Source organism: Phodopus roborovskii, unplaced genomic scaffold (genome assembly GCF_943737965.1).
Source record: "Phodopus roborovskii unplaced genomic scaffold, PHOROB, whole genome shotgun sequence".
Taxonomy (NCBI): Eukaryota; Metazoa; Chordata; class Mammalia; order Rodentia; family Cricetidae; genus Phodopus; species Phodopus roborovskii.
In genome coordinates this window covers 45,684,455-45,819,973 of record NW_026126418.1, presented here as the reverse complement: position 1 = coordinate 45,819,973, position 135,519 = coordinate 45,684,455, and the positions used below count along the sequence as shown (strand labels likewise).

The 135,519-nt window shown below is 38.9% G+C and overlaps 1 protein-coding gene across 2 annotated transcripts; it reads right to left on the bottom strand.

Moving 5' to 3' along the window:
- Positions 1-46,415: 46,415 nt before the first annotated feature.
- Positions 46,416-130,517, bottom strand: Acvr1c (activin A receptor type 1C). Of its 2 annotated transcripts, XM_051184661.1 has the most exons (9): positions 130,432-130,517; positions 95,468-95,698; positions 74,716-74,955; positions 68,105-68,335; positions 64,161-64,328; positions 62,734-62,890; positions 60,494-60,618; positions 52,936-53,066; positions 46,416-46,818 (listed from the first exon to the last, which is right to left on the bottom strand). In XM_051184661.1, exons 1-9 carry the CDS (start codon positions 130,502-130,504, stop codon positions 46,693-46,695), a joined length of 1,482 nt encoding a protein of 493 aa, XP_051040618.1. In that variant the 5' UTR covers positions 130,505-130,517; the 3' UTR covers positions 46,416-46,692. The 2 variants fall into 2 exon arrangements, with proteins under 2 accessions (XP_051040618.1, XP_051040619.1); XM_051184662.1 differs by lacking the exon at positions 74,716-74,955.
- Between the last annotated feature and the right edge of the window lie 5,002 nt (positions 130,518-135,519).

Below are 135,519 nucleotides of genomic sequence, written 5' to 3'. Positions count from 1 at the left end.
GAGTCTGAGTCAGTCTGTCACCAACTGGGAAACAGAAATCAGGTGGCAAGCTGGGAGATGTGAGGAGGTTTGCTTTAGAGCATGTTCGTTTGGGATTCTGATCTTTAAGAAACTTGGAAAAAAAAGTAGCCAATCCCAAATTTGTTAAAGAAGATACTTAGAGAATTATTCTAAAAGATTCTGACTAGATGTTGTCTCAGTAACACTTGAGGTGCTCTAGTCACATGTCCTGTATGAATTCCACCTAGGGTGGGTCACTAGGGTCACTATCCCTCTGCCCTTGGAAACCCTTAACAGCTTCCCACTAGGTGGCCAAAGCTTGGCAAGAACAGGAGATTTAAATCAATGGAGCTCATGTCCTATCCAAGGGGGCTGTGCATGGACAGCAGACATGTGTGAGCGTCCTGCCCCCTTGTTGGTGATGTAAACCACTAAGTGGAAGTTGTGCCAGGCCTTGAGTCTTACAAGATAGTTACTATTTCTTCTAGTCTAGGAGTACACAAAATACAAGACAACAAAGAGGCCAAACCTTGAGCTAGAAGTTAGTGCGTGCTGCAAAAGCTTCCTGGGCAGGGTGGTGACTGAAAAGGGCTAGGTAGTTGGAGAGGATTTTCATCACCCCAAGCCATTCCCTTCTATCGCTCTAGTCAACTGAAGCACTTTGTATTATTTATGTATACTTTTTGGTAGTGAAAAGTCCATTTAATTGAAAAAGGCATGCAAAAAATAAGCACTCTAGCCATTAAAAATCACAATGTCAACAAGAAAAATAAATAAATATAAGTTGAAAACCTTGACCTGAAATGTGTCTGTGAGAAAAAAATCAGAGAGACCAGCTCTCCAAAGATTATAGACAGGAGTAAAGCTCTATTGAATTCTGTTAAGAATTTTTCCATTATTATTGAGTTCTTATTATGATCACCTTTTAATTTCACTCTTTCTTTACATAAGCTAAACTGTTGGGGGGCAGGCTACTCTGTGGCCTTCTGACAACTGTCAGAAGCCATCCTTTGTGGCCAGCTGCTTTGAACAGGGAGGTAGTAACTGAGCAACCTCCCTGACCACTGGCTGGATGATTAGCATGTCCTTCAGAGTGCTTTGAACACTTCTTGGACACCATGAGGAAGCCACCCCATCTATAATCACGGTTGCTGCCCAAACCACCAATCTCTGTGACAGAAGGTCTTAATCTACCCCAAAGGCCTCAGCTAACACCAAGCCTCATCAACCCATATTTCTAGTTGCTGATGCTCCAGAAAGATCTGGCCCTGGTAGCTCCAGACCATGCTATACTCCTTGATTCGGTCAGAAAGAGGAAGGGCATTTGTTCTTCATAGCTCAGTAGAGACTTGTGACTGTCAGAAGAGGTTATGCCTATGGGAGTTCATGATTAGTCCTGAAGTAAGGTTTGTGTTGGTGAGAATGGTTGTTCTACTATGATGGTGAAATTGTAATCTATATACCAGCCTGCCTCTTCTGGCTATGTAAATAGCCTACTGCCCTTTCTCATAGGTCTTGGAGGCTACAAGTCTATGTACTATCTCCAATACTTTTGTACCTTGAGGATATAATAAAGACTTCTGTCTAATGATCATTTGCCTGCTTGTGGGACTTATAGAGGGATCAGGCTGAGCTGGTTACAAAGACAAGACTTCCAGCATTCAGCTCTGATAGTGGCATCAAGGATAACATCAAGAATGCCTTCACTCCTGCTGCAGACCACTGTGAACATGGTTGTAAATGAGAGAAGAACCTGAAAAGAAGCTGAGCCCCTGAGAGAAGAGGCTGTGACAAGCCAGAGATCACAGTCAAGGCTGCAAGGACTGCAAGCTTCAGTCACTGGAAAAGTTCAGAAGAGCCGTGAGGGCTTCAAAAGCCAGGGGTCCTGACATATGAAGCTCTGAAGCTATATACTGTGCTGCTAGCCAGAACAGTATGTCACTGGAAAGACTAAAAGTCAACCTTAAAGAACTGTCAATGGCCAGACCTGGGAAAGTGGGAACCGCAAAATGGTGACAATATTGGATTATAGCTCAAGGAAGACAAATATATGAGTCTGTACTGAAATTAAGCAATGTTTGAATAAGCAAGAAGTATGCATCTGGATCAATAAGCCTCTGGCTCTGAAAGCTCAGACCAACAAGCCTTTAGTTCTCAAATCTTAGAACCATGGGCCTCTGGATTTGGAAATCCAAGTTTCTAGATCTTAGGAGTACCAAAGTTTAGAACACTACCACCTTGCCTATCTTTGGTAGCTACCTGAATAAAGCAAAAGATTCCTCAGCTAGTCATATTTATCATCTGTGCTATGGAGGAGAACAAGCCTCAAGAGGAGTGAGTCCAAGTCTAGAATACAGACATGCAAGGGAAGGAAGTGGACTTAGGGTCCTAGTTAGCCTAATGGTCACTAAAACATTGACCTTTTATGCAGCTTAGAGGGGAGAGGCACGTTGAATAAACAGATGGAGCCTATGGACAGAGCAGCCCAGCAGTATAGCTGTCCAGAGCAAAGATGAGGAATAATACTGCCCCCACAGGCTGGCTCAGCATTAAGTTCATATTTCTCAAGCGTGTTTATTGAATACTACAGTGCACAAGGCAATGTATTTTCACAATGTAAACCAGGTAGAGGAGACACTTGCCTGTGTTCATGGAGTTTACATTCTAGGAAAACACAGACATACATTAGGTCTTGACAATCACCATGTCAAATAGAGTACTAGAGGAGGCACCTTAAGTTCTGTAATCAATAAAGCCCCCAGATTACTCACCAGTGTGTGTTCAAATAACAGCTCCACCTGTTGCCCCAAAACCAGAGTAAAGCCTTGCCGTTTTGGCCCCTTACCTGTTCTTCACACTGCATTCGATTATCTGGTCTCCACAGTCTGTTGAAATACTGGACAGTGCCTCAGGCATACTTGGACTTTAACAACCTTGACAATTTTGGAGAGTTTACTCAGTTATGTTGAACACTCTTTGAGTCTGTCCAGTGCTCTTCCATGGTTAGATGTGAGTTGCACACTTATGTAAAGAACACCACAGAAACAAGTCCACAGTTTCTTGGTACATCACACCAGAAGAATAGGATGTCAGTTTGTACATTTTTGGTGATGCTAAATAGGATCATGCCAGTGTCTGTCACCTTTCTCCACATGCTACTTGGCCCGAGTTTGGATCTTAATATATTGAATGTATCCCTTATACCCAGCATGGAGGCTTATTAATAGTGTTTATTCTCTTATTCGTTTTTCTTCCAAAGAACAAACCACTTCAGTAAAAAGATACTCATCACAAAATTAGTATACTGTCTTCCATTGGTTTTTATATTTTTTCTTTTCTTCTGGGCCCATTTTTTCACAGTTTAGTATTCATTTTTAGGGCAGCTAACCCACTGGCTATTGTTTGCATTCTATTTGAGTTTCTCCTACATACCAATTAATATTATTTTGTAAGAAGTGAAATACCTTCCAATAATAAATATATGAAAGATATAAGGCATCTGAGAATTGTCCCTATTCACCCCTTCCAACCATTTTCAGTCCTCCATTCTTTCCTCCTTATTCCTTCCATCCCTGTAAGTAACCAGTCACATCAATTCATAGTTTGATCACTATAGTTCTTTTTTTTTTATAGATAAGCAAATACAGGTATATTTCTTTATATCTCATTTCTTACCTAACAGTATATATGTACCATTCTATAGACAACCTTGTATATTTTCCTCACTTAAAGATATAATCTGGAGAGAGAGAGAAGATAGATACAATAGATAAATGATAGATAGTAGATAGATAGATAATTGGTAGAGAGATAATTGATAAAGAGAGATACAGAAATGATAGATGATAGATATATGGTATGTAATTAGATAACAAATAGATGATAGATATAGAAATGGTAAATAGATGATGTATGATATATAATTAATTGGATGGATGGATTATAATTAATAAATGATAGATATATGATAGACAGACAGATACAGACAGACAGACAGACAGATAGGCCTAGGAACCTGGAAGGAGCAAAAATCAGAAGAGAGAAGCTCTCACTCAAGTAGTTGCTTACCTGTTCTTTAGCTGTTTGTTCCTATTTGTTTTTCTTGCCACTACCACAACCTATAGACATCAGGCTGCTTCCTCTACAGCTTTGACCTTGACTTACACCAGCAGTTCTACAGGGGCTACTGCTCCATAATCATTGAATCCTCTTTTTATGAGACTAAGCAGAACCTAATTTTCTTGTCTCTCCAGTCTGTAGACTGGCCAGAATCTGCATGTGTAAGCCAACCTAACAAAGTCCTTAATACACATGCATGTATACAAATCACATACTATCTATGAATGGGTGTGTACATACACGTGAACACACAAACCTAGTTTGGGAAGTCTTGGACCTGGCTTCCTTATGCTGGTGGCATTTGAACTGAGCTTTAACTGAAGACTGTCAGTTCAACAGTAGGAAGCAAGATGTTGGAGGACAGGATGTCCCAGGGAAAGCACACTACAATGACCCTGCAGAGTGACTGAGAAGACGGGGTTTGAGGTGCTTTGTTGTGAGAGTAGGAATTGCTGTTGGATGGGACTGAAATGATAGACCTGAGGCCAGACCATCTGGACCCTTCTCAGGCTATAGGATTTTGTACATGGTGGCTTGGAGGACTGACTAGTGGACCTAAGAGACGTGATGAAATTTACTGAGGAAAGTTAGCAGCAGCAATGAAGATTCTAAAGTGATAAGAATAGATATTGAGAGACCAATTAGAAAACTAATGTTCTAAAGATGTGAGAAATAAAAAAAAAAAAAAAAACGTTGGCAGTTGAAGTGGAACCATTGTTGAGAAAAGGAATAGATTGACAGGGCTGGTGACTCTCTGACTCCAGGGGCAAAGAGAAAGAGAAATAAAAGCATCAAGGATGACTCACACTAACGCAGGCTATAATATCCATTTCTCTTTGCAGATACTCTAAGGCTCTCTCGAGAACTCTAGCCCTGTAGTGAGGTAGTCCTTCTGTAGCACTGACCACGCCCATTGGGGGGTGGAGCGATGGGCGGAGGTGACCTGAGGAAGGAGGTCGGAGGGGGCCAGGAAGGCGCTCTCTTTCTGGCGTGACTCGGACAGGAGAGGATCGGGTTGAATTTCCTGGTGTTCATCTGTCTAGGTTGTAAGTTATTTCTCCCTGAATAAACATCTATTCGGCCTATTTGTTTATCCTGACCCTTATTTACCACAATATCTGGTGTCAGAAGTGGGATTTACCTGGGTTGGTTTTAGTTATTTGGGATTGGGTGATGCTTACACTCGGGTTTATCTTTTAGACAGGAATAGGGAATGGTGGGTAAAGGTATGGTTTAGATGGGATATAAGTAGATTAGCCTATTTCCTTGAGAATTTGAGTTTGAATGAGATAGTATTTTACAGCTTACATTGTTATGCATTCCTATGTGGTAAGCTATGTAAAATTAAGTTTATATTTTGTTATATTGTGTTAAATGTTTCCACTTATAATATTTATGCACATTATTTTTTACCATATTCTATGTATGTATACTTTTCTTGTGTTCAAGACATTTTGTATATTGATACAATTTGGGATATTTATCTTGCTGCCCTTTATAGTTCTACCTCTTGTCTTGACACTTATACTCTACCTCTATTTTAGGGATTTACATGTAGGTATATGTAAATAGTTATATTGTTTAAGTATTTGTTCCTGCTTTACTCAGGAAAGTTTTAATCAGTCTTTTTAGCTAAGTTCCCGAGTATTATAGATTATCTTCACTCACATTTCCTGTACCTATGAGATTAGTCAGATATAGATGCTTAATCTTCAATCCTTCATAGACATGCAGAACATGGCATTTAAATGTTTTAATATTAGTACTCCTTTGACATGAGACACTGTTGCTCCTGACAGCACCGTGCATTTTCCCGAAAATATGTTGGACACTGTTGTTGCTCCTGCTGGAGTTCAATCTCGCCTCAGCTAATGGCCTGTTGGGCATAGAATTGCCCCCACCTTGACCACTGATTTGGACATGCAGTCCTATGTGCTTGCAGGAGACAAATATAGAAGACTGCTTGACCTTGCCAAGTCAGGGTAAGACAGCCATTCTATTTCCCTGCTGTTGTTGTGGTCTGTCAAGTTCTCTTGGCCTTAGCCAAATCTGGGTGTACCAACGTCGCTGTGAGACCTAGGGTGACTGTTCAGGTGGCTTGCTGTTTCTGTCCTTGCTGCACCGTTTTGGAAGTTGTCCATCCGCATTTCCTGTCTACTCTAGTATTGTTATTTTCCTTCTCAGGTCTTGATGAGGTTGAAGATTAAACTATCACAACTATTATTCTCTCTTCCTAGTTAGATATATTAGGTACTAGACTTACGTTTTCCAGCTTAGGACAACTCTATTGTAAACTCCATTATGCCCTCACCCTAGGACTAGATATGTAGGTCATTTTGTTCTCGATTTTCCTTTTCTTAGAGCACACTTGTTATTCACTGTTTTGTATATAGTTTTGTATTAAGCCTAAATCTTTTCTTTAGACTAAAAGGGGAATTGTAGTGAGGTAGTCCTTCTGTAGCACTGACCACGCCCATTGGGGGGTGGAGCGATGGGCGGAGGTGACCTGAGGAAGGAGGTCGGAGGGGGCCAGGAAGGCGCTCTCTTTCTGGCGTGACTCGGACAGGAGAGGATCGGGTTGAATTTCCTGGTGTTCATCTGTCTAGGTTGTAAGTTATTTCTCCCTGAATAAACATCTATTCGGCCTATTTGTTTATCCTGACCCTTATTTACCGCAATATAGCCCCCATTGTTTTGTAATTTCAGAATCCAGCTCTGTCCCTCATTTTCTCCATGAAGCCACAATTCTTATTTTAATATATAATTTATTATTTTTATTTTACATATTGATCCCAGTTCCCTGTCCCTCCCTCTTTCTTTACCTCTCTTCCACCCTCTCATGCCCCCCAACCACACTCCCCTTCCACTCCCCCACTCCATATAAAGGGTGATGGCCTACAGGAGGGTCATCTAAATCTGTTAAGTCATTTGGAGTAGGGACTAGGACTTCTCTCCTGTCTCTAGGTTAAGGGAGTATTCCTCCATGGGAATGCGCCCCTAAAGTCCTTTCGTGCACCAGGAACACATCATGGTTCCACTGTCTGAGATCCCTTAAACTGCTCAGGCCTTCTAGCTGAGTCCCATGTTTAGGGGGTCCAAGTCAGCTGGATTCCCAGCTATCAATCTGGTGGCCCGTTAGCTCCTCCTTGTTCAGGTCAGTTGTCTCTATGTGTTTCTGCAGCCTCATCTTGTCCTCCCTCTCTGCATCTGGATTCCAGTTTGACTCAGTGTTTAGGTATGGGTGCTTGCTTCTGTTTCCAATAAGTACTAGATGAGGGCTCCATTATCAGGGAAGGGTATTTATGGTAGCCTTTCCACTGTTGCTCAAATTGGTAGTTGGGGTCAGTCTTGTAGGTCTCTGGACATTTCTGGAAATTCAGTTTTCTCTTCAAACCTGTAATGGCTCCCTCTTTTATGTTTATTCTCTCTCTCTCTCTCTCTCTCTCTCTCTCTCTCTCTCTCTCTCTCTCTCTCTCTCTGTCTGTCTCTTCTGTCTTCTATTCCTCCCCTGACTCAATCTTCCTAGTCCCACGTGCTTCCCTCTCCTCCCTCCTCACTGCCCACCCATTCCCCATATGCTCTGGAGATCTTGTCCCTTTCCCCTTCTGTGAGGGACTTTATATGAATCTTTTAGAAAACTCCTTGTATCCTAGTTGATGGGAGATGTCATTCTGTATATGTTTCTCATACTGGTTAATAAATAAAGCACTGTTGGCCAATAGGAAAGGAAGATAGGAGGGACTAGGAGACAAGGAGGAAGAGGAAGTAGTAAGGAGGGGTCAAGATGGAGAGCCTGGAGAGAACAGAACCGCCATTCCTCCGCTCTCTGTAAGACCACGTGGAAATACATAGAAATGGGTTAATAATTAAGACAGAGCTAGCCGATAAGAAACTAGACCTGGCCAACAGCATAATATCAAATACAGAGTCTCTGTGTGTTAATTGGGGCTGGCGTGGTGGCAGGACAAGACTGGCGGCGGGAGGAAAAACCCTACTTATCACACCTCTCTGGAGGTGTGAATTATAGGCTGTTGATCTTTTGTTCTATGTCTAAAATCCAAATATGGGCGAGTACATACCATGTTCCTCTTTTTGTGATTGGGTTACCTCATTCAGGATTGTTTCTTCAAGCTCCATCCACTTACCTGGGAATTTCAAGATTCCATTGTTTTTTTCCAAAGTAGTAGTATTCCATTGTGTAAACGTGCCACGTCTTCTTTATCCATTCTTCAGTTGAGGGGAATCTAGGTTGCTTCCAGGTTCCTGCTATTAAAATAATGCTGCTATGAACGTAGTTGACCACATGTCTTTGTTGCATGGATGTGGATCATTGGGCTATGTGCCTAAGAGGGGGATTGCTGGGTCCTGTGGCAGACAGACTCCCATTTTCCTAAAGAACCGCCATGCTGATCTCCAAAGTGGCTGTACAAGTTTGCACTTCCACCAGCAGTAGAGGAGTGTTCCCCTTTCTCCACATCCTCTCCAGTGTAAGTTGTCATTTGTGTTTCTAACTTTAGCCATTCTGGCAGGAGTAAGATGGTATCTCAAAGTTATGTTGATTTGCATTTCCCTGATGGCTAAGGACGTTGAGCACTTTCTTAAGTATCTTTCAGCCTTTTTAATTTCTTCTATTGAGAATTCTCTATTCAGTTCTGTACCCCATTTTTTAATAGGGTTATTTGGTGTTTTTGACTAGTTTCTTGAGTTCTTTGTATATTTTGGAGATCAGCCCCCTGTCAGATGTAGGATTGGTGAAGATCTTTTTCCAGTTTGCGGGCTGCTGTTTGGTCTTTTCAACTGTGTTTTTGCCTTACAGAAGCTTCTCAGTTTGAGGAGCTCCCATTTATTAATTGTTGATTTCAGTGTCAATGCTACTGGAGTTATGTTCAGGAAGCGGTTTCCTGTACCAATTTGTTCAAGGGTACCTCCCATTTTCTCTTATAAGAGGTTAAGTGTGGCTGGATTTATGTTGAAGTCTTTGATCCATTTGTACTTGAGTTGTGTGCATGGCAATAGACATGGTTCTATCTGCAGTCTACCACACATCAACATCATCCAGTTGTGCCAGCACCATTTGTTAAAGATGCTTTCCTCCTCCTATTGTATACTTTTAGCTTTTTTGTCAAAAATCAGATGTTCATAAGTGTGTGGGTTAATATCAGAATTTTCAATTTGGTGCCATTTGTCTACTTGTCTATTTTTGTGCCAATACCAGTCCTGAGTTTCAGGACTATAGCTCTGTAGCAGATATTAAAGTCAGAGAGGGTGATGCCCCTGAAGTTCCTTTATTGTACAGGATTGTTTTTGGCTATCCTGGGTCTTTTGTTTTTCTAGATAAAGTTGATTATTATCCTTTCAATGTCAGTGAAGAATTGCCCTGGGATTTCAATGGGGGATTTCATTGAATCTATAGATTGCTTTTGGCAAGATTGCCATCTTTACAATGTTGATCTTACTTATCCAAGAGCATGAGAGATCTTTCCATTTTTTTTCTGGTATCTTCTTTAATTTCTTTCTTTAAAAACACAAAGTTCTTATTATGTAAGTGTTTCACTTGTTTGGTAAATGTTATCCCAAGATACTTTATGTCGTTGTGGCTATTGTAAAGGGTGATGTTTCTCTGATTTCTTTCTCAGCCCCTTTGTCTTCTGAATGTAGTAAGGCTACTGATTTTTTTGAGTTTATCTTGTATCTGTATCCTACTAGTTTGCTGAAGGTGTTTATCAGCTGTAAGACTTCCCTAGTAGTCTTTTGGGTCGCTTATGTAAACTATCATATCATCTGCAAATAGTGACAGTTTGACTTCTTCCTTTCCAATTTTATCCCCTTGATCTCCTTTTGTTGTCTTATTGCTCCAGCTAGAAGTTCAAGAACAATATTGAAGACATATGTAGACAGAGGCCAGCCTTGTCTTGTTCCTGATTTTAGAAAAATCACCTTAAGCTTTCCATTCAGTTTGATGTTGGCTCTTGGTTTGCTGTATATTGCTCTTATTATGTTTAGGTATGTTCCTGTTATCCCTGATCTCTCCAAGACCTTTATCATGAAAGGGTGTTGAATTTTGTCAAAGGCCTTGTCAGCATCTAGGGAGATGATCATGTGCTTTTTCTTTGTCAGTTTGTTTATATGGTGAATCACGTTGATAGATTTTCATATGTTAAACCATCCCTGAAACTCAGGGATGAAGCCTGCTTGGTCATGGTGAATGATTTCTCTGATGTACTCTTGGATTTGGGTTGCCAGTATTTTATCTAGTATTTTTGCATCAATGTTCATGAGGGATATTGGTCTGTACTTTTCTTTCTTAGTTGTGTCTTTGTGTGACTTAGGTACCAAGGTAATTGTGGCCTCATGAAAAGAGTTTGGTTAATCAAAACTTCTGTTTCTATTGTGTGGTATAATTCGAGTATTGGTATTAGCTCTTCCTTAAATTTCTGGTAGAATTCTGCAATGAAGGCTTTTTTTGGTTGGGAGGCTTTTGATGACTGCTTCTATATCTTTTGGGATTATAGGTCTATTTAAGATGTTTGTCTGTTCTTGATTTAATTTTGATAAGTGATAGTTGTCCAGAAATTTCTCTATTTCCTTTGAATTTTCAAATTTTGTGGAGTACGTGTTTTCAAAGTGTGACCTGAAAATTGTCTGGATTTCCTCAATATCCATTGTTATGTCCCCCTTTTGGTTTCTGATTTTGTTAATTTGAATGTTCTCTCTCTGCTTTTTAGTCAGTTTGGATAAAGGTTTGTCTACCTTGTTGATTTTCTCAAAAAACCAACTCTTCGTTGCATTGATTTTTTTTTTTGTAATGTTTTCCTGGTTTCTACTTTAGTGATTTCATCCCTCAAATTGATTATTTCCTGGCGTCTACTCCTCCGGGGTGAGTTTGCTTCTTTTTGTTCTAAGGCTTTCGGTTGTGCTGTTAATTCTCTTATGTGACTATCCTCCATTTTCTTCATATGGGCACATATTGCAATGAACTTTCCTTGTAACTATTTTCAAGGTGTCCCATAAGTTTGGGTATGTTGTTGAATTTTAGGAAGTCTTTAATTTCTTTATTTCTTCTTTGACCCAGGTATGGTGCAATTGTGCATTGTTCAGTTTCCATGAGTTTGTAGGGTTTCTGTGATTTGTGTTGTTGAATTCCAATTTTCAAGCATGGTGGTCTGATAAGACACAGGGGATTATTCCATTTTTTTTTTGTATCTGTTGAGGTTTGTTATACCGCCTAGTATGTGGTCGATTTTAGGGAACATTCCATGTGGAGCATGTGTTTGGATGGAATGTTCTATAGATATCTGTTAAACCCAATTGAGACATAACTTCTGTTAGTTCTTTTGTTTCTTTGTTAAGTTTCTGACTGGTGGTCCTGTCTAGTGGTGAGAATTGTGTGTTGAAGTCTCCCACTATAAGTATGTGAGATTTTATGTAAGCTTTGAGTTTTAGTAGTATTTCTTTTACAAATGTGGGTGCCTTTGTATTTGGGGCATAGATGTTCAGAATTGAGACTTTGTGCTGATGTATTTCTCCAGTGAATATGAAATGACTGTCTTAATCTCTTTTGATTGATTTTGGTTTGAAATCTAATTGTTAGATATTAGGATAGCCACATCTGCCTGCTTCTTGGGTCCATTTGATTGGAAGATCTTTTCCTAACCCTTTACCCTGATGTGTTTCTTATATGCAGCAGAAGGATGGATTCTGTCTTTGTATCCATTCTGTTAGCCTGGGTCTTTTTATAGGCAAGTTCAGACCATTAATGTTGAGGAAAAGTAAGGACCATTGATTGTTAATGCTTGTTTGTTTTAGATTTGTTGTTGGCAGTCATATTGTGAATATATTTGCCCTGCTTTACCCTTGAGTTCTGGTGAAGTGGGATTATCTATTGCCTATGTCTTTGTGAGCATAGTTAACTTCCTTGGGTTGGAGTTTTCCTTCCAGAACTTCCTGTAGGACTGGATTTGTAGATACGTATTGTGAAAATCTAGCTTTGTCATTAAATATCTTGTTTTCTCCGTCTATAGTGATTGAGATGTTTGCTAGGTATAGTAGCCTGAGCTGGCATCTGTGGACTCTTAGTACTTGTAGAACATCTATCCAGGACCTTCTGTCCTTGAGGGTTTCCATGGAGAAGTCATGTGTAATTTTTATAGGTCTGCCATTGTATGTTACCTGGCCGTTGTCCTTCGCTGCTCTTAATAATCTTTCTTTATTTTATTCTGTATGTTCGGGTTTTTGATTATTATGTGTCAAGGGGTCTTTTTTCTTTGGTCCAGCCTATTTGGTGTTCGACATGCTTCTTGTACTTTCATAGGCATGTCCGTCTTCAGATTTGGAAAGTTTTCTTCAATGATTTTGTTGAATATGTTTTCTGCACCTTTGAGCTGGGCTTCTTCACCTTCCTCTATACTTATTATTCTTAGGTTTGCCCTTTTCACAGTGTCCCACATTTCCTGGATGTTTTGTGTTAAGGATTTGTTGGATTTACAATTTTCTTTGTCGATGAATCTATTTCCTCTAGTTTATCTTCAGTGCCTGAGATTCTCTCTTCCATGTCTTGTGTTCTGTTGGTTATGCTTGTGTCTATAGTTCCCAATTGTTTGCCCAGTTTTTCTATTTCCAGCATTCCTTCAGGTTGTGTTTTCTTTATTGTCTCTATTTCTGTTTTCAAGTCTTGAACTGTTTCCTTCGCCTGTTTAATTATTTTTTTCTTGGCTTTCCATACTTTCTTTAAGAGATTTGTTCATTTATTCCAATTTTTTGTTTGTTTTTTTTTTTCTTCTATTTCTTTAAGGGATTTTCTCACATCATCTTTGAGGGCCTCTATCATTTTTAGGAAGATATTTTTTAAACTGTCCTCTTCTTTTTCATCTGCGTCGGGGTGTTCAGGTCTATTTGGTGTAGAGTCCCTAGATTCTGGTGGTGTCATGCTTGTCTTTCTATTGCTGGTGTTTTCTTGTATTGCTGTCTTCTTTCAGTAGGTGTAGGTGGGCTCTCTCTCTCTCTATGTTAGGTGAGCTTAGGTGGGTCAGAAGTTCAATGTCTGTAGTCTGGGTGGTTCATTCTCTTTAGGAGGTCTCTCCTCAGGCAAGGGCCCAGTGATGGGGGAGTCAAAGATTCAGCTCCTGAAGAGGCCAGGCAAAGGGGATCAAAGATCCAGCAGGCAGGGACTCAGGATGGTCCTGTGGGCATAGGTGGATCTCTGAGAGGGGCCCAGAACTCCAGCAGAGGACTGGCAGTGAGGGTCAGAGATCAGGCAGATGGGGATTCAGGGTGGTCCTGCGTGGATAGGCAGGTCTAGTGTGCTCAGGGCTGCTCCAGGAAGTTCCCTGAAGGTGGCAGGAATGTTGGATCCACCCTCTGTCCCAGTGCTCAGCCAGAGAGGTTGGACAGTGGTAAGGGCATGGCACAGGGTAGGGGGAGGGCAGGCTCTTCGTGGGGATAGGACACAGGGGGCCTGAATTTGGGGCCAATCCAGGGAGTTGCCAAGGAAGAGGGGGCAGGGTTCCAGACTCACCTCTAGCAGAGGCCCGGTTACAGGGGTCAAACATCCAGCAGGCAGTGGCTCAGGATGGTCCTGAGGGGTAGGAGGATCTGTCCAGGGCCCAGAACTCTCCAACTGAGGCCTCTAGCAGAGGCCCAGCGATAAGGGTCAAAGATCCAGCAGGCAGGGATTCAGGCCACAATTCCTATTTTCATCTTGGTGTGTATATGTGTAGGTTTGCATGCATGTCCGTGTGTATGGATGTACACACATGTATAATATGTGAAGGCCAGAGGTCAACTTTAGGTATCATCCTCAAGTAACATTCACTTGCTTTTTGAATCAGAGTCTTTGTCCCTGGGACCTGGAGTTCTGGTGAGTTAGGCTGACTGGCCACAATGCCCAGGTATCTGTATCTCTCTTTCCCCAGTACTGTAATCACAAGCAAAGCTAACACTCCTGGCTTTTTAGGTGGGTTTTGGGGACCAGACTCAGCTTATTATACTTTGATGGCATTCATATTTACAACTAATCTGTCATCATATTTCTCTTTGAACCATTGTTGATTTTGTAGCACAGGGGGTTAAAACCATTGTTTCACTTGCTAGACAAACATTCTGCTAGAGTGCTACATCTTCAGACCATTCCAGAAATTATTTATTATAATATATTATGTATTAGTAATATAAATCTTATGGTTTATCTAATGTATTATATAATAATGTGATATATATATATATATATACATACATACATACATACATACATGCAGGTGTATTCGTGTATTCTTCAGTCATCCTAGTTATTCAGATCCTTGAATTTGTCTTCTTCAACCATCTTGGACTATGTCTTCCTAGCATTTATTCCCCTGGATATGCCTTTGACATTTTGCTGTCATTTATTGAATGCCTTCTGTGAGCTAGCAGCAAAATGTCTTTCCTAGCCAACTCTACAAATCCTTTGGTTCTTTCAGGCCTGATGTTTCACTGATTCTACCAAAATTGCACCATCTTTCATGCTGCCATATCCTCATTTGCAACCAGGCAGCACAAATTATATTGAATAATTATATTCATTTCCTCTCCTATGTCCTCAACTCACTTAGGTCCCTCTTAGTGGTAGACTCTCCTAGCCAAGCCACCATTATTATAATTATAGTTAAATGGCTCTTCAGGGAGTCTTTTCACAAGAAGGAAAGTTCTGCGGTGTATGTCAGTGGCAGAGTGGTTGTCTAGTACAAGGCTGTAAGTCTACTCCTGAACACTGAAAAAAAAATAGTACATCCTAAGAGAATAATGAGTTCTGAATATTTATTTCACTGGTTCTATCCTCACTATTTCATTAAGACTTGTCTTCACAAGTCAGGCAGTGGTGGTGCATACCTTTAATCCCAGCACTTGGGAGGGAGTGGCAGGTGGATATCAGTGAGTTTGAGGTCAGCCTGGTCTACAGAGTGAGTTACAGGACAGTCAGAGGTACACAGAGAAACCCTGTCTCAAAAACAACAACAAAAAGAGTTACTTCAGTGGCTTGGTGTGATGGTGCATACCTTTAATCCCAGCACTTCAGGAAGCAGAGGCATCAGGTCTCTATAAAGTTGGGAACAACCTGGTCTACATGGGAAATTCCAAGACATTTAGGGCTACATGGAAAGATTCTGTCTCAAGAAACAAACAAACAAACAAAGAAGAATTGTCTCTGTGGGGCTGAAGAGATGGCTCAGTAGTTGGGAGCTCTTGCTGTTGCAGAGGACCCAAGTTTATCACTGTCATCTACATGCAGCTAGCAACTCCATAACTGTAGTTTCAGGCCATCCATTGCTTTCCTCTGAAAACATGTATTCATACAAAATAAAAATAAAGAAATCTTTTTAAAATGTCTTTGTCCCTAAATGAAGACAGCTCACAGACCTGTATAGTATACTCACTTTTTTTTCTTCTGAATTTTGGGACTCTTTCCTACTACATGAACAGTTCCTGTCTGAAGATATTGACTAGTAGACTGAGATCCTGGTACACTAAAGTTCTTGCATATATATAAACTTGCAATTTGAGAGTACTCTATGCACAACTTTTTGCTTCACATTTATTATTAATGTATAATTGACATGTGGCATAAATAGAAACCAGCCAATATACTGACCTAGAAATCCCATATTCCAATTAAGATACTGTTCTGATTTTTATTACTATGAATTATTGCTTTTTAACCATGAATTATTTTTACCCAGTTTCAACTTTTACTCCTTTGTGTCTTGTTTCTTCTTTCAGCATCTTGTCTGTGAGATGTATGACATTATTCTCCTTGTGAAATGTCTTCTTTTACTGCAAGTATTTATGGTACAAGCATACCATATTTCATAAGTAATCAATTTCCAAGTCCATGGGCATTTGTGAGAATCCTAATTATTAGTTTATATCTATGAAGATGGTATCAGTCTATGAAAGCATATTTTCATTTTTCTTGAATGATAGAAAATGAATGGGATTAAAATATAAGAAATAGGTAAGGAGGTTTTCAAAGTGGTTGAATTGTTTTACATTCTTTAACTAATGCAGCATATATCCAATTGTTCTGTATTTTTGCCAGCATCTTGGGGTATTAAAGTGTTTCATAATTTTCATTCTTTCTTGAATGTGTATAGGTTTCTAATTTTGGTTTCTACTTGTTTTTCTAACACTGACTACCTTAATTTGTTTTTCTATAGATGTGATAAAATCCTATGAACAAGACAACTTATAAGAGGAAGGGTTCATTTGGTTTACAGTTCCAGAGGGAGAAGAGTCTGTCACAGCAGGGAAATATGGCAGCAAACACCAGGCATGGCGGCCGGCTGCAGCAGCTGAGAGGTCACATCTTGAACCACAAGCTGGGAACAGGGACAGTGAGTTCAAAATGACAAGAGTCTCAAACTCTCAAAGCACCACCCCCCACCCCTGTGACTTATTTCCTCTAGAAAGGCTGTGCCCCTAAGTGTTCCCATACAGTGCCATTAACCAGGTAGCAAGTATTCAAATGCCAGAGACTTTGAGGAACATTCTCATTCAAACCACCACACTGGGCAAAGACAAATGAAGGCAAACTGACTGTGAACTGTGGTAGAACACAGGCCTGTATGTTTAGGCCCTGATTTGGTCTCAGATCTCACAGCCTGGAAGAATTAGGCCATATGCCTCCCTCCAGTTTTCTGTATAGGACAGAGAATCAAGGAGCAGTCTGTGCTGTGAATCAGAAGCCCTTAATTAGCAGTCTCTTGTTCTTCTATGCTTTTTTGTCACATAGGCTACATTGAACCAATTCATGTGACATAAAATTTCCAGCCTCCACTCCAAAAAAGGCTATAAAAAGTCAGATTTTCCGCTGCTCTCAGGTCTGGTCCAGAGACTTCTCAGGGCAGTTTCCTGAAGGTTGCTCTCTGAAGAAGCTACTCTGGCTTCTCTGCTAACAGCATCTTGTCATAGCACCTAGGCAATCTCTGACATACAGCACTTATCCTTGTCCTCAATGAATCTTCTCTCCCGGTTTTAAAGGGGAGCCTCTCCTTCCCTTTAAGACTGAATCATGTTTAGTTCTCCATAGATTATATTATTTCTCTCTACTGTTCTTCCTTGCACCTCAAGGTCCAATCATGGTCTCAATGCCTTTACTTCTAATACACTGTGTCTTCAGAAGGAGTCCCTTGTCAGCTTTCTGTCCATACCTACCTCTGATGCTTGCTGTTCATTTTGTTTATTATAAAACAGGAAATGGATCCAAATTAGAAAATGCATCTCCTGGTAACTTTTTATAGACTTCTAAGCCTCTGGAGCTATGGGGGAAAAGTTTGGTTCACATCTGTACAGTCTGTGATGCTTTACTACAAAAACCCTGGCACAACACAGAAAGTTTTGTTGGCCTGTCCATATTGGTGTGAACTTATATTAGAGAATAACTAAGCTATGTTGGGAAAGCCCTCAATGGCCGGTGGTGGCACTGCTAGATTCTAGAATATAGATAATTGTTTATAATATTTCAAGGAAAATAGTGGTACATTAATAGTTACTTAGCACTGGGACAAAATATATGGTGTAGAAATTTGGAAGGATTAATTTGGCAAAAGTATTCTTGGGAGAGTGATTTGTCACAAATAGATAAATAATTTCAACATCCTGGAAAATAAAGTTTTAGAACTGAACAGTAATACTGAGAATGGAAAGAAGGGACAGATAAGAATTCTGTGCTCCAGCTCAGAATGAGCTGATGAAATCTGTCATTTTCCACAGCTTTCCAGAAATATCTGGTATACAACCAAACCTGGGAAGTTAGGAACTGACATGGTACTGACACCACATACATAATGAAGACCTGACCTCTGAACAGAGATTGGTGATAAAAGAGAAAGATATGGAAGGCAAGGAAAAAATAGGAGGACAGTTACCACAATACTTAACCAAAAGGAAGAGCCTCATAATTATCTGCCTTCTCTGTGCTGGTCCATGACAGATAATAAGGTGGATACATTGCTTCCAAGAGGATGTCATGAATCAGACAACTGTAGATTGCCTGTAAATGGAGCCAGAAAATTTGGATGACGATTGTTCAATATTGTATTGTACAAAACATGTTTATAATTTTATTAAATTGTAATGTATTTTACATTTTATTTCATATATTTTGGGAACAATATTAATGAATAAAAATGTGTGATACAACACAAGCTGTATCCACTCCTGTTCCCTTTCTTCCTCTCCCTGATAATTCTGAGCTGTGAAAATCGCCCATGCATGTTTCTCAACAAGTGAACCAAACGGCGTTCCCACAGACCTTCCAATTTTATGACTTATTCTGTTCAGTTTCCACTTCAAGATCCTTAGTGGACCAGCACAGATAAAAGCTTTGTATTTGAGTGTGAAAGCATATGCTGTAATATCACATTTTCTTATAGAAGTAAAATAATGACTTACAGTGAATACACTTTACTTTTTAGATATAATGCTGTTGGCCTGTTACTAGCATTGCTTATTGGCTGGCTCTGTCTTAAATATTAACCCATTTCTATTAATCTACATATTTCCACATGGTCTTATATTACTGGAGAGAGGGCCCGGTGTTCTTCTCTCTAGGTCCTACATCTTGAATCTCCTCCCACCTTTCCCGAAACTTCCTTCGTGAATACACTGTTTAAAAAATATTTTGGTGTGTACATTCATACATACATGTGGGGGTGGGGGCTGTGTGGTGTGTGGGAAGGTGTGGGGTGTGTGTATATGTGTGTATGGTGTGGGCATCTATATGTGTGGTATGTGTGTGTCAGGGTGTATGTGTATGTGTGTGTGTATGTGTGTGTGTGTGTGTCTGTCAGTGCCATTGAATGATTGTTGAGGTCAGAAGAAAGCTTTTCATGGGCCATGTGCCATGTTGATCCAGAGGGTTGAATTGAGGTCATCAGCCTCACTGGGAATCATCTTTATCCACAGAGCCATCTCACAGTCTTGATGACCATACATTGAAAAAAAAAAAATAAGGTACAAAACATGTTTCTCTTGTTTTCAAGAGAGTCGTCTACCTTGGAAAGATGCAAACTTTGTCCTCAATCTATTTGTCTCAGGTTTCTCAAGCTAGAGCTCAATTTTCTTTCAATTCAGTGTCTTTCCAGTCATCCTATACCCCAATTTAAGAGTAACCTGAAGACTGGAAGAAATTCATCTCAATATACATTATGGTCTAAGCTAAGCTTTGCCTCTAATAGAGCACATGTCTGCTAGCCTACTTCCTCATTAGTAAAGTAGATGGGTTATATATTTTTTCAGTAAAAGCAATCATTTTGCTCATAATTCTGATATCTTGGTTACTTTTCTATCACTCCAAAGAGATACCATAACCAAGGCAACTTAAAAAAGAAAGCAGTTAGTTGGGGGCTTCCAGTGGGTTAGAGTCTATGATCACCATGTTGGGGTTATATAGCAAAAGCAGAAAGAATGGAGAACTAGGAATGTTGTGGGCTTTTAAAATCTGAAAGTGATACCACCAGTAACACACCTCCTCTATCTCCTAATCCTTCCCAAAACAGTTTAACCAATTAGGGACCAAGCTTTCAAATATATGAACCTTTGGAGTGGTTCTCATTCAAATCACCATACTTGGAATCTGATTAGTGACTTTTCTATTACTGTGACAAAACACCATGAGCAAGGCAATTTATGGAGGAAATAGATATTTGGGTTTACAATTCTAGAGGGATAAAATTTACAATGGTGGAGTGGAGGCAAGCAGGAGCCGAGAGCTCATATTTTGAACTGAAGGTACAAAGCAATAAGGGTGAATTTACACTCTCAAACTCTGCCTCTGGTCAAATGCCTTTTCCAACAAAGCCACACCTCATAATTCTTCCAAAAACAGTTCTACTAACTAGGGACCAAGTATGCAAATGCCTGAGACTATAGGGAACATTTATCATTGAAACCACCAAGAGCATCTTAGGGATAGTTCATCACTGCTCTACTAAAAGACTCTGAACATGCTCATATACCACTCCCAAACTTGGCAATTGATTCTGGATCTTGCCTAAATTCCTAGCTGGTGTCCTCTAACAAAAGTCTACATTTGACCTCTTGCACTTCCTCACACTTCAGATCCTGAATTCCAGAGGTAAACATTCCAAGGAAAAAAGAGTTGAGGGTCTCTTTCTTTCTAAGATCTAGCCTCAAGAGGCAAACAAACTCATTTTGGCAGGATTCTACTCTTGTAGTAATTGTGAAAATATATCCTGTTTCATGGAACTGGCAAGGGTTTTTCAGTACTAAAAACTCAAGGCTCTAGCCCAGCATTTGATGAAAACATACTGTGGAATCTACTGTGGGGAACTAAAAATCTGACACAACCCCACTTTCAGGCCACAATTCCCATCTTGCCACAAGCAAAATCCTCTCACTCCGCTACATTTACCACCTTCCAAAGTCTCCAAGTTCAGGCTTAAGGTCCAGCACCTTAGTCTCCAAATCAGCTGAAGTCCTCAGAGTATGGTCCCCTGAGTTTTCAACATGAGCTGAACTCCACACATGCCTGACATGTAATGATGAGCATGAATTGTGCTCATTTGAAAACGAGTCAACACATAAAATATAGCAGTCACTGGCATAATCATTATTTAATAGAGCCAGGTACATTCCCAGTTCCTTGATTATGGCTCAAACCTACTACCAAAAAATTCTGCTAAGCCTTTTACTTTATACTTGGACTCCATCAATCACTGATACATCCTTTAAGATGTAGGTCATCCCTGTAGTTGAAGTTTTCTCATGGTCTGCTTCCCTCTTCCAGAGATACCTTCTTTATTCTTGTTAGTACCAGGTGACATAAGTCTTTTAAATATTGGTGGATTCCATATGAATCAATTTTTATAATCTATTCAATTAGACAAAGCCCACATGCATAAAACTCACTGAGCTAAACCTGGAATAAAACACAAACAAACCAAAACAAAACATAAGCTCCCTTTAAGAATGCTACTAGGATTCTCGGGAACCTCATTATTTCACAGAACGAATCTAGGAGAAACACCACAAAATTGTCACATGGTGGTCTTTTGTCTGTTTAAAATAAGCTTAGAACTCTATGAAGACTTTAACAAAAGGTATTTCTCTTCCGTTCATGTTTTCTTGACAGCACCCTGGATTTGATCTCTGCTCAGAAGCCATGTCTTAATTTAGCATCATTTGCCATCTGGAGAGGCTGGGAATGAGATACAGTTTTCTTTTCCAACCCAGCAAGTCCTGGAGACTTTATATATAACATTTCTTTCTTTAGCTCATCTCTCTTCCTTGAATTTTACTACAGGCACTTAGAAACAGACGGTAGGCAAACCACTTTCAAGCCTCCCTCTGCAGTGCTCCTTAGCTAGGAAAATAGGTACATTTCCTATTTTCACCTCACTGCAGGAGATATTGTTGCTAAACTTTGTGCCAGTGTGTATCAGAGCTCCTTCCCTTCTTCCTGTGGCATCTTCCTCACTCATTTCCATCAACAGCAGCAGGCTTCTCAAGGTCCATTAGCTTTCCTCTAACTCTCTCTGAATTTCTCTGGGCTTATGTTAATTTTCTCTGGGCTTTTATAAAGATAACTGCCCATCTCCATCTGCCTCAACCACATAGATTAATCTGGTGTGGACTGCACTTCACTCCTGGAACCAAAATGTGTTCCAGCTATCTACTGTTGCCCATAAAGCTACCTAAAACTTATACCATAGAAGAATGGCATTGATTTTCCTTCAGACAATATTTCAGGAATATTCTGTAAGAATTGCTTCTATGTTCAACTCAGCCTTAACAGAGGAAACTCAAAAACTAAGACTACATCCACATTTATTGTTTGCTTAATGATGTTTGAGATACCAGTTGATGGCTCTAAGTTTATAGATAATTCATTGGCTGGGGCTTTGAATCCTCTGAGGGCTTGCTTTGTCACATTCACATCTGATGCTTAATTCTGGATGTTGTGGGAGAATGTTATGTGAGACTGTCTTATAGAATGCTTACATTATATTTTTGTGTGTCTTGTGCTTTCTTACAAAGTGACAGTGAGGTTCTAAGAGTAAGTCTGTGGGGCCAGCAAGATATAATACCTCTCATGAGTTACCCTCAAAAACCATTTGGTCACTTTTGCTTTGTGATTTCCAATGAGAAACTTTTACAAATCCCTGAATTCAAATTAAGGCAAGCAGATTTCATGGGTTGGCAAGTGGCACAGTTCTAGAAGATCATGTGATCAAAATTATTGTTGCCTCCATTTGGGGAAAATATGTTCCATCTACAAAGGATAATGAAAATGCCTTACACAGCAAAGTAGATGCACAGTACGCATCTGTTCCCTTCCCAGGAAAAGCTCGCATTTCTTCTCCCCAAATATTTTTAAACATGAAAGCTACAGGTGGTCTTCAAAGACCTTTGGGTTAGATGTGAAAACTAATAGATGGATAAGCATATGTAATTTATTTTGTGATGTTAAGAGGATTCGTTTGACTTTTTAAAGTATCTGTAAACAGGGTGGGGGAGGATAACTATTGCTGGGATCTGTATTTTTGATAACAAAAAAATTCTAAATAAATCTATCTTTGGAAAAAGTACCTAGTTTCTGTGATGTTGAAGACCAACTTTAAAGATGCTCATATCAGAGAATTTTGCAGGAGGATGAGGTGACTGATACCAAAACTGTTAACAGTTAATCAATTGTTATTAGCTAATAAATACTGATTGTGCAAATACCAGGAAACACATAGTCCCTGTATCCATTTTGCCTTTAGGTATCTTGATGGAAATTAAAGTCAATTTGTAATAGTTCAGAGTATCTTATTTGTAATAGTTCAGAGTATACACCAGAAAAGGCACATTGTGATACATTTCAAATCTGCCAGACACTGTCAGACCATCTCTCAAACTGTCTTCCTCAGCTTTCTACAAGAAAACTGAGGTTCATGAGGCTAGCCTCAAAGAACTTTATGCTATCTATGCCAGGTTATGTATGGCTAATGAATGATTCAGAGGTGGGTAAGCAACAGGAAGAAAGAAGAAATATATATGAATGTGTGTGTGTGAGAGAGAGATCTATTTCTGTTCCCATTTAAACTGATCCTCACAACTGTAACTCTTCCTCCACACAAAGGCCTCTAGAGCAAGAAAGTCCAGGAAAGGAACACTATACCACGTTGGGAAGAAAAATAAGTAGGAGTAAGACAGAGGAGCACAAATGTCACATGGAGGGCATGCCAGGCACCTGCCACTCCAGCCCCCAGCCTTCTAGAGAGGAAAGGTGTAGCTGTCAGAAATAAAATGGAAATGTCAAACGTATATATAATTACCTACATTCTTTTAGAATAATAATCAATGGTTTTGTTCTGGAGGACTATAAAACTGGAAATTTCATCAAGAATTAATGCTTAAAGAGCCAGGTAATGCAGGGACAGCACAAAATATTACCTTCCAGCAATGCCTACAATGAAGGTGAACATGACATGGATAGTTTTGATGATGCTTACACTGCTTATATGTATTCAGTTCTCTAAAATGGCCATTCACCATCTCCTAATATCTGTCTGTTCAAGCCTTTCACCATGAGGAAATAATTTGAAGCCCTTGTGATTTTTTTTTTTAATTTTAACCTCACCCCTGTTTCTCTTCTTCCTCAGTAATATAAACACACTTGAATGATTTGAATGTGTTCACATTGCATTTTAGGTACTTATCTGAAGCATTTGATTTAATATAGGCTAAAAATAATCTAGTAGAATGGAAAGGGATGGAATAGCATTTAGGTTAACAAAATAAATACAATGTACTAAAAGTCAACTTCTGCTTCTACTCTGGCAGACTACCTGGCATTTTTGTTAACTTCCTATCACAAACACCTAAAACTCTGGGCAAAAAGATGTGACTTACATATGGCATATGTGTGTAAAACAGGCATGTGAGTGCCTGTTTGAGTCTGTGTGTATATATGTGTGTGTGCATAGATAGACACATGGATCAAGAACTTCTTCGTGAATCAACAACAGGTGACAGTACAGGGTTATAGTCCTTAAGATAAAGGTAACATGAAGCATCGTCAGCTTGCTTTTCTAAAGGCACCTCTTGGAAGACTAAAATGAGAGACAGAGGAAAAAGCGTGCTGCCCTTGGTCATCTTGCTGAATTGAAAGGACAGTTACTGAGAAAATGGAGACACCTGTTATTTAGAGAACACAAGAATACCTCACAAAAAAAAACTTCCAAAGTCTATATGGCAGCCTCCTTCAGTCTTCTCCTAAATGTTACATGATACAAACTTAGATTACTCTTCATATGATGGCAAAGACAGTTACTGTGAAGTAATAGACATGACAACTATTGGAATTCACACTGTACTTACAGGTAGATAAAGCAAGTTTTATGTTTATTAGAATTGTTCATTCTGTTGAAATCTCATGAAGAATATAGTGATACAACTCGGCAAGGCTGGTCTAGAGTTGTGGTTACACCACACCTCCCCCAACAAGGCATGAAAAGTCAGGCTTGAAAGGAAGAAACTATTCTCTGTGCCCCTTAAAATGCTTACAAATCAAAGCTCAACACTTCAGGAAGGACACCAATGGAAGCTGTGCACACAATGGTAATGATGAAGACTTTTCATTGTGAGCAAGAAGAAAAATATTACTGGATACATAAAGAATAAAATTATCCATGGAAAAAGAATGAACCATTCTGAAGAACAGGTGTAGCAAAAGACCAGGACTGGATAACAGCCTATGGATATGCTCAAGCATAAAAATAAGTGGGAAACTAGGAGGTATCATTAAAAACAAGAACCAAATGACACTTCTATGAATGATGTTCACATCTGGGATACAATTTTATTGGTAGGGTGTAGGAATTAAGATCTCAGCTAAGAACTCATTCCCCCTCCTGCTGCCCTCAGGGCAGGCAAATGTAACCCCCAGATAACAGGAGATATGCTTTCTAATGCAAAATGCTAATGCTCTTTTGGCTCCCTCAGCCCTGAAAGTGCCCTAACCAGTCCTTGGAACCTGAGATGACTAACAGCCCCCTTTTGCTTCCCCCTCCTCCATCTGGTGCGCGGGGGGGGGGGGTAATATTGTAAGGAGTTAGGTTTTTCCACCCACCACCGGTCTTGTCCTGCCACTGCGCCAGCCCCAATTAACACCAGAGACTCTGTATTTGATATAATGCTGTTGGCCAGGTACTAGTTTCTTATTGGCTAGCTCTGTCTTAAGTATTAACCCATTACTGTTGATCTAATATTTCTATGTGCTTTCATCATACTGGGGAGCTGGCCGACATTCTGCTCTCTCCAGACTCTCCATCTTGACTCCTCCTTACTACTTCCTCTTTCCTCCTTGTCTCTTAGTCCCACCTATCTTCCTTTCCTATTGGCCAACAGTGCTTTATTCATTAACCAGTATGAGAAACATATATACATAATGGCATCTCCCATCAGTATATAATAAGCAAGCCCCCGGAGTAAAGTAGGATATACAATAAAAAGCCTTCTTAACATCAAGAGAGTTCTGTGTGATTAACCTCTACACCCTCCGCAGTTTCTCAGGCTTCTACAGCATCACAGGCGATGCAGTAGGGCATATTAGACCAGCTAACACACAAAGAAAGGTCAGTCATGTGGTTCAGTGTGTAAAGGCTGTTTGTAGATAAGTCTGATGGCTTGAGTTCAGTCCCCAGGCCCCATGTCGGGGAGAGAACCAACTCCTGAAAGTTGTCCTCCATGTACACAGAGTAAAGCATGGTGGCACATACGCATGCACTCACATGCAAACAAAACATATATAAATGCTTTTGTAAAAGGAAAACTCAAATTAAAGCAATAGTAAAGTTGGCAATATAAATAAAATAACTGAAACGATGTGACACATATAGGGAAGCCCAGAATCGATGAATAGAGATTCAGGAGCCTCTGGGACAATGTCAAGTTGAATGATTCACATGTATTTCAAACACTCAAGCAAGAAGAATGGATAGGATAATACATATGAGTAAACAATAGACTCTTGAAAATTTTCCAAAAGTCATTTAAACTTGTAAACACAAAGCAAAAGTTTACTATTACCAACGTCTGTTAACAAACAAAAAAACCCTAAACTCATTTTAATCTTATTGCTGAAAATCCATTAAAGAAGAAAAACTAGATAAGACCCTTTTGCTGCCATCACACAGCTTGATTTTAAGTTTTAAAGTAGTCAAGCTTAAACTGAGCTAGAGCTCCCCTCCCCCATTGCCTGGCTTTCATTCTGCCAGAAAGTACAATCTCATTGCCCAGGAGAGGTAGGAGTGTGAACAAGAAACACATGACACATCAACAGTCCTATCCAGTTGTGAATTGCACAAACTGTGAAAGCAATCTGGCAGGCAAGATATTTGTGCAACAGAACATGCTTGTTATAGAGGTAAAATGCTTTGGTTGCATTAGAGATGTGCTCCACAGGAAGGAACCCATGCCTGGTCCTGTAAATCTGATCAAACAGGCATGGCTAGAATGTCACAGGCCATAGAAGGGAGTTTAATACTGCTGCTTAGTTAAATTTACATAGTGAAAAACTAAATATGTTTATGTTTACAGACAAGTGTTATTTTCAGCCTTAATCAGAGAAGTCTCTCAAGTGAGTAGCAATTGATACTGGTGGTGATAACAAGTGATGATTGGCTAGACATCTTAAAGCAAGACACTTATATTACCCTACCTGAAGGCTTTGGAAACACTGTAGAAGAGGGAGCAGAAAGAATGAAAGCCACTAGTAGGGAGAAGAGCTTCAAAACACCATCTCCTGGGCAAGACACAATTGCAATTATGAACTGATATCAGCTGCAAACTAGGTCTGTACAAGAACAGGCCCAACAAGATTCAGTAAAACATGGATGGAAGAGATGCATTGCAGGGCTACCTTTTACTGTCAATTCTGGAAGACAAGGAGATATCTTCAGTTTCCTATCAACTGGTGAGTCCACCAGGCTGCAATGTATGACTCCAAACAAATGACTACACAGGTGGCCTTGGTTAAATTCAGTGTATCACAAAATAACTTTTAAAGCATGAAATTAGGAATGGACTAATAAAGAGAAGGGAGATGTTGGATTAGAAGGAGATACAGAAGAAGGAGTGATCAGAATGCACTAAGAGCATGGATGAAATTGTCAGTGAGTAAGGTTAATTAATTTTTAATTAAAAGTTAAAATGGAAAAATGAATCAATTGTGACAAAAAATTACAACTGACCTTAGAAACAATGTGAATTGTGAATTAGTGAAACATTAGATCTTGACAAAAAAGTAAATAATAAATAAAAATGTAGTATAGCAGCATAGAGGTTGCTCAGTGGATAAAGTGCTTGCTATGTACTTGGATATCTGCAAGACACTTAAAAGCTAGACTGCCATAGCAGCCACTTGTAATCTCAGCATTCAGGAGGCAGAGACAAAAGATGTCAAGGGTGGGCTGGGTAGCTAACCTACTACAGCTCTGGATTCATCGAGAGAACCTGTCTTAGTAAATGAAGTAGAAAACCATGTAAGGAGATGTCAAAATCAACTCAATCTTCTATTCATAGGTGTGAATTTGCACACACACACACTCACACACATGTACTGACAAACACACGTGTGTATGCACACATATATGTACACATGCACACATACCACAAATAAACACATTCCAAAGACACCCTAAGGGCAACTCTATGCCCAGTGAAAGAATCCTTAAAAAATGAAGATATTTGCAGACTAAAGATACACAGAGAATTCAATACTCCATAAATAATGGTAAAGCAAAAATACAATTGAGGAATATCAAAACTTAGAACTACACCACAAAATGACTAACATCATGGGGGGAAAAAAAGGAAGAAAACATGTTTTTTCATTTTTAAACTGTAATTATAGAAAACATAGTTGTCTAAACACAAATTATCAACATGTTATAAATACATTTTATTTTTTAAATATGTATTTATTTATTTTTATATGCATTTGTGTTGACATGTATGTGTATCTGTATGAAGGTGTTAGATTCCCTGGAAGTGGAGTTACAGACAGTTGTGAGCTGTCATGTGGTGCTTGTAAATTGAACCCAGATCCTCTGGAAGAGCAACCAGTACTCTTAATCATTGAACCATCTCTCCAGCCCCTATAACTTTTATGGTAAGTACAGAAGGAAGCATATTCTCTCCCATGGTCATCTCCACCCTATCCCTTTGCCTCACCCACCAACATCCAAGACATTCTCTCCTTGAAAACACACTATCCAGGGAATCAATAGGCAATCTTCATTCTCTTTTCTATCTTCCAATTCCAGTTCCTGAGTGTCATGTCATCCCCATCCTGTAGCAGAGAGCATGTGTAGAGACCCATCTTCTCTCTTTTCCTCCATCCCCTGTGGGTTCCATAGATCCTCATGGAAGGCTCAACTTTCCTCCCTCCTAGGGACCCTTTCAGGTCTCCACCCTTCTAGCCAATTCCCATTCCTGCCTGTCAGCTTCCAATAGGTAGAAACAAGTTCTACCCAGGAATCCCAGTAGTCACACTTGGCAGAGACCCAGATGTCTCCCTAATAAGAAGTCCATAGCCACCACATGATCCTAAGACCCAGAGAGGGCAACAGCAAGCAAGGGCAGGAAAACCAATAAAGACAAGGCCTGGTATCAAGAATAAGAATTACAATGGTTCCAAATTCAAATGCCTAGACACAGGATAAAAACACAATAACCACTAGGACAAAATGTCTTCTCTTGCACCCACAAATGCTATTACCATAGGTCCTGAAAAATGCATGTAGTTAAAGAGAATATTAACAAATGCACTAATAAAATCTATGGAAACACAAAGAGTAGAGTGAAATGAAGAAAAATGAAAGTGGAAAAGCAATCAATAACAAACACTCAAGCTGAGGAAAAATTAGAAATGAAAAATTTAGGAACTCAATTAGGATGCACAAAGGTAAGCCCCCCCCCCCCACAACAGAACACAAAAGATGAGAGAGGAAAAATCTCAGCATTGAGGACAAGATAGAAGAAATGGATACTTCAAACAAAGAAAATGTTAGGCCTAAAAAAGAAAAAAAAAATATCCAGGCATAAAACATCCAGGAAATCTGGGACAATATGAAAAAATCAAATCTCAGAATAAAAGGAATACAGAAATGAGAAACACAGGTCAAATGTTCAGAAATTATTTTCAACAGAATCACAGAAGAAAAATTTTCTAACCAAAAGAAGGAGGTACAACACTTCCGCCACTGAGGGCAGGCCACACCATTCAGAACCAGTGAGTGACCTGTCTGCCAGAAGAACTGCTGCCTTCCCTGGATTCTGTTTCCCTGGACCCTTCCTGCAGCCCACACCCAGTACTGTAGCTCATCCCCAGCCCCACTGCTGGGTCCTATCTCCAACTCTTGTTGACTTCTACTACTTAGAAGGAAGCCTTACCAGTCAGAACAGGGTCTAGCCACACCAGCTTGAACAGACTTCAGCTGCTCAAGAGCAGAAGAGACCAGTCAGATTACCAGGTGCAGATCACACCAATCAGATGAAAAGAGAGCCCTACCCCTACCCCTGCTAACCACCAGAAGGCCAACTCCCAACTTGATCCCTATTAGTTGAGAGGTCATGTTAGCATCCAGAAATCCAGACCACAAAGACTAGAAAACCAAAGAGGAAAGAGAATCCAAGGGAAATAACACCCATCCAACAAAGACAAACTCAGAGATTAGGATCTAATCATCCCAAGTCCAGATGCCTAAATACCAGTGTAAAAATATAATCAATATTAGCCAGAGCAATATATTACCACAAGAGCCCAGATGTCCTACAGCAGCAAGACTGGGTATTCCAACACAGCTGAGGCACAAAGAAAATGACCTTAAAAACAACTTCATGAAGATGATAGAGGTCTTTAAAGAGGAAATTAAAAACTCCCTTAAAGAAATCAAGGAAAAGACAACCAAAAAATTAGAGGAAATCAACAAATCATTTAAGGAATGACAAAAATGCCAAGAAAAAAAAAGAAACAGTTGAAAAAAACTATTCATGACATGAAAATCAAAATAGAAGCAATAAAGAAAACATAAACTGAGGAAATTCAGGAAATGGAAAAATCTGGATAAGCAAACAGGAACTACAGATGCAAGTATCATCAATAGAATATAAGAGATGGAAGAGAGAATCTCAGGAGTTAAACATACAATAGAAAAGATAGATTCATCAACGAAAGAAAATTTAAATCTAAAATACTCCTAACACAAAATATCCAGGAAATCTTGGACACAATGGAAAGAACAAACCTAACAATAATAGGGATAGAAAAAAAAAAAAAAAACAGAAGACTTGAAGCTCAAAATTCCCCAAAAATATATTTAACAAAATCATAGAAGAAAATTTCCCTAACCTAAAGAAGGACATGCCTATAACCGTACAGAAAGCTTACAGAACACCAAATAGATTGGATCAGAAAAGAAAATCCTTTAGTCACACAATAATCAAAAACTAAACATACAAGACAAAGAACAAATATTAAAAGCTACAAGGGAAAAAGATCAAGTAATATATAAAGACAGGCCTATACGAATTACATTTGGCTTCTCAATGGAGAATCTAAAAGCCAAAAGGGCCAGGATAGATGACTCTAAGAGACTATGATGCCAGTCCAGGTTAATATACCCAGCAAAATTCCAATTACCATAGATGGAAAAAACAGGATATTTCATGAAGAAGTCAAATTTCAGCAATATCAGTTTACAAATCCAACCCTATAGAAGGTACTAGAAGGAAAACTCCAACCCAAGGAACTTAACTACACACACAAAAAAACACAGGCAATAGAAAATTTCACACCAACAAAATCCAAAGAGAATCTCCTACTCCCCCCCCCCACACACACACATATGCACACACACACTACTGCTATCGACATCAACAATATAATAACAGGAATAAACAACAAGTGGTCATTAATATCCTTCAATATCAATGAACTCAATTAGCCAATAAAATTACACAGACTAACAGAATGGATATAAAGACAGAATCCATCCTTCCGGTGCATACAAGAAACACATCTCAACATCAAAGATACATATTACTTCAGTGTAAAGGGTTGGAAAATGATTTTCCAATAAAATGGACCTAAAAAGAAATCTGGGTTAGCTATCCTAATACTTAACAAAATAGACTTCAAAAAAAGAGATGAAGAAGGTCGTATCATATTTATCACAGGAAAAAAAAATCCATCAAGATGAAGTCTCAATTCTGAACATCTATGCCCCAAATACAATGGCACTCTCATTTGTAAAAGAAACATTATTTTTTATTATGAAACTGTTGGCCACTGCCCATGGCTTCTCATTGGCTAGCTCTGTCTAAATTATTAACCAATTTCTAATAATCTAAGTATTACCATGTGGTCTTCTATTACCAGAGAGCGGGTCCTGACCTCTTACTCCATTGAATCCTATGTCTTGACTATACAGAGTCTCCGCAAAGACAAAAGAAACATTATTAAAATTTAAACACATTCCACACACTAATAGTGGGACCTGAATACCCCATGCTCATGACCGGACAGGCCATCCAGACAGAAACTAAAGAGAAAAATAATGTAACCAACAGACACTATGATTCAAATGGATCTAGCAGATAGCTACAGAACATTTCACCCAAACACACACACACACACACAAAAATGCCTTCTTCTCAGCACCTCATGGAACCTTCTCCAAAACTGATCATACACTCGGTCACAAAGCAAGTCTCAACAAATACAAGAAAATCAAAATAACCCCCTTGTGTCCTATGAGACCACCATTGATTAAGGTTGGATTTCAATAATAGAACAACAGAAAGCTTACAGACTCGTGGAAACTGAATAGCTCTCTACTGAATTACAACTGTATACAATGAAATTGAGTGCACAACATACCCAAACTTATGAGACACAATGAAAGTAGTGCTAAGAGGAAGGTTCATAGCACTAAGTGCCTGAATAAAGAAAGTAGAGAATTCTCATATCACTGACTTAGCAGCACACCTGAAAGCTCTAGAAGAAAAAGAAACAGACACACCCCAGAGAAGCAGATGGCAAAAAATAATCAAATTCAGGGATGAAATCAATAAAATAGAAACAATTAGAATAATACAAACAATCAATGAAACAAAGAGTTTGTTTTTTGAAAAAAAATGAATAAGGTGGACAAAGTCTTATCAAAACAAACTAAAAGATAGAGAATATGCAGATTAAAAAATCAGAAACAAGGAGAAGGACATAACAACAGACACTGAGGAAATCCAAAGGCTCAATAGGTCGTACTTCAAAAACCTGTACCAAAACAAAAAAAAAAAAAAAAAAAAAAAAAAGGACAACAGATACCAGTTTCTAAAGTTAAGTCAAGATTAAACAATTACACAATTTAATAGACTCATAACCTCTAGGGAAATAGAAGCAATCATTAAAAGATTCCCCTCTCCAAAGCAAAAGCCCAGGGCCAGATGGTTTTAGTGCAGAATTCTACCAGATCATCAAAGAAGAGCTAATACCAATACTTTTCAAATTATTCCACAAAATAGAAACAAAAGGAACATTGACAAATTCATTTTATGAGGTCATAATCAACCTGATGCCCAAACCATGCAAACAGAAGAAAGAGTGATAGACCACTTTTCATCATGAACATAGATGTAAAAATTATCAATAAAATACTTGATAACTGAATTCAAGAACATAAAAAAAACACATCCATCATGATCAAGGATGCTTCATCCCAGAGATGCAAGGATGGTTCAATATACTAAAGTCTTTTAGCATAATCCACCACATAAGCAAATACATGATCATCTTACCAGGTAATGAAGAAGCCTTTGACAAAATCCAGCACCCCATCATAATAAAAGTCTTGGAGAAATCAGAAATGCAAGCAACATACCTGAACATAATAAAGAAATATATGGTGAACTAATAACCAACATCAAATTAAATGGAGAGAAACTCAAAGCAATTCCACTAAAATCAGGAGCAAAATAATGTTATTCATTCTCTCCATACATATTCAATATTGTACTTGAAGTTCTAGCTAGAGCAATAAAACAACTAAAGATGATCAAGATGATACAAATTGGAAAGGAAGAAGTCAAATAGCAAACTTCAAATTCTACAAGAAAATTCCCAACAGCTAATAAACACTTTCAGTTAAGTGGCTGGATACAAGATTAAGAAAAAAAAAATCAGCAGCCCTCCTCTTTACAAATAATAAACAGGCTGAGAAAGAAATCAGAGAAACAATACCTTTGACAATAGCCACAAATATAAAATATCTTGGTGTAACTCTAACCAAGCAAGTGAAAGACCTGTATGACAAGAATTTCAAGTCTTTGGAAAAAGAAATTGGAGACAATATCAGAAGATGAGAAGATGTCACATGCTCAGGGATTGGTAGAATTAACTAGCAAAAATGGCCATCTTACTAATAGCAATCTTCAGATTCAGTGCAATACCCATCAAAATCACATCACAGTTCTTTACAGACTCAACTTCATACAGAAAACAAAACAAAACAAAATAGTATAGCTATACTTACTCAATAAAAGGACTTCCAGAGGTATCACCATCCCTCATTTCAAGGTACCCTACAGGGGTACAATAATAAAAAACACATGATATTGGAATGAAAACAAATAGATTGGTCAATGAAATGAAGTAAATCCACATGCTTATGGACACTTGATTTTTGACAAAGAAGCCAATGGAAAAAAGATAGCATCTTCAACAAATGGTTCTGATCTAAATAGATGTTGGCATATGGGACAATTCAAATAGATACATATCTATCAACCTTCACAAAACTCAAGTTCAAGTGGATAAAGTATCTCAACATTAAACCACACACAATGAACCTAATAGAAGTGAAAGAGAGGAATAGCCTTAAACTTATTAGTATAGGAGACTACTTCCTGAATAGAATAGCTATCACTCAGGCACTAAGATTAACTATAACAAATGGGACCTCATGAAACGAAAAAGTTTCTGTAAGGCAAAGAACACTGTCAAAGGGACAAAATGGCAGCCCACGGAATGGGAAAAGATCTTTACCAAACCCACATATGAAAGAGGGCTAATATCCAAAATATGTAAAGAATCTCAATAAACCAAATAATCCAATTTTAAAAATGGAGGATTATCAAGATGAATTTCAAATGGCTGAGATACACTTAAAAAAATGTCAAACATCCTTAGTCATCAGGGAAATGCAAATCAAAATGACTCCAAAATTCCATCTAACACCAGTCAGAATAGCTGACATCAAAAACAAAGGTGACAGCTCATGTCATGCTGAAGAGGATGTGGAGCACTGCAGGTGGGAGTGCTAACTTGCACAGCCACTATGAAAATCAATATGGCAGTTCCTTAGAAAACTGGGAACCCATCTACTTCAAGATCCAGCTATACAACTCTTGGGTATGTACCCAAAGAATGCTCCATCCTACCACAAGTACAATTGCTCAGAGCCTTGCCTAATCATCATAAGAGAGCTTCATCCAGTAACCAATGAGAGCAGATGCAGATACCCACGGCCAGACATTAGGCAGAGCTTAGTAACCCCTCAGAAAAGGAGGAGGAAGGATTGAAGAAGCCAGAGGGGTTGAGGACATTACCAGAGAATACAACCCACAGGAACAACTCTTGGTGTTCTTAGGAGTGGGGTTTAGGGGTGTCTTTGATTCTTCTTCCTGTTCTTAGGACACTTTTCCTCATGCTGGGTTGCCTTATTTAGCCTTTATATAAGGCTTATTGTAACTTGTTATGCTGCCTTCTGTTGATATCCCTAGGAGGCCTGCTCTTTGCTGCAGGAAAACAGATGAGGAGTAGATCTGAGAGAGAGGTGAGGTATGTGAGGTTGGGGAAGGAGTGGAGATGGGGAAACTGTGGTTGGGATGTTGTATATGAGAGAAGAAAAAATTAAATCAATAAAACACACACACACACACACACACACACACACACACCATGAAAGAGCCCAGTACTTTGTAAACTAATTTTAAAATATAACCAAAGAATGGAGTTTGAACAGAGACTCTTCCCCAAAAGACATGAGCCATTAAACTGAAATCTCAGTACTAGGCACAGGATTCCTACTTATGAGTTATTAGTAAAAGAAAATGTGATTCCTTAGTGGGGGTGGGAGTGACACACACCTGTTATGAACATGTTTTCTCACTGGCCTGGTCCCACAGCTGTGCCAGCCCCAATTAACACAGAGACTCTGTATTAGATATAATTCTGTTGGCCAGTTACTAGTTTCTTATTGGCTAGCTTTGCCTTAAATATTAACCCATTTCTATTAATTTATGTATTTCCACGTGGTCTCATCTTACCGGAGAGAGGGCCTGAACCTCTGTTCTATTGGTCTTAAATGTTGACTCTCCTCCTACCTCTTCCCAAAACCTCCTTGTCTCCTAGTCCCACCTGTCTTGCTTTCCTATTGGCCAACAGTGCTTTATTTATTAACCAATAAGAAAAAACATATTTACAGAATAACATCTCCCATCACACACCCGGGTTAAAGACTCCTCAAGGCCAATTGTTGGGACTTCAAAACTGTGGAGAGTTGGAATGTGCCTAACCTAGAATCAAATCATGTTAGGCTTTGTTTAACTCCCTTGATAAGCATTTGTTGATGGCTTATCCAGCATCCTTGTAGCTGTCAGATGAAACCACTTGGGATGTATTAATAGCTTCCACTAAACTAAATTTAAAAAAAAAATTAAGTAGTATCAAAATCCTGTAGCAAAGATTTCTGAATTGGCTATGATCAGTCCATCTGATTTTTTCCATCAATATATTCTAAGTACTTTGATGCTTACTTTGTTCTGTTCTGTAATTATAAAAATGTCAGGAAACCATTCCCACATTTGAAGCATATTATTTGGGGTAGCAGAGTTCCATATTTCTTAGCCATGGTCACTCATATTTGAGTCAGCTCTTCTTTATTGACTTTGCAATGAGTTCTGGGTTTCCCATCAACAGTTCTGGAGCTTAGAAGGGGATTCTGAAGCAAATGCAGAGGTTCAGGAGTTCCCTGCCTTGGGAAAGGCAAAAAGTAAGGGAGATCACCAAGAAGGTATGCTTGAGAGGAAGTGTCAAGCTGAATTCTAGACAGACATTAGGCATTAGAAACACAGAATGGTCCTTAATGAGAATAGACAAAGATTTCACATTAGTGAGCAAGAGTTCTATGATGTGAGATGGTGGGGCAAAGGGTGGAGAAAAGTGGGAGAGAAAATGCACCCTGATCCCACAAAAGGAGAGCTTCAGAAAATAAAGTACTCCATAGGTACATTTCTGAATATCACCTTCCTACCAGGATAAAAACAGAGAGTATAAGTGCCTTAGGGCAGCTAGCTTCTCAGTAGATGTTTACGGTATCATCCATGTATTCTGGCAAAAGAAAACCTGAGCTATGAAAACGTGCATTCCATAAACTAGCTCATGGATTTCATAAAAGCAATGATCTAGGCTGCTGCATAAGGTTGAAATGAGTTTTTGCAAAGCCTTGTTTCTGTTGTCTAGCAAACCTAGGCTGTATTTCCCCGTTCTGGTTCACTATTTTATATCATTATGTCACTCTGTATTTCTCCATTTAAAATAAGGCAAACTCAGCAATATCTTTTTCTTAAACTGCTTCAGTAACCAGCACTAGGTCATATTAAAAGCTTTATCTGAAAGACTATAAAAATAGTCTAATACACCCTAGCAGGTAACTACATTGGAGCCAATTCTCCTTTTGAGGATGTATAGCAAGGTCAAATGAAATGACCAGGGAAGAACAGGCTGTGAGAGGGAGGGGAAAGGCAGCTGACATTCAAAGAGCAACCGTGCATTGTACTGGGAACATTTTGTGTAAATGTTAAATAGGGCCTGCGTTTAACCACCTGCTTCTTGTTTAGAAGGGTTCAAATGAACAATTTCAAGCACAATTGAGTTACACTCAAAAGAAAATCAAGTGTAATTTCCTAAGTTGCTGAAGCAAGGGTTCTTCTATGGAATAGCCAGTAGTAGTTCTAAATCCAATTTGGTTATATTTGAAATTTAATGTACAAAGTTCAGTGGTACCTGGAAATTTCTTCATGCAGAGAGAGAATGACAAAGTTAGGCTTTTTTCAGTGATGTGTGTGTGTGCTTTTAAAAAAATGTCTGGGTCATATTTATTATGTTAAGTGGTTAAGGAAGAACTAGTTCATTTCTTTTTCTCCCCCTTGTATTCCTTCTGAGACATTGCAGACCATCCTGAAATATTTGACCAATATAACAACATCTATAAACATTTACCATAGAGGGAGATAGGATACTAATGAGTCTTCATGTTACTTGGACAAGACCCTTAAGGCAATGCTTGTACCTGTTTTTATTAAATGCTAAGTCCATGCACTGGTGCTGCCTTAAAACCTTTAGCTGATCCTTTAAGGAAAGTGCCCAGCATGAAGAGGAGATTCTTACACATTGTGTCCATTCTTACACAGGATCCCAAAGGTGACAGCAATCCTCTAGCATCAACCCTCTAAGTGCTTGGATAATAGATAGGGTCCATCATACTAGGTAGAGAGCTTTTATTAACAATCGTTAGTTGGTTTTAGTACTGCTGTGTCTTGAAGAGAAAGGCAAATTATTTACTTGAGTTAGTATCAACTGTAATGAATGTGAAATAATTTAAATGAGTTGGTTTCTGAAGTCTAGTTGTGGCTTTTGTTTCCACAGGCCATCATTTTTCAATGTCAGTGTCTTAAGTTTTAAACAAGTTGTAGAAATTCATGCTAATGAAATAGTTTATCTAGAGCAAAACCTTGAAGTTGAATACATGCTTCTCCCCACCCCATTCAGACACATTTCTAGTCACTGGGCAACCCTAAACTTATACAGGAAGTAAGATTTTCCAAAGGACTGCTTGACTTCTAGGGGCAATATGTGTTCAGAATTTTATTAAGCTTGCATTACATAGCTTCCTTAAAGTCTGTTTAATTACAAAGGTTTTGAACACCCCATGGTTAGTTGTTACTATTATATCTAAAAACATTATAATTATGATCGCTTATGTAATTAAAATATTTTATCATTATATTCCTATCATCTCTCAGTCAATAAAATTTCATCAGATATTGTTGCTAAATATACAGTGATATAAGAGTCATCTTCAGTGATATTTCAATTCTGACTGACGAATTAAGTAGGTACCACTTAGCTCACCCAGGAAAGTATATATTGTACTGCATATTATGCAATCTGAAAAATGATATAACACCCACAAGAGACACCAAACAAACATTTGTTTAAAGAGAATGGTGAAGATTAAGTGTTTATTCCATCTGTTGGAGAGGCTTGTCAATGACTTGAGTCATATATATATATATATATATATATATATATATGTGTGTGTGTGTATATATATATATATATACATGTCAATCCCAGTTCCCTCTCCCTCCCTCCCACCCTCTCTCTCCCCTCACATGCACCCTGACCACCCTTCCCTCCCATCCCCCCCCCCATTCCACATGCAGGGCTATGCCATCCAGGTGGGGTCATATAAATCTGTCAAGTCATTTGAAGTAGGGACTATGACTTCTCTCCTGTCTCTAGGTTAAGGGAATGTCCCCCCATGGGGGATGTGTCTGCAAGGTCCTTTTGTGCACCAGGGATACATTGTAGTTCCACTCTCTGAGGTCCATTAAACTGCTTAGTCCTTCTAGCTGAGACCCATATTCAGGGGATCTGAGTCAGTCCCATGCTGGATTCCCAGCTATCAGTCTGGGGGAGCCCATTAGCTCCTCCTTGGTCAAGTGTGACAGAAGCTCATTTAGGCTTGAGAATAGGTCAAGCTAGTAGTTCTTCAAAAAATTATGTTAAAAAAAAAATGGGCCAGAGCGCTGGAGAGATAACTCAGTGGATAAGAGTACTGGCTGCTTTTCCAGAGGACCTGAGTTCAATTTGCAACACCCACATGGTGACTCACAACCATCTGAACCTCCAGTTCCAGAGGATGTAACCCTCTTTTCTGCCCTCTGTGAACACTTGCATGTGCTTTGTGCACATACATACGTGTAGGCAAAACACCACATAAAATTAAAAACTGGGAAACATTAATGCAAAATATTGAAAAGATAAAACCCTTAAGAACATATTGTCCTAAATGTCATTCAGAAAAACAGCTTTAAATAAGTGTGTCTTCTGGCTTTGACATTCTGGAATTCTATATAACTTGGTGGGAAAGAAGGAAAGAAAGAAGGGAGGGAGGGTAGTGGGGAAATTCCAGTACTACCAGAACCCAATACTCATCCCTAGTACCCTGTCTGCACTCTGCATACAAATATAAACACAGTTGTGAAACAGAATATGAGCACATGGAGACCAACATATGACACATTTTCTTTTATTTAAAATAGAGTTCTTTATGCTTTACAGAAACAAGTGCAAGAAGTGCTTAATTTATTGTCTTTGCCACTTTACAAAACAATATGCTTTCTGAAAATGCATACATAAAAATATAACATTTAGGCAGAGAAGTATGTACACCTGGAGGCCGCAGGAAGTTATGCAGTAATATTAAAAAGCTTTAAAATAAATACTTTTATGACTTGCTGTTGGCAAAGTTAAACATTTTGGTATGAAGGCTATCACTGAGTTCTTACTAAATTCTAAAATATGATTATTTCTAAACAATATAAGTATATATTACTATAAAATGCATATGTTCACCTATTCGAAATTCATGAAACATCTGAATGTCATCTATGACTCGGTGGAACTCTGTTCAACCTTCAACAATGAAAACACAGCTACACACTACAATTCCCATCTGCACATTTTGGATACAATTTATCAACCAGTTCTTATTTTAAAACCCAATTTATTTTTTTCACAGTCCTTATATACATTCATTTGAGCCTGTCTGTGGAAAACGACAGCTTTTTACATACTTAAGCATATCAGCTAGCTTACAAAAAGGTCTTTACAACAGTGGGTCTGTTCACAGTAGTTCAAGAGTTCAAGGCATGTTTTTGCAATGTCAAATGCAATGGTTTTGACATGTGTAATATGTTCTTAGGTGTAAGAGGAGTCACACTATCCAAAGAAAAGTATAATTAGTATTAGTGCTCTGAAAAATCAATCTAAAATCCTTAAAAAAAAAGATTTGAATCTAATTATCTCTTTTTAGGCCATTTTAAAACCTGAAACACCAATCAAGTGCAAATAATCTTACCCAGCCTAGGTCCGGAGAGTACAAGACTTGAATGCCATTCTAGAAATGAGCTAAGTCTAATATTTTACTCCGGATCCTCATCTAATAAAGAGCAGAAAACTGCTAGATCTTTAAAAATGCTAAGTTATTACTATTTTGCCAGTGAAAACTGAGTATAATGGTAAATAACTGCCTATGATTGACTTTCTTAGAGCCTGACATACAAGCCTACCTTTACAGGAGAAGCAAATGAATAGATTCACCTACAGAATGAAAATTTAATGGATGGCTAAAAATAGAGATCCCTGTGCCCAGCTGGAGATGAACTGGACTAGGGGGGAAAAATCTATCAACAGGATAAACATTCTGCTTCACTCACTCTTGGAAATACTGAGATGAAGAGTCAAAGTATTTATTCTTCTAACTTATTTCAGTCTGCATATGTCAAAAACCATTTTTAAATATGCCTTCCATTTCTTAATGATTGATAGCCCAGGCTTTTATGTTGCTATAGAAAGTGATGTGTCCTTTTCTATGAGTTGCAGAATTATGTCTAGAGGGAAGAGCCCATTGTAGTGTTCACCACAATCCTCAGCTGGCCTGGGCTGTGCATTCCCTATGGAAAATTCATATGTGGGATGCTGGAAGGAGGTGAATTTCCAACCACACTCAGGCTCTTAGTGAATGTGCTAATACTCCAGTTCCTAAGCCCAGGATGTCAGTAAGTGTTTCACTAAAAGTGTTGGTATCACATAGACCATCAAGGAGAAAATGCATTTCTGGCAGTATTAAAAGGAGGATGAGCTGGAATTCACTTTCTCACAAATGTTATGTTCATTTACAACTAACTAGGGAAGAATCCTGGCAGTTATCAATAAGAAAATATAAAGTGGAGATTGTTACCTAATTCCAGGATAATCTGCATTCTACAGAGCATGGCACATGCTAGAATCATGATAGAATTGGCCTGGAGAGATGGCTTAGCAGTTAAGAATACTAGCTGCTCTTCTAGAGGATCAAGGTTTGGTTTCCAGCACCCATGTGGGACCTCACAACTACTTGTAATTCTAGTTCCAGGGGATTATACTTTTTCTTCTGGCCTGGGCATACACATGGTGCACAGACACACATTTAGTCAAACCAGCCATAACACATAAAAATAAATAAATAAAAATTCTGAGAGGATGGCAGAAGTAAAACAATCCAGTGGCACCAGTTATCACAGAAGTGACTTGAACACTCACATTATGGGACATATGTTTCACAGTCTTTGTTCAAGTCACTGCACAAGCAAATTCAGCATTGAAGCAGAAACATTCTGTATGTCTTAGCTAAAAGCTAGAATATAGCCAGACAATCTGAGTGAAGTTTAAGAGAAAGTCATGCCTGCCATTAACAAAGCCCTCTTCCCAGTGCCAAGAGAACAATCAACAGTGAATTGATGAGGCGAAACCTCTTAACACACAGTGGGGAAATTAAAACCTTGTTAAGAAGTTCAATGTGTGACAATCTGGACAGTGCTCAAATACACAAAAGGACAGAGCTGTGGAGTGGTTCAGGTTTTAGCAAATCTGCCACTGGGGAAAAACAATGTCAAAGACAAAGTTAATGTGAGAGAAAGAGCAGATAAATGACACTAAATAGAGCCCCCAACTCATGTGCCAAATCATCTTTCACCCACTCCAATACAAGGGAGATGACCAATGGAAGTAGGAAGGAAGTGGGGGAAGAGTCTGGAAACTTCTCTAATCCTAGAATCTTTCCTTTTCCCTCTCTTCTTCCCTCTTGCCTTCCCTCCCTTCCTTTCCTGTCTTCCTCACTTCAGTGTTGACTCAACGTAGATCCCTGCACATGTTCAACAAGCCCTCAGCCACCCATCTGCATCTCCAGCCTGCACTAAGACCTTCCACACACTCATCATTATTCAGTTCTATTTTCAATTTTATCAGCTTGTCTATGTAGCTTGATAACTATTTTTTAAAACCCTTGTTTATGCCTATTTTCACTTTCCTACTGACTTAGATCTGAGCAACTTATTTTAGTGGAAATGCACAAAGAAGTAAGATTTGGCCATCAGTGCTGAAAGACATGTTATGCTAATGTACATACACAGCAGGTTTAGATACTTGCTGACTAGCTTTTTATTTTGTAAAAGTTGGCTAGGCTGCAGAAGTAGGTGTCACTGCCACGTTTTATGATAATTAGCAGTCATCCTATGTCTGATCTTCAGTTTCTTCATCTACAAAATACTGGAATCAAGTTATAAGGTTCAGAGTCATTTTAACTTTAAAATTCTCATTTGCATTTTACACTGTGGCACATATGAAATAATTTGATCACTAAGGGATTTCTTTTCCATCACAAATGTAAATTTCTGTAATGATTAAGTTAAATAATAGCTATGCTTAAAAATAATTAAGAAGTAACTATAATTTTGGAAGATGATGAAGAACACTGAATTTAAAAGTAGGTGTAAACTAATGAGACAAAAAAAAGTTAAGAGGGCAAAAAGGAAGCCAAGCACCTCATGGTTTGCATTAGAATGCTTTGAAAAATAAAAGGTGTACAGTATAGAAATTCTGCTTAATATTAAATTTTTAATGAATATTTTGTATTCTAAATTTTTTTTTGGTTTAGTTTTAAAGATTCCTGCAAAAAAAAAGAGAAAATAAAAGCCCTGAAAATTATGACTGTTTTCACCAAGATAGTGAATGAAATCCAATTGAGTATCAGCGGTTGAAACTGGAACACAGTGTTGCTAGCTGTGGAAATATTACATTTCACAGACAAACAAACAAAAAAAGATAATAGCTTCAAAAACTAAAGTGATATCATTTTAGGACACTAAGTATCAACATTTCTAAGTAGTAGGTAAACGGTTTTAAAGTTATATAAAGGAAATGATTATTGAAGACCTCAGCTACCAATTTTGACACATTTGTTATTGTCCCCTAACTGCTTAATAGAAAATCAAAGTCTCCACATTTTAAGTGAACTTATTTAGCCATGTAAAATTTCATGTTTACTTTCAAGAGTCAATCAAAAGCTATTCCCTGTCAAGTAATTTTAAGTTGTTCTCTTGATCCTTGTATGATGGCAGATGCCCGCTCCCTGCCTGCAGGCAATGCATTAAGTAGTTCCCTGGGACTTTTGCTTAGACTTCAAGATTGCCCTGAGTTTGCTCTGCCCCAATAAATTCGAGGACAGTAGACTTCTCTTTTGTTTAATCATTCTGCAATAGTAGAAGCATTCGAAATGATAGGTTATTGTGGAACTTCTTATCTAATGACTGTATTGTAGATTTCTCATTTTAAAATAAAAACTGATTTTAAATTCTTCATACACTGCAATCAGGTTACTATTTTCATACAATTATGGAAATTTAAAATGCAAAGTTAATTGAAAGTATAAAGATGAAAAGCAAGTGCTATGCTTAAAATAGAGTACGACAGTCATGTTTCACTTAACTCTCAAGGCAGAACATAAATTAAGAATTCTAGATGTGACATGCCAAATATTTTAGACATGGAAGAATGCATACAACAGAATTGGTACTGATTACAAACTTAAACGCACAACTTATAAGGCAACAAATTCATGCTCAAATGTTGACAACAAATAATGTGTTTCATACTTCAGGAAGTGATAATGAGTATAAATCCCATCACTTCTGCACATAGTACTAAATTCATAATAGCATTCCTAAGTTCTATGCTACACCCAGAGCCAAAATATCCATAACGAGCAAAACATTAATGTCACTGTGTACCTAGCCTAAGAAAGTATTTTTGCTCATAACAATATTTAAAAGAAACAAGTATTACATGACATTCCATTAAAAACACATAGTATAAAATTGAACTGCAGAGGTATGTACAGTAAATCTGCCTTATTCTCTAAATGTTACTCTATTTTTATAAGTGAGCAGTTTCTATGCGTAACTGTATTGAGAGTTAAGGAAAAATTATTACAATTTCTGTTGTTTCCCTTACACTTTTGTTGCTCTGTCCCTTAAGATGTAAGAATTATATAGTTCAACAGCAGAAGAACAAACAAAATGTCTCAAAACATACCAATGTGAAGATTTCTCCACAGTAAAATCTGAATCAATAAAATATAAGTTACATTTGTACACTCTCAAATAAATTTGAAAACATAATGACAAAAATAAAGATGCTAAAACACTCTCTCTTTAAAAATCTAGTAAGTATATTCACAAAATGGTGGTATATATTAGGGTTTTTTTTTAATTGAAGATTTGAATAATCATCTAAGTAAATAATTTCACTCCCTTCATGCAGAAACTGTGTGAAATAAGGGAATAAACACAAGCCAGATCACCCCTTCACACAGTTCTTTTTAACATCCATTCACATAGGCGCACCTTTTCGATACTGATAATATAATTAGACTGTAATATCTAAATAAAGATCCTTTCTAAATGTGCTGCAAATTGCAAGTGATTTTGAGACCTATTTCAGAAAGCGTTGTCACCCAGAACTCAAGACATCCCACTGCATACTTTATCTGTCAATTTACTTTCTTCCCTCATACTCATATGCCTTTTCCCACTCCCAAATTAGACTTTAAAATCCCTGAGGGCAGGACCTATCTATCTCTTTATTCCCTCTTGTACCTAATATTGTGGCAAGTGAGTTATGGGGTGCTCTGTGCTTATAAATGGATGGATGTATGACTGAGAATGGAAATATAGGCAAATCCCATAGTCATCAAGGCATTTTGTTCCTCTTATCTCAACCTAGTCAAATGAAATGGATCCGGTAGCATATTGCCATAGTTAAATGTATACATCAAGTTGTACTCTTGTGGAAAACTTAGGTGAACCCTTCAGAACATTACTCCCTGTGTTATACTTAGCATAACATCTAAAGGCTGAATAGTAAAGGTGCACCGTGCCTATAATGAAAGGACTGCACTGTATTTGATCAAATATTTGGCTTTAAAAATATCCAGACAATGGGTTTTTACTGCCAGAACCAACAAAGAATAGGATGTGCCAGTGTGTGGCATCACTCTTCAAGATGTTGAGAACATGTCGAGGCAGCATTGTGTTCTGAGTTTGGGAACACTAAAAGACATCACGTTAAATCACATTCACTAAAGCAGTATAGTACATCTGTATAAAATATCTGGTGTCCTGTTAAATATTTCATACATCAGAAAAGGAGAATAGGAGCAGAGCCTCCAAACGCTCCATGAAAAATTCATTTTTAAAGGCCAGGAATATTTTCTAGTAACCAGTGGGGTTCTCTCTGTGTGAGTTAAACTCTTCTGGAGAGTTCTCTTAACTTTTCTCAGTATCTTTCCTTGTTTACCTTCCTGTTGTTTTCTTTCTATCCGTGTACCCACAAAGTAATTACATCTTAAAACATACATCTCTAGACAATGTATCTTTATAATTTGTCAATCGTTGGCAGTGTTCAGAGGACCTTTTCTCATTAATGGATGAGATAGCAATGGCATTTTTATGAAGTAATGCTAGTAGATTGGTTCTGAAATTTTAGCAGGTCCATTGTCTCAAAACACTCTCTGTATGACCAAATTAAAAATACCAGACTTGAAGATGTTCCAGCTTAGGAAGAAAAGCACTATAGGAATTGAAGGGGACATAGTGAACCAGCTAACTTCACAGTGATCATTATCACAAGGTTTACCATCTCTGGCATGAGCTCTGTGACTCTGGAACATTTCAATATTCAAGACATCAGAGACTTCTGTAACACATCAGAAGCAATGGATCAGGTGGCTTTGTAACCATTTGGAAACCACTGTGGTGATGAAGAGAGTGTCAAGCAGGGAGGAGAGAGTGAGCATGGAGAACATGATAGCCCTCCCAAAACCCGCTGATGACCTCCACTGCTTCAAGCTTTAGACACTAAAATTCTGAGCAAAAGTTACTTTTCAAGGGTCCATATAGTTTCTAAAGTTCTAGTTCCCTGTAATCTTCCCTAGTTCACATTTTTAGTATGTTTCATCTCATTTGTGTGTGTTCTTGGTTCAAGTAAACAAAAATTTGTTTTATTTCTTTCTACTATTTTATGTAGCTTATTATACATTCATAACATCTTCCTTCTTATATGAACAGAATGAGTCGTGTCACCTTTAAAAATAAAATTAATGACAACATGGAGATTGGAAAAGTCAAGACCTGCCCATGCTTAACTTTAGAGTTATCTTTTCATGCTGCCTTTGGGACACTTAAACACTGTAGTGAATCATCATTGAGGTAGAACTAAAACAAAACACAGCAAAAAGAAGCAAAAACATTTACACAAAGCAGGAGACACAGAGGAAGCTGTGAGAAGTTCCTTTTTGCCTGTTGGTGTTAGGCTTTGCAGTCTTCCTTGACACACAGCTGGGAAATGGTCTTCTTCACACGAAGGGCTGTCAGGCGGGCTGCCCCATTGGCATACCAGCACTCACGCATGATTCTTCCCATGACCCTGAGTGCCTTTGGGAGAGAAAGACACCAAAGGGTTAAAGGTGCACCAGCAGGGTACAAAAGAAGTGAAATAAAAAAAATCAGGGGAAGACTGAGGAAACCAGGCCAAACTTCTGTAAAAAAATCATTTTAAAAGGCATGAACATTAACCTTGTAAAACATTAGCTTAAATGAAGTCATTGATTCTGAGACATAATGGTAGCTATTTTTGAACTCCTCCAAGAAGGGCAATGATAACTAAGTGCTATTGTGCAAGCTCATAGTCCCTGTATTTGGGAGTTGGAGGCAGGAGCAGCAGGAATTCAAGACCAAGCCATCTAGATGAAAATCTGTCTCCAACAAACAGCTAAAAAGCAACATGAGCAAATTGGGAGCATGGAGGGAGAGGAGAGAGAGAGTTAGGAGAAAGAGAATGGGGAGAAGTAGAAGGGAGATGTGGGCATGAGGGAACAGGAAGATTGAGACAGGGCATAGAGGAGAACAAGAAAAGAGATACCATAATAGAGGGAGCCATTATAGATTTAAGGAGAAATTTGGCACTAGGGAAATGCCCAGAGATCTACAAGGATGACCCCCAACTAATAATCTAAGCAATAGTGGAGAGACTACCTTAAATGCCATTACATGATAATGAGATTGATGACTACCTTATATGCCATCCTAGAGCCTTCATCTAGTAGCTGATGGAAGCAGAAGCATACACCCAGAACTAAATATTGAGTTGAACTCCTGGAATCCAGATACAGAGAGGGAGGAATGATGAGCAAAGGGGTCAAGGCCAGGCTGGAGAAACCCATAGAGACAGCTGACCTGAACAAGGATGAGCCCCCAGTCTGATAGCTGGGAAACCAGCATAGGACCAACCCAGATTCCCTGAATGTGGTGTTAGTTAGGAGGACTGAGCAGTCTATGGGGTCTCTAGTAATGGATCAGTATTTATCCCTAGTATACAAATGGACTTTGGGAGCACATCCTACAAAGAGGGATACTTTCTCAGGCTAGAGGCATGGGGGAGGGCCTAGGCCCTGCCCCAAATGATATGACAGACCTTACAGACTCCCATGGAAGGTCTCATCCTCCCTGGGGAGCAGAAAGGGATGGGCTGGGGTTTAGTGAGGATGATGGGGGAGGATGGGAGGGTAAGGGAACTGGGATTGACATGTAAAAACCTTGTTTCAAATTTAAATAAAAAAGGGGGAGAAAAAAGATACATGAGCCATCATGGAAGGAAGGGTTTGGCAATAGTTTCAATTCTCAGTTACATTTCATCAGATGTGCACACACATGAAAAGAGTCAAGGGGAAAACTAAGATTTACACTATTACCATTCATAATTGCATGCTACAAATAATGATCTGAGAACAAATATAAAACGTTAGTATGAATGAACTATCAAAGAAAGAAGGCAAATACTGTGGTGATATAGCCCCCACAGACTCATATGTTTGAGTGTTTTGCCTGTAGTGGGTGGCACTGTTAGGAGGTGTGGTCTTATTGGAGTAGGTATTGCCTTGTTGTTGGAAGGGTGTCACTGTGGAGGTGAGTTTTGTGGTCTCATATATGCTCAAGTTATTCCCAATGGGACATAGTTTACTTCCTGTTGCCTACAGATCAAGATGAGGAACTCTTAGCTCCTTCTCCAGCACCATGTCTGTCTGCACATTGTCATGTCCCACCATGGTCGTGATGACAATGGACTCAACCTCAGAACCTGTAAGACAGTCCCCATTAAATGTTTTCCTTTATATGAATTGGCCTGGTCATGGTGTCTCTTTACAACAAGAGAAACCTAACTAAGGTAGTACTTAGAGGAATAATCAATGTAAAAGCATAAAACATGGAAGACCCAGGGAGTCACTGTAGCAAGAGGAGCTCCAGTAGCATATGTCAATCTTCTGTTCTAGAAAATCAGAGATGAGGACCACATGTGAAAGACAGGAAAGCAAAGAAAACATTTAAAGGCACACACACACACACACACACAAAAAAAGACCCAAATGTAAACATGAATCCTTAGCTGTCAAGATGGTTCAGCAGGTAAAGGTGCTTGTAACAGAGCCTGTCAACCTGAGTTTGATCTTGGGACCCACATGCTAGAAAGAGAAAATTGACTCCTGCAGGTTGTCCTTTGGCCTCTGGTGAACATGCCCTGGTACATGTGTGTACTCCCACTTACGTATAAGAAAGTAAACATAATAAAAGTAAATGCATGTATATAAATCTTCCCTCAAAAGGAAGTTTGTAAGGAAAACCACTTACTTGGACTTAGGGTGAAAAAAAAATCTGCCCAAGTTTTTCAGTGAACCTAAACTCATAATAAAATTCTGCACTCAGAGAAGGGGAAGGGGTACAATAAGCAAGAATTAATCAAAACAATAACCAACAGAATCAGATCCATGAAACATCCATTATTAAAATTCAATGATAAGAAATGTGTATTAAAAAAGAAATAATGCTTGAACAGCCTGGGGCTGGGGTTAATACAACAATTTCAGAACCAGTAAAAGTTCTTGGTATGAGAATAAAGAATCCAGTAGATAAGTTAAATGGCGGATTAAACATATCTGTGGCAGAAGTAAAGACGTGGAAAAGAAATCTAGGGGATTAAGAATACAGGTGCCAACAGGAAATACCCCTGAACTAAAGTAAAATCTGAAAGGTTTAATAGCAGCCAATGAGCTGTCCAAAAATAGAAAAGGAGACAATGAGAGAAGAATTATCTGCAGACGTATTATCACTGGATATTTTGGAACAGAGGAATTTCACAAATCCTTACAATCAGAACAGTCTTTGTCCCAAACAAGCTTAACCACAAAGCTGAATTTATTGAGAGGCAAAAGCAGGAGGACTCCTACAAGTTTGGGTTACACAGTGAGAGCTTCCTTAAAAAAAAAACCTAAAGTACCTACAAACAAAAAGGCTGGCCATGAGACATAGAGAAATTGCAAAGTAGTAAAGAGGAAAGTTCTTTAAAAGCAGTTAAAGGGGATGGAGAGAAGGTGTAGCTGTTAAGTGCACTTGTTTCTCTTGCACAGGGCCTGGGTTTAATTCCAAACACCCACATGGTGACTTACAGCCATCCATGACTCCAGCTCCAGGAATCCAAAGCCCTCTTTTGACTTTCCTGACCACCAGCTGTGCACATGGTATGCATACACACATGTGGGCCAAATATCCATTCATATAAAAATAAAACAAATTTAAAGTAGAAAAGGCATTAAAGAATCAAACTTTTATTAAGATCAAAGTCCATTTTTATTGAACCTAAAAATAAAAGTATATAGCAGTTGGCACATTCAAGAGTAAAAAAAAAAAAAAAAAAAAAAGTTTTAAGGAGCAAAAGCATTGCCCACCACCACTTCCAGGTAACATTATATCAGAAATTCCAGAACCATAGTAAGAAAGAAGGAGCAGAGAGCTGTACCTGTCTAAGTGGATACAAAAGTATAAAGATCTTCATATTTTCCAAATTTTTGAACATATATATTTATATAGCATGATGGATACTGTCTTTTTAGATTTTTTAATTGTGTGTGTCAGAAGAAAGCATCAGACCTCCCCCTCCCCCAGAACTGCAGTTACAGGCAGTAGTGAGCCACTATGTGATTGTTGAGAACTGAATTCTGTTTCTATGCCAAAACAGTAAGTGATCTTAACCACTGAGCCATTTCTCCAGCCCCGGCAATGGAAGTCTAACTTTCAATCAGGAGAAATTTGGAATCACCTTCATAATACATTAATTTCTGGAACACTTTAAGAGAAAAGATCTACCTCAAATGGGGGTGACACATTCCATGGCTGACATCCTGGGCTGAGTGAAAAAGAGAGAAACAGCTACGCATCACTATTCTCCTCTGTGCTTCCTGATCCTGAACATAGTGTGTAGTGGTGTGAATGAGAAAGCTCCCCTTAGGCTTGTATGTTTGAATGCTTGTCCACAGTTAGTGGAACTGTTTCAGAAGATTAGGAGGTATGGCCTTCTTAGAGGAGATGCGGCCCTGTGTGTGGGCTTTGAAGTTCTGAAAACTCCCACCATTCCTGTCTCTCTTTGCTCATGCTGATGAAACAGATGTAAGTTCTCAGCTACTGCTCCAGCACCATGCCTGCCTGCCTGTTGCCATGTATCCCACCATGATGGCCATGGACTCTAATCATCTGGGACCATAAGACCCAAAATTAAATGCTTTCTTTCTTATGTTGCCTTGGTCATGTTGCCTCTTCACAGCAATAGGAAAGAAACTAAGACACATTGTTACCTGCTGCCATGCCTTTTGCACCATCATGACACCTTCAAACTTGAGCTATAACTAACCAATCCTTCTTTAAGTCCTTTTGGTCAAGTATTCTGTCACAGCAAGAATAAAATTCACTAGTACATATAGCAACATCATTTTTAATAATGTTATAAATCACAAGTGATAACTAATACTAGAATAGAAAAATTCTCTTATATATACATAGCAATGAAAATGGACAGATTGCTCATATATATATATATATATATATATATTTCTCATATATATGATGAAAAATTAAAAAACATATTTGTAATAAGTTTTGCTCATAATTTCCATAAATATACAAATGCAAATATTTTTTCAAGTTACACACATATGGCAAAAATCTAAATAAAAGCAGAAAATAATGAGAAATCATTAATATTAACCACTCAGCAAGGCAGAAAATTCCTCAAAGATTTCAGAGTGTTCTACTTTTCAAACTGTGTATTCACACATTTTCATTTAATTATTATATTTTAAATTTTACCAGTTTGTATCTCCTTGTGCTTAAAACTGATAATAGCTGGGTATGGTGGTGCATGCCAGCGATAGGGAAACAGAGGCAGGTGGATCTCTGTAAGTTTGCGACCAGCCTGGCCTACAGAGTGAGTTCCAGGACAGCCAAGGCTGCACAGAGAAACTCTGCCTTGGAAAAAAAGACCAACAAAACAAATACTATTAGAAAAAAATAATTATTTCTGTTACATTATACAAGCCCCTTCTCAAATAACAGTGTTGAGATAACTACACAAAAGACAAAAATAGTAAGACTTGCCTTAAACAAAAGAGCTAAAATCATGGAAGAAGGAAACAAATGGGATAAAGGGGCAGCTACATAAGAAAAAAAAATCCTATAACAAAATAAAAAGTAACAGTGTCACATAAAATGGCCTTATTTATTATATTCAAATAAAACAGAAAATAAACAGTAGTGATTGGAAGGGAAGATTGAAACACATAATAGGGGAACAACACTTAGGAAGCATTTATGGGGGGCAGAATAATTTCTGCAGACTGTGTGTCCACCATGGTTTGGTTATAGTCCTGGATTGCCTACAATGACAAGACAAATGACAACTGGATCTAAGGTGGGAGGGGGGCCTTTTCTGATGAAGAAGGTTAAGCTTCAGACAGCTAGAGATTAGTGTTACCGAGCACTATATGAATTAGTCACTGATTTTATCCATGTCCTTCATTTCCCAGCCCCTTAAAGTATGGTGAGACCATGTGACTGGTTCTATGAGGCATTAGTGGAAACCATGTATCCCTTGTACCAAACACTGAAAAGCTAGTGTGTGCACATGTGTTTCCTCTCTTTGCCAGATATAGAGACCTGGAGCCTGCATGGGGATGGCAGCACCAAGGAGAAAGAAGTAAGGATGACTGTTGAGTCACCTTGGTGAGGACATGTCACAGACTATATTACTTAAACCACAGAGGACTTCAGAGAAGCATTAATGTCCTGTTGTCAGAAGCCTCCAGGGCTTAGGAGGTTCATGTCATGGTCTCACACTGCTAAAGGGAATAAAATCCCTCTAAAGACATAAAAAAAAAAAGGCAACTCTCTATATATAGAATAAACTAAGCAACTGGGTTAAGAAAGAACTACATACTCTGAAAATCCTCACTGATACTAATCTGAAAAGTAAAAATAGAAAGGAATACATGAGAACATAGCTTGTGTTGATCTCCAGTGGATGAAAAAGAGGAGGGAGGGGGGAGAGGAAGGAAGAGGAGGGTGTAGAATGCAGAAAGAGGAGAGGGAAGAAAAAGAGGGAGGAGGAGGATGCAGAAAGGGGAGAGGGGAAAAGAGGAGGACACAGAGAGGAGAAAATAAAAGCCTTACTTCACAGCTTTGCCACTGGTTCGGGATACTTGGTCGGAACTTCTGGTCACAAACAACCTTTCTCATGTCTTCTATCGAAGGGTCTGAAGGCACCATGTCGTAATAAGGCAACTGGTACTCCTCAACCATTCCTAAAAGAAATTTGCAGAATAAGTTTCCCTACATATATATATAATCAATAATGATGTGTATTTCACTCTGATACACTTGGCTCGTCCATGCACACCTGATATTCAGGAAACAAGGAGTATCACTTTTGTTAAAATATGCCTGGTCTTCCAGAGATACTGAGGTCAATTCTCAGCAACCATGTGGTGGCTCACAACCATTTGTAATGAGATCTGGTTCCCTTTACTGGCCTGCAGGGATACATTCAGGCAGAACACTATATACAGTAAAGAAATAAATCTTAAAAAGTAATAATATGTCGGCCCCTCCATGTGGGATCATCTTGAGCCTGCCCTCACCTGACCTTTGGGCCCCTTTGCCAGCCTTCTGCCTAAGGTGAGCCTGGGACCAGCCCAAGCCAAATTCCTCCACCCCTACATCCTTTCCTGGAAACTTCCTGGGTTAGCTCTGAAACTTCCTCCTCACTATAACCTTGGCCTGAGTGGTCCAGTCCTGGTACCCCAGACCATCCATGAACCACAGGCTGCCTTCCCCTCATCTTTGGCCCTGATGGGCCCACTGCTCAGGCTGAGCATCTAGCCAGAGCACAGGTCCAACACCCCCACCATCTCCTCAGAACTTCCTGGATCGGCTCTGTGCATACTGGACTTGCCCCTCAACGAGGGACCATCTTGAGCCTGCCCTCACCTGACCTTTGGGTCCCTTCACCTACCTTCTGCCTGAGTCCTGTCATACCAGACCATCTACCATCCTGAGCCTGCCTTCCACTCATCCTTGGCCCTGCTGGGCTCAATGCTCCAGAAAAAGCTCTAAGCATACTGGACCTGCCCTTCCATGCTGGACCATCTTGAGCCTGCCCTTACCAGACCTTGGGGCTCATTTACCTGACTTCTGCCTGAGTGCTTGAGACCATCCACAACTTGCCTTCCCCACATCATTAGCCCTGCTGTGGCCTCTGCTTGAAAGACCTCGAAGAGAGCTCAGATCATCCAGAGTTACTGGATCAAAATACTGACTCACCTACACCCACTGATAGAGCAGGAAAGAGGGAGAGAGAGAGAGAGAGAGAGAGAGAGAGAGAGAGAGAGAGAGAGAGAGAGAGAGAGAGAGGCCTCACCTGCACCCACTGGAAGAAGTGATGGGAAGGCAGCAATACAAGAAAACACTCAACAATAGAAAGACCAATATGACATCACCAGAATCTAGGGACTCTACACCATCTAGACAAGAACACACCAAAGCCGATGAAGCAGAAGAGAACAACTTAAAACATAACTTCATAAAAATGATAGAGGCCTTCAAAGATGGTATGAAAAAATCCCTTATAGAAATGGAAGAAAAAACAAACAAAAAATTGCAAGAAATAGAGGAAAAGACTGAGCAAAAAATGTAAGAAATAAACAAATCTCTTTTAAAAAGTAAGGGAAGCCAAGGGAAAAAAATCAAACAGATGAAGGATACAATTCAAACAGTTCAGAACCTGAGAATTGAAATAAAGACAATAAAGAAAACACAAACTGAGGGAATGCTGGAAATAGAAAAACTGAGTAAACAATCAGGAAGTACAGATGCAAACAGAACCAAAAGAGTACAAGAGATCAAAGAGAATCTCAGGTGTTAAAGATAAACTAGAGGAAATTGATTCATCGACCAAAGAAAATCTTAAATCCAGCAAATCCTTAACATAAAACATCCAGGAAATGTGGGACACTGTAAAAAGGCCAAATATAAGAATAATCGGCATAGAAGAAGGCGAAGAAGCCCAGCTCAAAGGTGCAGAAAACATACTCAACAAAATCATTGAAGAAAATTTTCCCAATCTGAAGAAGGACAAGCCTATGAAAGTACAAGAAGCATAGTGAACACCAAATAGACTGAACAAAAAAAAAAAAAAAAAAACCCTCATATAATAATCAAAACACCTAACATTCAGAATAAAGAAAGAATATTAAGGACAGCAAAGGAAAAAGGCCACGTAACATACAAAGGCAGTCCTATCAAAATAACACCTGATTTCTCCATGGAAACTCTCAAGGCCAGAAGGTCCTGGATAAATGTTCTGCAAATACTAAGAGTCCACAGATGCCAGCCCATGCTACTTTAGCCAGCAAAACTCTCAATCACTATAGACAGAGAAAACAAGATATTAAATGACAAAGCCAGATTTTCAAAATGCACAAATTGCAGACACCCAACAAACTCATGGTAACTGAGCAATGCACAATTGCGCCATTCCTAGTCAAGGAAGAAATAAAAGAAGAAATTAAAGACTTCCTAGAATTCAACAAAAATGAAGACACAACATAACCAAACTTACGGGACACTTTGAAAGCAGTACAAGATGAAAGTTCATTGTACCAAGTGCCCATAGAAGAAAACAGAGCATAGTCACATTAAACAATTAACAGCACAATTGAAACCTCTAGAACAAAAAGAAGCAAACTCACCCTGGAGGAGTAGACTCCAGGAAAGAATCGATTTGAGGGCTGAAATCAATAAAGTAAAAACTAGGAAAACAATACAAAGAATCAATGTAACAAAGAGTTGGTTCTTCAAAAAATCAACAAGATAGACAAACCCTTATCCTAAATAACCAAAAGCAAAGAGAGACCATGCAAATCAGCAAACTCAGAAATGAAAAGGATGATATAAACAGTGCACACTGAGGAAATCCAGAGACTCTTCAGGTCATATTTTGAAAACCTGTACTCCACAAAAAAGGAAAATTAAACACAAATGGATAAATTTCTGGATAGGTATCCCTTACCAAAATTAAATCAAGAACAGATAAGCAATCTAATGAAATAGAAGCAATCATCAAATGCCTTCCAAAAAAAAAAAAAAAAAGCTCAGGGCCTGATGGCTTCAGTGCAGAATTCTACCAGAAATTTGAAGAAGAAATAATGCCAATACTCCTCAAATTGTTCCTCAAATAGAACTCCTCAAATAGAAGCAGAAGGTTCATTACAAAACCCTTTTTATGAGGCTACAATTACCTTGGTACCCAAGCCACACAACTAAGAAAGTGAACTACAGACCAATATCCCTCATGAACATTGATGCAAAAATACTCAATAAAATGCTGGCAAATCAAATCCAAGAACACATCAGAGAAATCATCCAACATGACCAAGTAGGCTTTATCCCAGGGATGCAGGGATGATTCAACATACAAAAATCTATCAATGTAATCCACCATGTAAACAAATGGAAAAAGAAAAATCATATAATCATCTCATTACATGCTAAAAAATGACTTTGACAAACTCTAGCACCCTTTCATGATAAAGGTATTGGAGAGGTCAGGGATAACAGGAACATACCTAAAAGTAACAAAAGCAATATACAGTAAATCAACAGCCAACATCAAACTAAATGGAGAGAAGCTTATTGCAATTCCTCTAAAATCAGGAACAAGACAAGGCTGTCCACCATCTCCATAGCTCTTCAAAATTGTACTTGAATTTCTAGCTGGAGCAATAAGACAACAAAGGGAGATCAAGGGGATAAAAATTGGAAAGGAAGAAGTCAAACTGTCAATATTTGCAAATGATATAGTTTACATAAGTGACCAGAAAAACTCTACCAGGGAATTCCTACAGCTGATAAACACATTCAGCAAAGTGGCAGGATACTAGATTAACTAAAAAAATCAGTAGCCCTACTATATATAGACAATAAAGGGGCTGAGAAAGAAATCAGAGAAACATTACTCTTTACAATAGCCACAAACGACATAAGATATCTTGGGGTAATGCTAACCAAACAAGTCAAAGACTTATATAACAAGAACTTTGTCTTTAAAGAAAGAAATTAAAGGAGATACCAGATACCAGAAAGTGGAAAGATCTTTCACGCTATTGGATAAGTAGTCTTACTTACATATTAAAAATGGCAATCTTGCCAAAAGCAATCTACAGATTCAATGAGCACAATTCTTCACTGACCTTGAAAGGTCTCTCTATATATGAAAAAACAAAAGACCCAGGATAGCCAAAAGAACCCTGTAAAATAAAGGAACTTCAGGAGGCATCACCATTCCTGACTTCACACTCTATTATAGAGCTACATTCCTTAAAAACAGCTTGGTATTGGCACAAAAATAGACAGGTTGACCAATGGAATCAATCAAAAATCCTGATATTATCCCACATACCTATGCTTTTTGACAAAACAGCTAAAAGAATACAATGGGATGAGGAAAACATCTTCAACAAATAGTGCTGACATAACTGGATGATGGTATGTAAAAGACTGAAGATAGCCCTACCCATGTCTGTTGCCAGGCACAAAACTTAAGTCCAAATGGATCAAAGACCTCAACATAAATCCAGCCATACTGAACCTCTTAGAAGAGAAAGTAGGAGAACCCTTGTACAAATTGGTACAGGACACCACTTCCTGAACATAAAACCAGTAGCACAGACACTGAGACTGACAATTAATAAATGAGACCTCCTCAAACTGAGAAGCTTTTATAAGGCAAAGGGCACAGTTGACAAGACAAAACAGCAGCCCACAGAGTGGGAAAAAATCTTCACCAACCTCACATCTGACAGAGGGCTGATCTCCAAAATATACAAAGAACTCAAGAAACTAGTCTCCAAAACACCAAACAATCCAATTAAAAAGTGGGGTAAAGAACTAAATAGAGCATTCTCAATAGAGAAATCCAAAATGGCGAAAGACACTTAAGAAAGTGCTCAACATCCTTAGCCATCGGGGAAATGCAAATCAAGGCAACTCTGAGATACCATCTTACTCTTGTCAGAATGCCAAAAAATCAGAAACACCAATGACAGCTTATGCTGGAGAGGATGTGGAGAATGGGGAACACTCCTCCACTGCTGGTGGGAGTGCAAACTTGTACAGCCATTTTGGAGATCAGTACAGTGGTTCCTCAGGAAAATTGGAATGAGTCTACCATTGGATCCAGCAACCCCACTTTTAGGCATATTCCCAAATGATCCACATCCATGCAACAAAGACATCTGTTCAACTGTTCATAGCAGCATTATTTGTAATAGCAAGAGCCTAGAAGCTACCTGATGCCCTTCAACTGAAGAATGGATAAAGAAGATGTGGCACATTTATACAATGGAATTCTACTCAGCAGAAAAGAGCAATGGAATCTTGAAATTCCAAGGCAAGTGGATGGAACTTGAAGATATCATCCTGAATGAGGTAACCCAGTCACAAAAAGAGGAACATGGTATGTACTCACTTATATATAGATTTTAGACAGAGAGCAAAGATCACCAACTTACAATTCACACTGCCAGAGAAGCTAGGATACAAGGAGGAACCTAAGAAATTCTTACAAGGTAGCCCATAGAAGGGGAAAGAGACAAGATCTCCTGAGCATTTTGGGAGGGGGAAGTGAGTGGAGAGGGAGTTAGGAGGAAGAGAAGGGAAGGAGAGGAGAACATGTGGGACCAAGACGATTGAGTCAGGGGATGAATAGTTGAGAGCAAAAGAAGAGATAACATAATAGAGGGAACAATTATAGTCTGAAGAGAAAACTGACACTAGAGAAATGTCCAGAGACCTACAAGCATGACCCCAACTAAGAATCTGAGCAATAATGGAGAGGATACCTTAAATACTCTTCCCTGATAATGAGATTGATAACTAATTTATATGCCATCCTAGAGCTTTCATCTAGTAGCTAATGGAAGCAGAAGCAAACACCCACAGCTATACACTGAGCCAAACTCCTGGAATCTAGTTGCAGAGAGGGAGGAGTGGTAAGCAAAAATGTCAAGACCAGTCTGGAGAAACCCACAGAGACAACTTTTGTGAACAAGGGGGAGCTTATGGACCCTAGATTGATAGCTGGAAAACCTGCATTGGACTGACACAGACCCCCTGAAAATGAGTGTCAGTGTTCTGGGCAGTCTATGGTACTTCTAACAGTGGAACCAGGATGTATCCCTGGTGCATGAAAGGACTCTGGGAGCACATTCCCCATGGAAGGATACTCCCTTAGCCTAGAGACAGGAGGGGTGGCCTAGGCCCTACTCCAAATGACTTGAAAGATTTTGATGATCCTTCCTGGAAGGCCTTACCCTCCCTGTAGAGTGGGTGAGGAATGGGATGGGACAGGTCAGGGGGCATGGGAGGAAGGAAGGGAGAGGGAACTGAGATCGATATGTAAAATAAGAAAAAAAAATAAACAAAAAAGACTTCAGAAAAGTAAAGTAAAACAGGATATAAGTCAAATAAGGGGATGGGAGGGAAGTTGGGAGGAGGACAGGGGAGGAGGGGAGGATGAGGGAACTGGCAATGACATGTAAAACAAGCTTGTTGCAAATTTTAAAAAAATTATCAAAAAATACTTATATAAAGCTATGTCATTTTGTAACATATGATAAACGTTATACAATGTAATTAATAAAAGTGTAAAATCATAAAATCCTTCATAAATTTATATAATTTTATAACAATACAAATAAAGCACATATGTCTCCAATAAAAATGTTGTGATTTTTATTTTCATATAGTGTCATTATATGGTTCAAAAATAATCCTAATTGGTATATTTATAACATAACAGTAATATATATATATGTATATATATATATATAACATAACATAACAGCACTGTAATTAAAATGTATCTATTTATCAACACAGCATTTTGGGTTTTGAAATTTTTAGGTAGCTGGCTCAGCTGGTTGACACCACTTCCAAGCCTGACAAAGGGTTCCAGTCTCCAGATCCATGGGGCAGAAAGAGAAAATGCAGTCTCACAAGCTGTTCTCTGACCTGCATACACACACACACACACACACACACACACACACACACACACACACTCACACACACAGCTAAATCAAGGCTTCACCCTAAGTGTGTCTCACAAAAGAATACTCAGTAAACTGCTTTATATGTGTATTTAACTTTTTTCTCCATTGATGCAGCAATCTCATTAAAGTACATTAGCAGGGGTTCCCTTACCAATTTCTAAGCTACAGAGAAGCAGTAGAGGACAAGAGGTGAGCTGCCATTAATGTCCCCATTCCACTTTATCCCTGTATTTACATCACATGAGAGAGAAGAGGAAACGCCTGAGGAAAGGAAGGCTGGTGGCCCTGCCACCTTGGAAAAGCACTTAGCTTCTCTGAGATAAGAGTAGGGATACCAGCTGCTTGCAAACTCCAATCAGATACTTGTCTAGTGATTCAAAACAATCATTATAGGCACCAGTATGATCAGAACTGTCACCTGCATCTAAGCAGGTTTATCAAAAGGAAGCCTCCACTCTCTACAGGATACTCCACCTTTGTTCCCATAAAGAAATCACTGAATGGAATTCTTGTAATTATTCAGACACAATCCAGTATTCTAAGGGGAAAATATAGATAATCATATCTTGTACTCAGTGTTGAGGAAAGAGGAAACAAAGGAATATTGCCAAAAATCTTACCTCCAACAGAACACCTTCGAGCGATTTCCCAGTAAACCAGCCCCACAGAATAGATGTCAGCTCGCTTGAAGGACTCAAAGATGCTCACATTCATTGTGTCATCAAGCATTTCAGGAGCCATATACCTTAAAAAATGTGCACATTGAGATCCGGTCCAGTAAACTACAATTTTAATACATCGTGATTCAAAACATAAATTAAGATCACCTGCATCAATTTCAAAGGTACATCTCAGATACCATAATAGGGTGAAATTAAAAAAAAAAAAACAGTTATTGACTCAACCACCATTTTTAAACCTTTTAAATGAAACTAAAGGTCATACAGTTTTACATTATAGCAGGGTCACATTGGGAAGGTCAATGAGCAAAGCATTCAAAATCCCAAAACTTTGTCACAGAAAGTCTGATAAGCAGTGGGATTCATTCACCACAGGGGATTCAATCGCCAACACAAGGAAGGCTAAAAGGTATCCCACAAATACCTTCTCAGAATGAAGAGTTTTGCTATGTACTGTGCTATAAAGAACACTATAGCCCTGTTTGAATCAAGTTTAATGGTAAAGGTCCTTCAGTCACAGGACCTGACTGAGCCTAACTGGTCCACACAGTGTTGGGTGTTTCTCCAAATAGATACTCTTGAGTTCTTTTCAATATGTTGGGATCCTCCAAAGGAAACCAGCATCCCAGCCCTCCCAGTGGGCACCTGCTGCTGGAATGTAAGGTATGTGTCCTTACTGGGAAAAGGAGAGTGGTCCATTAAAACTGCACATTCTGAACATGCTTCCCTGGAATGTCTCAATGACCTCAATAATGTCTACCAGCAGACAGCAAATGGCTGGCAGGCACTGTCATGAAATTTCAGCTGCCTTACAGAGGCCAGCTCTACCTCCTTAGCACTCCTCTATTCTCAAGCACTTTAACAAGTTCAAGAAAATATTTTGACAGTTGTGATTTCAAGGACAAGAGTTCTGGAATTAGGAAAACATAGCATGAAGCATGGAACCTGGGTAAAGGAGATAGGAGACTGGCTGAGGAGCCACCTGCTGGTCAAAACGAAGAATGCAACAGAGGCTCAATAACTGATGAGCCTGTCATAGCCACAGCTGTATGTGCTGCTTTCACTTCCTGCTTCTGCCTAGCCTTATTATATTCTGTTCCTTGAAAGTGGAAACTGTGTTTAAATGCATTTTATCTCAAAGTACATGATTCTAGGACATTAAGGACAAGTCCAGCTACAGCTAAGTCAAAACTGGTACACTGTCTTTGTGTGTTAATGGAATAGACTATCACACAAATGGTTTTGTTATATAGTGTCCCTAAGCTATCTATCCCAATGCACACATTTTGCATGTGTTCTTTCAACCTGAGCCAGTACAGCAAGCCCTGGCTTGTGGTACTCTGATGAGGTATAAGATGCTGGACTTCCTGAAAGCATCAGTGTCAACCCCCAAAACCAAGTTCTCAGCACAAACGAGATTTATTCAATTTGCCTCCAGAAGGACAACAGGCATGGGAAAAGAGACAGAGACAGAAGATAAAGGATGAGGGAGAAGGGGAAGGAATAAGGAGGAGGGGACAAGGATATTTGTCCTAGGGGACAAAGGACTGCCTCTAGATACAGAGGAGACAGATATGGTGGTTAATCGGGAAATGGTGGTTTATAAATGCAAAGGGGGAAACCTTGCGTTAGGAGGTGTTTGATTTTAATTTGGCATGTTAATTACGTGAGCCAAAGGGGGCTTTTGATTGATGCACTTCAATACTTTGATAGCTGGATCATGGTAGTCGGCCTCAGGAGGAGGAAGAGGCCACATAAGGGAATAAACCTTGGTGGCTAGCTTTAGGGATGTAATCTAATGGTTTTTAGCAAGGCAGAGGGAATGGGAAAGAAGGCCAAGGCCTGCCGGCGCCATGTTTGCCATGTTCAAGCTGGCTAGAGTTCCTTCAGCTGCTATATATTACTGAGGTGGTTTCTTTTCTGCAGGAAAGACACCCAGAAAATGTGTCACATAAACAGGCCATGCCATTGTCTCCTCCACTACTACCATGTACTAGACTCTGCACTCAAGTAGCTGCTTCACTAGGACAAAAAGTCAGCTTCTCAATGTCTCCTAAAAGACTTCTTGATTTTTTTTTTTTAGGCCTAACTTTTTTTCACATTTGGACACACATCACAGGCACTCTTGTGTTTGATCAATCATATAAACTTTAGTAAGCTACCAACAAACATCATCTTACCTCTTTGTTCCCACTTTTGGATTCTGGGGTATGTCTATAGTGTTCATGATTGAATCATGTTTCACAGCCAGCCCTAAGTCAGCTATGGCACAAGTGTCACATTTTTTCACTAAGATATTCTTTGACTTTATATCTCGGTGAGCAATAGCAGGCTTACCTACAAAACAAGAACAGTGTATTCATTTTCCCCTACTGAAGACAGAAGCTTCTGAATCAAATCATTTGGAAGACTTAGCTAGTGTGTCTCCCTGCCAGATGCATCTTCCCCAAGTCCAGCAGAGTATCAGTTTGCTTTGGAGAGACATGCGGTGTCCTAGCCAAACTCCAAGCTAAGTGAGGGTAGTCACTTGCTTTACTCTCAAGCAGTTCCAATGTGCAGAGCACCAGCTAACAGTTGTGGACATTAATAACTACATTTTCAATAACCGAGTTCAGGTTACTACTATGTGTGAGCTATAACAGGGCTAATAAAACACATTCTCAAACTACTACTCTAGCAATTTCCAAGTGGGAACAGAGGATGGATCCATGAGGGTCCTTAAAACTACTATATATCTACCTATCTGGCTCATGCCACCATTTCTCCATTTACTTCAAATAAAACCATATAAGAGATAAATAGAATAATGAGCATATGTGAAATAAGCTAGATATTAAAGTTATTTTTAAAAGTGTAGAACAAAACCACTATTTTCATTACATTGCATTAGGAAAAAGCTGCAAAACATTTGGAAGCTGTTATTCACATTAATATTTAATTGGTTAATTGCAGTTCTTGAACTAAACAGTTGCTTAATTTCTCAATGAAAAGTTTTAATATGGAATGTACTAATAAATATAACATATATTTGCTGAAACTTTGGGTCACTCGATAGTTTATAAGAGTATAAAGGGGTCATGAACCTAAGGGCCTGTTTAGACTTGTGAGAGTCAGTTTCCTATAGACTCGGTAAATTGACAAAGCCAAGGATATTATTTGGTCTTCAAGTATTATATTCAAATATTCGGTTTTATCCTTTTGAGACAGTTCCAGCCTAGTATTGGACTCACATGTAACCAGAACAACCCCAAACTCACCGACATTTTTCTGCCTCGGCTTCCCACACAAATATTCTTTCACGGTCATGTTATCCTTTCCCACTGAATTTTAATTCTCAAAAGCAAGCATTTACACCACCTGCAATAAGTGAATATATAGCCTTTGCCACCAAAATAAGACCTCCAGGCTAAGGGCATGGATGGAGCCACTGGGAATAAAAATACAGCATGAATAACATGTGTGGTGCTGAAAATCTGAGAAAGTTGTTTGCAGCATGACAAGAACCTCCCTTTTTTGAAGTACCTCCATTGTTCCTCTGAGTCTGATGATTGTAAAGAATTAAAATAAAGTCAGTACAAAGACCAGCTTTCTGAAAGGACATGCATACCTTGAGTACCAACGATCTCCATATGTAGGTGAGCGAGACCACTGGCTATTGAAAGTGCCAGTTTGATCATTCCAGCCACGGTCACTATGTTTCTATTCAAATAGTCATATAAGGATCCCTGCTCATGATACTCTGATACAAGCCAAAGTTGAGTCCAAGTTCCATTATCTAACGAAAAATAAAACATCATTGGCTGTTGTAAATGTTGAGGGAAGGCAAGCAAGCACTTTTAACAGCAACAGCATTTAAAGCTTATAGGTACCACTTGTTAAACAAACGTAATTCTTTCAGCAGGGAAGCTGGGCTTAGGGAAGTATAAAGTTCTCCATGAGTTATTGAAGATATGGGTATAGAGGAAACTTTCATGGAAACAGAAAGTTGTGGAAGGTGGTTCAAACGAGTGAGCAACTCTCCCTGCTTCCTTTCACCAGTAGTTGCAGGTGACAATTCCCACTGTGTATGGGAAAGTTTGGAAAGATGCATTGTGGGAGACACTTCTGAGAGGATCAGCCTTGCACTGTACTCTTAAAAGCTTTAAAACAAAAAGAGTAAACCAATAACAATGGCAAGAAATATAACTAATTTACAGCAACTGCTGTTACTACCACAAGAATGCTGACATTCTAACAATGCTCATGATGTCTGCCTTTAAAAAAATAGGAAGTTATGCATGCCAAACAGTTTTATAAAGAGCCAGGTTTTATGATATGATTGCTAGATGTTCTCTGATAGCACACCCATTTAAACAAAAACTAACCCAGCATTTTTTTGAAAGGATTTTAACAGATGAGAAATAAGTCTGATACTTCTCAGTGTAGCAGCACTTCAACAATAGTTTTAGCTTTCTAAACCAGTGTCTATGACAGTATAGGCAGCCCTGGCCAGCCCTGAGATGCAAATGAACTCTATAGTGAACATTTTGCTTGGATGCTTTCCTGCAAGGTGCTGTATGTTCCAGAGCTGGATGCTATCCACCAATTTCTTTCACAACCAGGCAGTAAAAAAGCTTCATAACATACAAAAAGCAGTATACTATAAAGTTCATTAATGACCCATGACACACTGACATCACCCTTAGACCTGCCCTGCTGTCGCCTGCACCTAGCTATGCTCTCTCACAGCAAAGTCATTGTTAGACACTAGGCTACAATATAAACTGTAAATGTTTCATGAATAAAGAATTTGTGAAGATTAAAATATTAGAGACTATGGAGTATCTGTACAAAGTAACTGGCAAGTAAGGATATGACTGAGAGAAGCCAGTTAAACAAAAAGAAACAGGGGCTGGAGAGATGGCTCAGCCTGTAAGAGCTCTGGCTGCTCTTCCAGAGGACCCAGGTTCAATTACCAACAACCACATGACAGCTCACAACTGTCTGCAACTCCAGGTCCAATCTGACACCCTCATCCATGCAGATAAAACATCAATGCACATAAAATAAAATTTAAAACAGAAAGAAACAAAAATGAAAGGTGACCTCTTTGAAACAAATTTGTGAGTAAGCTACCAGGGGGACTTTTCGCCAACATGGCTCCGAAAGCGAAGAAAGAAGCTCCTGTCCCTCCCAAAATCAAAGCCAAAGCAAAGGCCTTGAAAGCCAAGAAGGCAGTGCTGGAAGTGTAAGGATGGAAAAATTTAGCCTAATTTTCCCTAGTCTCTGCCCCCTAGCAGTGAGTAGGCAAAAGGTCATTCTTGACTGTTTAAGACAGGGCGGGTTACTGACAGCACCTGTGAGTGAATGTGAACAGGAAATGAGCTGTGCCACACTACCCAGAGCCCTAGCGAAAGCAGACTTCCTGGGCAAAGCAAGGGCTTTGATAGTTCAAATTAATTGGTCCACACTGGATGCTATGATTGGTTTGTAATGCGCGGGCTTTGTTGTAACCTTATAAAAGCTGTCTGAACCCTGTACCAAGGGTTCCCAGTCCACTACCCCACGTGGAGTATGGCTGCAGACCCCAGTGCACTGGAATATAAAAGACCTCAAGCTTTTGCATCAAGACCGCTTCTCGTGAGTGATTTGGGGGGTGCCGCCTTTCCTGAGTCGGGGCGTGAGGGTTCGAGCCCTCTGCATGTCTTTCAAAAGCTGTCCATAGCCACAAAAAGAAGATCTGCATGTCACCCACCTTCCGGCAGCCCTAGACCCTGCATCTCTGGAGGCAGCCCAAATACCCTTGAAAGAATGCGCCCGGGAAAAACAAGCTTGACCACTATGCCATCATCAAATTCCCCCTGACCACTGAGTCAGCCATGAAGAAGATAGAAGACAACAACACACTTGTGTTCATTGTGGACGTCAAGGTCAACAGGCACCAGATCAAACAGGCTGTGAAGAAACTCTATGACATTGATGTAGCCAAAGTCAACACCCCTCATAAGGCCTGACAGAGAGAAGGCATATGTTCGGTTGGTTCCTGTTTATGATGCTCTGGATGTTCCCAACAAAATTGTGGGGAAAAAAAAATGTGATCATCTAAACTGAGTCCAGCTGGCTAATTCCAAATATACACATTTTCACAAAAAAAAAAAAAAAAAAAAAAAAAAAAAAAATTACCAGGGGGAAGTGTTTTCTTAACCTTGGGACAGTGTTGGTTTTTCAAAACTCTGGATATAGTGTTAAAGCATTTTCCCTTAAGAACTTGGAAAGAGGGACTAGAGAAGTGGCTTAGCAGTAAAGAACACTCACTGCTCTTCCAGAGCAACCTGGTTCAATTCCCAGCATCCACTTAGTGGCTCACAATAATCTGTAACTCCAGTTCCAGGAGTATCCATTGCCCTCTTCTGGCTTTGATGGGCACTAGGCACAGACATAAACATGAGCAAACAACCAAAACACATAGAAATGATGATGATGATAAATAGAACTTGTGAAGAACTTTCCCTCTTGACTTATCTCATTTTTACTCTTCTTTCTTACAAACCAGAACTAAGAAGTATAATTCTGGTCAAAACGTGCAATAAATGCTGAGTCTCTCTTTTGCCATCTAGTTAATAATAAATAAAATCATGATCACGTTTCTGTTAGACAAAACTTTTTTTTTTTTAATTTCCCAAGCAATAGTAGATGTGTAAAATTCACAGGTACTTGTGTTTAACTTTTCCTTTTTGGCTTTTTAATGATATTATAACTGTGACTCCATCAAGTTCTTCACAGATATTGATTAAAGTTCTAATTTCAAACCTGGCTAGATTAAATTTTCTCACTCCTGTCTGCATTTCCCTTTGTTGTCCAGAAAAATGAACCAAAGCTTTGTAGGAAGAAGAAAGAGAATGAAGGAAACCTTTCCTCACTGCCCCAGGACATGTACAATATTTTAAGAGTACTGACCAGACAGATGATCCGCTTTGTTCCAGGACACTGAAACAATTTACAATTACCCATCTGTCAATGTTAAACTTCAAATCGTGAGACATAGCCAAGTTAACAAAGATAAAAAAAAATGTACTAACAATCCCTTGCCCCATTCTCACAGTCTAGAGGTGAGATGTGTTGAAAAGTGTACACTGGCACACAAAGCCTGTGATACAGATTCCACCCTAGATGATGAACAGTGGCCATTCAGAATTCTAATATTTTCCTGCTACAAGCACACCCAAATGCCCCTTCACAGTCCAAAATGCCTCTAGATGTTTGCATGACCCAGGGTGACTAAAGACAGGAAATTAAGCTAGTAGAGTGGGTTTTCTGAGGACTGGCTCCAGTTGCAAATGGCTGGTTCCTACCCAGTACCAGTTAGCTAACATTTTAAACATTAGCTTCACTGTGTAATCCTCACTCCACACTAATTGTCTGCTGCTGCCCTTCCCTGCTTAGTTATGGGCATTTACTTGTGGGAAAGAAAAGAGAATTTTCTTAGTAAAGAAGATAGAACTTTTATGTGTTTTCTCTAACTTACAAATAATCTGACGTTTTTCTTGCCGACCATGGTGAGAATGACCTTACCTTTGTTGTCAGCTGCAATGAAGCCAAGGATGTTCTCATGTCTCAGCATCACTGTCTGATAAATTTCTGCCTCGCGAAACCAAGATCGTTCATCTCTGGAGGAGAATATTTTCACAGCCACATCTTCCCCACACCATCTCCCATGCCAAACTTCCCCAAATCGACCTTTTCCTACTATTTCTTGCAGTACAATAGTCCTTGCGATTGTTCTTTGAACCAGAAGAGGCAGACCTAGTCAAGGAAGAGGCAGACTGATGATGCAAAGCGAAAGTCACAGTGATGGCCACTGCCACATAAAAAGCAAACACTTAAGCACATTAGCAACTTTACTAAATTTGAAGAAATAAGCATCATTACAATAAACTTTAATGCCAATGCATGACCTATAAAATGTCCCAAATCATTAATTTCTCTTCTCTTACTCACAAACAAAGCTTTCTGAACACAGCCTGCTGCTGCAGATGTCTGATTTCTAAGAACTGTGGCAAATCCCCCGAATTTCCCATAAAGCCAGCCTGATTACTAAGGACTCAGAGGAAAACATGCATGGCTAACACTTAAAATAAAATTCATAGCCCCTACATACTACTGTGAAAGGAAAAGAATTTTTTGTGGATTTCTTTTTTCAAAACAAAATTAAAATCTACATATAAGGAATCAAATTCCATGACAGAGTAAGATAAGCATGTTACATTAAGAATATGTTGTCTGTGAAGTAAATTCAAGAAAAACATGTTCTACAGATAAATGTGATACTCAATCTTTTGTTGTGGTTGTTTTAAAATGGGATCCCTGGCTGTACTAGAACTCACTATACAGAACAAGCTGGCTTCAAACTCATAGAGACCTGCCTGCTTCTGCCTCTCAAGTGCTGGGAATAAAGATGAATACTACCATGCCCAGACTGGTTGTAATATTGAAAATAGTAACTCTAATTCTAAAGTTCTATCCTAGAGAATTAAGTCAAAATGTAGAAAACCTGTGTAAAATATTGAATACATTGTTGTTATTAATATTAAACAAAAGGGAAGCCTTACAAGAAAGAAGGCATTTGTCAACTATGGTACAGATGCATAAGCATGGGTAAGAAAAGACCTGGGTTCCAGTTTTAGCTAGAGCATCTAGTCACCATGGTCAACTAACTTAACTGCTGTGAGTTTTAGCGTTCTCTGGGAAACTGGACAGTATGAGAGTTAATAAGGAGGCCAAGCAGCTTTCACTGTACCTGACATAATGCATGATCAAACGATGGTCACCCTCAATCTTACAACAACCTCAGCATGGATCACATGAGATTAACCCTGACTCTGCTGCTAATGAAGCCCAATTCCAGCAACACTGGAATCTACTCTGCTGCACTGTTAAATGAGAACAGTGTGGTAAGTGCTACCTATATTGTGTTCAAACTGTGCATAGAAAAGAAACTGAACCACAAGGTGGAATCAGAGTGAGTTACAATTTTCTTTCTTCTCATTTGCTGTATTTTCAGCATAGGGTCCATGAAAAGTTTTTCTTATTCTTGTAATTGTGTTGTTAGAAAGCAAATAGTTAAAGAGGCTACAAGCAGAACATATTCTAGAAAGTCAGCTTGGTTATTGTCACTGTCCTCAGGTGGTTAGAGAAAACAATGCCCATGTGGCTCCTTGGGGGCATTGTCCCCTGATCCAAGAATGAGCCAGTGTTTACACAGATGTTCTCATCTCCAGGAGAACCACCCACGATGGTAAATAGGCACAGACTATAAATTCACTGGTATGAGCCTCAACAATTAGTCACTAAGCTCCACAGTCCGAAAGTTCTTTTGGAACCATCTGGTTCAACCTCACCATTTATCCATGAGAAAATTAGAGCCTGACAGTAATCAGACTTAAAGAGAGTCTACTGCTGCTGGTAGCTGACCCAGAATGCTTTGTCCCTCATAGGAGGACAGACCTGTGTTCCTCTCTGTGGGAGGGAAGACATCCAGCAACAAATAGCCAGGGTTATTTTTGTAGGCTTCAGTCAATGTTTTTGGCACAAAGTGACACTAACAATTATTAAGTCAAATCTCAGCATCTCCCTTCCCATATCATCACTGACAGAGAGAGACAGAGAGACAGAGAGAGAGAGAGAGAGAGAGAGAGAGAGAGAGAGAGAGAGAGAAAAATAAACCAGTAAGAGAGTGTTTTCACACTGCAGTTTTTGTATCACCCAATTGGTGGACAAAGAACATCACATCATTTAAGGGGACCAGCAGGGTGAGCCGGGTGAGACCCTGCTCAAAACCCTCCGAAGCAAATAACAAAATGAGTCTGGGTACTTTTTGTGTTACACAGCTTCAGGCTCCATTTGAACAAAAATTTTGCCTCTTGCTATGAGTTCATTTTAATCTTTTCACCAGGGATTATAGAAGCTGATGTCTGGCTTGTGTCACCATCTGTCGGAACGTTATACAGTAAGACAAAGAAGCAGGCTTCCTACTTCCGTGAAAGCCGCCTGAGACAAAGCCCACTCTCAAGCATAGTCCAATAAAACATCATTTATTTTCACTTTGTAGGCTCTCCATCTCTTTGAAATTTGTCCCTGACCTGGTCAGGGATAAGCTTCGTAATCAGGGTTTTTCAATATCTGACAAAGCTGCCTCAGATTCAAGGTCACCAACCAATTGAGAAAGGCAGAAAGGAAGCAGACTGGTCCAGTGTCCTCCTCACAGGCAAGCTATTGTGGCAGAAGCCTTGCCGAAGGTAAGCCTGTCCTCTGATGATTAAAGGCATGTGCTTTTAGCTAGGGGTCACTGCCAAACAAACTGGCTTTACAGAGACAAAATGCCCAAAGCTTGTTCCAATTTGTCCTTAAGGAAATGTATCCATTAGCAGAGTCTGGTGATGCAGGTCTGTATTCTCAACTATTTGGGATGCTGAGGCAGGGCTAGTAATACCTTGTCACCACCACCTTACCCTACCTCCCACCCCCAAACACAAACAAAGCTCAGAGAAAGAACACTTGCCCAGAACTTGCTGTGTGAGACCCTGGGTTCAATCTTCACCTCAAAAACAAAAAGAAATTATCTGGGCTTGGACATATGTTCTTCCTGCCATAAAATGTCTTAGCATATTCTCACCCAGAAGCCAGCAGAGTCACACTCATGCTTGAAAACACACCTTTAAAACATTTAAGAGGATTTTTTTCTCTAATTTTTATTGATATATATATATATATGTATATATATATATATATATACATATATATATATATATACACACACACACACACACACACACACACACACACACACACAAAACCTGATGAGTCTGTTTGGTGTTTGTCGAAGTGTGGGGCCCCTTTGAGATTTTCCTTCCACATTAGCATGTTTATTGGTGTTGTCCTGATTCTCATCTTGCTCAAATGAGGTATCATGGATGAAATTTCCCTGCCATTTCTAGGAGACACAATCTCATAGGAGACTTCTTGGTCCTCTGGCTCTTACAGTCTTTCCACCCCATCTTCTCTGTGATGTGTCCTGAACCTCAAGTGTAGGAGTTGTGTTGTAGTTGCATGCCTTGTGGATAAGCACCCTGGGATCAGTTGTTCTATGAATTTTGAACAGTGTTGGCTCTCTGTAATGGTCTCCATATGCTGAGAAAAAGCTTCCTTAGTGAGGTATGAGAGCTACACTAATCTGGATCTATGCTACATGTCAAAGTTCAGCTCTTGACCTCTATGTGTGTGTGTGTAAAATCTGGTAGCATTTCTTTATTTGTGTATGGCGGAGAGCACCATAAGGAGGGTGTGGTCAAAGAACAACACGTAGAGGTTGGCTCTCTCATTCTTGGAAATGAACTCAGGTCATCAGGCTTGGTGGCAAACACCTTTACCCAATGAAATATCTTGCCAACTCAATTCTCCTTTCTTAAATTAGATATCTAGTCTCCTGCATATTAATTTGTGTTATTTTTTATATGGAAAAGAAATCCTTGGTCAGATTCAGTACACTTAAAAGTAGGAAAATATGCAAACACCATGACCAAAAGAACCATGGAGGAGGAAAGGATTTATTTGCCTTATACCTGCAGAGCACAATACATCACTGAAGGAACTCAGGGTGGAAACTCGAGGCAGGAACCTAGAGGCAGGAATCATGGAGGAACATTGCTTGCTGGGAAGCTCCCTGGGATATTCTCATCTATCTAGCTTTCTTGTATAGTCCAAGACCATCTGCCCAGGGATGGTACCACCTACAGTGGGCTGTGCCATCCTGCATCATTTGTCAGTCAAGACAATTCTCCCATTAACATGCCAACAGGCCAAATTGACCCAGGCAATTGTTCAGCCGAGGCTTCTACTTCCAGATGTCTGTAGGTTGTGTCAATTGGACAATGAAAACTAAGCAGGACATGACCTAACATCAGCAAGTGAACGAAAATGTTTCTGTGGGTAAAAAATAAAAGGTTGTTCAGCACTTTGAAAATGATCAAGAAGTGTGTTTCTAGAAATTAAGTTTAAATCAGAGTCCTTTGCTCCCAGAAAGTTGGCAGGACTCAAACTTTTAGAGTATAGTAGTTCCCAACATAAAATATCCAAAGACGCAGAGTTTAAACAGTGAGGAATATTGTTTTTAAGATAAAAATGTAACCCTTCTATAGAGTGACATAATTTGGATTCCAGCTTTATATGCTTTGCAATTGCAGAATTTTCAACTCTTGGTTTCCTCCAGGAAAACATCTCACTCAATGTTACAGTGACAGCCTGTACCATTAGACTCTTCTGATCAACAAGATTATGTTCTTTTCTAGAGTGCTTCCTGTTATATTTAAGTGCCCATAGGAATGTGATGTTGTTTCCTCACCAACTCTCTTAGCTGTGTCTGCCTGGATGTTACCCACACACACCAGCCAGAGAGTTCCTCAAAGCCTTGTGTTTTGTTTTGTTTCCTTGCTTTTCATTTTTTTTTTTTTTTCAAGGCAAATTTTGCTATTTAGTCCGGGTTGGTGTCTAGCCTGGGAAGCTCCTATCATAGCATTCCTAATACTGAGATTACAGACAAGTACCAGCATGTGGAGCAATGGCACTGATTATCCTATCCTTCTAAAACAAGAAGAGATGTAGGAGTTTCAGAAGTGACTTTCCCTGGGTGTCCTTTTGGTCATATTTCTGTAGAGCCAAGGGCCAAGGTTTTCTAGAAATTCAGATGGGTAGAGAGGAGTCCTTGTAACTGCAGAGAAATCCTGTCCTGCCCCTACTCTTGAAATGTTTTGTGCTATGAAAAGGGCTCTTTTATTCTAGGATGCAGTCTGCCCCTTGGGGTTTCTTTATCAGCATTCTGAATCCATTAAAAAAGAAAATGTAATGTGATAACAGTGAATAGATAACCTTGAGCTGTAGGAGCCAGCTAGGAATGATGTGAGCTTCCTTCACATTCCCATTTTTGGGCTTCCAGAACTTCATATTGAGTTAATTACAGGGCAGCAAATTGTTAGCTTCCAAAACACATCTTGGGGAGGTGGGATGCCTACAGATTCAGAAGGTCTTGGTGACTGACCACAAATATTCACAAGGAACACTGCTTTATTAACTAACACATTTCCCCATATTTCAAAGACTTAAACTCAACACTCCTAACTTCCTCACTACTCTGTTTCTATGGAACAGCCAAAGAAAGCAGCAGTGATGGCTTTGATCATAGTGGGAGGTGTTAGCATTCAGGAATCTTTATTGACCAGCCCTTGGGGTTGTGACAGGACCTCAGCCATAGACACTAAAGAGTATCACCTTGTGCACTATGTTTCCTTTTAAAAGGGCCCTGCCTACCATCTCCCAACTCTCTCTCTCTCTCTCTCTCTCTCTCTCTCTCTCTCTCTCTCTCTGCTTCTCTGCCTGTCTCTGTCCCCTCACCTCTCTTTTCTCTTCTGCTGCTTCTGTCCCCCGAAGTTGGTCTCCCTCCCTCCTTGTCCCATTTCCTTTCCTCTAATAAAAAACACCTCCACATGAGCTCTCAAATGGTGTCTTTCTCTCACACATCACTTTTTAAATTACAGCAGGAGGAGGTAAAGGACAACAGGAAAGCCAAAACAAATAAACAAAGAATCAAATCCCAAGGTAAAAAGCAAAAACAAATCAGACCCCAGAAAGCTTCTTTGGACTTTTGAGAAGACTCTATTTTTTTTTTAAGTAGGATTTTTTTAAATTATTCATGCAATATATTTTGATCATGTTTTCTCCTCCTCCAACTCCTCTTCACCCAACCCCATGCCCCCGAGTGTGTGTGTTCGAGTACAGGTAAATGTTTATCTGTCTCTGTCTTTTTAAAAAGAAAAGAGGATGTGGAAATGGAATGCATTGTTATGAAGAGATAAAGGAGAAACTAAAACAAGATTAAATGGAAAGAGGAACAGGAAAAAGGAGAGAATGTGTGGAGGTACAACTAACCCTAAAGGCCTTTTGAGAAACTGTATGGAAACCTGCTACTGTAGATGACTCGCATGTAATCCTTAAAGAGATTCCTGTTCATGAGTTTATTTATTATGTACCTCATAGAGCACTTTAGTTGATGAGTTCACATTGGACACTTTTATCAAAAAGACTCTTCATTTATTTTTTAAAAAAGAGCTTGCGTATTGAAAACATACACATACCAGAGCCTGAACCTGAGGCAGTAGCATCATAAATCAGATCTTTGAGTGTTTTCCCCGCGTTTACCAGACTGTACTCTGCCAGAGGTTCCTCCACGTTGTGCCTCTTGGTCTTTCTGTATGTGCACTGGCGGTCCTGGCATGCCCAAATTGTCAGCATGGCAGCTATGGACAGGAGGCAAACAGGCACAGTGATAACAACGGTCAGCTCCGTGGGGCCAAATCTGGGGGCATTGGGTGATACTGCAGTTTAAAAATAAAGAAAAAGAAGAAAGGAAGGAAGGAAGGAAGGGTCAGTCATAAATCAACTCATGTAAAATGTTTTTAACATTTTATTTTTTAAAAATTAGTTTTCTGTATATTATAATTTGTTTGTATTGAACACTTGAGAATTTTGTAGTAATTCTAAAACAGAATATTATTTTATTTTATTTTTGAGACAGGGTCTCATGTAGCCCTGTCAGCCTGAAACTGTAGCCAAAGATGACCTTGAGCTGTAGACCCTCCTCTTTCCACCTTAACATGCCACAAGCATGATGGTATATATGTATGAAATTTCACAATGAAATCCATCCATGTCTTTGTATGTAAGTTGAAAAAATTAGTTTAAAAGTACTAACATTAAAAAAACATTTTGGAATGGGTGGTGGTGGCATATGCTTTTAATCCCAGCATTTTGGAGGCAGAGGTAGGAGAGGTAGGATAGACAGCTATCTGTGAGTTCCAGGCCAGCCTGGTCTACAGAATGAGTTCCAGGGCAGCTAGACAGTGCTGTTACACAGAGAAACTCTGTCTTGAAAAAAAAATATATGTATACATATATATATATGTATACATATATGTGTATAGATAGATAGATAGATAGATAGATAGATAGATAGATAGATAGATAGATAAGAAAAAGGTAAGAGGTGAATGCAGCTTCTACAATGACATTAGGGGTAGAATTATGCAAAGCATCTGCTTTGAAGAACTTTAAAAAATACCCAAAATATTTGATACTTTTATTTTTACTGTTTTCCCCTTGTTCTTCAGCAGTCCTCTCCTTACAGCAAATCTATCCATCCATTCATTCATTCCACAAATAATCACTGGACTCTTGGAATGTGCTGCTATTATTCCAGGCGGTGGAATAAATGGTGAGTGAAGAACCCAATCCCTGCTCTCCAAGCACATGAACTCTCATAGATCCAGACAGCTGAGCAGAAGGTTGCATAGCATCAGTGCATGAGGGCATAAGTGCTACAAGGATGAATCAGCAGAGAGGACATCATGATGGTAAGAGGTCACTAGACTGAGTGGTCCTAGAAGGCCTCTCTGGGCAAGTGTCATGGAGACCAAGAAACAAAGCAAGATTGAATGGCAGGCAAAGATGCATGGTACCAGTATGGCAGCAAAACCAGTGCAAGGGACCCAGAGGTGGGCACCTATCTGGTCTGTTAGGAAGCATGTCTAGACTGCAGGAAACAAGGAAGAGACAGGAAGTGGGATCAAGGAATTAGGGGGAAACTTTGTGGTATGTTGCAGGCTAAGGGAAGGAGTAGAGGTTTTGTTTCACAAAGAAGCTGTTGTGAGGTTTTGAGATATGGTCAAACTTTTATTCTGAGTGGAACAAGAAGAATGAACATGGAGACCAGCCAAAAGCCAAGGTCAACAAGCCTGATGGAAGGCAATCATCTCAGCTAACACCACTACCAAAAAGTGTCTTCATTAAGCTGGGCCCACAGCAACAAACCTGTATTCCCAGACACAGCCGAATAGAAAACTCAAGGCCAGCATCGACTACATAATTTAATTACCTCACAATTTAAAAAAAAAAAAGTTTTAAACTTTTAAAAATAATTTCTTCCCAATCTCTACTCACTCCCTGGAACTTTGCTATGCTTCCATTCTAGGCTAATATCACCTCGTGGCTGTCAGGTCATTTGTTCATTCATCTATTATCTGATTCTCTCTGAGGACACAGAGGAAGCTGCCTGCAGTATTCCTTCTTGACTACCCAGTGCTGACACAAGTGCTGGACACATAGCTCAGTAAGGAGGACTTAACCAACTGGCAGCGTCACTGAACATTCAACTAGTTTTCTTCCTGGTAAGTAAAAGAACTCTGTCTTAGAAACTTCTGTGTCATCACTAAAACCAAACAAGAGAGAGACATAATTAGAGGTAGGGGAAATGGCTTAGTAGGTCAAGTGCTCTCTGCCAAATGTAAGGAACAGAGCTCAGATCCCCAGAACTCATATAGAGGTGAGAGGACATGGAGGCCTGCCTGTAACCCCAGAATCAAGAGACAGAGGCAGGATTCTCCTCAGAGCAGGCTGCCTGACTAGACTAGCCAAATGACCAAGGTCTCGAGTCAGAGAGAGACCCTGCTTTAATATATAAAGTGGAGACCAACCAAAGAAGACACCTGATACCAACCTCGGATCTTCACACACACACACACACACACACACACACACACACACACACACACACACGCACACATTCACACACGCACACACATAAACACACATACACACACTCACACACAGGCATAAACATACACACACATAAACACACACGCACACATACACTCACACAGATACACACACATACACATACACACACACATACACACACATACACATACACATGCACACACATAAACACACATACACACACTCACACACATGCATAAACATACACACACATAAACACACACACATATACATATGAATCCCACACAAACACATACACATTAAAAAAAAAGATACAATTATTTGCAGCCATCTTTTTAATGGAAAGTTCATCTTGCACTTCAGATTTTCCTTTTAAATTTACAAAATCAGTGATACATAAAAGGCTCATGACTACAGACATGTTCTGTACTTAAGCAGTTAGCTTGCCCCACTTTTAAACTGGTGTATTGTTTGCTTCCTTTTGGCTTATGGAAGTCTGCCTCAATTTTATAGTTGTGTCTCATCTCCAGCACTGCTGACTTCGGTTACTTTGCTTTTTAAAAGTTCGATTTATGTATATTTATATGTATGTGCATGTTTACCTGTTTGTCTGTATGTATACCATATGCATTCAGGCGCCTGTGGAGGCCAGAAAAGAGTGTAGGAACACCTGAACTGGAGTTACAGATAGTTGTGAACTGTCCATTGTGGGGGCTGGGATCTGAACCCAGGTCCTCGGCAAAAGCACTACGCACTCTTAACCACTGAGCTACCTCTTCACCCCCTGACTTTTGTTTTTAATAAGTCTTGAGATGTATTTGACAGATTGTGGCATCAGAATTTAGGATATTTGAGGTCTCAAAGGTCAAAAGATTGCCCCACACTTGTGGAGACAGAGAAGTCCTACTTGGCTGTGAGTCTCCTCAATCTCATGCCGAACCTTGGACTAACTGCACCTTACACACACAGAGCTGACCCCATCCTGCCTATGAAAGTTACAGACCACCAACTGAGGGCATAACACCTGTGATTTAGAAGCCAAATAAATGGTCTTCCTTTTTACTGCCAAAACTGGAGAGTAGTGAATTACTGATACTTGAATTTCACTCATGATATGGCAAAAAATATATATATGAGAAATATTTGAAGATAATTAGTTTTGAGAGGAAAAACATCAAACTCCTCCACAGTGTATTCCTAGGTGTTTCTTCATAGTCCCAGAAGCTGTCAGTCAGCTAACAGTGAGGAAAGGGCCCCGAAGCACAGGCCAGACTCTTCTGCTTCCATGGTGAACTGTAACTGGCCATCACATACATTGTGTATTTCTAGAACTCCTCTGGCATCATTAGCAGTTGCACTGATATTCTTCAACGAGTGCTAAAAGTGCTCTCAGATGACTTGGCTTCAGAAATCCTTAACCAAGTCCTTGTGACTTTTGAAGTCTGTTGTTGTAAAAGAACACTCCCGTCCATTCTACAATGATTATTCTATTTTCTTGTCTTCACAAAGGATCCTTGGTGTTCAGAAAAGCTGCCTATCACCTAGGACTTTTTTAAAATACCTGTTCTACATGTTAACATCTTCTAACTTCAATTCTATCCAAGGAGGCATTCATATAATTTATGAATTTATTTAATGTTGGTATCTCCTATTAGAAGTCACCAACATAAACATCAGCCTTTAGCTACTGATTGCCTTCATTTTGACAAAGCTCTATTAAGCAGAGCCTGGCTTATTGTTATGGAAACTAATAGAAACAAAAGGTCAGCAAACCTGAAATCAGGGTCACCTGCCATGGCACAGGCAACTGCTCTCAGGGATGTTTACTGTAGATGGCCAGTGTTTCCCCTTTGTGAAGAGATCTACTGATACGATACAACTCAGTAAAAAGCAAAAAAAAAAAAAAAAAAAAAAAAGAAAGAAAAGAAAGAAAGAAAAAGAAAACAAAAGATTACTCAGCTAGAAACAAGCTAGCAACACCATCCAGAAAGGACTCCTTAAACAGTGAACAATCCTAAAAGCAAACATGTGTAAAAGTTTGTTCCTTGTAATCCTAACAGGAAAGAAATAAAGAAAAGGTGTGCCTACAGCCAATGAGTCAGGATAGAAGACAGCAGTAGTTAGCTAGGGAAGCATTTTTAATAAAATATAGCTTTGACACAAATACTACGTTTGGAGCAAGATCTTGATCACAGAACTTATTGTTTGACCATTTCTAATGTGAGTGATTTTTCGGTGCCTCTGGGGGTGCAGTGACCATGAAAAGGGTAGCCTCAGGAGGGGACATGTGACAGCCCACAAGTGAAGTCTGGGAAGCACTGCACCAGTAATTCAAAGATTTCCTTCCTAAGCCAATTAAATGAAAGAGAATGGAAGACAGACGTGCTCGGCCAGCAGTGAGGGAATCCAGCTCACACACATCTCTACAGAGCCCTGGAATCCATTGAACTGGGAAAGCAAATACAAGTGTCCTTTGGTATTTATGGGGGACTAATTTAAAATTCACACTCATGTCCCTTATATAAAATGGAATAGCACTCTTACATAACCCACTCACCACTCCTCCACACTCTTTACTTTGTCTCTAGATTACTTCCAAAAACTAATACAATGGAAATGCTATGTCATGGTCACATGGTATGAGCAATCATGACAAAGGAATGCTCTGTAGTGATGTACAGAAACACAATTTTCCCCCCCTAAACACTTTCAGTGAGCAGCTGACTGACTCTGTGGAGGCAGGACTCATAGATGGAGGGGGGGCAGGTAGAAAATGGATAAAAGGAAGGAAAAACAGAGGGAAAGGGGAAAAACAGGGGTGAAGAAGGAAAGGGAGGGAGGAAGGTAAGGAGGGAGGAAGGGAGGGGGAGGGAGGGAGGAAGATATTTAACCTGTGAATTTTGCAGTTTTCCCCCAATTCCCAGTTGGAGCTGGTAGTGATAGTTGCCACCAACCTGTGCACACAGAGAGTTGAGGTGCATCACCCTCTCCTTGGACTGCTATCCAAGTCAGTTACACATACACACACACACCACTTCCTGTTTCTTGCTTTGGGAAGCAAAATCAACAAGTTATTTAAGGGGGGGCAGCATGGATATGGTTCTCATATTTTCTCAACCCCTGCTGACCTCTGGTTCTTTATCAAAGGGAAAAGTTATTGATGTTCATTGGATCTACACGGCCTCCAGCTTAATAAACTTACATTCCCTTGGTATGTATTGGTTTGTTAGTGAGTATTACTATAAGAGATTGGTTAGGGTTAAATGGAATTATGTTTAAGTTAGTGTGGTTAAATGTATCTGATGGACTGTAGAGGCATGTACTGACTAAATAGCTGTTTTAAAACTAATTCAGGCAGACAAACACGGGCAAACCATTGGGGTCCACAAAGGGCTTTTTTTTGTTGTTGTTTTTGTTTTTTTGTTGTTTGTTTTTGTTTTGTTTTGTGTGTGTGTGTGCGTGCACGTATGTGTGTGTGTGTGTGTATAAAACTTCTCAAGATTTGTGCTTCCTTTCCAAACATTATGATAACAAGTGGTTACAGAAAATTAAAAGATCCCCAAATACCCTTAAAGAAACCCAAGTTAATCACCCCTTTTTAAAATGTTCCTTTCATTCAGTGCAGCTGCATTTGGGCTGGAATGTGGAGTGGAGGGAGCTAGGAGCTTAGTTCATAATACTGGGCTCCCCCATCTGACCTGTCTGGACCATGTACTCTTTGACTGGAGGCAGATAGATGCCACCCACATCCTCACTCTCCATTCCCTCCTTGCCACAGCCCACTCCTTCACAGCAGTGACTGCGATAAGATTTGGGAGGAATAATCCAGATGCAGATCTCTCCATAATGGTTCACTATGGTCAAAAAAAAAAAAAAAAAAAAAAAAAAAAAAGCACTGTACTAAACCATGAATCTAGCTATTCTATAAAGCCTGGCCAGGGACACGATGTTGTGGAATATTAGTTTAAGATATGCTACATTCTTTTATTGTGTGGAATATTTGTTTAATGATGCAAAGATGTGTTGTATTCTATTACGTTGCAAGTGTTTGACTCTGTAAAGCTGTGACACTATGCCTGCCTAAAACAAATGATTGGTCTAACAAAGAGCTGAATGGCCAAGAGCTAGCTAGTCAGGAGAGAGATAAGTAGGCCTGAAAGGCAGAGAAAATAAATAGGAGAAACCTGGAAGAGAGAGAGATGTAGGAGCGAGAGAAGGGGTAGCACTCCAGGGACCAGCCACCAGCTACACAGCAAGCCATGGAGTAAGGAACAAAGAAAGGTATATAGAACAGAAAAAGGTAAAAGCCCAGAGACAAAAGGTAGACAGGATAATTTAAGCTAAGAAAAGCTAGCTAGAAACAAGCCAAGTTAAGGCCAGGCATTCCTGGCACGGGTCTCCATGTGCTTATTTGGGAGCTGGGTGATGGACCCAGAAAGAGCAAAGAGTAAAGATAAACAACTACAACAAGACTAACAGTAAGTATTTCTGCCTTTGACCTGGAACTGTGAGCTCCAGACACAAGTTTAATTGTTTGGTGCTCTTTCTAGAAAAGGTCCTTTGTATACACTATTATCATCTGGTCAAATTTCACAATTTTTGAGCAGGAAAGTGGTATCACATAAGCCTCTGGCTTTGGGGGTGTGTGTAGAGAGCACCAAAATACTGCTACCTTTTCACCATTAGCATTTGAATTTAAGAATACAAATGCTTTTTATGTTTATTTTTAAAAGGGAACATTGGGCTGAAGAATATAATTATTGACCTAAGAACATTAAAACAATGACAAACCCTTCAGTCAACATGTGGTGAGAGTAACAGAATATTGGGAGCGAAAAAGAGAGCTGTCTCAGTGATTCAAAATACTCCTTACTATTCTAAAGAACCAACATGCATGAGAAGGTGCAGGGGTGGGGGGAGGCATAGATCACAACACCTATGTCTCCAGCTCCAGGGAAGCTAATGCCCTCTTCTGGCCACTAAGGGTATCCATTCACATATGGCATACACTCATACAGATATACACATAAACACACACACACACACACACAGTTTTAATTATTCCAAACATAAAATGTTAGAAAAAAAAGAACACAAGTGGGTTTCACAATTCATTTTTCTTAATTTTGTGGCAGTAAAGGACAATAGTCTCTTATCTCTGCCATCAAGATATATGTCTCAATGGTGCATGTTTATCAGGAAATAAGATGCCAGTTCCTCAAAATATAACCGAGGCTTTCTTCCATTAAAGGTAATCCTTTCTATGGGGAAAAAAATGAAAGTCTCCAACTCTCACAGCAGAGAGACTTGCTCAGCAAAATGTACTTAAAATATTGATGACAAGGGAAAAGCCACATCTTTGTCCAAAAGTCCTTACTGGTCTAAGGTCTAATGTATGCCACAAAGCAGCTTGCTCACTTGGAAAAGATGGATGAGAACATTTTGACCTCATTCAAGGTTCCATCACAGTCATCAAAACAGATTTGAGTGAGGCACATAAGTATTTAGACTCACAGAGCCTTGCATAATATAAAATGCTCAGATTAAAATTGGTTATAAATTCTATGTTTAATCTGTCACACCCTTATAAAGAGGATTTTTTTTTTCATTTGAATCAGTGAACTTGTTTCTGGAGACTAGAGATGATGCTTCTACTAAACTTTCAAAACACAAGTTTGATTTCTTTGAATGCTCAAGTTAATTGAACTTACAAAAAATGTTTTAAAAATACAGCCCCTTTCACTTTCTTGGGTGAGGCAGAGGGAGATCCTGTCTGGCACACCTGTCAGGTGTGCACTGAATCCTTCAGGAGAGCTGTGAATGGATTTGCTTCTGTGAGGAAGGAGCAATCCCACAAGGGGCCATGAGAGTTTTTCAGCAGGCAAATGTCACCTTATTCTGAGTATAGCAATGAATCTGTGTCTCATACCAAAAGCCAAAACCAAAAGACAATGATGGATGATTTTAAAAAGAAGAAAAGACAATAAGTTTAGTCTCCATGACAATTACACTATTTAGTGGAGTCTTTGTTTTTCAGAAATCATAGTATATTTTCAAATTATTGGTATTTGATAAATTTGATCCTTGGGGAAATTTCATCATTGGGGCAGTTTCTCTTTCTTCAGATGAAAACCATCCATTTGATTGAAAGTCTTATTTAGACATCCCTCTTATGAGTGGGTATTTCACAACTCACACAACTGATACAAATAAATGAATCTTCCTTTTTGTCTTCACATGATTGAGAACTGATGGTAAGTAAACATTGTGCAAAAGTTAGCAAAGCACCCACCTTTTAACATTATGCTTCATTTTTTTATTTAAAATGGCTCTTTAAATTAGTGAAAAATAAAATAGTTGTTTTAAAATAATATGTTGCAATCTAGAAGGGAAAATGAGAAATGACAATTCCACTTACCCATATCCTGCACTGTACATTTTGGTAACAAAATAGAAACAAAGATTGTGTAGCTTGAAGGTTGTTGTTGAATAGTCTATTTCCATATGAAGAGCTATAATTAGTGTAAGCTTGCACCAAATAGCAATTCCTTTCACAATTAACCCTATAAATCACTGGCTTTGTGGAACATGAATTTCCATGGATATTGATACTGTTTGATAACATAAATATTTCTCTAGATGTGCCCTGATATATCATCACTGAGAGTCACCAAAGATATTTGTTAGAAACCAAAATACAGGCTAACCACAAAAGAACAAAGCATATTGGGTCACATTGGAAAAGATTTTATTTAATATTAAGGGGGAAAGTAAGATAGAAAATTGCATTAAACTGAACAATTCAACTATATTAACCTAAAAATATATCATATTAACCTGCTGATTTAGGGAACTATGGATGGCTTATAAACAGCACAAATTATTTCTCATAGTGCAGGTGGCCAGAAAGTCCAAAGCCAATGTATTATAAGATCCTGTGTTTGGTGACAACCTGTGTTCCGACTCATGCAGGCACCTTCTTCTGGTTTCAAATGGTCAAAAGAGCTACCTTACATGTCTTTTATAAGGCCATTAATCCATTCAAGGACTCCATAGAAAGCCCCATCTCCCAATACCATCACCATCAGACTAGGCTCTTAAGACATGCATAACATGAGTTATGGGGTATGTCCTTTGTGTCTGCACTTAAAAGAGTCTAGGTAGGAACTTCCTGTTCTTGGAAGTGTGGCAGGGTTTTCTGGTGACTCCTCTAGGGTGGCAATGCTTTCTTTAAAGGAATGTTTTAAATCACTGACTCAAGTTCTTCAACACCACAGGACCATTTTCACTAGTAAACTGTAATTTCATAGAAAAATTTCTACTGATTACCAGGGAATAGTAATTAATATTTATAAATTATTAAGTAAAATGATATGAATTGATTGGTTATTTTGCAGGATATTAATTAAAATCTCCCTCTGAGATTGTGGACAGATCTTATTTTTCCTTATGCTTAGTGCTGCACTTACACACATAGACAGACATACATGAGAGAGAGAAAGAGGAGGAGAGAATTGGAGAGAAAAATCATGTTCTCAAGAGTGTTCTTTTATGTGTGTGTGTGTGTGTGTGTGTGTGTGTGTGTGTGTTTGTGTGTGTGTAGTGCATGCTCTGTCAAAGGGCTACCCCTTTTGGCCAGACCTTTTTTAACTCCAGCAACTCTTTCACATTAAAGTTCATTCTGTCTGCTATTAGCAAAAGTAAATCACCTTTGTTTAATGTATATACTATATCTTTTGCATTACTTTAATTAGAATGTTTCTATAAACATTTTTATAGATGTCATTTTTAATTAGGAGGCAGAGAGATGGCTCAGCAGTTGTCACTTGGACACCTGCCAGAGTGAATGCCATTGCTGGAGTCCATGTGATGGAGGAAGAGACTCCCAAAAGGTGTCCTCCGGCAACCACATACACACTGTAGTACACAGTCCCAATGCACACACATAGGTGCATACATATAAATAAACAAACTCATTACAAATTTTATCAACTAAGTTGGGCTAGATAAAATGACTTATGGGATAAAGGAATCTATTGTCAAATCTGATGACCCGAGTTCAATCCACACAGTGAACGGGGAAAACTGAGTCCCACAAGTTGTCCTCTCGCCCTCAGAGGATTGAGGTACAAGGAGGAGTATACACACACACACACACACACACACACACACACACACACTCACACACACACATACACACACATTTTAATTAAAATTCTTAAAATTTTTGTTCACTATTTTTTGTAGTTTTTTATTACTTTTATTGTTTGTGTGTTTGATGGTGAAGGCTGGAGCACACACATGTCATGGTGTCAGAGGAAATTTTTCTGCAGCCAGCTCTCTTTCTGCTTTTATTTGGGTTCTAGGAATACAAACTCAGGTCACTAGACTTGGGCAGCAAGGGCCCTTTCACACTGAGCCATCTCACCAACTCCACAGATACATATTTTTAAAGACTTATTTGAATTAATTTTTCTTTAATGGTGATCTTTTATTTTAACCAGAATACTTAACTTATTTACTTTCAATTATTTGCTTTAAAAATACTAGCATACCTGTTTGCTTACATTTGTTCACATGTTACATTCTTTCTTATCTTGACATCTGCCATGTTGTTTTTCCTATTCTGTTTTTCAGTTTCACAGACTACAAAGAATATTCTCCTTCTATTCTTTTACATGTGTGGGAAAGTTACTGTAATCACATAAAAACACATTTGAGCCATGCTTACTAGCAACTTTAGGCTCTATCTACTAGGTCTTACAAAGTTTTCAGAAAATTAACTACATGCATGTGTCTCCTGTCATACATAACATGCTACCTTTATGTAAACAATGTGTTTATAATATTCTTATGGACCCATGGACATTATTTCTTTTGATGATCAATAGCATCTATAATCAGTTACATACCCCTCACCTTTGTTTCCTACATGTGTGTCAGAGCTATGGTTTTGTTCTTTCTGTACTGGAGTGAGCCTGCCAGAATGTCCTGGGTCAGGGTTCTTTTGTGGCCAACACATTCTACATCCAATGCTGGAAAACTTCAAAGGGCATTTTTTTCTGAATATAGAATCTATGCTGCTGAGCTTTTTCTCATAATATTGGTGACAAAACTCAAATCCCTCTATCTCTACTCTTCACTATTGAAGAATATCTTTACTATATCTCTTTTGAGTTTAGTTTATCTTTTTTCTTTGACAAATTGAAGGCTTTCCCTTTGTGTTGGAGTCTAACAGTTATACAATATGCCCAGACTTTCCTCCCCCTTTTCTCGGTGGTACTTATTGAATTTCTGAGATTTGTGTACTCATGTCTTTCATCACTCTGAGCTGTGTAGACAGCTCATTTTCCCAAGACTTTGGTTTGGTTTTCTCTCTCTGCTTCTTTGTATTATTATGTAAGACCTCATGTTAATCCTTTTATACTTGTCTTTATCACCTCTCTGCCCATGTTTTTCATCATTTATTCTCTGTACCACACGCAGAAAACAATTCCTTCTGTCCTGGACTTCAGATTTATAATTTCTCTTCAGTTATTACAGCTATTCCTTCAGTTTCTAACTTCAGTTAAGTATTTTTATTAAACTTCTATCTTCTGTTACTGCTCACATCTACTAGATCACTATTTCATGGTTCCTTATTCTCTTCCAATATTTTCAAATTTACTTTTGTTTCCTTAATCGAAGGAAAGCACTGATTCTATAATTTCTTCCTGGTAATTCCCTACATGTGTATTCCTTTATACTGGTTTCTATGCTTTTAATATTTTTATTTAATTTATAATGTATGTGAGTACTTTCCTGAAAGTATGTATTGTGTCACCTGCATACCTGGTGCTCATGAGGGCCAGAAGAGGGCATAAGATCATCTGGAACTGGAGCTATAGACAGTTTTAAGCCCCTATATGGGTGCTGAGATTGAACCCCAGTTCTCTGCAAGGGCAGAAGATCCCTTAACTGCTGAGCCATCTCTCCAGCCCCTTGTTCCTCCCTTTGCTTTCTTATGTGCCCCTGTATTGGTTATTATGTACTCCATACTGATCCTATGTTCCTCTGTCTGTTCCAGGACTGGTACAAAAGTGTCTTCAGCCTGAGCACTTGTATACTCCCTTCCAGGGTACAGTTGACATGACTGGCATTTTCTGAAATGTAAGAAAGCTTTTATCTGGAGAGTCCCATGTCATCCTAGCATAGTAAGCAGATCCTAAAGTCTCCCAGATACTCAGTTTCTATTCACAGGTGTCAGAAACGTTAGTATTTCTGTTTTCTGCTCTGTGTAGGACTAAGCTATGAAGGTCTTGCCTGAATCAGAAGGAGATGAGTGTATACAGTTGGCTTAGACTTACAGGTCAGAAGGAGACAAGAGTATACAGTTAGTTTAGATTTACAACAAAGACTTGTTTCATTTGAACATACTCAGCTTCTATTGGGTTACTAACTTGGCAAACTAAGCTTCTTGTCATCTATGCTCTTTTAACCTGAACACATGTAACAAAACACGTTTGCTTCCTTAACAAAGGCAACTCCAGACACAAGAGTCAGAAAGGAACAGCTACAAAGATGAGAATGGTTAGTGAGCAGTAAAAGTGCTCACAGGACAGTGATGTCACTCAGTTCCCGTGTCACATCCCAATTTCTTGTCATCTTTGTCAGTGCACTCTTTCATCACTAAGACATTATTATCTAATTTACTGGCGACTCTTAGTTGAAAATATCCTGACTAATCTAATGGGTAGAAAATTGTATATGGTCACATTAGTGCATGTCTTTTCAGCTATTAGTGGGGCTGAATGCCATTTCAATACTTGATCACTTTAGAATCTCTCTGCATCTCTGTTATAAAATTGCTAGATGTTTTTCCCTGCTTGTTCCTCGGTTTTCCATTTAGAACTGTTCTCTCTTCCCCGTTTCCCCTAGTCATTCAGTCAGACAGACACTCACACACACAGTATCTTCTAAATATGTCACTTTTTCTCAGTCATATATGCTACAAATAGTTCTACCCAATATTTAATTTATATTTTGGTTTTATTTATGTTCTTTTCTTATTCATTTTTATTTTAGTTTTCATGTACTCAATTATATTTGTCTTTTCCGTTTATAGATCTGAGTTTCTGTCTTATTTAGGAACAGTTTGCATACTATAAAGTCATACAATCTTTTTTTTTCTAAATTTGCCTCTGACATTTAAATTGTTCTATATGTCACAATTAGATATTTAATCAAGCTATAATTTATTTTTGTATATGATGTGACACTGTGATACAACCCTGTTTTCTTCCAGATGGATAGATATTTATGCCAGTATCATTTCAAAAATAAGCCATCGTAGAGCTGCCATTTTTTGCCAAGTTCCACTTTAGATGGCCACACACACCCTTCCTGGTATAGTATACATGGAAATGTTAAATAAAATAGAAATGATTTTCTTCTGTTTTATGATTAAGGTGAGGGAAAAAAATGAATTTCTCAGAAGCCAAAATTACGGTGAAAATCCAGTCCACACTTGAATATTGCAGTATCTGCCAGTGTACCATGAGAATATTTGGCAGGTCATGGTGGCCAGGTGCTTAACACACAAAGACAGAGGATAAAGCATGGTCTTAAAACACTGAAAAGCTGGATCAGAAATGCCTGTGTAAAGCAGACAACTATATATGACACTCCCTTGAGAACAAATCAAACAAAAATATTCAACAAAGGAAGACAGGATGTATAGACCTCTCTTTCCCTCTCCGCCATTGCTTTCAGTAGAGCAGAAGGAAAAGGAAGTGACTATAGGGTGAAGAGAAAGAAAAATGGAAAGGTAAGGAAGAGGAAAGGGGGAAAGGGAGGGGAGAGGGGAGAAGGGAGGGGAAGATAGGGAGGAGAGGAGGGAAAGGGAGGAGGGAGAGGAGAGGAAAGGAAAAAAAAGGGGAAAGAAAGGAGGCTTAGAACTCTATATTCTCTGTTTACCCAAAAGACTTAATTAAAATATGGAATGGATTTGGGTGGACTGCACCCCCAGACATTTGGCAAAATTAATGTCATTCTTCTCTGGGAACTCAAATTGAAGCTACTTTTCCACAGTTTCTCCAGATAAGGATCCCCAAAACTAACTCACATTCAAAAATCACAAATAAGGTGTTAAGCCAGGAAGAATGAGCCAGCAGAACCAAAAAATAGCAGAATTCAACCCACAGAAGCTATAGACACTGAAATGGTTAAAGGTCAAAAATGTTAAATAAATGGAGAAGGGAGAAGCCTATAAAATCCAGTTTATACCAAAAGTGAAGGAGATTCCTGGAAAATCAATGACATAGAGAAGTTTGGAATGTTGCAGCTCCAGAGTCTAAAGCCAGTTTATCTTGGACTGTCTTTAGAGCCATTCTTTGCTCACCTCTGTGTTGGACGTAACTAAGACCTGTAACTAGAAGATAAAGCTGAACTGAACATCCCGATAAGCAGATTTTAAAAAAAGAAAAACCTTTGGAAAGTTATTACCCACCAAGCACAAGTTATCCACATAGCCTACAGCCGAGATTTCTCTACTGTGTGATAAACCCCTACTTAATGTTTCCCCTGCTGTGTTTGAAAGGTTCCAAGATTTATGACTTTTCTTTATTTAATTGCAAAAAGAAAACTTCATGGAACTTTTTCCATGTTGGAAAATGAAGTTTGTGATATCTTAAATGTGTGTTTCTGGGCCATAGTCACTCAAATTTGATTTCAGAATAAACATATCTCTTATTCCCTTTGAGGTGAGAGCTGTGTTCTTGCATAACATTTGTTAAAAAAAAAGAGGGGAATGGACTATGGGTCTCAGGGAAGCCACTGTTGAGACAAATGTACTCTAGAATATAAAAGTTTTTTGCTTATTATTTGTTCGCTTGACATAGATAATCTCTTCCCATCCCAGTGCACCCCAACACGTGCAAATCAGTGTATTCCTTCTGAAACAGAAATGCCCTTGAAAGGCTAGGGATAATTCATTTACTTCTGAAAATGAAATACTCTAGCCAAAGTATCTTCTCTTCTTATCTTAGAACAAGCAATGTCAGGACTGAACAGAGGACTAGGTCAAAGCAAACAGGGCCCAAATGATACACGGCTCCAGAAAGAGACAGCTACTAAAAAGGCTTTCTCCTTCTGCTCTAAGAACAAGTAGGAAGAAGAGATGAGACTGAGCGAGCGCTAGAAAACATGTGTTTCTCTTGTTTAACTCATTTGTATAATTTTTATTAAATTTCAAACATGATAACATATTGGTTCTGTGGGACTAACATGTTTGCTGTTTGTAAAGACATGAATTTAAGTACTAGCTAAATAAATAACTATTCCTTGAAATGATTTTGCTCTCCATATTTTTGGGCAAAATAAAAACCTAAATGTGTGCTCTTATTGAACTTGGGAAAATATTTATTTCTTCAATAACATCTCAATATCTGTTTTGATAACCTCCAGGAAAGAGAGAAAATTTTCTAGTATTATATTTCAACCAAAATATAAGCTTACTTCTATCAAATAAAACTACTATCTCCTGAAAAGTATACCCATGTGTAAAATTAAACCAGAAGGTGTGTTTTAAGAGAAAATTATTCAATTTAAACATGATCTAAATTAAATTTCCGTCTCAGTGATGTGAATTAATTTGTCTTAAGTCTAATCAATTTTAGGCCATTTAAAAGGAAAATGTGTGAAATTAAAATAGTAACTAACATTTTGAATAGTTTTTTACACTAGTGAATTAAAATAATAAATGCCCTTGATCCATTTACAAATTCTATCCTTTAAATAGCAGTTAAAATAGTGTTTCTTAAACTGTGACTAAGCCCATTGGAGGGATCCAACCAGCGCTTCTTTTTAAAAAAGGAAATAGCACTGATTGAAGTACCTTGCATGTTTTAAAGATGTTGTAAAATTCCTGTTCGGTGTCCATGTGAGGTGAAAAAAAAATTATGCAAAATGAGTTTCTTTTGGTGTCACAGTAGGAACCTATGTGAAAGCTACTAAGCTGTTAGAAATCAGTGTCAAACATTTAAAAGCATTTAGAGGGGGGAAGAAAGTAAATGCCAGTAGTTGTCCAGCTGTTACTAGGGCCACAGCTGGGACCAGATAGGGTGGAGGAAGCATAAGCTTTATTGAAGGTAGAAAATTTTTCATGAAGAAACAAACCAAGAAACCACTACTACACAATGTAGGAACAGAAGAGGGCCACCTGAAGCAGGCAGAGACTTGATTCTTCATCAAACTAGCTATCCACAAATGGCTTGCAGGGTGATGGATGAAAGGTCAGGATCATGGGGGCAAGGGTCCTCTTAGAATCCTAAAAGGAAATCCCTCATCTACGTAACTGCTCCTGATTAACTGCTGACTTTCTCTGGTTTGTAGAACTATCTCTCTACTCTTCAGGGTACTTTTCTATATTCCAGTATGTCACATTTAACACTCTCTGATGACATGAAAATGCTGTAATTGTTATTATGGTCTGTGTTTAGCTATGATGTTTCAAACCTTTCTCTATATAGCTACTGTTCCACCAACAACTAAGAACTATTCCAAGCCCCCACCCCAGCCCAAAACAACTCCACACAAGGAGACTACATGTCCTATACATAGCCCTATTCATTTGGTGCCCATTTACCATACAATGTCACTAAATGATACAAATTCTTAGTTTAAATAAAGATGTTTGAATTCAATGACATACACAGCATTTCTTGTAAACATATTAATTAATGGCTACAAAACACATTTTGTCTTCTATGGATAAATTTTAGGATCCAATTAATGCAACCATTGTCAGAAGATGATCTTAATAAAGTCACAAAAAAATGTTTGAAAAATGGATATCCACTTAGGATTAAAAACACATGTAGTGAGATATTGATTTTGTCCACATCTGTGACACTGACCACGCCCATTGGGGGTGGAGACAGGGGTGGAAGTTACCTTGGGGAACTAGATCTGAGAAGGAACCTGGGAGCACAGGGACAGGAGAGCATCCAGAAGCATCCTTGGGACCAGGAACCAGCTGGTGTTCATCTGTCTATATTGTAAGTTATTTCTCCCTGAATATCTATTTGGTCTATTTGTTTCTCATGATCCCTATTAAATCACGATAAACACATTTCACCAAATTAAAAACAAAAGAAAATTCTTCCAATTAATATTAGGTACCCAGTACCTAACATTAACATAATAATTGGTGGTAAAAGGACTGGTGGTCAGGGATAGTGGACAAAGTTCTGTAAAACCTAGTACTTATATAACTGGAAACAAGAATATAACTATGAATTTGAGAGCAGCCTGAGCTACACAGTAAGTACCAAGCAAGATCTATCTTGAAACAAAAGCATAAACAAATAAATAAAAGACATAAAAGGCAATAAGGAACCAAGCACTTTCCCTGACCTTCAGTAGCCAGCACATTAGAGGTCAACATTTGTGCTAAAACACAAGAAAGAGAAACAAAATGAACACTGATGGGGGATGTCTATATGTTTCTCTTATTGGTTGATGAATAAGACACTGTTTGGCTATTAGCCAAACAGAAAGCATAGACAGGGTGACCAGACCAGGAGAAGACTGGGGAGAGGAAGGCAGAGGGAGGCCACAGAGATGTCATGTAGAGACCGAAAAGACAGGACATGCAAGGCATTCTCTGGCAAGAGAAGGCCATTTAGAAATACATAGATTAGTAGATGTGGGTTAATAATTAAGGGTAGAGTTAGCCAATAAGAAGCCCTAGCCATTGGCCAACAGTTTTGTAATTAGTATAGCAAAGCAGCTATTTGGAGCAAAGCAGCTTTGGGACCAGGTAGGACAGAAACCTTCATCTTCAGAACACAGATCAGAATTAAAGCTTGGGGGAGGGGGGTAGAGGGATGACTATATTCACAGATAATGGAAAAGTCCAAAAAATCTTTCAAAAACAAACAAATGAGAAAAAAAACATTAGAGCTAATACATTATCATCACAATCTTGATGTGAGATCAGTTAACAAAATTAGCTTTTCCACATAGAGGAAATTAAGATTTACAAACTGTGATACTAAAATGCCATTCACATTCACATTAAGAAGTTTAGTAAACTTCATGAAATATGCCTAAGATGTGTTCCCTAACAACTACAAACATGACTAAGAGTAACTGGAAAATGAAATAAATGGGAAAACATACTATGTTCGTGGATCAATATTGTTAGTATGACTATTCTCTCCAGATTAGTCTATTCAGCTCATCTAATCAAAATCTCAGCATGTGTTTTGTAGAAGCAATGAAACTGACTAAATTTAAATTAAAAGTGAAGATTACTTTTATATTCAAATAAGTTGTTTTAAACAAGCTAGAAGGGTCACACTTTCTAATTTCAATATTTATTAAACATCTGTAGTAATCAAGACAGTTCAGTAGTAACTTAAGGCACAGAAAAATTACCAAATAACCCAAAGCATCCTTAAATATACCCATTTAAATATATATTAAATATATACATTAAATATATATCTGTGTGTGTGTGTATGTGTGTATACACACATATTTTCTACCTTATTTTTAAACAAGGTATCAATCAAAATAACACTGCATGGAAATGCCAATGCTTTTTACTTTTAAAGATTTATTTATATTTACATGCCATGCCCACAACAAAAGCCAGAAGCAGACAGTAGATCCCTTTGAAATGGAGTTACAGAGGTTTATAGGATTCTATGTGGTTGCTGGGAACCAAACCTGGGTCTTTGGGAAGAGCAGTCAATGCTCTTAACCAGTGAGCCATCTCTCCAGCCTCAAGGCCAGAGCTTTTTAACCACTAATGTTGAACACTGAAACAACTAACTACCCCCATGGAAAAAAATAAAATCATACCTTTACCTCACTATTATGTACTGTGTCATTTTACCCAAATTTAAACTGAACATAACCCTAAATGTAAAATCTAAAAAGGCAGATAGAGAGGCTGGCAGATCTCTGTGAGTTTGAAGCCAGCTTCATCTACAGCCCAAGTTCTAGGACAGCCAGGGCTATACAGACAAATCCTGTCTCAAGAAACAAAAACAAACAAACAAACCCTAAGTGTTAAAGATATAGTAACATGAAAAAAAGACATTTTGAAAACCAGCAAGAGAATTAAGAAAGCTAATATTATTTAATGACATCCATCTTTGAATTTTTTTATCAAGATAAGTGGGTTATGCACACTAACAAAATTCACTGTGGTTTTACAGTACAGACCTATAACTACTCTTGAAGTCCAGTATCATGTTTTCTACTTCAATAGTCACGTAAGCATTCTCAAAACCCTTTCAAGTACCACTATGGTGCCTATTTCTTCCTTTAGAAAAATGTTGTTCTAAGTACTACTTATTGGTTCAACCTGACAAGTTATAATCCACCCATTTCATGCCCTAAAGCCATCTGCAATGTTGGTTTGGATTGCACTTTCTCCCTCTGCTTATACATAACCTTCCTGAATTTAGTAATGATCTGAAATGCCATGGTAATAGCCTCCCCTAGTTTAACCTGAGAGCCAGAGGCATCCTGAAGTAAGAGTGTATATTCATTGTTGGTTTTATTGGTGACAAGATACAAAAGGTCCAGGAGATGAAGAGGGACTTCCCATTAGCTGTAGCAGTAGCTTTTTATGGGGCCATGCTCTGCCTGTGAGCATGAGTGGAGGAAAGACCTTGGACAGCAACATCTCTTTCAGGACAAGATTCTGTGTATGCAGCCAGGCAATCAAAGGGTCTTATTAGGGTAGAATGAAGATTCTTCCCTGATCAGTTACGTTCTCTGCTAGTACCCACAAACTCAATCGTGATCCAGTCTTTCATTTTTTAAAAATCAGTGTTAGGGAGTTATGATTTTAACAAGATACAACACACAAACTTCAGTTTGATGAAGCTTGGCACACATATGACTGTTTTCATCATTCCAAGACATTCTTTTGCCCCTTCCCTTCTAGTAGTGTAGACAGACTGATGATCTATTCCTATCATTTAAGTTTAGATACCCTTTTTTCTTTTCTTTCTTTGATAAAAAAGGAGTCCATGAAAATTTATATCTTCTCAAGGTCCATTAATTATGTCAAAAAATGTAATGCATGTGGTCAAATTTCCCCAAGATTGTGACACTACCATCAATGTATTGACAGTGATACAAAATTTAAAATTAAAACATCAACCTCAGCTGGACTCTGGAGAATTTCACCAGCCAAAAATAAGAAGAGCTTAAAGCACACATTTTTATCTCAGGAGACATTCGATGGTTTGGTTTCTGCCATGTTTTCCAAGAGTGATAATAATTAGGAATGAGTGGGGCTATGAAACCCCTTACCTGTTGGAAGGTGCAGTGTGATGTTGTTGCAGAAGTCTGTGAAGCAACATTCGGTTTTGGTCACATTGTTGGAACTATGGCAGAAGACTTGAGCATTTAATTCCGGGAGGGACACGCAGGATTTGATCACCTGCTCTTTTCCATTGGTTAACATGACAGAGGCCCAACACGCTCCTTCAGTTTGGCAGGTAAAGTTTGAAGAGTCACACAAAAGACACACACACTTCAGTCCTGAAAAAGTAAGGCAAGAAGCTTAAAATGCAGAAGATGGCATGCAGTTACTTTGTGGTACTTGAGGACAAAAATTCAATCTTAAGTTTTAAAATGTGATGACGATGCCCTCTCCATCCTATGCTTCATTAAACAGGCTACTCAATCAGCTATCCTCTGTATAGTATAATCTATACAGTGGTTCCTATAGTTATTATGTTTTCCTGGTCCACACTCTAAAGCCTTCTCAAGCTCAATTGGTTTACTCCTAAATCGATAATGCCTATGAAATGCTAGGAAACAGTAACTCAGCAACAAGAAGCTGGCTGGTACAGCTTGCAGAACAATGACGCAAGGCAAGGGCAACTGCAACCCAACAAGCCAGCACACTATGTTCATTCACACTTCTCCAAGCTTTTAAATGCATGTGCTGAACACAAAACAAATTATAGAAACACATAGATCAAAAACTAGAGGTGTTTATAGTCTCTGCACCTTAAAAGTAGATATTGTTGTTGTAGGCACCATGAAGGCATTGATAAACCAATCTACTTCCCCTTTCACTAAGGACTATAGTTAGAATGACAACCATTTGAATGTAGACTTTAACCTTCAGACAGTTTTTAATGAGCACCTCTCTCTATTCCACAAAAGAAAGCACACTGACAATAGAGTTTATTATAAAGATGAAAATAAAACTTTGAAAACGTTGATGTTGATAATTTAATCAGTTTATTAACATATCATCTGAACATTCCCCTTATCATACCATACACTCGCACTCAGAACCTCACAAACGTGTCCACATGACTTGATATTTCTGTCGATATGAGATGTCAGTCTAGAGTCCAGAGGTTGTACTTTATTCAGACTTTTATTTCAATATATCATTTCTAAATAATGCAATTCTAAATATTTATATCATGACTTTAATAGATGTTTTGTTAAATCATAACTACCCACAGTTATCTTAATATCTAAAACTCTGCCATATAATCAGTTAATAAAATTAGTCTTTAAACATCTAATTACTAAAACTAGACCCAATTTTATACCAACAAAATATTCAATTTATAAGTGAATAATCATTTTTATCTTCTTTTTATCAATAGTAATGAGATTAGTAGAATCACATATTCTAGGTTGACTGAGATTCCAGACAGCCAGGTATACAAAACCTAGTGATTAAGAAATGTGTTTAAGGGGGCTGGAGAGATGGTACAGCCGAAGAGACTAAAACGTGGTAATGTGGAGGACACCATTAATACCAGCATTCATGAGGCAGAGGCAGATGGATTTCCACAAGTTCTGGGCAAGCTGGGACTGCATAGTTGACACTGTCAAAAACACCACCACCAACAAAAGCATATTAAGTCTGTTCCCTTATAGGAAAGAGAGATCATACAAAGAGCAGTCACTAACCCAGGTGTCTCTGACATTGGAATCATAGCATTTCCCAACCTTTCAAGTGCTCATGTTTTGTCATCTTGGACATTACTTAGTCCCTCTGGGCCTCCTTTGAAAGGTGATAACGACAATGACAACATACTGCCTCATCAGGTTGCCATGGAGAGCAAATTAATCATATAAATCTTTTGTGCTCGCTTCTGGCACATAGGAAGTATGACACAAACATTAGTAACTGCCTCTCCTAACATTCAAGAGAGAAAAACTAGTTTTCTTACACAAACCATCAGCAGACCTCCATAATCCCTGCAAGGAGAGCTGCATGAAGCAGAACACAGCAGCCATTTCAAAGGACTGACAAAGAAATGTGGCTGTCTCCGCTCTGCCAGAGGGACTGAGTTTCCTAGTACTTTCCAAGGTCTGCGCTAGGCTATTCTCTTGTCTCACTAGTTTTCAGCAACTGTAGTAGAAAAAAGTTCTAGTGAAGGAATAGCAATTCGGGTTGATCTGACTGTTTTGGTAGGCTTTAATGTATTTCTTAACTGTTACCACAGCCAGTAAAAAGAGGAAAGGAGGGTTTTTAGCCTGGCTTTGCCCCTCACTTGCTGGCTGACTTTGGGGAGCCATGGTGTCCTCTACAAATGAACCAAAGTAAGGGCACTAAGCACAGAAATCTTGACATCCCTGCAGAGTGCTATCTGCATTTTATAGATAGAATGACTCTAAATTGACAATTCAGGGAAATCTGATATTATAAAGCATGAGAAATACTTGCCACTCTATGACTGAAAGTGGGTAGACTAGCCCTTTGACATACTATTCCCAAACCCTTTGTCACTGTGGTCATCAGAATCAAATCTTTTACTTTCTATCTAAGCAGCTCAGAGCACTTGATTCTCTCACACAGGACCTGGATTTGCTTTCTACCACCCAAATCATGGCTCATAATTACCTATCTGTAGCTCTAGTTCCAATGTATACTTCACTCTTTTCTGGCCTTCCCAGGCATTGCATGCACATGGTACCAAGACATGCATGCAAGAAAAACAAACTATATAAAAAATAAAAATAGATTTTTATAGGTTTTTGAGACAGGGTTTCTCTCTGTAGCTTTGGAGGCTGTCCTGGAACATGTCAGGCTGAACTCGAACTCACAGAGATCCACCTGCCTCTGCCTCCCGAGTGCTGGGATTAAAGGTGTGTGACACCAAAGCTCAGCATAAATATATCTTTTTTCAAATCTTAACTGCTTGTTTCCAGAAGGAGCTAATGCAGGAAGTCAAGGAAACCAGCTGAGGGATGTATGGACCCACTGAGTGAAAACAGCCATCAACCACTCAACATTTAAGCACATGGTGATTTCATGTGCACTTACCATGGTGTCTAATTCCCAGGGCAACTTGATTGTCAGTATCTGCATTTTACAGATATGAAATGAGGTGCAAAATAATCAAGTAATTGAATATACCAGTCTCTAGACTACACAAGTGAACTTGTTTCTATCCCTCCAAAGCTGTCCCACTATTGAGAACTATTTGGCTAACCACACTGGTTTTGAAAGGCTAAATAAAATACCATATTAATATAACAGCAACAAGTTAGCCATTGTTACCAATATCTGAAATTTTGATCATTATTATTTCAATGAAATTTAAGGCAAGGCCGATATTTTTAGGCAAATTCTATCTACTAGTTTACCAACAGGACAGGTGGTCAAATAAAACTCAGTATCATGTGCCTTGCAGCTAGAACAAATAAGCTGCCTTTTCAGCTTATCTAAATTCTACACTGAGTAAGCCTCTGAGGACCTTCCACCCACAACCCCTATATTTCTCTTCGAAACACTGACTGGATCTTCATAAAAATGAATCCATAGTATTCCTTAACACAGAATGATTTACACTTTTCACTCATTTCTTAACAAGCTATAGAATTCCCTTTGCTTTAAAGCAAAAGGCACACAGCAGGATAATGTAGACCTTAGTGAAGACATAGGAAACACTGCCTCACCTTAAACTTTGCACAACAGAAAACACAGACAAAATGAGGATTTGTTCATGGTAATGGGCTCAAACATCTGTTCAGTGTCCCTCCTACCCCAGGTCAACTGTCAGGCTCCCACGCTGATGAGGAGCACACAGAAAACTAAATGAAAACTAAAATGAAAAAGGAACACATGCCATATTCACTCTCTCATTTTTCACTTTTCATTGGTCCACCATGTACTTGCACTTGTATAATTAGAGAATATTTACACCAAACATCCTCAACACAGAACCTTAAGCTGCCAATTAAAATGGAAGTTGCCAGTACTGATTTGATTTATATTTTTCTATTTTGTTTCTTAAAACCTGATGCTAATTGAGTCAGTTTTTTTTGTTTGTTTGTTTGGTTGGTTGGTTGTTTTTAGAATACTCCGTGGCAAGACAAATCTAAGACTAATCTGGTTGTTAGGAGACAGAATTCCCTCTTTATGGTTTTTTATCTTATACTTACCCTTAAGTCATATGGTAGGAGACAGCAAATGAGGTTGAAGAAAGAGGCAATTACTCATAATAAGAAGGTCTATTAGATCTTTTCCCCAACACGAAGACTGCACTTTTCTCGTGTCTCTTCCCACCCCTTTAATTATCTCCCTTTTTCTCCTTCTTTGCCAATTAGTCTGTAAAAGCCAAGACATCTGTTACCCAAAAGACATCTGTTACCCACATCTACCAAAGGATGTGCACATTCCTAATCAAGCAGAATGTACATTTTTATCCATTTTACACATGATGACCAGCACACCCTGTTGACCGAAGTGTAAAAACTGTCAAGCTACACACACACACACACACACACACACAGAGAGAGAGAGAGAGAGAGAGAGAGAGAGAGGGAATCTTTAGGTCCCATATCATAAAAAGTCAAATAATTTTTGACAAATAATTTGGAATAGTGCTTTCAATATATTGGTTTTATCTTACCTGTTTCCTACATCTTGAGGCCATGTGCTTAACTGTTGTCAAACATCTGACTCCATACTCAGTCCTCCAGGTATTAGTTTGTTTTGTTCACTAGCTCTACTTTTAGACAAGAATACCGGGCTCAATTATTTTTTTCAATTTGGAAAGCATTTTGGGTGTGGCCTGCCGAATGTGTAATCGTGTCATCATTTGCAGGCTTCTGAATTAACAAAGAGAACAATCCAAGCTCATCAAAGAGTTGAAAGTGAACGGGAAAGACACAAGGACAAATGTCACTAGAGAATGTGAAAGAACTCCAAAGCCTCAAAGCATTTGTTTGACCTGTTGCCCTTTCTACCTTCCTTCCCAACTGGTCATACCATGTCACTACACTGCCCAGGCTGGCCTTGGACTTAGGGAATCCTCCTGTCTCAGTCTCCCAAGTGCTTGAACTACAGGTTGATACTATCAAATCATCATCACATGCTCATATTTCAGGTAGTGGGAAAACCCTAGTGCTTCACTGTCCACCAAAACTTCTCTAATCAACAACTGATGGAGGCTCATAGGCTAAGAGTGTGAGCTCATATGGTCTCATATCCAGACCAATGGTCTCCATGCTGTGACGCATAAATGCCTCTTTTCCACCGCCCACCTGGCTTCAATTCACCCAAAGCCTCATCCACTCCCAGTTCTTCAGGCACCAGCTTCGATGTCTCCACCTCGGTGAAATCCCCACAGAATCATCCTGATCAAAAATCTGCTCCTCATCTCTCTTGCTTCTTTCCACAAACCTGCAATTAGTTCATTTATTGTATTTAACCCAATATAATAAAAATGTTACACAATGAGAGGCCTTCTCCATTTCCATCCTAGCACATCCCCAACACCGACATGAGGGCCTCTCAGTGTGATACACATACAATAAAGGTGGATTCGACTATCAATTGTAGAGAACTGCAAACTACAGAATTCAAAGCTAGAAGACATACAAACTACAGAGATTTTTGTTGAGGTGTGTTTTCTTACAATCTTACAAATAAGCTGCTTACACTTGAATTCATAAACACAATTTAGCTGCTGCTTTTGCATTCATTTTTTTTTCAGGATAATATCATGAACACCATACTGTCTCTGTCATAACCAGTTAATGGAATGCACAGGACTGTCCTCAGTGAAAATAGACATAGACAGCATTTTCTTATTTTTAGGTATTTTAATTGTTTTCATTTTTTGCAAATAAATAACATGGCACCAAGCCTTCCCTAGGCAAGGGTCCCAGAAGGTAATTACAACATCAGATATTTTTGATAGCTGTTGTGAAAGAACTTTCCAGAGCTGTTCCAGTTAAGATTCCCACTGTCCTTGTATGAAAGCACCACAGGCCACATGTCAGTATTTGGTATTCCTGAAATCTAAATAAGGTGACACTTGAAAGATGTAACTTATATTAATCTTCATCTCCTAGCAAAAGGAGCTAAGTCCTTTTTGCTTTTTTCAAATATTTCATTTGGTTTTCCTCTTGGGTGAGATTTTGGTCTACTGTATTCATCTCCTGTGTGAATCTTAATTTCTCTTCTAACTTGCAAGAGCTTTGTGTAAAAATGGAAGCCCTTTATCATATCCCTCTCTTGAACTTAATGCTTTCTCTTAACCGTTGTCTTCATTTCTTTGTTTGCTTGCTTGTCTCTTGCTGTTCTGGGGATTGAAGCCACATCGTGATGAATTCTAGGCAAATGCATAAGTTTTTTGTTGTTGTTATTTTTAATGCTATTTTCTCCTTGTCAAAAAGAAGTCAAGTAATATAGATACTATTGAAATGAAAGTAAATTACCCATGGTCCGCATATTCCCAAAATGACTACCATTATTGACTTCCCCAAATCTATAGAGTTTATATCTGAACAATTGTAAAGATCTCTTTTAAATTTTAGTATTATAAATATAAACTCATTTTATTTTAAATTTCTTCCTTATCTTAAACCTTGGCAAATTGTCCATCTAAATATGTTCTAAATATTCTGTATTTTCTTCTCAATTTATTACTAGCTAGGGACAGTTAAATTTTACACGTATATGGAATTTACATGTATATTGAACATATCGCTAACACACATTTCTCTTTAGCAGATTTTGAGTGAATTGCTTTAAATCTTTAATTGTTAAACTGTTTTTAAAATAATTCTTCCGCATAGGCTAAACCTTGGGTTAAGGAAGAGAGTGGAGGAGACTGCAGGTTAACGGCTTGCCCTAGAGGACTTTTGCCCAGTAGGTATAAGGGTTGGTGTATTAAACCAGGCATGCTTGATTACAGCATGTGGGGACACTGAGGTGGGACATTGCTTCACTTCAACTAGAGCTGGTGACAGAGACTCCAGGCAAGTGGGCAGGGGCCTGGAGGAGAGGCATCTTTGCAGTCAGCCCTACCAATGTCAGACAGCCAGGAAAACCATAGCAGTAGGGGAAACCGCGGCAACCCTCGCCCACCAGACCGGCATGGAGTGTCTCGCCTGCCCCCTCCCTGTCAGCGGCTTCTGTCACTCCCACTCTCCAGCTGGAAGAGACTCCCAGCCCGACGCCCACCCTATCGCCACCTCCTGTGTCCCAGCCCCGACGAGGGCCCTAGGCGTGTCCCACTAGGAATGTTCGGTCCCTTCCTGGCCAGCAAGAGGGGCTCCCTCCGAGTCTCCGGCACCCGGGGCCGCCTCCACCTTCTCTCAGGTAGCTGGCCCTTCAGGGCACTGGAGAACGTTCCTTAACCCTCACCTAGCCATATCCTGGAGGCCTTGCTTTGTCACCTACCTCAGAGCCCAGACAAGGGACGCACTCCAGGGACTGGATAGAGTTGGGGCATATGGATACCACCTAGTGGCTGCAGAGGCAGTATGCAGGCCACTGAGTCACTTTTTACCCAGTGGCCTCTAAGCAGATCAGTCTTTATCAAGTTTGTTTTCCTCTTTGCTCTAGGTTTGTTCTGCATTACTGAAACACGAACCCTAGGCAATTATGCTGTCACTGAGCAGAGCCCCAGCCCCTGGGTTTTTAAGCCATATTTCCTAAACATGAACAATAAAATCTGACACTCCTAGCTTTCTCTTGACTGAAACTCTAGAATCCTACTACAGCAGTGTGAGATGCAGGTGATTTTTTAACTGGAAAATTCCCCTTCCTCTATCTCCCCACTAGGTAAGGTGGGGACGTGCACCTCAGTACTAAGAGTGGTCTGTTCCAAGAATAACGAGTGTATCTGAAATTTTTTCAAATGCAAAAATTGTATTTAGAATATTCAATTTATTACAATTGTCTCTTTCTAACACAAGTTGATGATAGATGTTTCTGTCAGAAATGAGACACAAATCCCACCTTGAACAGCCTACACATTTAGGTCACTTTATCAGGACTTGGAGGATGGTATGTATTTTTTAAAATGATTACAGGCTAGCACGAATTTAATCCTATCTGCTTTAATTGATGATACATTACTGATTAGGAATGTACCAGTATATGATTTTGATATTTCTTCCATGGCAAATAATCAGCAATTAAGTTAACTCTGGCAAGATGCAATTTTGAGCAACACCAAGTGGTGTTGCATGGGAAAATGTAAAGAAAGCTGCATTTCTGGGGTCCTGAGCTAGTCAGGGTAGTAATAGCCAAGTGAGGGAAATCTGAAGTCCTAAGCCTAGTTTTAGTCACATGGTCAATGAGGATTATATCTCAACCAATCACTGTGAGAAAGTACTCTGTTAGGCGATCATTAACGTTCTCTTCAGATCTGATCATTAACGTTCTCTTCAGATCTAAGATTCTGCAACCCTAAGAGATGGCTGCTTCAATGGCCACCGGATAATGAGAGTTATGGAAGGGGTAGAGGGAGCACACCCAGAGAATCGATCACTTTCTGCCTTAGAACCGCAGGGTAGAAAGAGATGTGTTCTAAAGAGTTTACCCTAATAAAGCTGAAAGCCAATCATCAGAACTCATTTGGAAGCCTCTAACACCATGGAGGTCTTTGTCTGATGCTTTCTCTCCCTTCCACTGGAGTAGAGAACCCAAGAACCAAATAGGAGAGGAATTGAGAGAGCATGGTGTTGAAATGAGAACAGGAGTGTGTGGCTTATACAGTGGGTTTGAGAAAGCTGGCATCAAATACTATTAATGATAAAGACAGTAAGAAACTAACTCTGCCTTGCTTCAAAGAGGCACTTAAAATGGTAAAGAGGTAAAGTGATCAGTTGGTAATTAATAGTCACACCCCAGGGCTGGGGAAAGTAAAGTCCTCAAAAGTTCCCAGGGGCTCACTTATCAAAAGTGTTCCCATCACAATCCACATGTATGCACCGCTGAAATGATCAGATATAGTGAAGAATAGATGATTCTAGAAACAAAAGAGAGCTACCTCAAGTAAGAAGTTGATCCAGCTAAAAATAGTGACAAGGGAGGAGTTGAAAGGGCAAGAGGAGGGCAAGAGATTGGGAAGGAAAAGTGTGTGTGTGTGTGTGTGTGTGTGTGTGTGTGTGTGTGTGTGTGTGTGTGTGTGTTGATCCTATGTCTCTTTCCTATGTTAACCCAAACACTCAAAGATCTAACCTGGATACTCAAAATAATTGGCACTATTCAGGAAAAAAGGGGAGCGGCACCTGGCCCTATCTGCAAAGAAGATGGGTAGGAGTGGGAGCTGATGAGTAGGAGGTGAACTTCTTAAATCCATAATTTGAAAAATACTTCTAAAAATGAAATTCTCAGACTTCTAGGGATGATGGCAGTTGCTTTAGAAGATGAGGTTACATGGCTTCTCCTGGTTTCTCTGTCTATCAAAGTCCCATTCAACATAATAATTGCCCTTGCCTAGAGATGAACAAATAAATGAGAACAGGGAGAGAAAATGGGACTCTGTGAATCCTCAAGCTTTGTCTTAGTCAGAGAAAATGGAAAGGCTAAAGCAGCTTGTCCTGAGCTGTTTAGCTCCTTTGGTATAAATTGATGCAAAACAAAAGTAATCAGAAAGGAAATGGCTGTAACAAAGAAATAAACAAAGACCTCTCTCTTCTTGCTGTGTTGAGTTCAACCTGGTGAGCATTTCACCAGGTTTATGATGAAAAGAATCACGTGCTTTGAAATCCTTACACCAGCCCTGTGGCCTGAGATGCATGGCTCTTCTCTACATAGGCCTGCATACTGCTGATAAAGGGGTCATTTATCTCATAGGGTTGTCAAAAGATTAGAAGATCTACACAACAAACTTAATTTGTCTCAGATAATTAAAACTACAACTCTAGCTTCAGCTATTGCAGATTATGGATTCCCAGTTCTGCACTGAAGGTCCAAGCCTAATACTTTAAAATACAACTTGTAGAATTTTGTCAGATCTTTCTAGTTTTGACTAACTCTTGAATTTAATGTCACACTATCTCAAATACAATAAAACCAGTGGTTCCAAAACAACATGTATAATATATATATATATATATATATATATATATATATATATGATGGGTATACTATAATAATGATAGGGTAGAAATATCTGGAACACTAACTCTCTCACTTAACAACTATACTAAAAATTTTCCTTCTCAATTAACTAGGTTTTTTAGGTTTTACAAATATTTACACAAAATAATAAACAAAGTATATGAACAAAGAAGAAAAAACTGTCAATAATATGAAAAGGATTAATCCATTAATATTCAAGAAAGAAAACAAGTAAAAAGATATAACCTTAATATCAAATTCAGAATGATTTTATAAATTATAGTAGTAATAAACTGGTGAGAACTTAAGGCTCAGGGATCTTTGCAAAAGGGGACGCAGAAAGATTGCAAAAGACAAAGTTACAGGAAATTTTCTGTGAAATTGTGTTTCCTAGACATGTCAGAGTAGCTACACCCATGAAGTCTCATCATCATGGCAGGCAAAACAAGACCTGAACAATGACACCACCAATAGACAATCTAATATGGAACAGAGAGGACGCAAGAGGACTCCAGCCTAGACAAAGAACTACAGGAAACAAAGAAAGCTGAGAGCAAGAAAAAGAGTCATCCCAGGGAAGAGCACACAAACTCATTATCCAATACTAAATGGTCAACCATGAAAACGTACCAGTAAGTAACATTCTACAGACTAAGAGGGTTGTATTTATGGTGTGTGTGTGTGTGTGTGTGTGTGTGTGTGTGTGTGCACGTGTGTGTGTAATAACATCTAAATAAAAAGAGGACATGAATCTGGTAGAAACCAAAGTGGCACATGGGAGGGACTGGAAAGAGGAAAGGAAAGTGGGGGTGGATGTACTTATAACTTTAATATATATACACATATAATTTTTAATGTGAGCGGAGTGATGGCTGAAATCTAATCTTCATATTTTCATATTAGAAAAACTGCAGAGTCCTAAAATATTTGCTGATTTTGAGACTGTACATAGACCTCTTCTTTTAGATGAAATAATCACAAAGTTTATTTAGAATTTCTTGTTATTTATGAGACTAAAACATGGAAATAGGTGAAATATTCCCAAGTCAAATATTTGAAAAGATTTTGAATTGTAAATATTGCAATATATCCTACTTCTTACTAGTATTTAATTATCTTGGAACTTGCTGACTATAAATGTTGTAAAAGTAGAATCATAATGTATGGGCACTGGAATAGAGTCTGAGAAAATACATCAAGATAGTGGTGTTTGGTGAGGTATGAAGCTGAAGATGACCTTTACATCTTTCAGCACATTCTTCTAATGGACACATATCAACACTATAATCAGAAATGAATACTATTTTGTTAAAGTCAACCCTTGATCTACCAAAGTATTTAGCTCATAGGGAATAGCTAAAGATGTCATGGGGATGTCTTCACTCAGCTGTTTTGAAAGTCCTTTAAAATAGCACTTGTGGCAGTCTGGGTGAACACCCACAGACCCTGCTGCCATGGTGTACCACACCACAATAATTGCAACTCTGTTTTCAAATCCAAAAACTGGAATTTGTACTCCAAAATTAGACTAGCATATTGAATGCAGGGCTGTCCATGAAATATCCAGATAGATGATTGTTCCCAACTACTCCTTTTCTCTATGGAAACGTCTCTAATAATGCAGGCACAAATCAACAGCCAACATAACCTGAGAAGTTAATTGTCTTGGGGAGGGGTAAGACAGATCTGGTCAGTTTCCTGACTATAGAAGATAATCAAGAAAATGCTGACTGACTACTGTATTCGTGGTAATATATTGAACAAGAGGACCAGTAACCTGATTTAGCAAAATGAGGTCTGTTAAATGCATTCATGAGATTGCAGATACAAGCAAAATTCTCCATAAGTAAGCCTAATGGTATAGTTAACCAAGCAAGGGAACCCATGAGCTCATAAGTGTTTCCTGATAAGTGACAAATGACCTCTCCTGCTAAACCAAATGCTTTCATTTTTTTCAAATGCTTTCATTTTTAAATAAACACATGAGCAACAACCCAGTTACAAAAAGAGCTTTGCAATGTTCTTTCCTAAGGGAACATGCCACTCTATGCTAACAAACTAAACATAATATAATATATCCAAATTTGATTTTATTTTTTTCCTACTTTACATCATTTTACAGAGTGAAGATGGCACACCCAAAAAGTAACATGTACAGAAATTATATACTTACAAAGGAACTTACATGACAAAATTAAATCAATTATTTATGATTTCAAAAATATTTTTCTTGTGTAATGCATATAACAAAAATAATAATATTGGAAGAATTAAGATAAAAATTACATCTTCATGGGCTCTTTCTTGAAGGCATTGGCTGTTGTTCTTTCAGATATTAGTTCAGGACCTTAACATTAAGGAAATACTGCTGTTTCTGTTTAAGCAATTTGAAGCATTCTCCACAAGCTCCTGCTTTGTGTACATTCTAAGTTCATATGCACTCCTCAGTTGGGAAGGAATTCAGGTGTAATGATATATAATTCACATTTGGAACACTCATCCCTTCTAGTTTACACAGTTTGATAAAAGCATTTCAGTCATCTCTCCCCACAGAGCTCCTCAGACTTTTACTATAATGCCTCCTCCCACCCAGCTTCTGGCAAGTAGGGATATGTTCTAGTCCTGTGTGTCTGCCTTCTCCACAATGCCAAGTAAAGGCAGCCTTCTAAGACTGTTTCACTTTGCCTAAGGCATTCCACATCTTTGAAGACCTTGCTTGTTTTGTGAATGGATGCACAAGTCTGTTTATCCACTCAATAGTTAAAGGATATCTGATTTTCTCACAGTTTTTACTGATTAAGATAAAAATTTACAGCTGGGCATTGGTGGTGCACACCTTCAGTCCCAGCACTTGAACTGTGAGTTAGAAGCCAGCCTGGTCTACAGAGCTAGTTCCAGGACAGGCTCCAACGCCATACAGAGAAACCCTGTCTCAAAAAAAACAAAAACAAAAACAAAAAATGAAAAGAAAAAAACTTACAATAATCATGAATATAATGATCTTCATGTGGAAACATGTTTTGTTTTTCTCTGCCAAATATAAGACAGTGGAATTAATATGGTGTTATAGAAAGTGAATGTTGATATAAATTTCCAAAATGTTTCCCAAAATAGTTGCAACACTTGACATTCTAATCAGTACTATATGAAAACTCCAGCTATTTACATCTTTTGAAAAGTTCTTATTAGGCTATAAACTATTGGATTGTGAGCACTCTTTATATATACTGAATACAAGTATTTTACCAAGTAACTACACTTTTATTTTGGATGACATCTGTTATAATTTTTTAACGGCTGGCACTTTTAGAGCTCTCACTAAGAAATATTGCCTATGCTAAGAACAGAAGACCTCAGTGTTTGCTTTTAGAGTTTGGTTGTAGCATAGATTTGATTGGTGGATCAATGATGTATTGTGACACTTCAGACATGAAGTTAGACTTTGAGGTTTTGTTTGGCTTATTGGTGACCAGATAGTTCAGAATCATCTGTGTGTGTATGTGTGTGTTTATTTGATTTTTAATCCTTTTTTCATTCAGTCATCTTCCTTAGAAACATTTTATTATATTCACATATCCAGTGTGTGTGTGTGTGTGTGTGTGTGTGTGTGTGTGTGTGTGTGTGTTACGTATGAATATGCACACCAGGGTGTATGAAGTCAGAGGACAACTTGCCAGAATCTGTTCTCTCCTTTGACCATGTGGGTCGAAAGAATAAAATCAGGTCGTATAGGCTTAACACAAGTGCTTCTATCCACTAAAGCATTTGAGCTGGTCCTCCATTAAATTATCTCTCTACTCTGATCATAAAGCAGTTGACATGTGTGAGGATCTATGTCTCCTTTAGTCAATTACACATTCTTATATACTGGACTTTGCTGTTGTTTGTTGTTACAATGCTGGGGTCATACCCGGGACTACACATAGGCAAGTGACCTACTTACTACTAAGCAGCATCCCCAGCCAGTCATTATTGTAGATTTTGAAGCCTTGTAACTGGGTATCATAAATGCTTCAACTTCCTTAAAGTATAGAAATCCATGCTTATGGTGGTTTAAATGGCTCCCATAGTCTCCTATTTTTGAACTCTTAGTTCCCACTTGATGGAATTATTTGGGAAGGATTAGGAGGCATGACCTTGTTGGAAGAGTGTGTGAAAGGGTGAGCTTTCAAAAAAGCCCATGTTACTCCATTAGTTCTCTGTAACCCATGCTTATAGATCAGATCGAAGCTCTGGGCAACTACTCTGTAGTAGAAAACACAGTCATGACCTGTCAGCCAGCCTACCTGGCACACTGAGATCCTAAATAAGAAGGATGGCCTACCGTGCAACTGCAACCAGCCAGAACACTGAATTCTGAAGTGGAGTGAGTAGCTGGTAACTAACCTATAGATGAGTCTGCACTCTCTAGTCTTCTTCAGTACAGAGCCCCTAGTAGTCTGAGCACTGACTGTCCAATCTGAGATAATGTGCTAACCAAGCACAGACAATGGCTTACTTATGCTAGAGTCCCTGGTGGTCTAAGCACTCATTATCCAATCTGAGGTAACGTGCTACCCATCACAGCTGATGGGTTCCACTATGTAAGTGGTTGCTCACATGCAATAAAGCAGATGGTGTTGCCAGAAACTATCTCCGGGGTGGTTCATCACTGCTCCTTTACCAACCAACCCATGGGCTTGGCTGTCAGGGGACACCTCCGAAAATGACAGCACTGCTCCAAAGCCATGCCTGCCTGATGCCATGCTCACTGACAATGGTCATTTACTCACCCTCTGAAACCCTTCCTTCTGGAAATTGCCTGTCTCATCAAAGCAACAGAAATGTCACCAAGAGGAGGCTCCTTTATCTTTCTTTCTACATAAATTTAAAATAAATCTGTCAAGTGCTTTAAAAATTTCCTGCTGGGATTATGTTAAATATATACAGCAGTCTGCTGTTAACTAATGTAATAGCAATATTTACAGCCAGGCACAATGGTTCACACCTATAACCCCAATACCTGGAAGGCTGAAACAGAGGGAGACTAGTTTGGCAACATACAGAGAACCTCTCTCAACAAAACAGAAACAAATCAAAACATTTATAAGCAAGCCTACCAGTATGTGCATACAACAAATAAGTTCATTTATTTAGTTCTTTAACTTCTCTCAACAGTGTTTAGTAGCTGAACATTGTCATTTGGATTTTAGATGTTTATTGATCTCTCGTGGTTTTCTTCTATAGTTACTGAAATGATGACTTGCAAGATTATGTTTTTAAATGTAGCAACAGACATGTCATTCCCAAGGTAAATCTCACTTTATTATAACCTAATGCCCTACTATTATATTGTCATTAACTTTGATAGCATCTTTTTTAAGATCCTGCATTTTTATGAGAAATATTTGTCTGACATTTTCTTTTGCTTTGGCTTCTGAGTTTTACTGGCTGGTTTTGTGTGTCAACTCAACACAAGCTAGAGTCATCAGAGAGAAATGAACCTCAGCTAGGAAATGCCTCCATGAGATCCACCTGTAATGTAATTTCAATTAGTGATTGATGGGGGAGGTTCCAGCCCATTGTGGATAATGCCATCCCTGGGCTGTTGGTCCTGGATTCTATAAAAAGCAGCTGAGCAAGCCACGCGGAGCAAGTAATTAAGCAGCACTCTTCCATGGCCTTTGCATTAGCTCCTTCCTCCAGGTTCCAGCAGTGCTTGGGTTACTGTTCTGATTTCCTCCAACAATGAACTGTGATCTGAAAGTATAAGCCATAATAAGTCCTTTCATTCCCAACTTGCTTTTTTGGTAATGGTGTTCCATCACAGCAATACAAACCCTGACTAAGACACAAGTAATGTTGGTTCTATGAATGGAAGGTGCTCTTACCACTTCTACACTGGAAATATTTATAGAGAACAAACATCTTTCTAAAATTGTAGGAGTTGAAATCTTTGACAGAGGATGTTGAGCATCATGGGTTTGTGTGCATGAACTTTTAGTTCAACCAATGTTTTATCCTGCTTTTTAAGCTCCATAGTTAGGTGCACACACATTTAAGATTATTACATATTCTTGACAAGGATATCCCTTAATGATTATGGAATTATCCCATGTAACATCCCAATTAATAAAATGTACAGTATTTGTTACTACTATAGCCACTTCAGCTTTCTTATGATTAGTGTTTCCATGAAATGAATTTTTCACACTTTTAACCTATTTGTTCTTTATATTTAAAGTGTATTTCTTAAATTCAAAGTACATTTGTATAGAAAATAAACAGTCAAGTATTGCATTTTATACACTCTGATGCTCTTAGTTTTTAAATTGTTTTATTTAAACCATTTATATTTAGTGGATGATGATATGACTGAATTAAGAGCTAATATCTTGCTAATTGCTTTCTGTGTTTATATCTGGTTCTGGTGTCTTTTCTGTTTATTACTGATTACATAAATTTATTATCAGCTAATAATGAGTCCAAAAAGTAAGAAAAGTCTACTTGTATTTAAAGTTTATTAGTCTGATGGTTGTATATTGGCTACTTGACCTGAAAAAAATTCCTAAAATCAAAATTAAGTATAAGGATTATATCAGGGATTTATGAGTCAGAATATATTCCTACTTGGTAGTTTGTCTGGGCATCTTTAGTTACCTCATTTGTCAATCATTCCATTACTTCAATTTTGGGAGGCTTATTTATTTGCATTACTGGGTTTAATTTATTTTTCCTTTAAAATATTTTCAGTTGCTCTGTTTAAACAGTATACATTCCAAATCACAGTATTTTATACTTTGCATATCTTCAAATAATACTATAATGTTTTCCATGTGGTTTAGGGAATGTAAATTTGTAAGCTTCTAATCCCCTTTCCTATTTGTTCTAAGGCTATCATATGTTTACCTATGCACATGCTATAAAGTCATGCTATTTTTGCATTAAAGTTTCAATGACATTTTGAATGTTTATACTTAAAGGAAAATGTATTTTATATCATTCTTCATTTTTACCATCCCTATAGATCTTTATTTACTGGTGCATAGCCAATATTCTGTCTGATATAATGCTTATTTTTCCCTTTAAAATACTTACAAAAATGTCTTAAGAATCAGGCCTGTGAATAACAAATTCGGTTTTATTTGTTTATTTTTTAAATTCTTCTCTATTTTAGAACATAACATCATGTGTTGTTGATGCTGAGCTTTGCTTAGTTGGGTGTTTTAGTCATGCTGACACTTTGAGAATCCTAAATCTTTACATTCCCCTTTTAGTTCTACCAGCATTTTAGTTCTACATGCATTGGAAGCTTCATCACTGGTTGCATATGTATTTAAGATTACATATCTTCTTGGTGAATGTAAGCTTTCATTATTGTGGAGTTTGCCCTTGTAACATATCATTTCTGACATGTGCCTTGGTTACTAATAACACTTAAGTGAGGAACAATTTATATTGTCTCATCATTTCAGAGGTTTTTGTAAATGGTCATCTGGATTCATTGTGTAGGTCTGTCACAAGGAAAAGTCATGGCAAAAGAGAAGAGTCCTTTCTGGCAGCCAAGAAGAATGAACAAATCCAGTAGAACCTAAGCCTTTCAATGGCACACTCCTGGTGATCCACTTAATCCACCCGTAATCTTCCTTCAGTTCCAACACATCTCTATAATCCTTTCAACTGTAAACCCATCAAGGCTTTAATCCATTCACTATGTCAATATCTTCAACATCCAATCACCTTACAATAGCACCACCAGCTGAGAACAAAGTTTTAGAGGTACACTTCAGATCTAAGCCACAACAGGTTTTATTTGCTATTATTATATGAGACTTGTTGTTCTAGGACTTCCAGTTGTGCTGTTAATTCTCTAATGTGACTGTCCTCCATTTTCTTCATATGGACTTTCCTAGTTTCTAATTATAGTGCATGATAAATTTTCTACATTTCTATTTTATTCAGGTTTTTCTGAATCTCACAAATTAAAATATGAGATAGCCAATAAAGTAGGTTAAGGAAGGAAAAGATGCTTGCCATTCTGTTTTGTTTCTTGAGTTTCTGTGATTAGTAATTTGAAGTCTGTAATTTTCATTACATCTGAAAAATCATTAACTGATATTCCTTCTATCCTATTTTTTTAAAGATTTATTTATTTATTATGCATGCAGTGTTCTGTCTGCAGGCCTGATGAGGATACCAGATCTCATTATAGATGGTTGTGAGTCAGTATGTGGTTGCTGGAAATTGAACTCAGGACCTCTGGAAGAACAGTCAGTATGCTTAACCTCTGAGACATCTCTCCAGCCCCTCTGCTATCCTATTTACACATGTATGACATTTAGTACTGCCTGGCACCTTGGATGTCCTATTTTACTTCTTGGTACATTTTCCTCTCTGTCCCTTGATACTTTTTGTTTTAGTATAATAATTTTAAAATAGTATAATTGCATTAAGTTAGAGTAATTTCTATCTTCAAATTTATGATACCTTTTTTGGCTATACCAAATCTGCTGATGTGTAACACATCAAAGATTGTCTTTATCTCCTGTTATTGGTATCTAAAATTTGTTTCTGCTGAATTAGCACATTGGTTCATTCATTTTCTTCATCATAGACTTTCATCACAGTTATCATATCTGAAACTGTTTCACAAAATGATTTTAGTTGATGTAAATATAGAAGAAGGAGAAGAATTACAGTTCAAAGGCCCAAAAATCACCCAACCTGAAAAGGTCCAGAATCAGATGGTTTTATCACAATTCTACCAGACTTTTGAAGAACAGCTAACACCAATACTTCTCAAAATATCCCACAAAATAGAAACTGAAGCAACATTATCAAATTCATTTTATGAGGCCACAGTCACCTTGATACCTGAACTACACAAAGACTCAATGAAGAAAGAATTACAGACTAATTTTTGTCATGAACATAGACACAAAAATACTCAATAAAATACTCACAAACAAAATCCAAGAACACATCACAAAAAAGAAAAAAATCGTTCAACATGATCAAGTAGGTTCCATCCCAGAGATGCAGGGATGGTTTCAACATATGAGTATCAGGCAAAGTAATCCAACATATAAACAAACTGGAAAAAAAAAACCCACACGTTATCGTCTCATTAGACACTTAAAAAGTCTTTGACAAAATTTGATATCCTTCCATGATAAAACTCCTGGAGAGATTATGGAATAAAAAGACATGCCTAAACCTGACAAAGGTGATTTACAGCAAGTCCACAACCAACATCAAATTAAAGTCCACTAAAATCAGGAACAAGACAAAGCTGTCCACTCTTTCCCTATCTATTCATTATAGTACTTCAAGTTCTAGCTAGAGCAACAAGACAACCGAAGGAGATCAAAGGAATACAAATTTGAAAGGATGAAGTCAAAGTATTGTTATTTGCAGATGACATGATAGCATATATAAGCAATTCCAAAAATTCTATCAGGGAACTCCTACAGCTGATAAACACCTTTAATGAAGTGACAGAACACAAGATTAAGAACAACAACAAAATATAGCCCTCCTATATACAAATGACGAAAGAACTGAGGAAGAAATCAGAGAAACAACACCCTTAACAATAGCCACAAATAATATGAAATATCCTGGGGTAATGCTAACCAAGCAAGTGAAAGACTTGTTTAATAAAAACTTCAGGTCTTTCAAGAAAGAAATTGAAGAAGACATCAGAAAATGGAAAGATCACCCATGCTCACATAACAGTAGGATTAACGTAGTAAAAATGGCAATCTTACCAAAAGCAATCTACAGATTCAACACAATACCCATTAAAATTCCAACAGATTCTTTACAGACTTTGAAAGGCAATACTCAACTTCATATGGAAAAACAAAAACCCAGGATAGCTAAAACAATCTTGTACAATAAAAGAACTTCTGGTGGTATCACCACCCCTGGCTTCAAGGTGTACTACAGGGCTATAGTAATAAAAAACCATATGGTATTGTATTAAAAACATACAGGGGGATCAATGCAATCAAATTGAAGACCAAGATGTGAACCAGCACACCTATGAACACCTGATATTTTTTTTATAACGAAGCCAGAAATACACAATGGGGAAAATGTAGCATCCTCAACGAATGGTGCTGCTCTAACTGGATGTCTACAAGTGTAGAGAGCCACTGGTGCCATTCCCGAAGATGGCGCCGGTTTCCTGTCCATAAGCCAGCAAGGCGCGGATGCGCGATCCACGTCATGGGGTGACCGTTGTGGGCTGCACCTGTCAGTAACACGACACGACTCCTCTGAGCATATATAAACAGAGCCCTTTTTCCTCCTCGGGGTCTTCCCTCAACTTGCTGTAATGAGCCGCGCAATAAACATAGCTGCAGAAGAATCCTGTTGTTGAGCGTCGTTCTTTCAGGCAAGGCGATAGCGCTCGACATACAAGTAGAAGAGTGCAAATGGATCTGTATCTATCAACCTGCACAAAACTGAAGTCTAAGTGGATCAAAGACCTCAATATAAAACTAGGTAAACTGAACCTGATAGGAGTGAAAGTGGGGAATAGCCTTGAACTCATTGACACAGGAGAAAACTCCCTGAACAAAACATCAATAGTACAGACACTAAGATCAACAATTAGTAAATGGGACCTCATGAAACTGAAAAGCTTCTGTAAGACAAAGGAAACCTTCAATAGGACAAAATGGCATCCTACAGAATGGAAAAATATCTCCACTAAGTGTAAGGAGTACAGTTTTTCCGCCTGCCGCCGCCCTGTGTTGTCCCGCTGCTGCGCCAGCCCCAAATAACACACAGAGACTCTGTATTAGATATTATACTGTTGGCCAGTTACTAGTTTCTTATCGGCTAGCTCTGTCTTAATTATTAACCCATTTCTGCTGATCTATGTTTTTCTCTTACCGGGGAGCCGGCCGGCACACTGCTTTCTTCAGACTCTCCATCTTGACTCCTCCTTCCTACTTCCTATTTCCTCCTTGTCTCCTAGTCCCTCCTATCTTCCATTCCTATTGGCCAACAGTGCTTTATTATTAACCAGTATGAGAAACATATACAGAATGACATCTCCCATCATCTCCTCTTTTCTGTCTAAATAAAAAGAAGGGTTTTAACCTTGACATAGCAAAATATATCACATAACAGTTATCAAATAAGAATCACAGTTAACACTATTTAGTCCATTAACATTTAGCAAGATTTGAAGAAAATCTTAATATGACTACGCCCCCTTTCCCTACCCTTGGAATTTTGGGATAATAGTCGTCTTTGGGTTGGTTTTAGTTATTTGGGATTGGGTGATGCTTACACTCGGGTTTATCTTTTAGACAGGAATAGGGAATGGTTGGTAAAGGTATGGTTTAGATGGGATATAGGTAGATTAGCCTATTTTCTTGAGAATTTGAGTAAGAATGAGATAGTATTTTACAGCTTACATTGTTGTGTATTCTTATGTGGTAAGCTATGTAAAATTAAGTTTATATTTTGTTATATTGTGTTAAATGTTTCCACTTATAATATTTTATGCACATTATTTTTTATTATATTCTATGTATGTATACTTTTCCTGTATTCAAGACATTTTGTATATTGATACAATTTGGGATATTTATCTTGCTGCCCTTTATAGTTCTACCTCTTGTCTTGACACTTATACTCTACCTCTATTTTAGGGATTTACATGTAGGTATATGTAAATAGTTATATTGTTTAAGTATTTGTTCCTGCTTTACTCAGGAAAGTTTTAATCAGTCTTTTTAGCTAAGTTCCCGAGTATTACAGATTATCTTCACTCACATTTCCTGTACCTATGACATTAGTCAGATATAGATGCTTAATCTTCAATCACTTCATAGACATGCAGAACATGGCATTTAAATGTTTTAATATTAGTACTCCATTGACATGAGACACTGTTGTTCCTGACAGCACCGTGCACTTTCCCGAAAATATGTTGGACACTGTTGTTGCTCCTGCTGGAGTTCAATCTCGCCTCAGCTAATGGCCTGTTGGGCATAGAATTGCCCCCACCTTGACCACTGATTTGGACATGCAGTCCTATGTGCTTGCAGGAGACAAATATAGAAGACTGCTTGACCTTGCCAAGTCAGGGTAAGACAGCCATTCTATTTCCCTGCTGTTGTTGTGGTCTGTCAAGTTCTCTTGGCCTTAGCCAAATCTGGGTGTACCAACGTCGCTGTGAGACCTAGGGTGACTGTTCAGGTGGCTTGCTGTTTCTGTCCTTGCTGCACCTTTTGGAAGTTGTCCATCCGCATTTCCTGTCTACTCTAGTATTGTTAATTTCCTTCTCAGGTCTTGATGAGGTTGAAGATTAAACTATCACAACTATTATTCTCTCTTCCTAGTTAGATATATTAGGTACTAGACTTACGTTTTCCAGCTTAGGACAACTCTATTGTAAACTCCATTATGCCCTCACCCTAGGACTAGATATGTAGGTCATTTTGTTCTCGATTTTCCTTTTCTTAGAGCACACTTGTTATTCACTGTTTTATATATAGTTTTGTATTAAGCCTAAATCTTTTCTTTAGACTAAAAGGGGAATTGTAGTGAGATAGTCCTTCTGTAGCACTGACCACGCCCATTGGGGGTGGAGCGATGGGCGGAGGTGACCTGAGGAAGGAGGTCGGAGGGGGCCAGGAAGGCGCTCTCTCTTTCTGGCGTGACTCGGACAGGAGAGGATCGGGTTGAATTTCCTGGTGTTCATCTGTCTAGGTTGTAAGTTATTTCTCCCTGAATAAACATCTATTTGTTTATCCTGATCCTTATTTACCGCAATAACTAAGTCCACATGTGACAGAGAACTAATATCCAAACTATATAAAGACTCAAAAAACTAGACATCAACAAACCAAATAATCCAAATTAAAAAAAAAAAAAATAGAAGTACAGATCTAAATGGAGATTATCAACAGAGGAATCTCACATGGCTGATAAACACTTAAAGAAATGATAATAGCCTTAGTCATCAGGAAAATGCAAATCAAAAGTACTTTGTCATTCCATTTTACACCTGTTAGAATGGTTAAGATAAAAACACGCGTGACCACTGTAGCTAGAGGTTTCTCATCCCACCTAGTCCCCTGGACCAGTTTCTCTCTGGCCTACCAGTCCCCACAGCTGTTTATTAAAAAATCATTCTGAGGCTTAAAATTTATTATAATTGTTTGGCCAATGGCTCAGGCATATTACTGACTACCACTCACAATTAAATTAGCCCATATTTACTAATCTGTGTATCACCATGTTGCTGTGGCTTACCAGTAATGTTCTGGCATCTTACTTCTACAGAAGCTCCATGGCATCCTCCTCACTCTGCCTTTTTTCTCTCCATAACTCTGTTTGGATTTCCCACCTAGCTATATTCTACTTGGCCATTGGTCAAAACAACTTTATTCATCAACCAATAAAAGCAACACATATTTGCAGCATACAGAAGGATACCCCATAACATCTTTTCTGTCCAATTAAAAAGGAAGGTTTTAACATAGAAAAATTATAATAACAACAGTTCATGCTGGAGAGGATGTGGACAAGATGAACACTCCTTCATTGCTGGTGGGAGTGCAAACTCTACAGCCACTATGGAAATCAATACAGGGGTTTCTCAGAAAATTGGGAATTGATCTACCTCAAGACCCAGCAATACCACTTTTGAGCATATACTCAGAGGATGCACACACATACAACAAGGACACTTACTCAACTATGTTCATAGCAGTTTTATTTGTAATAGCCAGAACCTGGAAACAACCTAGATGTCCTTCAACTGAAGAATGGATAAAGAAGATATGCTACATTTACTCAATGCAGTATTATTCAGCTATTTTTTAAAAAAAAAATGACATCTTGAAATTTACAGGCAAATGGACAGAACTAAAAAAATCATCCTGAGTGAGGTAATCAAGACCCAGAAAGGCAAATATGGTATGTACTCACTCATAAGTGAAAATTAGCTGCTATAATATGCAGACCTAGAAACAGAGTGGATGCATAAACTTCCCTGGGAATGGAAAAGGATAGATTATTTTTTTGGGGGGGGTGGACTCCAGGAAGGTGAGAATGGGGACAGGAGGCATGGGTGGGGGGATGGGAGGAGACTAATGGAATTGGGGGAACTCAGAGAAACTTAGGAGGTGGTGTGGAAACCTACTGTTGTGGAAACTCTCTGGAATCTGAGAGTGACCCTAGCAGAGACTCCTAGTAATGGAATTCAGAACCTAAACTGGCCCTTGTCCCCATGGTGGACACGAACCCAGCCACAATACTGTCAACCTACAATTTGTCTGTCTACAAAATGATCTAGGGAAATGGTGAAACAGGACTTGTAGGAGTGGTCAACAAATGACTGGCACAACTTAAGACCCATGCTATGAGTAGGAGCCCACACCTGACAATGCCTAGATGGCAAGCAACCAGATAACCATAGGCTGCACATTCCAGAGACCTAGGATAGAACCAAACAAGATGGGCACAGAGAGAGGGAGAGAGAGAAAGAGAGAGAGAGAGAGAGAGAGAGAGAGAGAGACGAGGGAGGAAAGGAGAGGGAGAGAGAGACCCCCATAATGAGATGGTTCCTAATCATAAACTCATAGATTGGTGCCTAGTCCAATTGTCAGCCGTTAGGCACCATCCAGCAACTAATGGGAGCAGATGCACAGACCCAAGGCCAAACTCTAGGCAGAGCCAGGGGAACTGAACCTTGAAGAAGGGAGGAGGAAGGATTGTGGGATCCAGAGAGATCAAGAACACCAGGTGAATATGGCACACAGAGTCATCTAAGCAAGGCTCATAGGACTCATAGATACTGAATAACAATCAGGGAGGCTGCATGGGTCTGACCTAGGTCCTCTGCATATATGTTATGGTTGTGTAGTTTGATATTCTTGTGGAACTCATAACAGTGGGATTTGGAGTCAGGGATTATCTATGATTCTTTTGCATGGGATTGGGACCCTTTTCCTCCTACTGGGTTGCTCATCCATGCCATCTTGATATAAGGGTTTGTGCCTAGTCTTATTGTAATTTCTTATGCCATGTTCAGTTGATAATCGTGATGTCCTTTTTTTTTTTTTAAGCAAAATGAGGAGGAGTAAATCTAGGGGAGAAGGGAGGTGGAGGGAGTGGGAGGAGAGAAGGGTGGAGAGGCTTTGGTTGTGATAATTATGAGAGAACAATAAGAAAACAACAGCATTAGCAAAAACTAAATAATAAATAAATAAATGAGAAATAATAGTACTATTGTTTATGAAAGAACTAAAGAAAAAATAATTACTCAACATAATGGGAAAGTTTTAACACAATTATGTCAGTAAAAATATCCACAATTCAAACAAAACTACCAACAAACTAACCTAATTAGCAGGTATAAAACAGAATTGAAATAACCAAAACATATCTACAGAAACAAAAGAAGAAGAAATAACAGATGTCTCTGGCAGCGGAGCATTAAGGAATGAGTAGAGAAGAACATGAGACAGTCAGTCCACCATAGTGAAGTTAATCATTAATAACTATTAAAGACTAGGTGACTGCATTTCTCAAAATGAATACACAAGAATATCACATATAAATATTTGATCAAAGGAGAAAATTTTGAACAAATATTTAACTATGTACAATATGCATGCTGAAGTATTTAGAAGGAAGTGGGCTGCTGTCTATGAGTTACTTAGAAACACATAAAAACTACAAGTATTAATAGAAAGAGGTGTGAACAAACAGGTCAGCATGTGGCAAAAATAATAACAACCAGTAATAAAAATGAAGTTAGAAAGTAGATGACTAGGAATCATAAAGCTATTTAATTTTTATATTTTAAGGTGGAAAAGTTAGGTAATAAGTTAGAGGATGATGGGAAAGTAAAATAACAACTTTATGCAAATAAAAGCAAACTACAATTATTTCGTCAGAGTGCAAGTACCAAATAATGGGGAAGGAAATTGTTCAGACTAAAGCAAAATGATCTAATTGATTGAAAAATAAATAAATAAACAGGTAAATGGAAAGTACCTCTCACTTGTTAATTTATTTAAACACAAGCAAATGTTTAAAGCTACTATTCTCCAATGTATTTGATGATTTATAAGCTATTTCAAAGAAGAATGGATGGTATTAATGGCACAAAGACAAAGATATGTACATGATGACATTCTTAAATTCTGATAATTTAAAGAATTTTGAGGCCAACACCAAAACAAAGAGTTGTGGCTTATAAATTAATAGTGGAAATAATATATAATGCCTGTATTTGGTTCAAAATATCAGTTGAAGGCAAGAGAAAAAGGAAATTAACAGTTAAAAAATGGGCAGCTTTAAATACGACCATACTGATAAACACATTTGATGTGTATGTTCTATACATCTTGGTTAAAAGGCAAGTATGTAAAAGTTGATAAAGAAGACTCACCTATATGTGTGCTACAAATAAAAGTCAACTTAAATACAAAACCATATGTAAGCTAATAAGAAAATGGAAAAAATCTGTAAAATGTAGATTGGCCCTAGAAAGTTATAATATCTATCATAGTAGTTTTTTTAATAGATCTAAAAATATTGACTATAAGAATCTTAGAAGAACTGCATTGACAGGAGAGACTTCAAAGCAAGCAATATTATTACCAGTAATGAAGAGAAATGTGTCATTTTAAAAAGTCACCTCAGATAAATCAGACTTCCCAATGTGTATAAAAATAAAAAAAAAAAAAAAAAAAAAAAAAAACATAATATGGGCTAGCGAGACAGCTCAGTAGTTAATAGCACTGGCTGCTCTTTCAGATGACCTGAGTTCAATTGACAGCACCCACATAATGGCTTACAATCATTCATAACTCCCAGTCCAAGGAATCTGACGCCCTCTTCTGACCTCCATGGGCACCAGGCATATATGTGCTACATGGACACAAACACTGAAAATACCCATATGCATAAAACTGTTTTAAAAAAAATATTCTTGGAAATGGGGCATAATAATCCTATATGCGCATGAATCCAATAAGAAAATTTGAACTCCAGAAAGCAAAACTGGTAAAGATATAAACAGACAACCCACAGGTAAAGTAGAGAATTCAATCAACTCTCCTTCTGTAGCTAAAAGATCATGATTACAAAAATTTAGTAAGATGCACCAGGTTTGACTAGCACTATCAAGCAGCATGAGCTAACAGATACTCAGACCATGAAGCCCTTGAATCCTCTCCTACATATCCTCTAGGTCAGGCACATGCTGAGCTATAAAACAAATATAAATTCAAAATCACATAAATCATACAAGTTGTAGACTTTTTAATGAACACTGGAGTTAAACTAGAATTTAATTTTAAAAAGTCTTTAAGATTGTAAATTTAAACAATAATATTCCATATTGGCCCCACAAAATTACCGAGAAAATATTTTGAATTCAACCAAAATGGAAGCACTACAGATTACACTGAATGGGTGAGCTGAAGTGGCTTTGGAACTGAAAACACAGAACTTGAAATACTTATGTTAGAAAAGAACAAAGGTCATGACTGAATGACTGAAAAAAGCATCAGCAAACTATGACGCTATGGTCTTAGTACTTTATAAATAAAGTTTTATTGAAATACAGCAACACCTATCCATGCATATATTGTCTGTGGGTGTTTTCATTACTACAAAGTGTGAGAGTTGCAACAGAAACTTTAGGACACTCATCCCGAAGCCAGAAGTATGAACTACTTGATCCTTTAGGGAAAAGCTGCCAACACTTGACCTAAGATACCGTTTTTAGAAACGAGGATCAGAATAAATACATCATACTCAAAGGGAGGCTCAGAAGGAAATAATGTAGATTAACTTGGGAGAAAGTGAAAAACAAACAAATAAAACCAATAGCTGTATATTTGAAATAAATTAATTATATTGATAAACTTCTAGTCAGACTCGCCAAAGGAAAAAGAGGAGTTCAAATTCCCCATGTCATAAATACAATTTGGAAGCATCCTGATGATGTGCAACAGATGAAGGGTTATTACAACACATACACACATACACACACAGACACACACACACACATACACAGAAACAAAGAAAAGAAAAAAAATAACACCCAGAGGATGTTGAGCTTGATTCACAATCAACTCTTTAAAGGGTTCCAATTGTTTTACTGAAGTCAACTGTCTTCACCATGAAAAAGGTAATGCCTTATAGTCAAACATAGCTAGAACCCAGTCCCAGGGAAGATTTTTTAAAATAATTTCATTCAAGTACACATTTGTTATCCTACAAAAAAAAAAAAAGTCTTATTCTACAATTATTCTTTCAGTCTTCCAGGGTTAGTGCATTGTCTATTTCCTGGAAATACATACTGCAGGCTGTAAGTGGAGCTTAAGTGAGAACAGTGTCTTACTATATCTCAGAGAGCAGGCAAATGTTCAGAGCTGATTTTTTACTCTTGAAGAGTGATAATGGGGGTGGTAGAAAAGAAGGAAAAAAAATACACATCTCACAGAGCAGGCCAGGAAAGTGTCATCAGATAGAACTGTGAGCTGTGATGAGTTAATACTTTTTAATATATTCTGGCTCTGTTTTAAAACAGCCTGTTTCTTAAAAACCATTCTAATCTGGATTACCACTCTCAATTACCATCTCTTGGATAAGCACACATGTATGAAACATTTTGCAGTAGAATTATCATTTTCCAGGTCCTGATGGACTAGATTTTTGTCTTGTCCTATTTTTGACCACAAAAAAATCTTTATTTAAATCAATCATGAAGTTGTTCAAAACTTTTAATCACCACACAGAGACGTGGCACCTATCACTGTCCTAGTGCCTTACCGTAAGATTAAGATGACAAAAAAAAAAAAAAAAAACCCAGACATGGGGGGAGGGGAGAGGGATGAGCTTCACTTTCAAAATTTGAACATTCTGGTGGTATTTTCTATGTGAAAAGTTCAATGAAAAAAAAGTAGATTGCTCTAATTTGGGATGTATAAGTCACTGCAAATTTAAATTGTTTTAAAAAATAATAAGCAAGCTCTTGAGTCATGCAGAATGATTCACCCATGAATTCTTGAGAGGATTAATTTAAAACAGCTCCAAAGAGACAATATCCTGGCATGCCTACTCTCAGAGAGACAGAGTGAATAATAGGAAAGGTGAGCGATTTTAGAGGGGGAAAAGCGAAGAACGAGGACACGTGGAGCCTCTCTAGCCAATGAGAGCAGGGAAGTAAGGTGCAGGATGGGAAGCTGTAGTGTGGGCTTCTGGGGAAACTGTCTTCCTGCCTGTTTCACATTCCCATCCATCTCCCTCTTCCATTTCCTGCTTACTGGACCCTTAAAGGAAAGAAGACACTTGGATTGTTCACATTCCAGGGACCAGGTAACCCCCAGATTTGTGACCCATCTCTGAAAAACAAGAAAGTTCCAGAATGCAGTCATGGCTTTGTCTTCTCTTTTCTAGTACAGAAAAGCTAAGCTCTACTTCAGCACAGAAGATATCTTGATATCTCTTCCCACAGATCAAGTGCATATTCCTTACATCACTGTTACCTGGATTTCTCATGGGTTTCCATGACAGCTGCACTAATGTGTGGGGTATTGGGGAGCCCTTGATCTGCCTCCTCCCTGGTGTTTGTTTGTCAAACACTTGATGGCCTTTCAGAGATAAAGTGTCTGGATCTAGGAGTCTGGCGTATCAGTGTTCTCACATGATTCCATTGATTCATCAACTATTGAGTTATTAAGAGTTTAGAAAAGTAGAGTATTTTGGAGTTTTGCCATGCAGTTGGGACTCAAGGCACCAGCTAACAGAAAGTTGTTTTCCTTTGCTCTGCCACACCCAGCCCCTTTCTAGGTCTCCACACTTAACCATGGGAAGGCGTGTGAGCCAAGATGATATTTAGGTATTCCTAAGTAATAAAAACATCCCTTGTATATTACTTATAAATGTATCTCACTATCTTAAAATTAAGACAACCCTTGAAGTTTAGAGAACTGGCTTAAAAAAAAAAAAGAAAGAAAAAAGAAAAAAAAAAACCTTAATATATAGCAAGCTAAAGCAGCAGAAAGGTCCAAAAGAACCCTAAAAAATGAAGACAGAAGCTGTGACATGCCATGTGCTTTCTTATTAAAATTTTTGCTTTCTTGTTTTAGTTTATCATTCATTGATACTTGGAATTTCACTTTGTTATTCATTACAATAAGCTATTTCTATATCTGAGAGTACATCTGGAACTTAAGAATCTGTGAGTATTAGAGACCAGTCATGACGACTATGCCCATAAGCTAGTGGAGCCTAAGCTAGAGGAGAAGACAAATGGCCTCTGGCTTCTATTTTTATACTCTGGCTCCTTTCCCAAAAGGCTTGCAATCGTTCTCTTAAACCATGCCCCCAAGCCACAATGTGTTAGACAGCACAGGTCCTACAGGGCATAACAGCCTCCCTAATCATGACCTTCCTTGTCCAGTTCTGAAACCCCTAACTTTCTGATTTGTAACAAGCTACTGATTTCCAATAAGCAATGTACAGGCACCACTGAGAAAAAAGAGACTTAGGTGAATCTTCAGTGCCTGGAAGAATCTCCCGAAGGAAAGGAAGAAAGAAAAAAAAAAAGGAAGGAAGGAAGGAAGGAAAAAAGCCACACAAAAAAAGATTACTCAAAAAGAAAATACTCTCAAATGGCATCTATAAATAACAGGGACCCTGTAGGATTATGTTTGTCTCCTTTGTGTGGGTTTTTATGGTGAGATATTCAAAGTCACATCAGAAAACCTAGAACTGCCTCTAGGCCACACAGAAGTAGGGGAAGTCCCTGTTCAAAGAGCTCACAGTGACCTACCCTGAGACAAAACTTGGGACAGAGGCAGAGCCAGAAAAAAAGTTCTAAGAGACCTGACACAGAAAATAAGCCTGCACTGTTCTTTCAATAAAATGCCAGGGATATGTGCAGCAAGAATTTCTATTATCACAGTATTTCTTTCACATTGGTATACCAGCTAAAGTCAGAGAGTTTCCAGTTAACTTAGAGTTGCACAGAAATTGGTGTGTGTGTGTGTGTGTGTGTGTGTGTGTGTGTGTGTGTGTCTGTGTTGAGATAAGATTTCTAGGTATAACAATCAATCTTGGTTGTCCTGAAACTCAATTTGTAGACCAGTTAACATCGAAATCTCTGAGATCCACCTGGGAGTGCTAGGATTAAAGGCATGTGACCACCACCACCCAGCTAACTTTTAATTCACATATATCCAGTGTTACATTGGTAACACATGAAGACTGAAAATTTATTCATCATTTACCTGAAACTCAATTTAACTGGGTCTGTGTTTCATTTACTAAATTTGAGAACCTGACATATCTTTCAAAATTATCTGCAAATGGTTGGCTCTGTTTTTTGGCTTTTTGTTTGTTTGTTTGTTTGTTTGTTTTGTTGTTACCATCATCCCAGACATGTCCTCTGAACTCCAGACCCCCTAAAATCAATTTCTTACTTAAGATCTTCACTTTAGTATCTAATGGGCATTTAAAACTTAACTGAATTAATCAACTCCTTTAATCCACAGCCTAGCTCCTGCCATCTGCCAGCAGCCCCTCCTCTCCATAGACTGGATTCCCCTGCAATCTGTCTCACCCCTGAAATGTTCATTGCTTGACTCAAATAATGTCCTCTAACTTACTAACTATTCTCTGCCACTTCTAATTCTTTGTATTTTTGTATAACTTAAATGAACCAGAGGAGTTCACAAATTTGTCTCCCTGTAAACTTGAAGCTAGACAAGAAGCCTTGGACAGTTCAGATGATGGCGAAATAAGTCCCAAGGGTGTCTACACAGTTTCTCCTAAGTCAGAGATATTCTCCATTGGAACCAGAAAGGCTCTTGCCACATTTGTACCCATCAACCAATAAATGACTGTGCCTAAAGAGGACAAAGGTGGCAACAACTTTTGCATTTCTAAGCTCAGCCCTGGAATTTTCAATTTCTCTTGCAGAAGTGCCTCTGAGTTTTCTGAACTGCTAACTGTTGCTGGGAGGGAAACATCTTACTACCTGGTACCCTCCCCACCACCCATATGTGTTAGTAAAGGGCACACTTAGTTCTGTACTTAGAGAGTGATGCCATGGAACTTTCTGGGCTCTCAATAAAAATTTAATGACCAAAGGACAAAGAAATGGCATGACATCCAAAGAGAGATCCGAAGAGATCTGTAGGATCCTAAGACATCTCTTGCCCATTCTTTGCTTGGTATGAACAGGAGCATTGTAAATTCTGTGAGGTCTCATCTTGTCATCAACCAAGTATCTAAAAGTCATGTGACCAGAAAAGCCCTTTTAAGCAATCTGGTAGAGACCAGTGAGTACTTTTTCTAACATTCCACCAGCTGTTATGACTCTGGGATTCTCAAAGAGATACAGTCATGTCTTCTGTGACTCTAGGCATCTCAAAGGTGACAGAGATGCTGGAGAGGATCAACCAAAGCACGAATGGTCAGCTACTTTACCATGCTTTTTGAATAACAAGGGCCTAGACCTGGCATGCAGTAGAGCTAGCTTGGAAGCTGGTACTTTCTGTCACACCGTGTCACTATGTCATCATGCCAAGAACAGCTTACCATTTAACGTGCCAACAATGTCAAGTAACATTTTTAAATAGTCTGTAGGGTTAACTAACAACATAACTTACAAAAAGAGGCTAAAACACCATTTAATTTGGGGTGAAACTCTGAAGAGGGCCTGGAGCCATGGTTCAGTGGCTAAAACACAGGCTGCTCTTGCAGAGGCCTCAGGTTCATTCCCAGTAATAGATGGCTTGAAACTTATCTATGTTATTCCAGTTCCAGGGGACACCCTGGAACACTCTCTTCTGGCCTCCTCAGGCACCAGGCAAATACATGGTATTTACACACACACACACACACACACACACACACATACACACACACACACAGAGACAGACAGAGGCATATTTCCATGCACATAACATAAAAATAAACAAATCTGTAAAAATTAATCAAAGAATTTCATAAAACCTGGAACAAATAATGTTTTGTTCCATTATTAATAGATAACAATGTGCATTGCTGATGTGGGACACAAAGAGGCTTCAAGTTTCCTAAAGACATCTGGAAATAATTTCATTGGATAGAAAAGTTAGTTACAAAAGTTCAACTTTAACAAGTTTGCCACTATTTTGACACATTAGTTCCACATTATGCATTCTTCTGGTATTTCAGTTTTAAGGAAATAATCAAATTTGAGCAAAACATATATATTGCATTGTGTGGGGGGGGTGTACATATATATTGCCTTTTAGTGTCAAAAGTTTCCATGACTTGTCAAGAACATATGTTTTTATTTTGGTGTGCCTTAGTTTCTCAAACTTTCTAAAAAGTGTATTATAGAACAAAACATATCTCTCAAGCATACATAAAAAAGTATTATTGGTTCTGTGTCTTAAAAATTAGTCTCCCAATAAAAAAAAAAAATAAGTTGGTTAACCTAGAGATTGACAGGTAGCCAATCAAAATTGTGATACTTCGAAGGCTGCTTTTGGGATTTTGTATTTTTGGGGTTAAAATCTATTCAATTGTCAAGAACATACATATATGTCCCACACTCACAGAGTGTTCGTATATCTTCTAGGAAGACTTTCCCACAGTCAGCTCCCACAGAAGAATATTCTAAACTCCAACTTCCCCGCATTGTCTTTCTGGCTGCATTAGAGTAACTGCTTCCCTAAAGATGGGTAGAGTGTTTTCATCCTCCAATTTTATCGCTTAATTCTTTCCAATTATGGCTTTTTAAGTTGAATATTGTACTTGGTAATTCTCAGAGGCCATCTGAAATCTGTACATGACAGCAATCATACTATTCAAAACATTCTCTTGCACATGTCACCACGAGGAAAACTACCCACCCTGAGTATAGCTATTAATGTCAAACAGATTGTCATCTGTATAAAAAAAAAAATCAAAATCAGCTTCGGACAAAGTACTGCTCTATGGAAAAACACCAGTTTTTTATATGCAAATGTCTTCAATGTTTGGCTGAAATTTTAAAAAGACTGAGTTAGAGAGGAGTCTGTCCCTGTTCTCAGCAATCCAGGGCAATGTACAAATAGTTTCAGAGCTAAAGATATCTAGTCAGAGTAGACTATAATTGTTTTGTTTTGTTTTTGTTATTTATTTATTGTTCTTTTTACCAAAGATGCATTTTGCCCCTGTTTCTAGTAAACACTGTAAAAGAAACGTTTGGATTCTAGCTCGGGTCCAGGACTCTATTTAGCCTATCCCAGCACAGACCTGTTATAAACGCTGGGACGCTTGCCATAACCCCCTCCCCCTTCCGGAAACTGAGTAAAAACCATTACCTCGAAAGCAATGTGCGTTGCAAGCCACACAAACTTAAGCCCCCTTTCCTGCCTCCCTAGATTGGTACCAACATCCCTCGGAATATATTTCACCTCCTAAAACTCAAGAGTAAGTTGCCACCTCCTCCTCCTCCTCCACCACCACCATGCGCCCACCCTTGTGCGTCTCTCTGGGGCTCCACTCAAGCCACCCCCAGAGCGCACCTGCACTCCTCCAAGTCCCTGCAGTGTGAAGTAGTGCCGCCCAGCTCCCAGCAGAGCAAGCACCTACAAACGTTCCCCGACTCCCTCTGCTGCAAACTGGCCTCAAATTAATCATCCACCTCGGCCCCTCTCTCTAAACTCTACGCCCCTGTTTCTTTCTTTTTCTCCCCTGATGATTCGGTCCCGCAAACACCTGTACACCCACCCCTTCAACTGCCAGACATCAGGTGCCCACGCTGCGCCCTGCCCTGCGCCCCCTCAGCCCGACTGACGCTTCCCCCTTGGCTTACAGGACGGCCACCTGGCTCAGAGTACCTGCTGTCACCCATGCTCAGCCGCAGACGGCCCCTACTACCACCGCCACCAGCACCAAGAAGAGACACCCACAGTACCTGCCGCGAGCTCGGCAGTCAGGACCACCAGCAGGAGGGCCAGGCTCCGTGCACAGTCGCGCGCTTGGGTCATGGCCACCAGGCAGCCGCGCAGGGCAGCCGGGGCCCCTGAGCTCAGCGGGGTGACTGGGAGGCACGGGCCGCTTTGAAGTTCCCGGGGCACGGGAGGGGAGCGCAGCCGCGACACCCTTCGGAAGTGCGCGGTTGGCTCTAGTGGCAGCGGGCGCTCCCCTCCGCCGCCTCCCCCATCCCACGCCCCCCGCGGCTGGCGACGCACCGCTCCTGCCACTGGCCCCGCGGGCTGCCTCGAGGGACAGGGCCCGCCCCTGCCGCGCCTCCGCGGGCACCGCTGCCAGCCAGCCGCCCGAGGGCGGGGCAGGAGACCGAGGGCGGAGGGGTGGCGGGGAGGTGACACCTCTCGTAGGCGAAGAGGAGCGGGCCACAGCACCAGGTCCCCGAGATTAGCTTCTCCTTGTGGGGGTGTTAGAGGGGGGATAGGAGAGCAAAGCCCTGTTGAGACTTTAGAGACATGTAGGATGGCAGCAGCTGCTTTCTTTACATTCTCCTACAGAAGATCCACCTTTCTAGATCTTTCCACATTCCTTTATTCATCCCTTGTCCCTAAATGTAACTAGCCTGAGCCCTGGGAATACCCTTGGCTGTTTCTTCAGGTTTGTCCCACCACCCATCATCTGTGAGTGCACCCTATCTGTGGAGTCCTGGAAATGACCTCTTGCACCTTTAACTTCCAATCTACAGCTCTGCTTTACTAAACAAACTTATTCATTCATGTCTTCATCCAAAAACTTCCTGTGCCCTAAAAATGACTGCACAAAGCTGAGCCAACTGTGCCAAGTTGATATGGCCATCTATAATGAGTAATGGAATTAAAGGACCAGACTTGTAGAAGGTGTTTAGCACCAGGTGTAGGGTGTGAGAGGAGTGGGGATGGAGGGAGAACTGCTTAAATCACAGAAAGTCAGTTGAAGATTTTTTTTTTTAACACTACCACCCCCTGCACAGGCCTCTTCCTGCAAGGACTAACTGTCAAATGGCTGCACTTCCCACCTAGATCAGGATCCAAAATATTAGGGTAGCCATTACCAATTAAAAAGAAACAACGCTAAACCTAACTTACCCATGCAGCCTGAACATAAAAGTGAATGGGGTTATTTTCATCTGAATATTACACAAAACCAAGACTACAGCTCAGTGCTATCACTGATGTTAGAAGGCTCCAGTGATTGAGTCATATAAATTAATTGCTGCAGAGTAAGAGATACTTCTTCACCCACCCATCTTAGCACTAAATAACAAATGTTCTTTGTGAAGCATAGGAAACCCCGGGATAAGATGGCTTCACTGTTAAGGGATGATGGCACTGTTGGAGGCGGGATGCGTGATGGACTTCCAAGCACGATGGTGGCAGTTCTTGGGAGCTTTCTTACCACACTACAGAGGATGAATCAAAACATCACTGAGTATAAAAAGACTTCATCCTCACTTCATCCTGGATACAAACAAACAAAACACAAAGAAAAAAATGGAGATGTGGTACACATTGGAGTCCTTCCAGGCACCCACAGCAGATACCTTTTAAAAATGGGCAAGAAAACGCCAGGGCACAGTATCTCTTGGCTCTGTCTTGGCCCACAGCTGGCTTCTGAGTTGGCGATTGAGCAGAAGCAAGTGCTCTCTGGTCTGCTTTAGAACAGACAAGATAAACAAACAAACAAACAGTGTGAGATTGTAGCTGAAGCTCGGGCATGGCACAAAAGCCAGGTGTTTATTCCCAAATGTTTGTCTTTAGTACAGAAAGCCTGTCTGCAATTTGTCTTCTGCAAGTTGGAATGCTCTTGTTTTCTAAGAAAGCAAGGTTTTTTATGCCAAGAAGTCTGATGTTGAATAACTTTAACACTCCCAATGAACTCAATGGTTTTCTCTCAGCTTGGTGGTGTACTGTCAATATGGTCTCTACAAACAGCAGGGGGATATTGAGCGAGTGCTCACAAAGTGTCCAGAGCAAATCGACATGTACCATAGGTATAAAATCCATGGCATGTTGCAAAGACTTACCGCAAAGGTCATAATGTAAGATACATTATAAGCAAATAAATTTGCATTGTTTTACAAGTCAAAACTATATAATTTTGGGAAAGTGGAATAAATACATCAGAATTTATGTGGCAGTTGTCTCATAACATAAGAGAAACAAACAAAAAAATTTTGTCCTAATAACATCCATAAATCCATCAGATAATTATAGCACAGAACATACACTTTTAAATGTTTTGTTATATCAATTTATTTATTGAAGATGGGGCAGTGTGTGTGTGTGTGTGTGTGTGTGTGTGTGTGTGTGTGTGTGTGTGTGTCATCCAGAGCATGCCTGTGGAGGTCAGAGGACAACATGAAGGTGCCAGTTTTCTGGGTCACAGGAATTTAACTCAGCCCCAAAACTTTTGTTTTGTTTTGTTTTGCTTTGCTTTTTTGTTTTCTTTTGTTTTGTTTTGTTTTTTCAAGACAGGGTTTCTCTGTATTGTTTTGAAGCCTGTCCTGGAACTAGCTCTGTAGTCCAGGCTGGCCTCAGACTCACAGAGATCCTCCTGCCTCTGCCTCCCAAGCCTGGGATTAAAGGGGTGCGCCACCACTTCCTGGCTAGCCCCAAGACTCTTACTTTTGATGGGGCACTAGTATGAAAAATAAAACCTACTGTACTAGCAGGCACATACAGTTGTGCACAGCACATACTACTTGATGACACTAAGTGATTGGGCCTGGTTTACACATTTACTATATTATATTTTTATTATCAAAGTGCATTCCTTTCACTTAAATATATTTAGAGCCACTTGGATCCAAAAGAAGACATTGTTATGACAGAAGATGGCAGCTTCATGATCTTACTGACCTTGAAGACCATCCCCAGGGACTGACTGTATATACTAAAGGTTGTCACCAACAGTGATGAGAACATTGACCCCATGTATTCTCTGTATCTTAGTTTTAACAACAACAAAAGATTGAAAAGTAAAAGTGGACCAAATTTGATGCTTCTGAATTGTAAAGGTACTTATTGCCAAATGGTGCAAGAAGAGAACCAACACCCAACATTTGTCCTCTGACCTCCACATACACTCCCTTGTCCTACATGGGTGGGTGGATGGATGGATGGATGGATGGAATAAAATGTTTTAAGAAAACTAAAGTTTTAAATAGATTAAATCTTACATAATAGAGATATGAAGAAAAATGGTAACATTTGTGTTTTAAGCTAATTGACATTACAAACAAGTCAAGAAATTTCCAACAAAACTAAGGTTATTCTAAACTGAGCTACATTTATTATTGAAGGGAAAGCAATGTTTCGAATTTTTACAAATCAGATAGTACACAGTGAAATTTAATGCCTTCTAGTTCACTAGCTGCTCACTTGCAAGTGTCATGGAGCAATCTTTTGCCTGGAACAAATTTTCTTCTAAGTAAGGGCCCCATGCACTTTATCACGCTGTATTTCACACTGGCTTTCCTATATTTGGATATAGTTAGACACAAAAGCACTTAGCATTCTGACATAGTTGTCTAGAGATTCAGTTCAGAAACATGCTGTGCAATTTGTAGCATAGGAGCAAAGGTCGTGCCATATAATGTAGGTGTGTAGGAGGCCACACTACCTAAGTCAGGGATTAACACTCTGTGGTGGTTCCACAACAAAGAAATTGCCCAGTGACTCATTCCTCGCAACTTACTCCTTTGGAAGGAGATCTACTACTATATGTTATAGAAGTTGTTATCTTTGGTCACTTTTTACTTTTTAATCTGTGCCATGTTTTGCATAAGTGTTCCCTACAGGTTTGTGTGGTAAAGGATTGACTGTTATCTGTGCTCCTACTGGCATACAGAAGTGACTCTGAAAAGTTGAGCCTCTAAGGGAGTCTAAAGACCTTTAGGTCAGGGGACATATCCCTGAGAAATAAAGTGAGGGCCATGATCTTCTTCCTCTCTCTTTCACCTCCCACTCATGAAGTAGGCAGTTTCATTGTACTGCTTTCTCCCGTCTTAATGTGCTGCCACAGGTCCAAAGCAACAGGACCAACAGATAGTACTCTGAAATCTTTAAACATGTGAGTTACAATAAAACTTCTTGGGGCTGAGAGAATAGCTCCATCCCTACATTGCCTGCCATGGAATAATGAGGACCAGTTTCAGCTCCCAAGTGCCTCCATAAGGCACACATCTATAACCTCAGCACTTTGAAAGGAGACATAGGTAGATCACAGAAGTGGTTTGGCCAGCTGATGGGTTCTGGGTTCAATGAGAGACTGTGTCTTTAAAAAATATAAAGGTAAAGTGAAAAGCAATAAACTAAGACACTCAGTGTTGACCTCTGGCTTCCACACCTATGCTTACACACACACACACACACAGAAGAACCTGTGCAGGTAACACACACACACACACACACACACACAAAACACTGGTTGGGGGGCTTGTCTTTAGAATTCGATTAACTTAAATTTGACCGTATTTGATAGAAAAGTGACTGTATTTGTGTGTGTGTGCACGCGTGTGCGTATGTGTGCCTGTACCTTACAAATGATTTTGCAGAGTCCAGAGGAGGACACTGGATGCCATTTTCTATGGCTTTATACCTTATTCTCTTGATACAATGTCTCTTCCTGAACTTGAAGCTTGCCCTCCCACCACCCACCTGACCCCCATTAGACTGACTATCCAGGAAACTTAGAAAATGCCCTGTCTCTTTTGTTGTAGAATATTATTTTAACTAGGCAAAGATGTGCTACATTTGTTTATGTTGCAGAGTATCACTTTAACTATGTAAAGATGTGTTACTTTTGTTTATCTTGCATTTGTTTAATGATGTAAAGATACATTGCTTTGCCTGCCTAAAGCACTTTATTCTTCTAATAAAAAGCTGAATGGTCAGTAGGTAGGCAGTAGAGGGAAAGGCAGGCAGAGAGTATTGCGGTAAATAAGGATCAGGATAAACAAATAGGCCGAATAGATGTTTATTCAGGGAGAAATAACTTACAACCTAGACAGATGAACACCAGGAAATTCAACCCG

Coding starts and splice junctions, on each gene's coding strand:
- Acvr1c (XM_051184661.1), bottom strand. CDS start 130,504: ATGACCCAAGCGCGCGACTGTGCACGGAGCCTGGCCCTCCTGCTGGTG. Junction 68,336..74,715: donor TGCCTCAGGTTCAGGCTCTG/GTATGTGTATGT, acceptor TTCCTTGACTAG/GTCTGCCTCTTCTGGTTCAA. Junction 62,891..64,160: donor GGAGATCGTTGGTACTCAAG/GTATGCATGTCC, acceptor CTTGTTTTGTAG/GTAAGCCTGCTATTGCTCAC.